Below are 121,896 nucleotides of genomic sequence, written 5' to 3' on the forward strand. Positions count from 1 at the left end.
TTGTATTTTTTTAAATGTGGAATTTGAATTTTTAAGTATGGGTTTGTCCCAAAAAATTTATTTGAAATCTGAATTTGCACATTTTCTAGCCCATAACCAAGACTGAACAGTTTGTACTTTCCAGATTTGGGGAGTCTCAAAGATGAAGTGGCACAGCCCTCCATTAAGACTTGTGACAGAGCAGTGCAACACAAGAAAAATTAATGGCTGCTCTATTTACACACTTAGCAACCTCAGCAGGGGAACACATTTCACCCTTGAGATCAACTCTGTCTGAAAGAAAGCAGTTTCCAGAAACACAGTGCTGGAGAGGACCGTAAGTCCAGGCTCATACAGTCACAGACAACAATGTAAAAGAGTTCTTTAGTCCAGAAGGGCCCCCACAAACCACAAAATACTTCCCAACACCCTGTAACAAGCCTACAACCTATGGTGCAAAACACCAAAAGCCACAAAGACTCCAGTGTGGCACAGGAAGAGGGAAGGAAAGCTCCAGCTCAGCACCACCACCTTTAGCCTTGACAAAAGCAAAGCCCAGGGGAGAGGAATATTTTTTTAAATTTATCTTTGGTACTGCCTTTTTCATCTGAAGGTTGTTTGTCAAAAAAGTTTCCAACATAATTGTCCTGTAAAAGGTGCCCAAATAGTATATTTAATTTGGGAGGGACAGCTATGTAGTGATGAGTCCCTAAAACTATTTGCCTTCTCACTCAGTTTTGTTAACTGCTGCTCTATTTCTTTCTAGAGAGGCAGTGTGTTAGTGATCATTAAATACCCAACATTTGGAGTGTCCTTCACTGTAAGCAGAAACTGAAAACAGTATTCCTCAGCCTTCTTTGCCAACTGCATTTGTGAAAAACAATCAGAAAAATGTATTCAAGACACAAACCTGTGATTTTCCTTTTTCTATTTTAAATCTCTCAGATTTGGAGTGAAGCCCAGATTTGGATTTTGCCCTCTCAAAATATCTTGTGAGCATCCAGTTGGGTTGGTGGTTGGTTTGTTTCTGTGCTTTCTACACGATAAGTTATATTCATGGTTACATGTAACCTAACACATATTTTTACTGCATTTTCAAAAGGAAGGCCACAACAACAGCAACAAAAGTTTCATTCCAAAGATGTAGAGCCAGCTTGGACTTGGCAGGCAAATGTTGCTTTAAACATGGCTTGACAGACCTCCCAAAACATAATGAATATGGCATCAGAATATGCTGAAATGGGAATTTTGGTTTGTTGCAAAATTAGAGTGTATTATTTTCCTTTCATTGCAGTTTTGCTGTCTAGTATATAGACTATTTTCTTCAAAAACTCAGAATCCTGCTGTTCTCAGTAGGAGTTGCATATTATGGCAGTGCTGTTGGAAGTCTTACTTAGAATGACTGAAATATTTTTGTAGGGTGTCAACTTCCAAGTCATCATTAATGTTTACAGTCTCAATAGAGTTTGCATTGCTATAGTAACTCTTAAAGGAACATTCCTAAAAGAAAACTAAAAGAAAAGGAAGCCACATTTTTACCAAACACTCTTAACACAGGTATTGTTCCTGAAGTATTTCAGTAATTTATATTTTAAACAAATGAGACCCAAAGAGAAAGAGGGCCTCTGGTATTAGCAAATCATTTTTATATACTGCCAAGTGATGGGATGAGACAGAACTTGGATAGATGCCCTCTCTCAAAAAATATAACCTCTGTCTGCTCTGATTGAAGTAAGTATGGGAAAGAGGTTAAGGAAAATGAGGCTTCTTGTAAGCAATTTTTTTTGTATGTGGAATTCTGTGGCTATTATTGCAAAAAAAACTTATTCTGCCATGATTTTTCTATTTACCTCTACGCCAATTTATAGAAAACAAAGCTGTATTTTGAGTAATCAGTGTAATGCACTGTAGAGAGATCATTGATACAGTAATTTATGCCCTATCATGTCAATTCCTCAGCATGAGCTAGAGTATATGCAGCAATCATTTTCCCGAGAAGAAGCAAATTGTGCTTAACGCCATACATTTTTATAGTTGTATTTACGTAAATGAATTTGTTCTATGCTTCTCTAATATCTTACATTACTAAAATCCAACTTTTTTTCATAGAGCAATAACCTAGTAATCTGCATTTCTTGGGAAAATCCTAAATTCATTTTGCAAACCATCTGTCTTCTAGCAATGACAGTGTTCTTATCTTCCAGACTGCTTGGAATGCTACAGCTGGGGAGAGGCAACAGGATTTGAATGTTCTCAGGTGTTTCAAATCATAATCATCTTATGACATTGCAAATGTTTCTCAACATTTTTTATATCAGTTATGACAAAAGGAAGCACAAAGTCTAATTTGACTAGCAAAAAAATCAAACTCTGAAAAACAGCAAGAGAAAGCTTTTTAGAAGAAAAATTTTGCAAAGAGGAAGTTTGCAGGAATGAACAAAGTCCAAGAAGTAAGAGTCATATCCTAACACTGATCTTGCAAGTACCCTACAAACTTTACTTAGTTTGAAATTACTAAATGGCTTTGCTCTAGCTTTCCTGCTAGTCTGAGTAAAGCAAAGACAAATTGATGTGGTCAGGGGCCACAAACTAAGCACCAAAACTCCAAGACCTCAGTTGTCTAAGATAAAAACATTTCAGATTAACAGGAATCATAGTCTGTTAAAGCTCACTATCTCAAAGATAAATCATAAGAGACCAGTTCAGGCTTTCAACAGCTAAAATCATTGTTTTTCTCTCAGAGGCGAACATCAAAAACTGAGCTTCCATTTTCTTGTATAGATTAGGAACATATAATAGGAGTTTGCATAATGATTCTCTGTGTCTTTTTCTGTTAACTGAAACCAAAAATATTAACCTTGGGTGAAACACAAACAATTTTGGAGGGCAGTAAGGATGAGCCAACCTGAACAAAATATTATTAGCCAAACTTTGCAAATTTAGGATAAATGAAATGAGCCATAGAATGGAAGGGATGGGTCAGTTTAGATGGTCCCCATACCTTCCCTCTCTTTGAATTGGAGATGTGTCAGCCCACAAACACTGGTAAAAAGCTCACATTTGATGAGCTGATGCCTGAGACTGACAAACTAAAAAAGAACAAAAAAGGAAGAAACAGCGGTTTCGCTGTATTCCTCATGATGTGCTATACAAGGTGGAAAAGGAAGATCCTAAAATAGGAGTTGACAATTAGACAGCAAGGCTACTAAGAAGAAACTATTCTAGAAAATTAGGATCAAGGACAACTGGAAAATCCTAGCTGAAGGTGTAGCTCCAGAGATTTAGAGAAACAAGAACCAAGCAACAAGCAAAGGTAATATGTACTGTCCCATGTGAAAACTGCAGGGATAGCTCTAAGGAATGCTGAGAAGCAAATGAAGTGCGAAGAAAACCTCAATGAAAAGTAAAGGGCACAAAGAGGACTCATTCTTCTCCATAGACAACATATCATATGACCAACATCTAAATATCATAAATAACCTGTTAATTTTTATAGAAGTTATCACTCTGGTACCTTGAGGATGTTAAAATGAATAGTATAGAAAAACAAAATTTAGCCTAGGCACTGTTAGGAAACAAGTGAAAGCCTTTCCTCAAGCAGGTTAATTTCAGTACTTTTATAGGAGTTCTTGTGCTCTAATTCTGTTTTGAATGTCGAGTTACTCTGCAACATAAAATACCCCTCTGAACTCCACTCTTTTTAACCTCAGTTAATGAAAGCAATTTACTTGCAAAGAGTTTTGTGGATACATAATAGAAATGTTATGTTCTATATTGAGAGGTTCACTAAAAATGTATTTCACTATATTACATGTTTCTGACATAGAGGAACAAGGTACATGGACCAAGAGAAAGAAGATGAGCAGATAAAAAACTGTTAAAATCATATCTCTCCAATATGCATATTTGCATATTTTCATCCAAAAGTGTTTTTAAAAGTATTTATGCTACCTTTTGAGTATTCTTACAGAAATATGCCAGGGCTGTCCTCAGAGCAGTGTGCTACTTGAGAATGCACTGACTGAATGAGGGTGAAATAACCTACATAGTGAACACCATTTGAGGAAGATTTCTCAAAGTACATGAGCACAGAAAGGCTGTAACCAAAGTAGCTCCTGTATAAACAACAGAAGAAAGAACTATGTGTGTTTCTACTTTTGGATGACTGATCCCAGCAGTGTTGGTTCCTGGCCTTGACTATTTATGAGCTAAACACAAAAATAATGTTACAGTCTCATATAGATTAAGCTAACACTTTCGGGCACTAGTTTGTACTTGTTTGGGCTCCTCAGTTACTTACTCATTTACTTGGACAAATTCAGATATGAGGCTCAGTTCCTGGAATTTCAGATAAATTTATTTAATCTCAGACTCCCTTCTGCTCACTTTATGTACTTCATAACTACAAGCTTCGAAAATGCAACAGAACCCATATTCGTAAGGATATCTACACCCAGTTATGCTACATTAAATAAGATCCTGCGGATTTAAATACATTTTCTAGATTTTCTAAGATCTAAATTGTGTATAATGGCTTATTTATGCAACTTTCCTTTACAAATCACAAGGGTTGAGAACAAGCTTTCACACTGACACATAGAGACAGGGAATCATACAGCACATCAAAGACAGGTTTCAATTAAATGAAAGGAGTAAGACTTGTTTTGTAAGAGTGGCTTTTAAAACTATCTAAATGATTTAAAATCAAGGCATTTTAACCAGAATTTGCAAACACAGCTAAGAAAGTCAACTGTCAAACTCCATTTAACAGGTTAGGAATAATGAGCCAGATCCTAGAAGAGGCTCACATGTTTGGATGCTAAATATTATGAAGCCCAAAAGTCAAGCACCAGCTGTGGACTCAAAAAACAGAGCCAAGATATGTAATACACAAAAACAGAAGGAGCTGCAGCCGGCCAACAGGAAACACTGCCAAGAAGAATGGTCTGAAATTCTCCCTCTCTTTTGGACATAACACCTCGCCAGAGAAGAGGCACACCATAGCCAAGATCCCTTCCTGAGAGCAGGAATGTACGTGCACATGTACTGTCAACCAGGCCACAGATTCTGGCCATGTTTTGTCAAGAGAGAAAGAAGGCACCTCCCACTATTTAAAGAGTAGCCTCACAGTCGGAGAACATGGCTTAGGTATTGGCCCTTCTTGGTCCTGATGGCTGCCAAACAAAATACCCTGTTTATTTATCTAACCTGGGTCGGGGTAATGCACTCTTTCAAATGAGATAATATTGCCTACCAATGTATTTTCTGCTTGGACAAATTCATGGTCCTGAGGGAAAACATGGCTGCAGATGAGAGGATTTACAAAAAACCGCTGAACAACTCAATGAGCCTCTTGTTTTGGAAGAGCTGGAGGGCTGCAGCAGTGGCAAGGCGTATGCTTCTAGTCCTAAAATTCACCATCTCCTCCTCAAGAATTCCTACCTGAAGCAAGTCAGACAGTAAACTATTGCTGGGAATTATCCACTCTCAGCCACACATTAGTAATCATCAGCTGAGAGAGCTGTTATCTTCACCTGTTAGTAAATACCACTGAAAGCAATCTAAAATAATTGGGTTTACCTCAGTGGCTAAGGCACAGACTGAGAACAGTTTCTGAGTCTCAACACCTCTTACACTTCTCCAACTCAATCACTTCTGAATTGCTGAACATATTACCAATGAAAATCCCTGTGGCAGTCTGAGTCTGAAACACCCAGATTTGGGCCTCAAGAAGCAAACCTTCAATGAAATAATTATTCAAGTCAATCCTTGATTCCAGGATAAAATATTTTCAAGACAAGTTTGAGGTCTTTTGATGAATCAGCATTTGGGTATTGAGGTTATCAATGTGCATTTCCTGGAGACATGACTAGAGGTGAACTAAAATTAACTATAGATTGTAATTTCAGATTTTAAAACAGCAAGGAAGCTTTTTGCTTCGGATACTCTGTGGACTTTATCTTTAACTGAATTTATAAAAAGAAGTGGTCAGCAAGTCCAAGTCACATGAGAAACTTGGCTGAGAAGTCCAAAGGCTGAAGTACAAATTCTTCCTTCATGTTTCCTTTGTCATACTTCACCTTTTCCAGTTGTCAGCAGTTGAAGCTTCACTGAAAATGTACTTTCTAGAGCAGTTTTCCATTATGTTTTTCCCTCACATATTCCAAAGTGAGAATGCTCTAGTTCATTCCTGTCAGCCTTTTTTAATAGTAAGACACAAGTTTGCAAGTTCTCTTACATTCAGTCATTTATTGTGTGTCTGCAATGTCTGTAGCAGTGCAGGAAAGTGTATGGGAGCAGACAGTTTACCTTATGGCAAATTCCAAGGAAGTATTTAAAGTTCAAATGAAATTCCAGCATTCAAAGTGGGAGGTTTAAGGAAAAAAAGTCCCAGATCTGTCAGTGAAAAGTTTAATTATGGACAAGATGACACACACATAGTAAAGCAGACAAAGGCAAAAACATCTCTGTGGAAGCACATTCCAATAAAATCTTAAAAGATTACTTTAATAATAAACCATGCATTCCTGAGCAAGCCATTGCAAGATTAGCTACCAGATTGCTTTGCTGCGAGCAGATTTTTCACAAACTGTTATTGATACCACTTGCGAGGCATTTGTGAAAGCTGATGTCTTCCGAAGGTCTCTGCCCTTCAGTGGGGTTTTTCAAGCTGCTGCCACAGTTTCCACCCAGACTGGAATCCTGGTGATCCTAATGACAGGCTGTGGTTTGGGTAGAGTTAACATCCGGAAAGCTATAGAAAAACTCACTGAGGTGAAGGGTTCCAGCTGCAACTTCAAGATAATTTTAGACCTGCTGAAAAATGGCTTGTGTTTGGGAAGTGCTGAGGCTGATACTGTTCTGTACAAAAAGCAGTTAACTTACACAAAAAAAATCCTTATGCGGGGGCTGAGCCTATGCCAGCAGTAGTAAAATTGGACACAAAAAATATAAGAAAAAAGTCATAATCTTGGGAAACAGCACTCCCTCTCCACTACAGCCTTTAACTGGTCACTCCTAAAGTCATAACAGCCATGGTGCATTTGGTTTTGGTTTTGCTGTAGAGAAATAGAAATAATTGTACTTTTCATAAAGTATAAAATATGTCCTCATGTAGTGCAGTATAGATGAAATAACTGAATTCCTGTGGGGCTTTCTGCCTGGATTCCTCCTGCATTCAAAAGGCAAGGCAACCCTATGACATATGTTTAATGAAACATTTCTGAATTTTAGCATTTAGCACAACAATGTGGGATGTCAGGGGAGATGTTCTTAGCCAATTAAAAAAAAATAGTGCATTCCTTCATTTTTTATTTTCCAAGAAAACCATAATTTTTCAAGTTAGTTATTAACCACTTTTTAGTTTAAAAAAAAAAGTTTTCCTGTGGGCTGTTAGTGATGTTCCAAGTGCTGGTGCATATCGAAGGACCTTTTGCCATTTCTGTACTCGATGTAATTTCATTGCACCTCAAAAGGGCTCTTAAACTGCTCACTTCTGGCAAATGAAAAGCATTTTCCTTTATCCAAAATTCAATAACAAATAGTATAAATCATATCTTTAATCATTAGTGTGACTAGTTAAGGCATTTTGGTGCAATGTGCCAGGAGTTTGTTTGGGCAAAACACAGATGATAATCCTGCTTATGCCAGCTCCAGGCTGGCCTTCTTCATAGAAGTTGTTTTGTTACTGCACCATGTTTAAAGTAGGCACAATGTCAACCTTCATGTCAGGCAGCCTGTATAAGTGTCATAAAGGATGCTAAGTATTACTCTTTAAAATACGTACTGCCCCAGGACCAAGAAGCTCCAGTCCTGCTGGTGGGTGTTTAGCACAAGTTGTTCAAAACAATGTACAGGGCAGTGCCAGCTGTACAAAACCAACTTTGTTAAACATGAATTTAACTGTGTCCCAAGGAATTCAGAGCTAATCCTGCAAATACCGACGTGTGTGTAGCCAGCAACCTGCTAATTGTAGCAAAATCCTCCCTACTTCTGCGGCATGCATTTCCTTCTGTGAACGCTAGGTTAGAGTATAAAAAGGCGTTTCTCGTGTCCTTTTTGGTTAAAATTAGCACTTCTCAGATGAAAGGCTGATACAGGCAAGTGAGACACAACTATCAGCTCGTACTCACCTCAGGCATGAGGTGAGGAGGAATAGTACGGTCTAGCTATTAGTGAAAAATAAGAATACCATGCCATATCTAGAAAAGCATTGTCTCATTTAGTAGCTTTAGATGAGGAGGTTTGCCAAATGCCAGTTTTGAGCCTTGACCTTCCCGGCAGTAAAATAAGTTTGTGTTAAATATTTCCATATTTTGAACACTTTGAAATATCGATCAAATGTATCTATTCAGCAGGAAAAAAAAAAAAAAAAGAAAAAGAAAAAGTATTGCTCTCTTTTTTCTTTTTCTTTCTTTTTTTTTTTTAATTGGGTATTGGTGCAGTCCCAAATGCACAATTTTGAACAGAAATTATAAAAAAAAATAGGTTAACAGCCTTGAAAAGAAAAAAAAAAAGCGCCATTCTGCCACAAGGACAAAAATATCATTTTTTTATCAGAAGTTCTTTCATACAAGTTGGAAAACAGCTGCACTACTCTGGGGGAAAAAAACCATGATAGATGTTTGAATAAAGACGAGTGGGAATTACAAAGATCAGGTCTCGATGTGACCCAGAAACTGAATTACACTGACCCAATATTTTGGTTCTGCAGGTCACAGATTAGGGGAAGATGGAGGGCGGGGAGGGTGCTACAATCTGTGGGTGCCGCTCGATCCCTGTCCCCGCAGGGTCCCACCTGCCTGTCCCCACGTCCCCCGTGTCCCCGTGGGGCTCCGGCCCCCAGCTCCCCCCGGCCCCGCCGCGGCGGCTCGCAAGGGGTTAAACTTGTGAGCACCGACACGTTGAGGGGGAGTAGCCAAGACCAAGCAGCAAAAACATCACAGCGCATTCCTGGGTAGTCGTCAGCTGCCAGCATCTGATTAAAACCATATCGCTCGCTGTGAGTGGCTAACTAATCTGAAGGCGAGAGTGCAACCGAATATTTAACCGGGGCCCCGGTCCCAGCCAGGCTACCGGCTGCGCTCATCGGATCATGCACGGAGCGGTACGGATATAGCCCGTAAGGAGCTTTGCGCGCCGGGCTCTCGGCTCTCGCACGGCCGGGGAGGGGGCGAAGGAGCTGTCACCGGGGGAAGAAGATTTTTTTTTTTTTTTTTTTTAATTTTTTTTCTTTTAATTCTATTTTTTACGACGACGCGACACTGTGTGCCTGCGGCGGGGCGCGGGGCACCGTGCGGGGTGGGCTCTGGCACGGAGGGGCGCTCAGCGCCTGCCCGGCCGGGCTCGGCTCCGCAGCCGCGCTCCGGAGCCGCGGGGGCCGCGCTGCGCCGGGGGCGGCGGCGCCGCGGTGGCCCCGTCCCGTCCCGCGGGGCTCTGGGCGCTGCCCGAGCCGGACTGCGGGCTGCCGGTCCCGGCCGAGCTGCGGGAGAAGCCGCCCGCATCCTGCTCCCGGCTCCGGCGGGGCGGGCGGCCGGGGAAGCGGGAGAGTAAAGCAATATAAACGCTCGTTTTCGGTTCTGTGTGTGGGGAGGATGGGGTTGAAATCGTTAAATGGATTAACTATATAAACTCTAAATTTCCTGGGTTTTATAGCAAATTAGTTATAATAAATAACTAATATGAAAGAAGCTCTCCAATAGCAGAGATAATGAGAGTGCAGGTTAGGATGCTGTGAAGCAGGAGTAGGGTTTTGTTCTGTGTTTGGATAGAGTGTCCTTGCTGTTTTTGATGGAGCACTCCTGTCTGCCAGTGAATTTCTGTATGCTACTTCATTCTGAGGTAGACTGGGATAGCTGTAGATGTTGACAATTTTCTGGAATTAGTCTTCCACAGTGTCAGAGAAACTGGCTTCTCAGGTGATGATACATAAAGTCTAGTGTCCATTATATGGTGACACTTGACAGTGCCAGTGCAGTGAGCCATAAGACAAATGCAGGTGTTGCCAACATAGATAGATCTCCTCAGGTGGACTTCTTTGTAAAGAGGTTTTACCCCTCAAAAATGTTGAGGCTGGTTCCTCTAATGCTTTCCACAAATTCACTGGTAACGCTGATGATTTTTTTTTATTTTGAGAGTTGGAAATTTTTAAGGCTTCTCCTAATTAAGCTAAGTTTGCCTTACAAGGGAGCATTTGTTTCTTCACAAGTCTTTTGTAACTTTCATAAACAAGGCTGCCCAAAAGTAACCATATCTGAGAGCATGAAGGTATGCTGTAGGCTAAAGAATGGCCATAGGAAGAATGCTCTAGGCATAGAATGCTCTAGGAAGGCAACGTCTCTGTAAATAGACAAAATTAAAGATGCAGATTCCACTAGAGAAAAAATTTAATTATGAAGGTGTGTGTTGTAATTTGTTGTGAAGATTTGATAGGCAATGTTAAACAGAAAAGATGGCATTGTGTCTGATAGTGACCTCCTAGGCAATTATAATGCTAGCAGGTCTTTGTGTCAGCTTCCATCAGGACCTTCCTGGAGGTACGTGAGGCTGGAGACATGAATTGTAATCCACAGAAAGTCTTTCCAGCTGAGCACTCTCTAAGGGGGTCACCCACCACGTCTGTTCAAAGAATCACTGCAGTTGTATCCAGCACAATGCTTCTTGAGCCACAATCAGCTTTTCAAAATTCCCTGGATGGTGTGAGGATGTGGTCACATCTTAAGCAGGAGTTTTTATTAATAGTAGGTTTGTTTTGGAAGAAGGACAACCAAAAGGAAGCAAAGGTAAGGAGGATGAGAGTGCTGAATCAATTTCAGGTGAGTCATCAGAACAGAGGCTTAACTAGCAAACATCATGATTTGGTGCACAGGAAAGCTCAGTGTAAAATTGAGTGAATTTTTGTGAAGGTAAAGGTGATGTCTAATCTGCTATATGCCTTCTACAATGCTGCTAAGTATCTCTACACAATCTATTTTCTCATTGAGATGAGCATTACTTGTTAAACTACCTGCAGACCAGTAGCTGCTATAGATGTACTTCTTCTTGCTCAAGGCCTCTATTTCTCAAGCAGATATGAGAAGAAAAACTCTAAGCAGGTGATTATAATGTATGGAAAGGGTAGATTTTTGTCGCTGTGTGAAAGCAAATAAATGCACTTAATGTCAAGGAAGGGTGAATCCAATGCGGCTGCTCAGAAATCAAAGTAGAAAAGCCATAGTTGGAGATATGATGTAAAAGTGCACCAATATTCCATATCTATTGGGTATTGTTGCTAAACCTGCTGATTTTTCTGTCTTACTGATGCTCTCCTTTCCTAGTAAACCTCAGACTTTTAGGAAATTTGTGTGACCAGCTGCATTAACCCTGGGAATGCTCATGAAATTTATTCAGCAAGGATAGCAATATGTGACCACTACAGAAACATGAATTTGCCTGTACAAAGCAATAAATTCCACATCTAGAGAAAGCTAGCTTGATCTGGAAACAGGGCTGATGCAAATTCTGCTTGCTAGCTAGATTCTCTCAAAGAAATGTTGAAGCAGCATGAAGGTAACTTTGTAACCTGCAAGGATTTTGGAGCAGAACTTCAGATCTTGCATAGAGACAAATGGATTGTTAGTAGAATAAAGATGATACCACTGGGATCAGGAGCTGCCAGGAGTACTTAATGAGCTTCTGCTGTGAAACACAAACAGGGATAAGCCACTACTTGCTACCTCAGCATGGACTCCACAAAAGTACAACTTGAGGTTGTGTTAAAGAGATCAAATCAAATAAGCTGTCTGAGATTGTAACTGAGAAAAAAAACTGGCATTAGAAACCTGATTCTGAGGCTGTGCTTGGGTTCAAGGGTCTCAGGGTTATAAAGAAGCTGGATGAAGAATAGTGTCAGGCCTAGTCAATAAACAAGAGGTACCAGTTTCAACAGGATTATCTTGTTTATACAAGCTGGGCAGTTGAGTGCTGAACAAAGCATCTTCTCCCATCCAGGTCCTCTCAGCCCCAGCTGATGGAGACATAGACCATTCTAGTCTCTCCTCATCTGAAAGACTATGCCTTGCATATGCTCTGGAGTGCTTGAGGATGAAGTGTCTCAGCTGAAATGCCCTGTAGATATTTGCCCCTAATTATCTATGTGATTTTAAAATTAATTTTAAAAGTTTTTAATATAGCTTCATAGCTGGCGCATGTCCCCTTAAATCTAAAAGCTCAGGGCCAGTTAAGGACAAATTATTGGCCTTGGAGCTGAATTTCCTGCTGTTCTGTCAGTTCGTGTTGCATGTTCATCTTAAGCAATAAAATGAGGATTATCTCTTCAGCAGAAAAAGTAGGTCTAAGAGACAGGATAATGGACCTTCACCTTGACAGTCAAGAGGCTTGATGGCAATGTCTGCTAGGAAGTTGTGCCTCCAGCAAAGTCTGTTCAAATCCTAATGCTGATGTGCCACACACCTAATCATTTTAGCCCCATGGCTAAAATGCCTATGGATGAAACCTTCCTTTTAGGAGGGGGCAAAAGAAGTTGGGAGCACTAAGGATGCCGTTTTAATATTACAACCTGTTTTTCTACCTTTCAGATCTCTTCTGTGCCCTGTCAGAATGCGGTCATTTGTGCTTTGAGGCAAGGGACAAAGGTCACTGTATGTGTAAGGACTAGTTTTCTAGTAGCTCTAATCACAGATCTGTCTGCAAACAATGGCTGCCCTGGTTGATGGAAGGTAAACTCTAGATCTGACACTTCTCCTTGTATGCTTCTCAGGGATGGGGGCATCCCTGTAATGTGCCGTCAAGACTATCACAGAGATGGAAAATTAGAGAGACCCTGGTCAAGATTGCTTTATAGTCTGGATTTATGGATTGTAGTGTAAACTTCCTCTAATATGTGTAATTATAATTACTGGTGGGGAAACTTACTATAGAACAGTCATCTATGAAACTCTATTAGCTATTCAGTAGGATACCTACTGTAAGAACTGTAGTGGAACTCTAAAATTCCTGATTAATCCTTTCTTACCTCTGGTACAGATCCTTCCGTACCACCTTTTTAGATTTGAGTCTTGTGTAGTTATTCATTGCCTTTCTTGCTGCAGATACAAGGGAGAGCTGGGGGCCTTGGTAATAACTAATCTTGAAGGCAAGTGTAACCTTTATATTAAGCAATATGCTTCATAATACTTAACAAGACTTGAACTGCTGTAGAAGAACCTACAACAAGTAGGCTCTGCAAGCAGAATTTTCATCAGTCTTCCCAGAATACATAATGAACATAATTTGCATCTCTTACAAGAGGCAGTATGGAGTGACTCCTGTGTCAGTAACTGCTACAACAATTTGTGTATTGAGAGGCACAGTATCTGGGGGGTAGGTGGAGTGCTCTTCAGTTACTGCTGGGATGAATGTTTAATGATAGGCTTTTGGCTGCTCATGGGATAACCGGGCTGGGTAAGCAAACTGCAGCACTCAATAACGTGGCCAGGATTGCACGGGTTTAGGCTGTCTGAATGCAAGAATAGTACAGGAAAATCCTATTTATCATACAGATAAACTTGTGAACCAGTAGAGAACACACTTAAGAATAAACTGTGCAAACCATATGCAATTTCTCTCAGTACAGCTTGCATATACCCAAGCTGCAAAGAAGGATAGCAGTGCCAGCAGCAGACAGTTAACTGTATGCAGCTGACATAACCTATGATAACAGCTTCAATATGTGTGAAGTTCCTGCTCTGAGAAGGAGGGGTGAAAAGCATGGTTATTGGCAAGAGTCCCTCGCTATACTAGCAAGCAAGAAGATCAGAAACAGGCCTTCTAGGCAGGAGGGCTTTAGGAATACAGTTGGAAATGAAGTGTTTGATTTGTTGTTCAGTTCAAGCTCAATGGCATCTGGGTAAACACTAGCTGCCTTGAATAACAACTGCTTTGCTTCTATGTTGTTTGATATAGCCAGTGAGTCTCAAGAAGGAATATTGGTAAAAGGTTGAGCTGTAGGCACTGCGGCCACATTGATTGAGATTCCTCATCCCTGGGGCAGGTGATGCTTTCCTTAGCAGTGACTACAGCAGGCAGCTGAGCTCTGGCTCAGGTGCCACTAATTTGTGAGGCTTCACAACTGGAAATTAGAGAGAGGTATAGAGGAGTGCTCCCTTGGCAGGTTGTAAAATATGCCATCTTTCTTGAAGGCTGTAAGGAAGAAAATTCTTGTGGATAATTTAAATATATAATCTAATTAGTCTCTGTTGCCAAAGTGATAGCTCTCTATCAAGAAAGGTATCCCAGTATGCCCTTCCAATTTCTTTCTAAGGGAAGAGTTTGGAGTTCAGATGTTGGTATTGCTGGTACTAAAATAATTTCTTAATTCAATAAAGTAATGATTAGGTCACCATAGCTAAGGAACAGAGTGGGAAAGGCTGCTATCAAGCCTTGTTGCAGCATTATTCCTGGAACAAATAATAATTTAAGGTGGACTAGCTAGATGTTTGGGCACTACCTTTGGATGCTGAAGTTCCTGGCTGAAAAATAGTTCTATCGAACACTATGACAGTGCTAGTTAGTTCATCTTGTGATTAAGTCTTCAGGGAACCAGATAGCATGAGCTCATTTAATGCTTTTCACTCGTGAATTGGTATTGTTCCATGTGTTCATCAGGTACGGCTTATTTAAATTGGTCATTACTTCTCTTGAGCCCACTGCTTTAATCTTCCTGCAAAAGATATATTTATTTCCATGACAAGTGGAAGAAAAATCCAAAATAGAGCCACTGCTGTGGCTGGGTTGACAAGTGACTTATTATCTGTTCAGAAATCATGTGCTTGAAAGCATAGTAGAATGATAAAAAAGTACCAATTGAATTGCACCACTTGAACAGTATGACCTGTTCAGTCTCAGCTGCTAACTTAGTGATATTCTCTTGGCCATGATTCAAGTGTGTATGAAACACTTTCAGGAACTTGAATTTCTATGTTCTTGCTAAAAACCAAGAGGTTCAGAGGAGACTGATGTGATGAGAACAGACTGTTCTGTTCAAGTGATGAAATAGCAGCTGGCAAGCTGGCTGAACGGTGAGCTCTCTGTGTGGTTTCACAGGCGTGATCCTGCACCAGCAATGGTACATGCCAACATCTGTAGCTGACATGGCTAATTAGTGCACTGAGATCTTTATCTGCTTTGTAGCTGGTACTAGGGAAGGGAGCAGCACGAGGGAGGTATTCCCTAATGTGTTTAGTGCTGCACTTCTATCCTACTAAGCAGATGAAGGTCACCCTTCCCTGTTTCTCATTACTGCTTGTATATGATGAACACAGCTGGACTATATTCCACATCCTGCAATATGTTAAGTGCTGTTGCAGTTTATTCCAAACTGGAATTGGTGTTGACAGAGGAAGCCCTTGGCTTAAGTCTGCCTTTAATACCTCAACAAAGTACCAATCCACCTCTTGGGTAAGAAGACAAAACATCAAAGAGGGCTTGAAAAGCAAGTTGCACGTTGGAAGTTCCCTAAAGTAAAATCCTGTTATTCTAGAAATACTTGGTCCAACAGGTACGCACCTGGTTTAACTAAAGTCACAATATCAAGCAAATGATCTCTTGAACATAAATCACATTTCTACCAATCTACAGCCTAAGCAGGACAGTTCAACAGGATTTTTCAACTGAATGATGGGTGCATTGCTAATGTAAGCCTTACTGAATTGTGGGAATGACAATTAGCTGCAGTTGCCAGGCAGTGTAGTTTAATATCCTTTTTATCTGTGTCTCTTACAAGACAAACCATGGGACCTTTGGTTATACTCTGCAGTATAAAAGTATGTATTCAGTCATCTTTCTGACAAGTAATACTGCTCTTGCATTCCAGACATGGCTAAAACTGCAGGTGAATAGTTCCCAAGCTGTCTATGAACTTTCTTCTACTACTTGTCTTCATGCAGGTATTAGTCATGTGTAAATGTGAACACATTAGATACAACCTACCTGTAGGTTAGACAGTTACTTCTCATGAATATTTGTTGCTGGATATGCCAGTTCATAACAGAATAGTTTGATTGTTTTAATAGAGAAAACAGGCTAATGTTAATGCTTGAATCAGAACAAGTATCTGGAATGTTCCATCTAAATCATTGTAATCTCTTGTGTCATGTTACAGAAGGTTTATTCAACTTTAACTCTTTAGACACTGCCAGATACCAGAGCAATGGGTGTTCTAGCAATAAAAGAAAACATTTAAGATTATATTTTATTTGACTCCTCAGCATGAGTGATCCTGTTTAAAAAGTAAAAGTCTGATTAGTACTTTCATGTTTTTGATTTATTAATGCATGCCTAGGGCTTCTCAAGGCTACTGCCATTGAAGCAGGACAGGAACTAAGCAGAAAATGTGATAATCAGATGGGGATTGTTAGATGTAAATGTCAGTCATTGTTAGATGTACATTGTTAGATATAAATGTCAGTCAGCCCTACAGGGGCTCACCCAAATCTGCTGTTGTACTCTTGATGTGAGCAGCAGGCTGCCAGTCAAGAGGATTTACTGATAACAGACTGTCTGGCTTTACAACTTTGACTCTTCCCAGTCACTGTGTGAATTGCTGTTCAACCTTTAGTCTATTTTCTTAGCTTGAAAACTAAAATCTTGAATTCACTAGCACAGCCTTCTAACCAGAAGAACCTGAGTAACCCTTCAAGAATGGTGGGGGAGGAACAACCTGCCCCAGAAGCATGTTCAGCAGTTGAGCTGTTGCTGTGCTTCCTGTTACTAGTTCATCCTAACTGTATTTCACTCAGCAGTAAAAGCTTCTCTTGTCCTTTCTTGGCCTTACAGATTCTAATTCAAGGTTAATATTTACATGCAATAACTCTTTAAGCTGAATCATGTACTTGCAGGGACAAAGAAGGAGCACAGGCTGTGAAGAAGACAAAGTATTGGGCTGCTGAGCAGATGTTTAGCTTATCTACCTCTGACTTTTTGGGTGTCCCTAACCTCTTAGATAATGTCTCATCAACCTTGAGACATTTATATTTGTCTGCTGAGGGGGGAAAATCTGTCTGTTGGTGAGGATTCTGTTCAGTCCTTAATTTTTTGACAAACTACAGCCATAATGAAGATTCTCAATTCACTTTTGTACAGGACAAAACATAGTCATTAAGGGTATCTATTGTGTCTCCACCCCTTTCTCAAATAAAAGATATCTGTAAAAGCATCTCTAAGGGAAACGAAGTGTTTCTCAACAAAAATTGTTCGGTATGTTCTCCGAAGACTTGCTAAAAAAACAGGTATTTCAGGGATGACTTGTCATTACTGACAGCCCTCTCTGTAGAGAGTTTAGGGAAGACACCAACAGTGCAGTATACCAGAAGTTATGAGGCTGACTTTCCTGAGGTAACTGTGTAGAAATGAAGTACAAGTCTTGCATGGAGAGTGGGTCGCAGGTCGTACATCAAGCACTGTGCGTTGAGGGCCTGACATGGTGTTTGTCTGAGGAGTCATCAGTGTCTATCTGCTCTCCACAGGACAGTCCCTGAAGGAGAGGAGGACAATACTGCTAGTGGTCTCTTTGCAAGCCCTGTCTGGAGTAAATTGAAAAGTGGGTGAGAAAAATGTGTATGATATGTATGTGGTAATACAGGCAGAGCTTGGTGCACTTCTCCCAAAGTGGCAGCATCTGTAAATCTGTACTCTGGATTTTTGAAACAGCACATTTAGCACAGCAATGAAGATGGGCCATACAACTGATTAGTGAGTAATTAAGGTGTGGTGATACCAATGGACTCGTCCACATGGATGAGATCCAAACTGCTTTAAACTAAGTGCTGAAATAGTTGCTGGGGTAATGACCTTGTTCTTTACTATGCCAGCATATCTGAAGGCTCAGCTGTCCTTTCACCCTTGCATACAAGCACATGCATCTCTAACCTTGCCACATTTGTTGGCTGACTCTTTTGAGATGGCCTCAAAATTAAAGTGTCAGAAAACAATTTTAGCCTTGTTGCCTTCCACCTGCAGCTGGAGCAAGGAAATTCTAAGGGGTTGAGTACTGTGAAAGGAAGCCCCCAAGAAACAAATGGAAGATTTTAACTTTTAGTTACTTGCATGTTAAGCACACCAGCACTTTCCACTAAGATAACACAAACTTAAGTGTGATAAAGACCTTGGCTAGCTTTATCTTGAATGTAAAGCCCAGAAACTTTTTGAAGAAAAAAGTAATTACTTGTGGTTGAGGCTCTTTTATAGCGAGCAGAATAGATTACTCCTAGCTCAAGCTACATGTTTCCCACCACCCCAGGGAAATTTTAAGGTGAAGACAGAGACAATTTAGTGCTGAACATGTGGCTTAACTCAGATATCAAGAAATAGTTATTTAAAATATGAACACATATTAAGCTTGCCTTTGTCTATCATTATGTTTTTAGTTTCATTAATTCTGTGGTTTCTGAGGTGATTTTCAAAGACACCAAGTTCTCCTAAGGTATGATAAATGACCATCATGTACTGCAAAATCTCACCAGGAAACATGAGTTTTGGCAGATCTCAGACATGAGAGTAGGTCCTGTAAAGTAGCCAGAAGGCCCTCACTAGTCTAAAATGGCATTGCCAACACTAAAAAGGAGCTTTCCCATAGTAAGACAGGGTATTTGCAAAGGTTCAGCCACACTTGTGTGTATCCCTTCCCGTCTTCCTTCACTGTGGGTTTTTGTTGCTATCTGGTTCTATAAAAATTTGTGGTCTGATTTCCACACAAGGGAAATCATGGCGGCAGATGGCAGTGATGATCAGAGATGCCTCAAATGCAAAGATGGCAGCTGCACGTGTAGACATAGACCAGTTTACAGTTGTCAAAGTGAGGTCTTGCTTGTGCATATTTGCTCCTTCTTAAGTTATTTCTTTTTTATTGCCTCTTAATTTTACTTCAACGTGTGATGCAAGTTGGATTCCAACACAGCTGGGTGTAGCTCTGCGAATTAGAGGAAGAAGGATCACTGACAGGCAGGATTCACTGCCTTGAGGTTCTTATTTCTTCTTTCCAGAATGGAGCTAGGCAGCATGTCCTAAAGTTATAACTCGGCTTCTTGAGAGCACATCTTATTTCTCTCTTCTGGGCCTTTTCCTTCTATTCTCTCAACAGTAATCTTCCATACAGCAGTGGGTGTTTAATTAATGATCCCACCTTAACTCTCTTCCTTCCTTTATTTCTGAAGGATCTGATAAATCTAGGGAGGGATTCCTTATGCTTATGTCTAAAAGATATCTCTACCCAAAACTATACTATCAGGCAAGTAGCTGATAGTAACTCTTCTTTCAGAGTAACTAAGTAGCTTAGTTACTCTGAAAGAAGAATTCAGTTGACTTTATTTTATCTGATTAAAATGTGGATTTCAATAGGCACAATCTGTTTCAGCATTGTTGCAAGTATTCTGCAAAATCCCTGTGGGCTTAATAGTTGTCCCTTGGACCCTTTGTCAGAATGGACACTCAAGCCACTCTTTCAGTGATAACATTTCTTAAATAACCATGGTTGCTAAAAAAACTCCTCCTCTAACATGAATTTCTACTCAGAACCACTTGAAACTTTCACAGCAACACCTTTGCTCCCTTGCATCAAATGTTCCCTAACCGTGGCCAGATAAGTTGCTTACAGAGGAGAACAGGTATAGCTGACAGTTCTTTCCCATTTGAGCACCCTTATCTCTGTTGATTTACTTGACCAATGCTAAATGCAATTCACAAACCATCTGGTAAGAAGGTAGGTCTAATTTTGCTTAGATTAGCTAGTTCCCTAAAGGCCTTCCTCCTGGTTAAATGGAAATGGGGGCTTTCAGAGTGGTATTCTCTGTTTAGGACCTAGGAATTTGTGTTCTTCCTGGGTTAAGAGTCAGTTAGGAATTTACAGCCATTACTCAGTTAGTGGCAAGCTGGTTGAGTCAGTCTAGTTAGCAGTAAATTAGAGGAGGAAGGGAAGGCAGGAGTGAGAGCAAAACTCGAAAGTACATTTCAAGTAATGAGTTAAAGCTTCAGCTATTACTAAGGAAAATGAGGAATTCACTATTGAGACTAACAAACTTCTAATGCAAGGGGTTATGCAATGCTTCAGTACTTGTATCTACATACAAATTGTATCTCAAATGCTAGATAAAAGGGATGTCTTGGTCAGCAGCTTGCCTGGATGTAGGGTGAATTAAAAAGGAGCACAATTATTTAAATATTATTAGTTATCATGTAAATAATTTCTTGACTTCATTTGTTATCCTAAAATTCGAGGGACTAACTGCAGCTATTGCAATATCCCAGAGAGAATATTGATAGAATGGTAGCAGATGTGGATATCCAATTCTTTCTAGCTTGGTTTAGATCTTCATAACTCCATAAAGCTGCTCTGAGTACCTCTGTTTGGTAAGAGTGAACGCTTCAGCTGTATTGGAACAAATCATGGTGACTGTAAATTTATTTTTTTTTTAATTTATGTCTCAGAGGCAAAAGGGTAATATGGCATAGAGGTAAGTCCTAAAACTCCATAGTTTCTGGTCGATTTGCAGGGTTTTTGAAAATCTAAAGTTTACATGATTACTGTTAAGACAAGCATGTGGGGGGTTTGGCATGAGGTTCTGTTGTGTTTTTATTGGAGCAGTCTGTCTAGAGCCTGAGGAAATTATTTGGTTTTACCTGTTGGGTGGTATAACCTCTGATTTTGCTGGTTATAAAAACATGAACAATATCTACTGCATCTTTTGGGTGTTTTGGTGCCATCCTCATAATAGTTTGGAACAGATCCTAGCAAATGTTTCTTGCGTTCTCTCCTACACTACTTTAGAGATGCAGCTGGCAGTGCTGAACAAGAATAGACCAAAATGCCTGAGGTTCTATAAATAGCCTTAAAAGGTAAAAAAAGCTTAAGATTGACAGATTAAAACATGCTGGTGCAGCCCGTTGGTGTAGATCAGTGTGCCCTAGTGCTTGGGTGTTACTGAGGTGAGGGTTCATCACCTCCTGGCGGTGACTTCGTGCTCTGTGTGGTCTGAGTCAGACTTGCCATATGATCACTCCTTATGGTTTCAGGCTTTGTCAGGCATCAGTGTGCAGCAGAACTTCAGGTGGACTAAAAGCTCTAATAAAAGTATTTCTTCTTCAAGGTAAAATATTAATTCTGTCTTCTAACTGTTATTTGGGTTTTTAAGCCTACAGTGAACATAACTGGCCACAATCATGTCTACTGAAGCTGAAACTACTGCTACCAACAGCCAGCCTGAACAACAGGCCCCACCAAAGGCACAATCTTCAAAGAAGGAAAAAAAGAAAGGTAAGAAATGCTTACCACATGAACACCTCCTCTATTGTGTCCTTAATCTTTTGCATTTGCCAATACTAATATCACCCTCCCACTACTGCTGAAATAACTCTGAGTTTACCACCTGACCAGAAGAATGAGTAAATATGCCAATAAAATAAACTTAACCAGAAGGTAGGCTTTTAGTTTTAAAAGCTTTTTTCCAGCCTTAAGTTCTAAAGCTCTCTGTTCCACTGTTAAGTGAGTCATTTGCTGAGCCTGACAAGTAAGCAAGAGCCCAGAGAAGAGAGATTCTTCTGAGGATGTGACCAGACCCTGGAGCATTGTGGTAACTGTTAGTCTGAACTTTAACCTGACTCCTCCCGAGCCTCCAGAAAGGAGATTTGTGCTGAATACAAATTCTAGTCCAGAGAAGCTAGAAAACTCATTCCATGAGAATTATTGTATATCAGATAATAGATTTTTTTGATAGATTAGATCATGTAAGTATAATTACCTCATATAAAAATACATACCTAGGTACATACTTGAGCAATGTTGAGCATGCAGAGGAGAAAGCAGTTCCTAGTAGCAGGACCAGCAGAAATAACAAATTAGCTAAAATCCCAAATGCTTAGGACCAAAGTAGCAGGACTCATTGTAATGATGGCACTGATATCAGGTTCTAGCATGTGAACTGGGAGGTTCTTTTTGCACAGCAAGAAGAGATCTGCCTACATCAGAACATGGGGATAACACCTAAAGGCCTGGCTGAACATCCTATATGGGCATGGGAAGTACCATTTCTGCATGGTGTCTTTAATTCTTAGCACCTATATCTACTTGACTGTTGCTTATCCACATTTTAGTCTTTTATGTGGTGAACAATTGTTCTGAAGCCCTGAGACATTAAGCACTGGGCTCCACTCTTTGAACTGAGGCTACGTTCTGCAAGAGTACGGTGGCCTTAAAGGAGTACCTGTCTAGCACTGCACACAGATTGTTAGTCAGCTGTACTCAGGAGACAGCTCTAACATGTACTTGGTGTATACTTATAAGGTGTATATTTTTTTTAAAGATCATGAATCTCAACATAGCTGTTTCTATCATTAAAAAAAAACAAACAAAACCAAAAACAACCAAACAAAAAAACCCAATCCACCCAAATGTAAAAATAACCTCAAAAAACAAACAGACCCACCAAACCTTTTCTCTTTCTCCAGGGCCAGAAAAAACAGATGAATCTCTCTTGGCTAGATTCAAAGGTGATGGTGTAAAATACAAGGCTAAACTGATTGGCATAGATGATGTTCCTGAGGCAAGAGGAGACAAAATGAGTCAGGATTCAATGATGAAGCTGAAGGTAAGGGCTTGATCTGTCACGTAAGGACCAATCTCTGGTTAGCCTTCAAAAAGCAGATCAGTCACTTTGGCAAAACTTCAGATACAGCTTAATGGTAATGTAGTTACTAACAGCACCATCTAGATGGATGTTGCTTCCTGTACTGTAACCTCTGGCTCAAAGGACATTTCTCTGAAAGTCTGGGAACATTCCTTTGGGTCTGTAGGCATCCAGTATGAATGATGGCAGTATGAATTTCATCAAAAATTACGAGCTTGGGTTTTGGAGGGGAAGGGGAGATTGCTGTGAAATTTAACACTGACCTCAAAGCACAAGTTGGCATCCTGTGTCAATGGTGACACTGAGAGATACAGAAAAATTAAAAAATAAATTAATCCCTGCAGCAACAAAGACCATTGCTTCTACAGTGCAGAACACTCACATACCTTCAACTAGACTGAAAAGCAGGTAAAGATGCTGCTACTGCAGCAATTTTGTGAACTAAAACCTGTTTTAAAGCTCTAAAACATTTACAGAGGAAACCATCTAGATCTGTGGTATCACTTTACACCTAAGCAGTCATATATTACAAAGAACAAGTTAAAGCTCAGTCCAACAGAAGTCTCATGGATACTTTGGCATTCATTCTCTTTAGGGAATGGCAGCAGCAGCCCGTTCCCAGGGCCAACACAAACAGAAGATCTGTGTAAACATCTCCCTCTCTGGTATCAAGATAATAGATGAAAAAACTGGGGTAAGATAAAACTTTTCTTCTTAATGCGATTCTTAAAGCTAGTGAGGCAACTGGAAGTTAGACCAATATGAACGAGATCCTTATTTGGATGGTATACCTCACTTCCACATATAAAAATTTGTTTGTGAAATGTTTGTGATGCTGAAGAGTCCTGTCAGAAAGACAGCTGCATCCTATTGTGATTAATCAAAGGCTGATGAATCTGAGGTTTGGACTGAAGATCTTTTACAATCATCCTAACTACAGAGAATAGCAGCTATTATATTTCCAGAAATTTAAACCAATATTTTTTGCTTTTTTCCCAATTCCAGGTCATAGAACATGAGCATCCAGTAAACAAAATCTCCTTTATTGCTCGGGATGTAACAGACAATCGTGCCTTTGGCTATATATGTGGAGGAGAAGGCCAGCACCAATTTTTTGCCATAAAAACAGCCCAGCAGGTATGAATCAGACACTTTCTTTCATGTGCTATGGATAATGCTGTTGTGTAAATATTTAACACGTGATAAAGGTCTGGTGTTTTGTGATAATCTTACAAAATTCCTCTGGGGAATACCAGCATGCATGGACAGATTTTATTGAAAGAAAGACAATAGGAATTGACTGTGTCACCACTGGCTTCTGTCTTGTACAGTTTCTTTGTAGTCCAGAATAAAATCCCTCAAGTAGTCTTGGTTACTATGATTAACAATGCTTAACTTGTCTATGAAAGTCATTAGTGAGATGAACAGAGCCATTAGCACAGGCTTCCCACTGTGAAAGTGCTAATTCTTAAGTAAAATAGCCAGAGCTTCATTCTGAATTAACAGAAATATAGAACTAGTTAGTCTATTCACATGATGCTTTGCCTTGTGCAGCAAGGAAGTCACTTACTCAATTGCAACAATGATTCTGGGGCCTGTAAATGACAGATCTGGTCTTCCTAGGACCTCCTAACCTGAACTTGTTGGGAGGGATTCTGATCCTTCTGTGATTAGTTCCTCACATGCAGAAATCCTGTATGCAAGGTTAGTCTCTCTGAGGGGAATCTCAATACTGGATTCTGGAAAAAGCTACTTTAAAAAATACCACTAAGAATTATGCAGCTTCATAAACAACCTGAAGTTAGGTGTTTTTTATTTATCAGTTTGTCTTTATAATGATTTTATAATAATCACTACAATGACTTGATGAGCCCAGACTTCAAAGCTAGATTTTTTTTTTACCCATTCCTACCCACCCTCCTGGAGAACCTGTTGGCAGCTTTGGACCCACTACAGGTCCTCCACTGAGGAGCTCCTTGTTGGAACATGTTAGTACTTCAGTAACAGCTATAAGGCCTTCTTTTAGGTCTTTTCTATTAATTTGTCAGCATTCTGACCAATAATTGTATTGATTTCAGTGGCATTTTAGGTTAAGCACAAAAGCCTTTTGTATGCACTCCGGAGTCTATTCCTTCAGTTCACCATGGGGTGCTGCTTGCCAGCCTCTAAGCCCAGCCAGGCCTTACACAGCTCTTGACTTGCTGCTGTGTGTTTTTGTCATAAATTTGTAAGTAAGGAAGTAAGTAATTTGTTTGTAAGTAAGGGCTTCTGCAGCTCTACCCTGCTGCCACTGTTGCTCCTTGTTGAAGGTGATGATTCTTGCAATGGCTCTTCCCGCAGCTGCACGCCTTAGACCCCTTGGTTAGGAGAGGATGGTGCTCAGGTGAAAGCAGTGAGATCTGTACAGAGGATTCTCTGCTTGTGCCAATGGCAGTGGCTGAAGATGGGAAGGTGTCCTACTCCAGGCACTGACAAGTGTTCCAAAGCAGTGCAGCTAAACTCACACCATCTCAACAACAACATTCTTGTTAATGGATGCGCAGGGCTTGCCGTGCCTTTCTAATCCACACTAAACTGTCATCATGTCACAGTTCCCATTTAAAGCTGGTCTCTAAAGCTTTACACATTTGAGGTGATGATAATCTTACTTTATGCTTGCCTTGCTCCTTTGCTATTTGTACACTGTTTAAAGTAAAATAGTATTATATATAGAAGTTTTCTCCACAATCAGTGCTAGAGGTGGTAGCAAATAGACAAATGCAAAATATTCTTCCTCTCTGGAGATTACCAGAAGGCTTGGATAAATTTTGCAGTTCTAGGACTTGCCATGCACTTAAGAAGTATTGCTATCAGCTTTTTAGCAAAAACATAGCAGGTTAGCACAAATTCATGTACAGCCACTTTTGTAGAGTTAACAACAGTTCTACACTGTTTGTGTTCCGTTCCTCTTGGATTATGCATAAGCAGAATCTTGTATGAAGACTAAACAGGTCTTTAAACTCCTGATTTTCCTGTTATCTCAACCTAAGTCTTGCACCATTTAGGGAAGTTTGGCTTGTTGCACTGATTGCAGCAGTAGAAGTCCAGGTAAAAGTAATACATGGCCTAAAATCTACATGCTTTTCCAGGCCGAGCCTCTGGTTTCTGATCTTAAGGACCTCTTCCAACTAATTTATAATATGAAGAAGAAGGAAGAAGAAGAAAAGAAAAAGGTGAGTAAAAATCTAGAAACTGCATGAGTCTGCATAAAGCTTGTTTCAATTTTGGCTGACTTTTGGGCTCGTGTAAGACTTGATGCTAAGCTCTGCCTAAATCCAGAAACATTGGAAGCTATTGGTTGGCAGTTGTGCCAGGTGTGTGACTGCCTAGGTCTGGTGAGCTCCTCCAAAGTGAGAGACTTTTGATATTCTACATGATGTTTAGGTATTAAAAGTCTTCTTTTTTCTTTAGAGTGAAGTAAGTAAGACTGAGGTAGGTCACTTCCACTCAGCCTCTGTTGATTAGGTATGCTGCTGGACCACATCTAACTTTTACTTTCTCTATGCTGCCAGCATTATGAAGGCAATGTCAGATGCCCAATTACATTGAAATGGAAGTGAAAAGGGTCTGTGGATCTAATACTGAGTAGTAATCTCTCTCATGCTTCCCTTCCCTGTCACTTGCTTTTTAAAGCCCATAAGTTCCTTGCTTAAGGCAAATTTTGAAATTCCAATCATTTCTGACACTGTTATCCATCTATTACAGAATGGTGGTGAAGAACTGCCTGCTGATCAAGCTGAAAAAATGAAGCCGGTAGGTTAAATTTCAAAACTTTTTGTTGATGGCATTAAAGAGTTCAAAACTGACTGTCCCCATATTGTGTAGGAAATGCAGTGTTTATAGTGTTTACTGCAGATTTTACAGTATATCTGCATGATGCTTGATTCTTTTTCTTGTGAGAGCTCTAACAGATACCAATTCTTTCAATATTTCTGGTTTCAAGGGAGTTGACCAGATGGACTTGTTTGGGGATATGTCAACACCCCCTGATATGAGCAGTCCCACAGTAAGTAGAGTCTAGCTTACTTGCCTTGGCTTTTTCTTTGAAAGCAAATTTAGTCCTAGTACTGGTTTTATTGAGACATCCGCCTAGCAGTCATCACTCTGCTAGTGGGGTAGGGCCATAAAAGTATCCACTTAGCCACTAGATGTCATTCTAGTACTTAATTCTACTAACATCGTTCCAGTAGCTCTAGCTCAAAACATGGCTTAATTGCACAAAAGAGTGTATGAGCCTTATCATAGCTCAGTGACCCCAAAAATCCATCATGTTAAACCTGGCACTGCAAGCCACCATCAGCAGGATGCAGTTGGTGCTGTCACCCCAGCCAGTGACCAATTCTCACCCTTCTTCTGCATGTTTGGTGGAGAATTAGCATGTTACCTTCCACTAGCTCTACAGTGTTATTCTGAAGCTGAGACTGCAATTTGAAGTCATACCAAGACAGTGTGATTTCACAACTTGTCAGAACTAAGGACTGGAACTCAAGCAGGGGTCTGTGACTCAAGTGAAAGCCTAGGTGTAATTAGTTCCTACTCACTCTACAGTCATTAGGTTGAAGAATAAGTATTTGATATTTAACTAGGGGATCTGAAAACAGATGTTTCAGTATTGGATTTCAGGGACTAAATAGCTGTAATTTGACTATAAACACCAGTGCTTTCCTGTGTGATTTTGAATATTTACCTGTATAATGTTTTGGATACTAGGATCTCTTCTTTTGCAGCTATTTTCTTTGATCTTTTTCACTGTGCAGCAAAATCTATGTATAACTAACTTCATTTTTCTCTCTGAAAAAATAGGAAGCTAAAGAGATTCTGTTAGTGGATTTTAATTCTGAAATTGAGACCAAACAAACCTTTCCTAAAGAGGATCTCTTCTTGAATGGCATCACAGCCTCTCTTCCACCACCAAAGGCACAGACACCCTTCTTGCCTGAGAGTTCTTTCTCTACCAATCTCAGCTTCTTTCCTACACCTAATCCAGACCCTTTCAGTGATGATCCTTTCACACAGCCAGCCCAATCTGCACCACCTTCATTTGATTCTCTAAAATATGATCAGAAGAAAAGTCCAACTACCTTGACATCAGGGGGTAATGGTGATCCAAATGGTGATATTGACTACTTTGATAAACAGTTTGACCAGATTTCTAATAGAACTGGCAAACGAGAAGCACTAACATGCCAGTGGCCACTTGAGAATAAGTCACCTGCAGCAAGAATTCCCAATGTGATACCAGAGAGAGAAAGAAATGGCTTTCCTGAAACCCCAACAAACCTGTTTCTGGAAGGTGCTTCCAAAGGAACATCTCTGCAGAATGGAGTAAAACTGGATTCTGAAAACAATATCCAACTCACGCCACATGAGCCTATAACAATTAGCCCACCACCACAGAGTACCAAGCCAGGAAGAGGAAGGAGATCCGTCAAGGTGAACAGTGTTCAAGTGATTTATGGTGATATGCATGATTTTATTTGGAGAAGCTGGGTGAAGGAAGCTTTTCTTTCTTATTACTGTATAACTGGCTACCTAGCTTCACAACATGTCTGCTTCTGCCTACCCTGCTCACACTAACCTCTCTGCAGCCAAAGTACCTTCTAATATCTATGAATGAATGCTTCATAGTAGCTATGGTCACTAAATTCTATACTCTCTTCTTTAATGCTGCCATACTCCTGTAAAGGTCTGGTAAGTATGCTGCTATGCATATTAACACTTGATATCATGCCAGAATCTGTTATGATAGCAGTATAACCTTTTATGATAGCAGTATGCCCATCAACCTAGGGTCTTGTGACAGTAAGATACTAGTACTAGCTTACCAAAGCCCATGTGGTTTCTCAGTATTTGCCTACTGAAGGAAATTAACTTGCCTGATTAGGCAGAGTGTGGCCTGGATCAGCTTCATTTGTCTTGTAGTCAAATTATGCAAAACTCCTGGCCTTGCCACAACCACAGGGGTTTCTGCAGACTAAGCAGTAGAGTTTAAAGGGGTAGGGTGCAGAGGGAAGCTCACTTGTAGCAAATAATTTAGCCATCAGTCCTGCTCTTCTGCTGTCGGTTTGTGACTACTACATATTTTACCTATGTAATGCCATGTATCTCCATAGGCATGAACAAAAGGGTGATGTTTGAAACTCCTGTACTCTAAATGCTACATCAAAACTCCCTCCTCTGCTTTAGATGAAAAAAGTCTCCTTTGGACTCTGGACTAGGGAGCCCTGATTGTGCTAGCATGTGTTCTGCCATGGCATCTCACTGTCCTATTCTTTCTAGGCTGCATCGGATGATTTGTTCAGCTCAGACTTCTTTGTGCCATCTACAGAGAGCCTGAGCTCAGGGGCACAACCAGCAGCTTCGCCAACTAATCCACTGGACCTCTTCAAAAAGGGTTCTACCACAGCATCTCCATTGGCTGCTCTAGGTTAGTTTACAAAAGTAAATGTTTTGCTCTACTCCAAGATATCTTCTAACACCAAAACATGGATTCTAGTCTTCCTTTACTTTTTTTGTAGTGCTATACCCTTTAACCCATGTGCTGTTTGCCCGAAACTATTAAGTTCTGTGAGTGCTAAACTCTGCATCCTCAACTGAATCAGGATTAAAGCAGTTACCTGCTTCAGGTACACAAGGCTCAAGTGAGCCAAGCACAACTTGAGGTCAGAGTAACATTGCTGCACAGTGTCTTAATAATAATTTAAACAGGAGCAAATCCATCTGTCACTTTTGTGCTAGAACTAAGTATGTTCCTTCTTCCCTTACAAACAACCTCAATTATGTCCTTGCAGCACTGAAATGCAGCAAAGTAAAAATTTAAACCCTTTCTCCCACCACCTTTCTCCCAAATGATTTGATTTGTAACTGCAAATAAAGAGATTTTTGCAAACAGTACATGAAAATCTTTTGCTAGTACTGTTTATGGAATTAATGCACTCCTGCTTGTGATCTTCAGTTGACTGAAGTGCTGTGTAACAACAATCTCCCCCCAGGTGGCTTGCCAGTAACTTCATCACCATGGACCCCACAGACAGTTTCCTTCACTCAGGCCACATCAGTCTTTCATGGGTCAATGATGCCTGCTCAGTCTCCAGGATTTACTCAACCACTTGCCTTTGGTACTCAGGCAGTGCCAGGCTGGAACCAGTCTTCATCTTTTGGTGCCACACCCGCTCAATCTTCTGGTCTCTGGTCACAGCCAGCACAAGTTACACCCAGTTCCTGGGCCCAGCCAGCCAGTGCTGTGAATCCCTTCCAGAGCAGCATGTTCGCATCTCCAACGCTGCCAGCTCAGACAGCCTCGGCCCTGCCCTCCATGTCAACAGCAGCCAGCCCACCCCAGCCACCACCCAGGCCTACGCTGCAGAAGGAGCTGTCCAAGAAAGAGAGCGATGCGTTCATTGCTCTGGATCCACTTGGGGATAAAGAAATGAAGGATGTCAAAGAAATGTTCAAAGACTTCCAGCTGACAAAGCCACCTGCAGTACCAGCAAGGAGAGGAGAACAGCAAAGCCTTTCAGGTGCTCCTGGAGTTCTCAGCAGTTACTGTAGTAGTAAAGTAGGCATTTCTAAAGATAGTACAGATCATGATGAAATGGCAGCTAGCAAGCTGTCTGCCAAAATGACTGGTTACATTTTGGAGTTAATGGTTACTGAAATAGAAGGTTGAAGGGCTAGCTCAACTAGAAAAATCGAAGACTTAGCAGCAGCATGGCTGAACACTGACACCTAGTGCCTAAATTATTTGACAAGAACGAGATAAACCTAAGTCTGTTGATAGAATTTCCACTGTTTTAAGCTTAGTGAGGGACAGGCAGGAGTTAATATTGTGACTCAAAGTCACTCCAAGAAAATTCCAGTTAATTTTTTTTTGTGTTTCTAATTAGATGAGCTGTGGTGTTGCTATACAAGCAGACCTGAGTGGTTGCTAAATCTGTCAAGTAATTATAGCAGTATGTCTCTCTTTTTTAGAACCACCAAAGCCTGTTCCTCGACAAAGTGCGTTGCCAGCTGAAGGCCTGTTTGAGAGTCAAGATAAAACTGACCCTTTCAGTGCCTCATCTGTAAGTAGTAAAAAAACCCAACAAAACAAACAAATAAAAAACAAAACAAACTACAAACAAACACCCTAACACCAAAACGCCCAAATGACATCACCACCACAAAAAAAGCCATCAAAACCCTTTTATTCTCCTTAATAACTATGTTGCCAATGTTTGAGCACTAGTTTAGTTCTGGCTTTAGAGGCCACACAACAAAAAACTTGCATCTTTGAGGCTAACATGTGATCTAACAGAGGGTATCTGTTGTAAGAAGGTTAACAAAGGTTAACAAAGCATTATTCCACTTGGCTTGGCACCACAACCAGTTGTCCATGGTGCAAAGTCCTGTAGTATTGGGACACTCTACAAAAGAGTACCACAATGTAGCTGCAGAAATACTCCACTTTGGTTATACATTACCCTCTTTAGAGCAGACTGAGCCATGTGGATTGTGAAGCTCTCTAGCTGAACAAATGAGAGGTTCCATGTTCAGGGCTCTGTATGGGAGAAAGTGGCTTCACCAGATCACTCTAATTGAGACAGAGCACTTAAAGCCCTCAGTGAAAATTCTGGACCAATACCAGAGTGCTGACTTAAGAATTCTATCATTTCACTAAAATATACTCATCATGACTCCACTCGCTCCAAAGGAGTGTCAGTAGCAAACAGTTTTCTGAAGAAACGTCCTTGCCTTGGACTAGCATAAAAGCTAACATGGCTTAGAACCCCCTTCCTTTTTTGAAGCAGTACAGTAAATGTGTGTTTAGCAGGAGCTATGAAGTATTCTTTTCAGGTGTTTGAACAGGAAGTAGCTCCTAGAGCCATGCAGTGTAAATCTGGTGAAAACTGGAAATCCACTAACAGCTTATCTCTCTTTTCTTAGAAGGAATCTCAGAATCCACCTTCTGGTCCTTTTGATGATCAATTTGGTAACCCATTTGCATAGATCAGGTAAGTCTTCCATTAACAAGCCAACCTACTTCATCTTCTGAAATGTATTGAGGAAATGTTTGGCAAAGAGATATCCAAAAACTGCAGTAGCTTCACACTAATGCTCCCTGAAATATGGCAAACAGTGCTTGGAGGAACTTCTGCTAGAGTACCTCTATCAGATTTGTACATAGCTGTAGTCTGTCTAAGCCTAGCCAGCTTCACTTTGTTAGAAATAAAGACTTCATTCTTTCACAGATTTAAATCCCAAGCCCACGGTAGATGTAGATTTCCTTTCCTGGAGGAAAATTAATGACTATATACATGCTGCAGATCTCAGAGGAGCTGACTTTAATACTTTCAGATACCTGTGGGGAATGTTAGCATAGAGTGCCATTTATACAGCATACAGCTTTCTGTAGTTTAATCACCTCAACAATGGCTGTTTTGGACTCTGGGTAAATTGGAATAAAACTATAGTAAGGCTACTAGACTCTTATTCTGATTTTTTTATCAAAAGCTGTTACAAGAATTTTTGTTGCTAGAAACTAATGTAATTTGAAGTTTCATACCATTGACTGAAGAGCATGATCTACTGATCCAGCAAATCTTCTGCCATATCCTTCAGTCTTCCCCTGAAATACTGTTTAGCTTCTGATAGAAGAACATGTGTTGATATTTATTGCTTGAGTTTTGTTCTCAGTGGCTCTGTTTAAGCAATAAAGCACAACTCATAACCATCCTAACACTAATTCCTTTCCATCATCCTAGGTGTAACCAGAAAAGGACAAATGGAATAACTGGACCTCTTCTCAATGTGATTTTTCTATGTGTTTCACTTTGCTGTCTGCTATTCTTGCTGATGTTTCATGATGTCTGCAGTCTAAACTATATCCAGGTGGATTGAAGCATGGACCCGCAAAGAACATGCTGTGAAGACAATAATTCAGGGCAAAGCAAATGGGGATATTGACTCACGCTGAAAACCCAAATTCAAATTGGTGGATGTTACCTTTACTTTGGTTCTTTGCACTCCTTTACAGAGAGGTTGGCAGCACTGAGTAATGTGTCTTGTACCACTTCCCTTTACATAGCACTTACTGTCCCAAAGGAGAGGAGCTTAATGTTCCTAGGGGAGAGGTGTTGCCTTTGCATAAGGGTGTAGAATTAGTAGCTGAAACTCCACATCTTAAACAACTAGGTCAGCTGCCCATGATGACAGCAGCAGCCAGTTGTAAAGTTAAGGGGATGCTACAGAGGTCTAATTGGTGACTGCACAGAATACTTGGTGTCTTAGCCACAAAAATGTAACTATGTGTAGAGGAAAATAATCTATTATTGGTCTATTTAACTAAAAGTAAAAGCATCATTCCACCATAAATGTGTCATTAAGGGACTGCGGAGTCTGTAACAGCACTGCTGAAGCCCTGAGTACTAGAGGCCTACACTGTAAGCTGAAAAACTTCTTGCAGAACATTTAGGTAGCTGTGGACACTAACTGTTGTCTTGGTGCTAATGTGGCAGTTTTCAGGGAGGGAAAACTACTAGGATTACTTTCCTGTTAAGGTGGCTTGGCAAACAAATGAAACAAGCAGGTAGGGTTCTTGCTTATATCTCTGTGAATCCCTCATGTGCTCAGTTTGATTTGTCACTTGGTGTACTGGGGTATGTTTCCAGCATGCTAGAAAACAAAAACACCAAAAAGGCTTCACTCCATGCCTAGGCTCCTGGTGAACAGATGCACCACCTCTGTGCCATTAATGTGAGGTAAAAAAATCATCTCTTGGAAAGCTTGCCTTTTCTCAAGAGCCTCTTTACTAACAGGCTTTGGAACCAGTTACAACTGCCTGTGACAGCTACATTCTTGGCCAGTGGTGATGACTGATGTGTCAGAAGTTTTTCTGTTAATGTTAAGTATAAACTTGAAATGTTATTGTTAAATCAAATGCCTAAGCCATTGCTAAACTGGAGAACTAAGAAAGTCAACTTGAATACCGCCTTAGTACCCAATACAGCCAGTCATGCAATTAGTCTTGTATACAAACTTCTCTTGCACTTTCTGTAATGCAAAAATGTTTTTAAAAATTAAAAAAAAATCATGAATTTAAGTATTTGTCTCAAACTGGAAATGTAGAAACTTATTGATGTTACACTGTTATATAAAACTGTAGTACCTGTTACTTAATGGCATTAAAAAGAAGCAACTCTTCATACCAAATGAACATCAGTGTGGCTGTTAATTCTGTCCTCTGTAACTGTCTTGTGGTCTAGTTGACATTAGAAGTTCAAAGCCTGCTGAGAATCATTCCTCACAGATTCTGTAGCTGTCTGATGGCAAAGTGCCTTTCTGTAACTTCTTGCACAGGACCTGTTCAACAAATGCTGTGCCATCCTAAAATATAAAAATCTTAAACTGATTTAGTAAAAACCATCATTAGAACTTTGGCTGCTCAGCCTGAGCTTGTTGCTGCTGAAGATACTTTCTTGCTTCTTTCTGCCGGACTGTGGGAGCTAAGTACTTAAATTGCATTGCACTCAGAAGTTTCAATAATTCATCTTGTATATTCCAGCTTTGCAGGAGATCTAAACTGATGCTGGGAAATCTCAGTTAGAACATCTTCATGTGTTTAGAAGAAATTATATACTCCTTTAACAGAGATAGATTAAAAAAAAAAATAAATCCATTAGCAAGCTGCTGTTTTAGACTTTTCTTCTTATTTCTAATATTGTTTGATGGTTAAGGGGTTAAAAACAACTCATTGCAAGGGATTTGTTATCCACCTTGAATTATAGGTCTTAAGAGGGTTTGCAGAATCACAATGAGGCTTTTTTGGGTGTTTTTTGGTTTGGTTTTGGGGGGTTTTGGTTGGTTGGTTGGCTTTTTTTCAGTTTGTGGTTTTGTTTGTTGTTTTTTTGCTTTTTTATCTTCTTGACTGCATGGCAATATATAATTTAGTATTAAAAATATAGGACAGTTGACTCCCTTAATGCCAATATGAAGGAATATGTTTACCAGCATTTGAGTTAAGGATTTAAATCACTGCCGTTCAGATTTTGAAACGGCCATCAGGATGTTGTGCATCTGGCTCATCAGGCCCTCTGACAAGCTGGCCAAAGATGCTTGCTGGTCTGCTAGCTAACTTTGAATAGCTGCTCACTCTGAGTCTCTGTCTTAAAGAACCAAGAACTGTGATAGCAGTTTTGATGAAACAATACAATATTACAAGTGTCTGTGTCTTGCATTCTTGCCTAACAAATGAGTTTTTTGTAACTGGACTCATCAAGCTGGACTGAGGCTGCAGCAGATAAAGATTTCCTTAAGTGAAATAATCCAAATCAAGGCTTGAGCAGGGGGCGAATTTGCCTGTCTTACTTTGTACACTTCCCTCACCCTGCCACAAAAAACAGGGAATAGAGAAAAATAAAATTGCTTCTATGGTATTTTTCAATTACCCATGGTAATTTGGAAAATCTTTAACTCGGATTATTATTTTAAGATTGTATCCAAATATGTAATTCTTAACAGCTAAACAGAAGGGTATTTATGAGTGACTTGTGACTGTGTCCAACACGTGATGCCTTAAATCTGGATTACAGCAAACCACTGAAAAGAAATGCTCTTCTAAAGAGCTGGCTTGTGGTTTGGATTTTTTGACAGAGTGAAAGCTAAAAGAGTTTTAGTCTCATTTAAATCCACAAAAATAATGTGTTGTTCTTTTATATTGGCTGGGGGAGGAATAAAAGAAGAATCTTGGGACTTCAGCCCTGCAGTACTCCAGATGAGGATTCCAAAGCTGTTATGCACTGAACTTGCTCTTGTAAACATCTCTGCTTTAGGAACTATTTGTTCTTTACATGAGTCACAGTTACAACAACTTTTTCACTAGGCAGATAATAGCTCTCTTAATTCAATATATAATGTCTTTCCTATATTCAAAAGGTACTGTTAAACAAAATTGGTTTATTTTTAGCCTTGCAAGTGCTTCACAATATTTCCACATTCAGGGAAAAAGTGGAATTTTCTGAAAAGTGGACTTTAGAGCACTTACAGTAAGGCAGTTATGGGCAGTTACTGGCATTCTTCAGTACACACTGCTTTTTGTTTGTTCTCTTGGTAATAAATAACTAAAGGAACAAATAAATAAACTACAAATTCAGTCACAATAGTTCCAGTCTGCTCACCTACAAAATGAGAACCATGCATCTTATTCTGCAGCTTATAGCCATACTATGCAATGTGGAGACAGTTGCCTCAATTTGGCAGGAAAGCAGAAGGTAAGTGTTCCTTTTCTTCTGCAGCTGTCTCCACTGTTTCATTTCTCTGACACAGAGCATAAACATCCAGTGTGGATATTTCTAATGGTACCTTGCTCAGATATCCTATAAAAAAAGCCCTACTTCTTGCTGTATTTTGAGGAGTCAAATAACAATGATTTATCTCTTTATTTTGGATATATGTGACACAATAAAGGTGCCTGTTGAAGCAGCTGAAGGCATATTTTTGCAGGCAGGTAAAGCTCAGGTAAAGCTCTGTTGCACGCTGTGTGAAAATACCTAATCTCAATCTATTTCTTCCTGAAGCTGAACAATTTTGTGCTGACAGTACTTCTCTTAATATTTAAAGTCTCCTAGACTGCCTATTTCTAATCTTTGGAAATACAGCTTTTGTGTTTTCACTGTAAGTATCACTAGGAGGAGAACTGTTGCCCCAGGCCCACAGTTGGGTAATAATTAGCATTGACTCCATGATTGCATAAGGCTGATCAGTTGCTTTATTCTACTATATTATATTATACTTGTTGAGAAGCTCGCAGCCCTTACAGACACTCCAATACAGTTTTGACCTAATTGGTCAATCCCTCAGAACACTATCCAGTGTCCAGTTAAGAAATCACCCTTTGGTAAACAAATCTCCATAACACATTCCACATATGCACAACAACAGGTGCAGCAAGGGGAGATAAGAATTGTTGCTCATTCTTTCCTCTGATCTTCTCACAGCCTCCCCCAGGAAAACACCTGGCAAGTAGTCTGTTGCCCTCTGTGGCCAGAGAGCTGCTGCCACAGAGAAGGAAGGCCTGGTCCCTACCAAATAGTCATGTGAAAAACACTGAAGAGCTGCTCTACCAGAAATTTGTCATTCACAAGAATGGTCAAAACTAAGTGATGAAAAAATGTGGGCCTTATAATTGATATATGTTGAAGCAAGTCCAGAGGAAGCCACAGTGTTAATCAGAAGACTGAAGCACTTCCCCTACAGAAACAACTGAGAAAGTTGGGGCTGTTCAGCCTGGAGGAGAGAAGGTTGTGTGGAGACCTTATATTTCTCAGACCTTCCAGTAGCTGAAGGTGCCTACAAGGTACCTGGGGTGGTGGGAACTACAGTGATGGGATGAGGAGTAATGGGCACACTCTAAATGACGGGCAGTTATAGTTAGATATTAGGAAGGAGTTTTTCAGTGTAGGCATGGTGAGACACTGGAACAGGTTGCCCAGGGAGGCTGTGGCAGTGTTCAAATCCAGGCTGGGAAGGACTTTGAGCAACCTGGTCTAGCAGGAGGTGTCCCTGCACACAGCAGGAAGGTGGGGACAAGATGATCTTGAAGGTTGCCTCTGCTCTGGATGCAGCCAAGGATAAGTTTGGCTGTCTGTGCTGTGAGTCCCAGCTAAGCATGGGGACACCTTTCATGAGACAGGGCTGCTCAAAGCTCCATCCAGTCTGGCTTTAAATGCTTCTACAGATGGGGCATCCACAGCCCCTCTGGGAAAGCTGTGCCAACACCTCACTACCTTCACAACAGAAAACTTCCTCTTAACATCTAATCTAAACCTACTCTCTTTTAATCTGTTCCCTCTTATCCAGTCACTCCATGCTCCTGTAAAAAGGCCCTCTGCATCTTTCTTGTAGGCTCCCTTCAGATATGGGATGGCTGCAGTGAGGTCATTCCTATGCTGCCTATTTTCCGGGTTGAACAATCCCAGTTCTCTCACCTTTCCTCACAGGAGAGGTGCTCTATGCCTCTGATAATCTCAGTGGCTTCCCCTGGGCTCTCTGACAGGTCCCTGTTGTTCCTGTTCAGAGGACCCGAGCTCTGGATGCAGTGCTCCAGGTGGGTCTCAGCAGAGCAGAGCAGAGCAGAGGGGCAGAATCCCCTCCCTGCCCTGCTGCCCACGGGGCTCTGGATGCAGCCCAGGACACGTTTGGCTCTCTGGGCTGTGAGTGCCATGGCTGGGCCATGTGCAGCCTCTCACCCACAGCACCCCCAAGCCCTTCTGGGCAGGGCTGCTCTGGGGCTGTTCATGCCCAGCCTGTGCTGGTACCAGGGTTGTCCCAGCCCAGGTGCAGCACCAGCACTTGGCCTTGTTAAACCTCATCACATTCCCAAGGGCCACTTCTCCAGCTTGTCCAGGTGCCTCTGGATGGTATCTCACTCTTCAGAAGTGTCAGATGACACTCAGCTTGGTGTCATCAGCTAATTTGCTGAGGGTGCACTTGATTCCTTTGTCTGTGTCATTATTGAAGATATCAAATAACACATATCACCTTATGGATCCCAAGGGACACCACTTGTCACACATGTCCCTGGGACTCCAAGCCATTGACCACTAACCTCTGGATGTTACCATAAAACCACTTTCTTATCCATCTATCAGTATGGAATTGGATCCATCTCTCTCCAATTCAGAGAGAAGGATGTGATGAGGGACCATGTCAAAGGCTGTACAGAAGTCCACATAAATGACATTTGCAGCCCTTCTCTTGTCCACTGATGGAGACATTCCACCATAGAAGGCCACTAGATTGGGCAAGCACTTGCTCCTTCTGTTTTGATGGTTATTTTTATTTTAACATTCAGATCCAATTAAAGCACAGGTTTAGCATGCTCAGTTAGAAATGGTCCAGACAGAAGATTTGATTATTAGAGAGAATCCACAGCAGGAAACATTGGCCAGCAGCTTGGCTTGCCAGCATACCCAAGGCTATGCAGCTTGAAGATGGTGCTAGCAATTACTGTTGACAAAGTTATGCTCTCATGTGATGCTATCATGTCTTCAAATTCAAGAGAGATGTGCCTTATTTCTTGGTGAGTGATAATCAAATCAAGACTCTTTTTTGAGTCATCCCTTTTGTAACTGATGAAGTCAGCAGTGAAGTCTCTTCTGAACTATGACTCAACAACAAACCACCAGAGCAGTGTGACCTGCAGGTGTTTAGAGTGTACTGTGCAATCCAAGACAAGGTGCAAACTGTTCTGTGTACTGATTGTGAAATGGCTTTTGCTTTCCAAAGAGTACTCTTCTGTCTCTCAAACCTCTCAACAAAGAACAGCAGAGAAGGTATTTTGATTTCCATGCCCACCCCTGAAATTCGTGCTCTGAACTGTCTCCTTCAGTGATGTTCTTCAGTAGCTGAAATATTTTTACCTCCTCTCCTATTTAAATTGTGTGACTTAGCATCTGTTTCAATGTGGTTTTCCAGTAACACCTTTTCTTCAAATTTAATGTGGAGGTGAGAGGTTTGCAAATTTTTTGCAGTATCTTGATTCTTTTAAACAATGTTGTTGAAAATATGTCCAATTGATTTCCCAGATAATAGTGGACGCATTAGTGGTGTTTCAGAGTTTATGAATAATTTGCAATGAGATTTTTCTGATTTTTTTTTTATTTTGTTTATCTAACCTCAAGTAAATTCAAAACCCTAAAGCTAAATCTGCAGCAAATCATGTGAACCTCATGCACGCTGCTGGAGAAGGCCCTTAGGTGTGTGTACATCATTCAATGAATATTCTTGGTAAAGTTGCTAAATTGTGATTATTATTAATTGCTAATTGGGATTATAAAATGTAAGTATCACTTAGGTTGGAAAAGGATCTTTAATTATGTGAAAAAATACTGCTACCTGAAAGTCAGAGACTACCATCAGTTCTAGTTTGCAGACAGTTGATGGCAAGGCTTCCATTTGCATTGAAGACTTCAACTCAGTCTTTTCTGCCTGTGATTTTTACTTTAGACTCTAAATAATGCCTCACAACAACATCTGGGAAAATCTTAGGATGTGAGGTAGCTTGAGTTTGATTGCTTTTTTAGGCACATGGCTGCTTTCCATGATTAATCCTTATTGCCTGTCAGGGTTTTTGGCTCTGTTTTTACAGCAATAATGTAACAGTTCAGAAATATATTTCAATGTAAATTTGTCTAACATCAGAATACTTGGTAATTGCTAGGAATAAGATAACTATCTGCTTCCAGACGCCCCATCAGATGTGTCAATATATCCTATAGGTCTAGCATCTAAGGTTTCTCACTTCTACTGTCTTTAAGGAAAACCTGTCAGTCTTCAACCCAAGATGCCAGAATAGATATTGTTACTCAGAGGTTTTCAGTCCTCCATCAGTAAGAAAATGGAAAGGCATCCTGGAGATACAGTAAGGAACAAGCTGATTCTCATCCATTTACCAGGGAAAAATTCTCATTTTTCCCGCTGTTGATGATACTGTCATGCTGAGTGGTGGGAAATACATAGAAAACTGCACAGGAACTTTCTAAGGATTACTTGCTTAGTATGGGGTATCTGTAAGATGACCTATTTATGGATGGAAGAGTTAGTTTTGAAGAGGCTAGGGAGCTGCATCAAATTTCAAATACAATACAACTTTCCAGAATTTCACAGAACTGCTGTACACATTGAAAAGTCTAGGTTGAAAGGAACTTCTGGAGATCACCTGTTCAAAACAGGGCTTTTGATTAATTTATCCAGGAGTCCTGGATAACAATAGTGTTATCCAATAGTTAGACAATAGTGTTGCATATTTCCAAGGAAGGACATTCTACCATTTCCCTGGGTAGCCTATTTCTATGTTTAATAGCTGTCATGGCAAAATTTTGGGCAAGTCTGTGATCCCTGAGCTGGTTAAGGCTTGATAGCTGAAAAGAGGTAGATTCATTTTCTCAATGACAACTTTTTACATATGTAAACTTAACATAGAATAAATGTCACCAGAAAGTTGAACCTACTGCTATGTCTTTGTTCTCCAAACTGCAGATTTCTTAATCTTATGGAATCAGATTACATTTGTTTGGACTCCTGCAATATTTGTATGATGTAAGGAGGTCAAAGAGCGGAGGGCATGCCCTGCCTGCAGTGAAAACCCATTGGTACCTCACACTGCAGGAGCTGCAGATCTGCCAACCAGCTGGGCTCAGCAAGGAAGGTCCCGTTGTAGAGCAAAAGCAAGAGCCTTAACTTGGAGAGATGCAGAGAGAATTGCTTCACAGAGAATGAATAATCATCATGTAAAGCCAAATTGGAATAAGTTACTGAGAATAAAAAAGGCAATTCATACTTCAATGCTCCTTTATTCCTTTGCTATTTACCTCTGAAGATAAGATCACCAGTAAAGTAATAGCCTTGGCTTTTAAACTTGATATAAATCAAGTTTATGCTATAATGCGTCAGTTTCTAATGTCTACCAGTGGGTGCTTTAAAGAAACTTGATTTCTATTAAGTAATGGCCTTACATGTACTGAGAACTGGAAGTTTGATTATACTTAAAACTGAGCACCAAAATGACAAGTCACTCTCAAAAAAATAGGCCTAGCTGCAAAAGTATTCAACTTGGCAAGCTGAACAATAGTAAGGAAGCTAAACATGTCTGTTTTTTCTAGCAATATGAGTTATCCCATTACCAAGTAATACCTTTGTTAATGAGATTTCTTTCAATTTTGGAAGGCATTTATGCTTTTATGCAGGGTTAAGAGCAACACCATCAAAGTCAATTAGCTAAAATCACTAACATGTATTGAAGTGCTACATCCATTTGAGATGTGCTGCTGTGTGTGAGTCTTTAGCTTCACATATTGGGGAGCACAACCACTCTCTGAATAGGAAAGTGCAGATGTTTTCTGTGTATTATTGCTTCTTTGTCTTCAATAACATGACCCACCAGAATAACATTTGTATGCACAAAGATCTAAAAAAGGAGGAAAGACCTGGCTTATTAAGTCTTTGAAGCTGTTTTTAATGTAATTTTAAACCACCAAAGAATTTAAGATTAGGCAGCTGTAAGTGAAACAGAAATCAGCTTGAAGGTGCTTCCAAAATATTAGTCTATGGTTTAAATACAAACTTACATGTGATTTTAGTATACTGACCAGGACTGTACTGGAATGTTTTGTTTGACAGCTCTTCAGAAAAATCTTTCCACAGGGGAACAAGGGAATTGAATGCTCCATTTCCAATAGATTGCAAACTGAGCAGCTGGAGCGCATGGGGGCCCTGCGACCCATGCACCAATCAAAGGGTAAGCTGAACTTGGAAGTCTTTGTTCCAAAGTCACAACCAAAGGGATGTCTGTGTGCCTGTTGGTTATTAGAAAGTGTCAGATCTCAGCTCTTAATTATGTATGTTCATAATTTGATGAAACCCATAATAATGTCAGATTTGAAGCCATAGAGTAAGAGAATACTACAACCAGTTGTGAAATATTGCTCGTGTTCTCATTCAAAAAGGTTTTTTCATAGAAAGTATCTATAAAAAACTTTCATAGAAAGTATCTATGCTTAAAACTTTATTTTCCAAAACATTCTTCCCTTTTTAAATTAAAAAAAAACAAAACTCCACAAACAAACAAACAAACAAACAAACAAATAAAAAAAACAACAACAACAACAAAAAACAAACAAAAAAACCCAAAAAAACTCCACCACAATTTCTTTTCTGCAGAAAATTTTTGTTTTCTTAAGGGAGTTCTTTTAGGGCTTTAAAAAATCAAAAATTTGAAAACATATATGAAAATATATATGAAAATATAAATTATTTATTTCCATTTATTTCCAAAAATTAGCATCTTTACATACTATCTAAGTATTATTAATCATAATTATTATTTCAATGTTATTTTATTTATTAATTTTGCCTGTGGATTGTCAACAAAAACTTCACCAAAGAGGTTTAGTTTTGAAAAGCTCTGAGCTCAGCTGGAAACCCATAAGTTCTGGTAGAGTTCTCTTTTCTCTCTGAGCAACATTAATAGTGTTATTTCTCTTTCAAGTTTCGCTCCAGACGTATTGAAAGATTTGGGCAGTTTGGTGGAAAAGCATGCCTGGAGGCCCTAGGAGACACACAAGCCTGTAAAACCAGCAAAGCCTGTCCTGAAGACCCAGAACCAAACTGTGGTGCTGACTTTCAGTGCAATTCAGGTAGGTTTTGTTTTCATGTCATAGCAAGTAAAGCAGTAGCTCAGAAACTATATTTTAGTTCTGTGAATAAGTTACATCAGCTTCATGCTAGCCCTTAAAAACAGTCCATGGACAGGTGGGCTCAAAACCACAATGCCAAAACCACAGCAGCAAAACCCCTTAACAAGCGGTTAACATTCCTCTCATCTTCCATTTTAATTTGCACCTAATTTAAATTCTTCTGTAGCTTCTACTCCATGGTGAGAAGCACCATACTGACCACATCCTTTCTTCTATCTTAACTGCCCCACTTCCTACTGGATCACTAGGTTTTAAAAAAAAATCACCAGGAAAAAAATAACTAGGACTGAAGGAATTTCAACAGAATGGATGTGGATGTTCACCAATCTAACTGGCATGATAGATGCTAGTTGGAGATCAGCATGCATCTAGATCCAAAATAAGATATAAATTTGTAAAGTGATACAAGGCATACAAATGTAGTGCTCAAGATTCAGCAGAAATCAAAATAAAGTAGGAAAAGCTAATAGGAGTAAAAACTAGTCAAAAGAGAAACACAATGATGGTAAATGAATTTGAAGTTCCAAGCCAATTTTTGTATTGCTTTTAAGTCAAACACTGAAAAGTGCAAATAAAGCAATTAAAAATTAGAAAGTAAACCTTTACCTACTAGTTCACAGAGATTGTGTGGCATTTACAGGTGAGGTTGATAGCATCAAAATGTTGATTTATTATGCTACAGCTAATTTACTAAAGTCTTTAAATCCTATAAGGAAAAAAACAACCATCTTTATAAAACTATGTCATATGTAAACTCAGGAAAGTTACTACTTCCCTGCTGCTTTAGAGCACAAATCACTAGAGTTTTGGATATTACATGTCCATATTATTCAAATAATATAGCCCAAACAGCAACAATTTAAATTATTTAGAAAGAATTTTTGTTGATGTTGAATTGATATTTTCCTGTATTCTCTTAACACAAATAAAAAACCCCAAGCAACCAAGCATTAGAACTTTGTTACAGAACAGTCTAGATTGCAAAGATTTTCTTCAGATAACAGCAGTTCTCCTGCAACTTACTTTTCTCAGTCATCCTACTAACTTACAAATAACAGTAGTATGCAGTTTTTTTCATTTGAAAGTGGCAGAGCATAGGATTTTAATCCCTCAAGACAACAGTAGAAATATACATAGAGGAAGATCTTTATTAAGAGTAGCTGAGGGTGCCATTTAAAGTCCATCTTGATAAAAGTGCATTCAGGCCAATGTTTTATTCCTTGATCAGGTCGATGTATAAAGCAAAGACTTGTGTGCAATGTGGATAATGACTGTGGCGACTTGTCTGATGAAGATGACTGTGAATCTGACCCACGGTCACCATGCCGAAACCATGACATTGATGTGTCTGAACTTGGCAGGACTGCAGGACATGGGTATGTAGTAAAAGGGCCTAGTGAAGAGTTTGGGATTGTCTCCAAAGCCAGCTGAAAAAACTGGGTCACAGTGGCATTCCCAAAAGTGGAATATGAATCATGGTAGCATTTGTATTCAGAAATGCTAAGTAGCCTTTGCAAGAACACTTAACTACCATTTTATTTTGTATACTTGTGAGGATAAAACGTGCAGTGTAATATGCACTGCAGACAGTGTAAATGAGTCATAATGTTAGTAAACAGAATCATACATACATGTCACATGAATAAACTTACATTTTATTTAAATGTAAATTTTATAGGTGTATAGATTTGTTTCTAATGATATTTCACAACCAATCAGTAATTGTCAATTACTTTATTAAAATGCATGTCTAAAAGGGAGAAAATATCTCTTGACTATTTATATAATGGGATGTCTTACTGTAACAACACTTTATGTCCAGTTTCTTCCAGTATTTCATTATCCACGTCCTGATCTTTGTTGTTTACAGGAGCATTCATCATTAATCTAAGTAGAAAATTAATCTTTCTGTTCTCAGATCCTGCTGGATTTCTTTCATCTCTAACAAAAAGAAAATGTGACATATTGTTTACCTACAAATAGAGTTAGAAGGCAGCAATCCAAACTGAACAGAAGATAAAAGTATACTACTGCACCAGAGTGTGTTTAATGAAAACTATACATCCTTTTCATTTAATTTCTTACTGTGCAAGAGCAAAAATGCTGGTTTTTTAGCATGGGGAAGTAAACTAAGCATAAATACAATTTTAGAAGCTTCTATTACAATCTGTTACTAAAATCTTGCATGAAAAAGTGTTCTATAGAGATTCAGTAATGATACTAATCTGGCGACTTTGATAGCTTGCTTACCACTTTCTGCACTCAGAAAGGTGAACATACATTTGCCAGATGTAAATATTGGAAATACTGAAAAGATTGAAATGTATGAATCATGCACAAGAGGGCGAATAAATTATACAGAATCCTCCAAGGAGTTATTTTTGGAAGTATTTCTTGTACATCAGTATATAGATGCATAGAGGTATACAGCTGATGTGCCTGCCTCCCTGGTTTTGTAATGGTTTAGATTTCCTCTCTTATACTCCAGGAAATGCTGCCATTCCACTAAGCCACACCCTGCAAGAAGAGAAAATGTTAGGAGTAGCTGTATATTCCTTCTAAACATTTGATGGATGTTGTACACGCTTGATAAACAAGCGCCTACCAGCAAATAAACTGTTATTAAAAATACATATGGCTGCTGATATGTACATTTTAAGTCTACAAGGAATGCTTTCTCACAGATGTACTTGTCAAGAACAAATGCTCTTTCTTACAAATATATTGGTAAGGAAGAAAGTTTTTTACCTCCTTTTATGCCTAAGGTTTTCACCATGTTTGAGGTTTAATGTCTTTTATTTGTATATTTCTCATATATGATCCTTCAAGAACTTTACAAGATACGTAACTATCTCCAGTACAGAGATGAAAAGCCACAAGAGATGAGACAAGTTGCTTGGATGGAGCAAGATCCAGTTCCACAGCTGTAGTTTCCATTTCTGAGAGAATACAGCTTTTCCAGTCTACAGATCACGTGTGCTGGCACACTCTCTTTTGAGTATAACTTCTCTTGTATTTCTCTTGTAGAATCAATGTTTTAGGGATGCAACCACTGGCCAGCCCATTTAACAATGACTTTTTCAATGGTCTTTGTGAGCGGGTGCGTGATGGGAACACACGGATGTACTACCGCAAGCCGTGGAATGTGGCTGTTCTCACTTACAATGTAAGTTTAAATCCTTTGCAAGATATCATGTGCTTAATTGAATGCCAGCTCCTGGAATACTCTTGGAAGGCTCAGCATATCTCTTGAGCCAGACAGCAGCTTTTTAGGCTCAAGCTTGTGCTAAAGAAAAACAGGTTATGTTATCATTTACTTTGGCAGTTAAGCTCAGTTATGCCAGACAAATTCCCACATCTTTGTGGTGAACCTTTGCACAATAAATGGAGCTATCTTTCTGGAATGTTTGAAACATGAGCAGGAGAAATGAACAGAAGATGCACAGAAAGGATTATGATACCTAGTTTGTACTAGGTAGAAGACAAAATAAGATACATTTTCAAGGACATGTAAAAGCCTCTGATAAAAAGGCAGACATAATAATACAATATTATGGTCTTACTTGTTTTTTTCTAGCCAGTGATGATTTTCTCTGTCCCATTTGGGAAAAATTGTTAGGCTTTTAAGTTTCAGACTATGACTTTCAGTGAGGTTTGAACACCAAAAATGTTGATGATTGTTGAAAAAAATGTTAGACACTTTTCAGAAATCAGAGCACAATTTTGCCTTCTAAATTACTGTAAGTAGGAACTTGATAAAACAAATACAATTTAAACAAAATCCTTCCTGAAATGAGTAAATCTGACCCAGAGATCTCTGGTTATGTTTGGTTATGATGTATAACAATTTTCAGTTGCTAAAATGTGATGTTCTGCTAGAGTATAATAAAATAACTGGATTAGTTATTATTTGCTGTAAGAAAAGAAGGCTGAATCATAATTCTGACTTATTTCAGAAGTCAGGAGCTTTTAGCAAATTTTAACTCTGTTTTAGGAGAGACTATTATTCCTCACAGAGAGTCACAGAATCTCCTGAGCTGGAAGGAACCCACAAGGATCATTGAGTCTAGCCCCTGGCTTTGCACAGGACACCACAAGGGTCACACCTGAGACCATTTTCCAAACACTTCTTTGAGCTCTGCCAGGATAGTGCTGTGACCACTTCCCTGGGGAGCTGTTCCAGTGCCAACCACCCTCTGGCAGAAGGAACCTTTTCAATATCCAAACTGAACTTCCCGTGACACAATTTCAGGCCATTCCCTCGGGTCCTGTCACTGTCATCAGGGAGCAGAGATCAGTGTCTGCCTCTCCTCTTCCCTCACAAGGAAGCTGTAGACAGTGTAAAGGGACTGTTGACACACATAAATTACTTTTACAGTGTTACATGCTGAGATTTAATAGTCACTAAATTATGGTCACTGTAGCTTTCTGTTCACTTTTGAACCACTGAACTGATCCCAATGAGATAGTTTGTGGAGGGAATGTTATTTCCATTTGTTTTGGTTTAAAAGGAAAAAGAGCTGTAAGAAAATGCATTGATGTGCTCTGTCACAAGTAAAGCTTTAAAGTGTTACACAGATTTTTCAACTACTGCCTGTTGTTTTCTCATACAACCTTTTTTCTATCTTTTCTCAGACAAAAGCAGACACAACTTTCTCATCTGTGTACTACCATGATCGTGTGAAAATGTTACGAGAGGTTTACATAGGAAAACAGAAATATTTTGGTGTTGGTGCCTCTCTGAAATACACACCTACTGCTGCGAGCAACAAAACTAGTTTAGGAGGAAATTTCAAATATGACTACAGAAAGAGTTATACTTTTGGTTCCATCCTGCAAAGCAACACAGAAAGGGTGAGATTAATTCTTTTAAAGGTTTTAATGTAACTATTTTACAAATGGTACAGTTTATGCAGTGTTAAAATTGCTATTATTGTTAAATAATAATCTAAGTATCCTACTCAGCTGCTGCTTTTTTTTTTTTTTAATGAAATACTAGTGACAATAGGGTTAAGATTTCAGACACAGCCAATTGGCAACTCAAAGTATCTTTTTTTCCCACCGTTTATCTTTGACTAGCAAGCACCCTCATCTTCATCAGGGGCTTGGTGTTAGAAAGGATCAAGATGTCTGGTCTCATCCTGACTAAAGAGCAGCTCTGAGGTAGTGCAATGTGGGCAAATTGGATAAGTCTTGTGATGAAAAATTGCCACTGAGGGGGCCTATACTACATAAATGCACAAAAAAAATTTTAGGAATAATGACCAAAAGGTCAAATCTCAGATATGTGGGTACATGCGTACTAATAAACTAGCCAGGGCTATAGGGAACAGGCACTAGCATTAGTATAAAGATAATCCACAGTTTTACTAACTTGCTGGCACAATTTAAGTCAGTGCTAGGTCTCATAAGCAATGCCCATCCTGCACTTCCCCACAGCATGTTTGAAGGGAATGTTCTTGTAGACAGCCTAGAGAAAAGCAAGCCCATTTTGGGATTGTACATAAGCCATACCTCTACCTGCCTTTGAAACAGTGGAAAGACCCTACCCCATTTTATTTGATAGTAAAGAAGTAGTTAGCATTTAGTGAGGTCAAAATGAAATAGACTACAAAAAGTGATGTTAGACATGCTGTTGTTGAATCCCAGGCAGCAGATAAGCCCCAGACAGCTGCTTCTTCACTCCCCCACCAGCAGGCTTGAGGAGATAATGGGAAGATAATGGGAAACAAGAGAACTCTGGGGTTGAGATGAAGTTTAACAGGAAAACAAAACCCATGCACACAAACAAAGCAAAACAAGGAATTCTGTCATGGCTTCCCACAGGCAGGCAGGTGTTCAGGCACCTCCAGAAAAGCAGGGCTCTATAACATGTACATTGGACTTGGGAAAACAAATGCCATCACTCCAAACATCCCCCCCTTTCCTCCTTCTTTAACCTGCTTTATATACAGAGCCAGTGTCATAAGGTATGGAAAAATCCTTTGGATTAATTTGAGTCACCTATCCCAGCTGTGCATCCCCCCAACCTCCCAAGCAGCCCCAACTTCCTTGCCAGCACAGCAGTACAAAAAGAAAAGGCCTTGGCTGTGTGTAAGCAATGTCCAGCAGTAACAAAAACATCTCTGCATTATCAAACCTGTGTTCAGCAAAAAACCCAAACACAGTCCCATGCTAGCCACTGTGAAGAAAATTGACTTTTTCCTCAGCTAAAATGAGCAGAACACAACATTATGGCTTAATCCAGCAGCTGTGTGCCAATGGAATCAACTGATCAGGTTACAATTTTCCACACTTTGTGCCAAGGTCTGTGACTACAATATGCCATCATATACAAGGCATATCAACTCCATAGAGCTGAAGTGCTCCATGTGCAAGGAATACTAGATTTGCCTCAACTAATTAATATTTTCAAGTTTATCAGTCTTGTTGCCTAGGACCCATTCAGAGTTCTGGAGGTTGAATAGATATAAGGAAAAGCGAAACTAAGTTTATCACTGATTAATTGAAATAATGCTGAAGACAAAGATCAGCACAATAAAGATAAACTGAAACCAACATTGCCTTTGTACTGCAGGGAGAAAAAATTAGTTTTATGGGTTTTCCTGGGATGGAAACAAACCATTTAAACCTCAAACCATGAATCTTCAAAGATGTAAAAGATCAAGCTCTATAGCTCAGGGGGTTTTAATGTCTGCTTATAGTCTAGTGGTCTGTGATAGGAGCTTTGGACTCAAATTCTTGCTGAGAGACCAGAGAATGAGTCACAACCTGTCACAAGAAGAGTTCTATCACTGCAAAGTCACAGGGCTCCAGGGTAGTGAAGTGAAAGTCCCTGCATGAGAACCCTCTAGGGCCCACCTGAAAGTTAAAGTCATAATCCTGGAGGTGTCTGGACACACCTGGCGAGAAACTGTGTATGCTGGTTGGCAGGAATATTGCACCTACAAACATTTCCTCACAGTGATTTAGGTACCTGAAGATTTCTACCAGTCTTGAGCAGCATCTGAGTCAAGATCCCAGTTTAAGATCCTTTTAACAGTGCTGGATAACATAATGGTCAGTAGCAAGGTCCCTTTCACATACCTCCTATTGGGCACTACTATTAAGGGAGTCACATAAATACTGCAAATAATAATGGGGTTTAGAAGGCATGTGTTCTCTTAGAGTCTTAAGTGCAACTATTTCATAAGATTTTATTTCACAAGTTATGGGCAGTAGCTAGGTCCTAATTTAGAATATAATATAAAATCACCTGGAGTGTAATTTACAAAAATATCAGTTGTTATATCTAGATTTACAATGTATGTATGGCTCAAATACATAATATGGAGGTTTTTTCCCTCATTAATTTTACTTTTATGATGTTGGTTTGGGGTTTTTTGTTTTTAATTGGAGCTGTGCCCTTCCTTCTGACAATCTGAGAATAACAGGGAAGTGGTCCAAAAAGAGAGAGAACTTAGGTCTGCTCTGACTATAAACAAAGAGGAAACTCCATCTGACCTGAGTGGACAGCTTCTGCTATTTAGCAAGCCATGTAGAACTACTTTTCAATGTTACAAAAGTCAGAAAGCCACTTTTCAGTAGGTATTGTGCTTCAAGACACCTGTTGTCAAATAGATCACAAAGGCCTTGCTGAAATAAGGGAAGAGTTCTAAATTGGAAGAACTAAAATAACTCTCTTGCTGCTTCCTCAGTTTAGATCAGAGAGCTTTCTAATTGTTATAAAACAAATTTGTCCCGTTTCCATAATGCTAGATTAAATGCCATGTTTAAAAGTGCTGCAGCTTCTTTACAAGTAAAACAGAATAGATTTTTGTGCTGTGCTGCATACTAGAATGGCACTCTCTTCTCTTTTTCTCTCCCTGCGTTCAGAACCAAACCTTTCTGCATGTAAAAGGACAGATTCAGCTGGGAAGGTTCCAAATTCGGAGTCGTGATGTTCGTCTCACAGATAGTTTCCTTGATGATTTAGAATTTCTGCCTGATGAATATGACAAGGGGGAGTATTTCAAATTCCTAGAAGACTATGGAACCCACTATGCAGTCTCTGGAACTGTAGGAGGAAAATATGAACTTGTTTACGTGCTGGATAATTATGCTATGTCTCGACAAGGTATGCTTTCTGTTGGCCTTGCTATGACCAAGTTCCCAGACTTTCAAAGAGACATGTGATGGTAGATCTGTGTATGTGGAAAAATACTGAGAAAGTGCAGTTTATTTCATGCTGCTTGTGGCACACCAGTGAGATTATAGAATTACGTGAGATTACAGAGAAAAGAGTCAATTTCATAACAAAACTATTTCAAATCTTTGTTTTAAGTCTGTGACTGAGGGGGCCAAAGAAACCTTAAACAAACCTCATGAACACGCTAGCAATAATTGCATCATTCTCAAGAGATCTTGTCCAAAGGCAAGAAAACCTGCCTAAACCCTAAATCCTGTTTGGTAACTTTTTGTGGTACAATTACTCTACAAGTATGGTGGTGACAAAAAACAAGGAATAAATTTAAATGCTTTCTAGAAACCACATAGAGCATGTGAGTGTGTTGAAATTGATTTCATAGTTCTCAACATTCTCAATGGAATATTCCATGCCCTCATTAAAATAGGAAAGTAGAAATTTTATCTTCCCTCATGTGCAGTTCAGATATATGTGGGTTTGTGCTGGATTAAAGTGATCACATGGGAATAAAGTGAGAAAAGACAATTCTCACGTTGATTTTGGAGATCAGAAAATCAGTACCTGATGCTTGCATCACCAATATCAATATTACTATCAAATATTCAGGCTATGAAAAGGGACATGGGACAAATATGTCACTTTCATTTCCCACTATTAGTCTGTTCATCACCTCGAGATTGTAGGTCTGGATTTTTTAAGTCCCGGTTTTACACAAAATTCTTTCTGAACACAGTGCTGAAGTGGCAGATGATATTGGGTTTGGGTTCAATAAGGAGAAAGGAGATGTTGGAAACACTAGTGGGTAGAGGTAGATTAGAATTAATGGAAAAAGCATACTTTTAAGAGATCAGTGGCCTTGATTAATTTTATGGGGAAAAGGAGTGGAGAAACATAATTGAGGTTAGAAGAGAGAGACTGAGAGAATTCAGTAATTTAGTATATAAAATAAGTAAATATTGAGCAACTGCAAAAGACAAAATTTCAATGTAATAAAAGGAAAAAATTTCATGAACCATTTTCTTGAACCTGCTTTCTACTAGATAAAGAAAGCAGAAATCCATTTTTGGTATTTTCCTAGTCACTAGAGATCTCACCTGCATCTGTTCAGGCATTTCAATTACAGTCATCCTCATATTCATTAGATAGACAAAGAAAAAGTAAAAGATAAATGGCAAGAGGAAAGCCACAAACATTTCCAATAGGCCTGAAATGTATTCTGTAAGAATAATAATATCTTGTTATTTATGCTTATTCAATCCATCTAATTACCTATTTCTACTTCCAGGAATCACTGTAGATGATGTAAAAAAATGCCTTGGCTATCACTTAGGTGCCAATATTGCATATGAAAACATACAAGCCAATCTTAATGTTGATGGTGGTAAATGTAAAAATATTCATAGGACGGACAAATGTAAGTATATTCTTGATTTACAGTATATCTTTTGCTTAAGAAAAGATAATACCAGCTGCTTCCCCTGAATAATCAATATAGTTATTGCTGTCAGGGGAAAGACAAATCCAGTAGAGCACTACAGGTGAGATTCACATTCTTCCATGCTCCCAAGTCAAGACAGCCTGAGAATGCATTCCCAGCCTGCACACACATGAACACAGCATGATGCATACACACACACACAGATCGCTGGCCACAAATAAATACAGACAAAATACAGACAGTGCTCAGGCAAACACAAATGGTACAAATGGTTTCCTCTTTTTCTCCTCTCCATTTAATCAGGGAGAAGTCTTTCAGTGGGCAATATCACAGAATCACAGGGAAGTTGAGGGTTGGGAGGGTCCTCTGGAGGCCACCTTGTCCAAGGCAACACATTCCTTCAGTCCCTCCACAATATTTATATATAATCAGTACAGATAACTCCAGCAGTTAACCTTAAATATCCAGTTGAACCAGCAACTGCATCCTTAGCCTGTCCTGTTAGCAACAGAGATACGTAACACCAGGCCCGCAGTTCCACTCCCATTGCTGGTGCAGACTCTCTGATGCACACCAAGACACACACACTGTGGGTGTCTCCAGGGACTGGCCTTAGGGGCTCAGTCGATCCAGCAATTGGCCCTTAGACCATCTTACCTCCAGTTGCCTTAGACAGAAGTGCACTCATAAGAGAAAACATCTCAGTCAAACCCAGAACTGTGAGGTCTCTCCAGTATTTGGCATAGAAACCCAGTATCCAGCTCTTCCACTTGTCTCACTCTGGAGACAGAAAAGCAGAGAATGGTTTGGGCTGGAAAGGACCTTAGAGATCATCTAGTTCCAGCACATCATTTTGGAAAGGGGTTCAACACAGTAGATCAAGCTGTCCAGAGCCCCATCCAACCTGGCCTGGAACATTTGTAGGGACAAGGCACAGTTTCTCTGGGTCATCTGTTCCATTGCTTCACTGCTCTCTGAGTAAAGAAATTCCTTCTATCATCTAATCTAAATCTCCTCTCTTTTAGTTTATAATTACTCTTCCTTGTTCTGTGAGTATCCAACCAAGTGAAAATATTGCCCTCCTCTCTATAAGTCCCCTTCAAGTATTTGAAGACTGCAATGAGGTCTCCCCAGAGCCTTCTCTTTTCAGGCTGAACAGCCCCATCTCTCTCAGCTTGCCCCTCATAGGAAAGGTTTTCCAGCATTCTGTCCATTTCTGCGGCCTCCTCTGGACTTTTTTCACAGGGTCCACATCTTCCTCGTATTAGAGACCCCTGAGCTGAATGCAGGTGGGATCTCATGAAAGCAGAGCAGAGGGGCACAATCTCTTCCCTTGCCCTGCTGCCCAAGGGGCTCTGGATGCCCCAGGACACGTTTGGCTCTCTGGGCTGTGAGTGCCATGGCTGGGCCATGTGCAGCCTCTCACCCACAGCACGCCCAAGCTCTTCTGGACAGGGCTGCTCTCCACAGGTTTGCTCCCACTCTGTGCTCGGGCCCGCTATTGCTTGACCCAGGTGTAGCACCTTGTGCTTGGACCTGCTGAACTTCATAAGGTTTTTGTGGGCTCACCTCTCAAGTTTCTCTGGGTGTCTCAGGACGGAATCCAATCCTTCTGTTGTGTTAATGTTTCAGTTTTGTGTCATCTGGAAACTTTCTGAGGGTGCACCTGACCCCACTCTATTGCTGATGAAGATACTGAGGAGAATTGGTCCCAAATAGAGCCATGAGGGACACCACCCATCACCAGCCTCCACCCAGACATGAAACCATTGACCACACCCTTCTGGCTGTGCCCATCCAGCCAGTTTCTTGCCCACCAATAAGTCCATCCTTCAGGTCCATATGTCTCTAATTTGGAGATAAGGCAGTCACATGGAACTATATCAAAGGTCTTACAGAAGGCCAGGTGGATGACATCTCTTGGTTGTCCCTTGCTGACTGCTGCTGTCACTGCATCATGGAAAGCCACCAGATCTAAGCCAAAGCAGCAGCTGCTCTGGTACTTGGCTCCCAAGCCACTTACCCTATATTCACCTGCTAGTCTGGCTTGACACCCTGGCATATGAATTGTCACTTGCTCCAGGGGTTGCCACCACAAACACCAGGTGCCTATCAGCCTTCGTCCAGCTCTAGCTGCTGGCACACAGGGCTCTATATACATGCATGCACACAGAATAGAGTCCCTTCACCCTAGGAAAAAGTTAGAATGGAATTTAATGGTAGGCCAGGACTGACTGCAAAGATGAAGGGCAATACACAGCACAGTAGCTCACAGATCAGTCATTTGTCTATATGCAATCAGTCCCCTTTTCTTTGCCTTTATCCCTTCATTTTCTCAAGTTTGCTCCTCCCAAAGCCACCCTGAACCCCCCTTATTTTTTCAACATCACTCCTGTAAATATATGCTAAGAATTTAAGTTCATGCAATCACAAAATGCCATTCTTTGCATCCAGAGAGCCCTTCCATTGACTCATCTTGCTGCTGATTCATCCTCAGCCCCATCCTACAGGGCTAATGGCTCTGCTGGAACAGGCCTGGGAGGAGTCAAAGCAGGGGCTCCTTTCTCTGATTACTTTGTTTGTCTTCCCCCGTCTGTCATTGTTGCCCTCAGCTCCTCATAAGTGTCTGGAGATGGGTTTGTTTCACGTGGAATAAAAATTGCAAAAGGGAAGGATATTTACTACTAGTGCATAAGAAAGGGAATTATTTTCAGTGCTCTGCTCTTGTATTTTAATTATGAAGCAAAAGCTCCTACTATTCTAATTCCTGACCTATTTTGGTTTAGCTCAGGGGATACAGTAGAATTACTCATTATCTTTTGCTCATCATCAAAGGACTGTGATCTCCATAATGTGTCTGTTTGTCCTATCCTTTCTTTTCCTTCTAGGGTTTCCTCATTTAATTTCAAAATTAAAGATTTCCTCCCGCATAAGAGGTATAAGCAAAGAGATATTGAATTCTGCTACAACCAAGAGTTCTCTCTATAATCATTTTACAAAGAGGGACTGGCTGCACTAGGAGGACAGCTGTTCTTCCAGATGCATGGACATTAAACAACCTGCTTCACCCTCTTTTTTTTTCTTTCTGCAGCAGAAGTGAATGATAATGCTGTCATTGATGATGTCCTTTCCTTAGTTGAGGGAGGGAAGATTGACTTTTCAGTTAAAATCAAAGAAATGTTACTACGAGGAGCCAAAGCAGTTGATGTAGAGGATTACATAGAGTGGGCTAAATCTTTGGTTGATGCTCCAGTAGTGATACAGCAAAGGGTAAGTATAGCTTCTTCAAAGCTGTGGCTTTTTACAGTTTGAAAGCTTTTGTTCTATGATGGAGGGGAGATTCCAAGTTTATAATGAACTTTCACACATTGCCTTTATCTTAACTGTTTCTTCAGATTTTTATTCTAGTGATGGTTATATCAAAAGGATTCCGAACTTTGGAAGAGTGTGTTATGCATGGGCTTTTTTCCTTCTACAGCCTTCTCCAATACATACACTTGTTCCAGTTAAGATGAGAGATGCATATTTAAAGAAACAAAATTTGGAAAGGGCAATTGACGACTACATTACCGAATACAGTGTGTGCAAATGTGAACCCTGCAAAAATGGAGGCACCCTTGTGCTGGTAGATGGAGTCTGTACATGCCTGTGCTCAAGTTATTTTAAGGGAATTGCTTGTCAAATTCCCAAATCTACATTAGTGAAAGGTGAGTAAATACTCAAATTAAACTAAAATGAACATATCTGTTGTAACAATATGCTGACAAAATGAGCCTTCATAAGAACATAGCATTCTATACCTACTGCTGTCAAATACATGTGGAAGGTAAGGTAAGTTGCTGGGTTCTTTCCATTAAGAGGGTACTCTAATTTAAAGTTCATTGTCCCACATACATTACTGTGTCTTAGAGTGACACAAAGTTCATTTAAGTACAGAGTATTGAAGTCTTGTGCAGTACTGGTAAACCAATTTCAGGCAAAAGCAATCTCACCAAGTCTTAAATTATTTTGTCTTCAGTTTCCTGCAAAAGCTCGGTGTCTGCTAGCACATGATCATGTTTCACAATTACGGTGCTAGTTTAATATTAGGTTGGGGGAAAGGGAAAAGAATGCAGTTCCACAACTGACAATGTAAAAAACTTACTGTGCAGTAAATTCATTCTCTGGGGTCAGGTTTTTAATGCACAGGTACCCAAAATGGACCTCAGAGCTTGTTTCCTAGCATGACAAAAAATGTTGAAAGCCCAGGGTTCTTAAGCACTGCCACTGACAAACGCATTTTTAAATGTCAAATCTTTGTGATGGGTTGTGCTCAGGAGGCTGCAGTGATCTGCAGAATCACCATGACTGAGTTGAATCATGGTCTACCTTGAAAGAGGTAGATGGCCTAATCCTGTATGATGTCTTCATATCAGTTGTGACTGATGGAGGCTGGAGCTGTTGGACTGCCTGGTCCACCTGCGTCAATGGAGAGAGCACTCGAACTCGCCAGTGTAATAATCCTGCACCAGGACCTGGTGGCAGGCCATGCCAGGGAGAAAGCATTGAAAAACGGCCCTGTGAAGAAGAGAAATAGTTATGCTCCTCAAAACCAGGTAAGCAGCCTCTTTAAATATGTTACTGCAGTTTAGAATAAATGCTCAGACAATATTTGGGGCATTTCAGAAATGCAGTTGAGTAAGTGATGGGTAAGTTCACTTACATATTTCACTTAAATCTGTGATTTGAAACTACCTTTGACCAACCACTGTTTATTGAATTTATGAATTGTTAGATTTGTATTTGAATGTTTTGACAAGTAATGTTATACTACTGAACTCAGGATTAGAATAGAATTCTGGATAAGAATAGACTAAGAATACAGTCCTCAAAAAAAAAACAGATTTCATTTCAAGTCAGACTACCCATCAAAAAGCTTATGTCTTAAGGAGACGGAAGAGACTTTCCAGGAAATAAAATATTAAGACAGTTTAGGAGACTGAAGTCTCTTACTTGATAAATACAATGTTGAAATCCATCAAAGCTAGTGTTAAAGCAGATTTGAAACTTTCATTGAGAGAAGAATATGATACAGATCTGGAAGGACAGATATAAGTAGTACAAATTAAATAAACCAGCAAGAGGTAGATTTTAAACAGACTGATTTTAAACACTTCACACAATGGGCATACCAAAAGTAAGTATGCATTTTAAAACCTCAACACAAAAAATAGAAGGTTATTAAAGGTAGATAATCAGGCTCACTCAGGAAGTCTCTCAAGAATAAATTTTGATTGGAAACAATTGTGGCTGGACAGTGCCAGGTGGAAAGAGACCTGGGGGTATTGGCTAACAGCCAACTGAACATGAGTCAGCAATGTGCCCTGGTGGCCAAGAAGGCCAAGGACATCCTGGCCTGCGTCAGGAACAGTGTGGCCAGCAAGAGCAGGGAGGTCATTCTCCCCCTGTACTTGGCACTGGTGAGGCTGCACCTTGAGTTCTGTGTCCAGGTCTGGGCCCTCAGTTTGGGAAGGACATTGAGACTCTTGAGCGTGTCCAGAGGAGGGCAACGAGGCTGGTGAGGGGCTTGGAACACAAACCCTGTGAGGAACCACTGAGGGAGCTGGGGGTGTTCAGCCTGGAGAAAAGGAGACTCAGGGGTGACCTTATCACCATCTACAACTCCCTGAAAGGTGGCTGTGGTCAGGTGGGGTTGGTCTCTTTCTCCAGGCAGCACTGACAGAACCAGAGGACACAGTCTTAAGCTGCATCAAGGGAAATATAGGCTGGATGTTAGGAAAAAGATTTTTATGGAAAGAGTGATAAAGTACTGGAATGGCCTGCCTGGGGAGGTGGTAGAGTCACCATACCTGGATATGTTTAGAAGAAGATTGGATGTAGCACTCAGTGCCATGGTTTACTTGAGGTGTTAGGGCATGGGTTGGACTCAATGATCTTGAAGGTCTCTTCCAACCTAGTGATTCTGTGATTCTGTATTCTGGGAACATATTACTATGTGTTTCCCTACTCCTAGGTCAGTATTATTGCCCTCTTATTAAATTCAGGGTATGAAGTTAGCCTTTGCTTGATTCAATGAAGCTGGTGTTATTAAAATAAAAACAAACCTTATAAGCAGCTTAATTTTATTCTTCCACTGTATCATTAACATTTACTTCAACCATGAGAGCAAACACCACAATGATTATTCATGACATGCACATTTCACCAATGTTTCCTCTGCTATGGCATAGGAAAAAATATTAACCTTATTAATTTGGCTTCTTCACAGAATCATACCGAGTTTCAGAATCGATCAGGTCGGAAGGGCCCACAGTGGCTCATCTGGTCCATCTCCCTGCTCATCCCAGAGCACATGGCACACAGTTGTGTCCAGATGGTTTTTCACTACAATTCTTTTATACTACTGTCATATTTGGGACACAATCAAATCATGACCTTAGTGAGCTATGAGAGTAAAACTTCCTTTAAATTTTGACCAAATAGATATGTTGTAGCTACTATCTCGTATCACTTCTTCACTATTTTTCATCTTTTTTCAGAAAACATTAATGGATTCCAAACCAGTTCCACAAATCACAGTTTCTGCTGGCCAGCTATCTACACCAGGACACTGTAATGGCGTGATTTAAAAGTACCTGCAGCTTAAATGATCTGTAATCAAAACAAAGTAATAAACTATAAACATATAACCAGAGATGTGCTGATACAGTAGCTGTGGTCAACCTTTTATTTGTCTGTTGCTGTAACTAGAATATGAATATGCCGTCTTTGTTTGTCAGTGGAGTGTCTCTTTATTAATGTTTTTTCATAATTATTTCTAGCATGTTTTCAAACTGATTTTCAAGAACTCAAATCCAGCACAATTACAAAAATAATGTATATAGCATCATTTGCTTGACGGTATATTGTTAGAGGAGAACTTTGAAGAGTCATTATCTTCAGCAAAATGCCCTTGGAGATTTATTTCAGCCCTATGTTTTACCTCTAATTCATGGCACAGATGACCAAGATGTTTATGAAGACATGCAGCTTCACTAGAGCTATTATGAGTTCATCACTGTTTCTTGACTATATCAATGAGTTAAAGATTTTATGAGAAAGCAGAGGCACATTACAAAAGGACAGAAGAATTGTCATATTACCACCCAGATTTTAGCAGAAATTCCACAAGGAAACAGGGCTGATGAAATTATGTTGTCATTGAACCTACCTGTCCATCTCCCTCAGTGACTTTTGAACCCAGCAGATAATTACTGGAAAATTTGTTTGGAATGAGGAGGAAGGATAGTTCTCAAAGAGGTATCCTTTAAAAAGGCAGATAACTTGGGAAAACACAAAGAAATCAGTGTCCTCTTTGAGGAAAAGGTAACCACGTTAACTTAGTTATACTACTAGACATTGGAAGATCCCCTTGGAAGCAAGATATAAGGAAACAGTTAATAACAAAGATATAGGAGGGCTGAGTGGTTTGGAAATACAGAAACAGTAGATGACATCAGATCAATGAGATTAGTCCCTTGCATAGTGGCAGTCCAGATCTGGAAGAGTCCCCTGGAACATTCTTTACCTTCCTCCTGCCCACCATGAGTGACTCTAAAGACTCTGAGTACCCAAGATTAAACATCACAAAAGAAAGCAGGAGAGAAAACAGGAGTGAACCACAAAATCTACTGTGCTACAAAAATTAGATGGAAAAAAATATTTTTCACTGGTCCTGCCATCATGGTCCCTTCAGACCACAGGAGTGGCAACAGGTTTCTGCTAATTTATGTCCACATGCGCACCCAGCATTCCTTCAGTCTTCCTGGGACATTTCAGGAAGGCTCAAACCTGACAGGCTTTTTACTGTACTGTGCACCTGTATTAAAGCACCTCTTGGTGAAGTTCTGGTGTCACTGTCTCACAGTGAGAGCAGAAGAACTCTCCATCAAGAATAGAGTTATCAGATATCAGGAAACTTTAATAATAGAGCAAATCCTAAAGAGCTGGTCATGGTAACATTCCTACTTTTAAAAAAGTACAAAGAGAATAGGCTAAGGGTAACCCACCATAATCTAAGATTTAACACACAGTATGAGCAGACATGATGACCAAGCATCTTTCCAGTACAGTTAGTAATCTGTCTCTGATAAGAAAATCTTTTTCCAGCAGAATTCTCCCTGTTCTGTTATGTCTTTCCTAAATTGCTGATGTAGCACAAGCAAGCCTTACTGATCTCCTTCCTCCTCTATGCTCTTTGGAAGATTATTTCTGAACATGAATGGATATAAATTATAATATAGTTCCCACTTTAAATGTAGTTGCAACTTATTTAGACACACACTTGATTTCAATCCCATATTTTTTGGTATAAATACTCCTTCTTCCTTGATACTTACAGACCTTGTCATAACCTTTAATCTCCACTTTCTTAAGTTACCCAAGGTAAGCTCTTTCAGTGTCTTTTCAGAAGCCAGGTAGTCCTACTCACACTGTAAGTCTCCACTTGGTCACTCAAAGTAGTCAACCAGAGCTGCACACAAGACTCTAAACAAACCCTCATCAGTCCTTTGCACAAATTCTTTTCCCGTCTCTCCCAAAAACCATTTGCCTAATCTGCACTCAAATTACATGTACTTTCCACATTTGCATGTCCTGTTAGTGACTCATTGTGTCCTTGGCACAAAGCAAAAAATTTTCTTTCTAGCCTTAAGTATATGACTTTGTAATTAAAATTTGGTTGAGTCACTCCAATACAAAAACTCTTTTCCTCCTTCCTGTATAACCACTTGATTCCTCTCAGGATGAGAACCGCTTAGTTTAGAACATTTTCAGATAACATCAGTACAGGCCCTTGAACAAGATTCCTAATTCAAGAACCTTCTCTTGAACCAGACCCAAGTAATGGATCAGACAGGATCAGTCCCATGACTCATGCCTGCAGAACACTACAAGTAATCCTAATTAAACTCAATAATTCCCTTTCCACTAAAGTGATTTAGCTTTAAACTAGGTGTTTAAAGCTAGTTTACCTTATACTAGTTTACCTTACACTCTTTCTGACAGGTCACATCTTCTCCCAATTCCTGTCACTTAAAATTCAACAAAGGATATCACCTGAAATACTCTGCTGAAATCTAGACAAATAAAGTAAATTGTATTACCTTTGCCTTAAATGCCAGCTAAACTTTGCAAAACAGGTATGAATTTATTCAGACATAATCCTTCGTTAGTGAAACGTACATTAGATGTTGCTACATATATCTGATATTTTCTCATTCAAATAGTTTTTTCAAAATTGTTCTTCTGCTCAAGAAAATAAGCATGTAGCTGCCCTGGTGATTTCCTGGTTTTAGTAAAATAGGTAATGTGTTTGCTAATTGTCCTTATAAGTATCTGTAGTTGTATTTGTTATTATCTATATAATAGGTTGTATTTAAATATTCCATTGAAAGTTTAATAGAAAGCAAATGGTTCGGGACTTACAGCAATACAGTAATCTTTTCAGTGCTATAGCACTGAGATTTTAGGGAAATCCTGATTTCCCCACAGAATGCAGTTTAAACCTTGCTTCTGACACAGACACAGTACTCTCTGTTATTTTACTATAATATTTATTTATCCCCATTAATTCACACTGAGAAGATTGCTTACGAAAAACTCAACTGATTTTTATTTAGAAGTTAGGCATCATCAACATATACCACTACCCTCTTTCCTCTATTAGCCAGGACTTCACTCCCTTTCTTCCTTCTTTCACCCCTTTTCATTAAGTACTTTGTTTTAGTTTTTGCTTTTTTCCTAGATCTAGTTCACTGAAGTTTATGGCCATATGCCCTTCTTCCTTTAATTTTTGTGCACAGGAAATCTGCAGCACTATAGAACTGTAATACCCTGTCAGAGCAGGACAATCCTATTTTTCTGATAGTATCATCTATGCTGAGCTCAATAATTAAAGGCTAATTGATAGAAATATAGTTCAGCTTATTAGAAATAGAAAATTCCTTCAGGCATTGAACAACCATGAAAGTCTGGGTCAGAAGGAAACATGCATGGCATTCACAGTGAAGACTAAATATATGTAAATTCAGGGACACTGAGTATGAAAAACAAAACCAAAATACATTTGCCTTTTTAATTCAGTCAAAATTTACTGAAAAGAATAACTATATAATTTTATGATCAGCATGGACCTGGTTTTCATGAAAATCTTGGAAGTAACTAAGTGAATGAATAAAACCTATTCAACCTTCACAGCAGTGCAATGTAACCCAAACAAATACTGTTTACAATTCTGCTAGGTCTCTGATACTGTGCAAAACAAGAATATTGCTGATATCTTTTCTTGTGAAGGCTGGATAGACTACATATCCTCTCTTAAGGAACATTCACAGTTAAGAACAAAGAACATCTTTTACTCCCTCTAGTACAGTGCATACTCTCCAGCGGGCTTGTAGAGACAGAAAAACTGAAATTATGGTAAGTGCAGGACTTTTTTAATTTACTTTTTACTACATTAATGCATTAGCACTAAAACTGCTGTGGATGAGACTGTAAAACTTTAAATTTATTTCTAACAGTTTTCAAATCCTTGAATCTGGCTTTCTTCTTTTTGAGGGCATGAGGAAACTTTTTTCATTTTTAGGCCCTTCATCATCTGAATTGGTTTCTATTTGATTTACTGATTTTGGCATTCAAAATTAAGTAAAACAACTTCTTTCAAGGCTAAACTGACAAATTAATTTGTGTATCCAGAGGAATTCTGCAGTCAAGTGTCAATGTGACACTAACCAAGAAATGGGAAGGGATCACACCTTCTAAATAGATTTAAAAAAAATTCTACAATCTTATTCTGCTTCAGCAGGACTTGTAACTAAAAAGATAAGGGAATTTATCAGTATATCTTCAGTATAGGTGGATGGGAAGTGTGCTGTGGGGTTTTGTGTTTAGCAAACCGATAGAATTTGTTTCCTTAGAAATTCAGTTTCTTTAAACTCTTCATATGTATCTTTTTGTAAGTATTTTATTATTAAATCAAACTGATAATTTTAGTGTTTTTACAGATAAATGTTGCAAAGTAAGAAATCTGCATCACTTTTCAGGCCATCTTTGCTCTGGAAATAATTTAGAACTCCTGAAGTAGCTTGTGTTTACCATTTATCATGGTACCTATGTCCAAACAGTTATCCTCCCTGGATGCAGAATTAATAAAGAGGTTGACTTGAAGCTGTTAATCTTGTTTCAAAGGAAAAAGAAAAAGTCCCTTGTGAGACTTAAAGGTGAAAAAGGTTGCCTATTGCAAGTGCTACTTGAAGAACAGTGAAATAGATTGAATAAAGAAAGTGCTTCTCAATAATGCTTCACAAAGTTCTGAGTTTTCTGGTTAAATTTTTCTCTGCTTTACACTATGATTGAATTCTTCCTGAATCCTAAGGAAAGTTTACATAAGGGACAATTTTAAAAAAATTTAAAATTTGTTTTAAAATTTAAACCAGGTATTTTTACTTTTTTATTTCTCTTGTAATCCCCCTGTGTAGAATCAAGTACTAAAGGTCAAAATACTATATTTGCTTACACCAATAATTCAAGTCACTTGAATTGCTCTAGATTTCCATATGGATAAACAGGATCTGAATAAGGACTACCAAAATAGCATCTTGCTGTGCTGTTGCCTGCTGATTTCTAGCTGCCACAGGGATTTTTTAACTTGTACTAGAAGAGACCAAATATATATGGAATATTTATATTTGCAAAATCATACATCACAAACTGCACAGGAAGTGCACAGTTACTCTTCTGGCATGATTCAAGTGTCTAGCTGCTTTTAGAAACAGGTTCGTTTAGAAACAATATGCATGTGGATATGTTGATCGCTGAACTTCTGCTGTTGACAAATACAGTTTGAAAATATGCAAAAATGTACAGTTTCATTATCTTGATTAAATCTTTTCAAATTACCAGGTTGTTTTCCCTGATTCCAAATATGAATGACAATTCAAAGTAATGCAAATGATGATTTTATTCCTTTAGTCTATTTTCTTGACTATATAGAACTATGGGGAAGGAAATGCTTTTATCTTTGCATCGCAGGCAACCATGTGCTTCACCAAGGAAGGAAATGACATTTTTTGGTCTTAGTTTTGACACTGCACAGGTAGAAATTTATATTACAGCAAAATAAAAAGACAGAAGAAAAAATTAGGAGGCAAGCAAAACAAGTAAAAAAATAAAATTGAGTGAGGAGCACTTAAGGAAAGTTTGATTTGTGGCAGTATTACACCAGAAAACAAACTTGTGAAAAAAAAAATTACAAAAAAAGAAGAGAAAATAGTCAATGAACATTTTGAACATGAAATTTGTTATAATCTGGTTTCAGTACATACAGAAAGAGATATAGAGAAAAAAGTTAGGCCTGCAGAAACCTGAAATCCAAATGATGACCAAAACATAGAATTCATTATTTCATTTCTGATCATCACCAAAGAGGAAAGTTTAGACCAAAACACTTGGATATAATATGAGATGAAAAAATAGCAGAACAACAACAATAGTTCAGACAGGTGAGACTGAAGCTTATTAACCCAAAGGAAAAAGTTGCATTTTTCTTTGATTTCAAGCCAAGACAGGCTGCATTGATTCCTGACCTAGAGAAATACTCCTCAACATGTCTGTCTTTTTGCAGTGATACTGGTAATTCTCAGATATACTCTAAGAAGAAAATAACTTTCAAGATATGTGAATTCAGTAATAAATCTGATGGAAATAAGGCCAGCCAAGGAACTTGATTGATCTATTTGGATTTACTCTTTGTTTAAATAAAAAATAAGTCCTACAGATTCTGTACAGAAATACATTATATTATATATAATTATATGTTGGTTATAAAATGCTGAATGTCTAACCACATTCAGAAGGAACTATCTCTTAAGGAACCCTGTGTGAAGGAACTTCTAGCTGCTTGCAAAAATCACTGAGATTACTGGATTTCTGACAGCCACAGAAGACCAGCAGATCTTGCATAACTGGGAACTCAGCAGACTTTTGAAATGGATTTGTGCAAAATACATCTTTTAGGGCTAAAAACAATAAATCGTTCAGGATATCACTGTTTTTGTTAAACATGCATCAATGCATGGACATTCTGTCCATCAAGCTGAACTGGACCATAAGACATAGAGAAACACTGAGAGATAAACTTTTTTCCCTGATATTTATTTTACTTTTAAAAATTCTGCAAAATAACTTCTGCCCCAATTAAATCCAATTTTTTTTTTTTTTACTCACTTTTTAAGGCAGTAAGAAAAACACAGTAAGGGTAAAGCCAGACAAGCAGCTGATGGATTGCCAGCAGCGCCCGAGGGCAGCTCCGCTCTGTGTGTGCAGAATGCCCTCTGCTGGCACGGAGGGACACGCTGCACTCAGAGCCTCACCCACACCAGCTCCCTAGCTATTCTCTGGGGTCCTGCCAGCCTCAGAGCCTCATCATATGGCTAAGGAAAATCATTGGCAAGCCAGGTCTACTACTGCATCCACCAGAATATTCACACTAAAATCAGGCTATATTTCAGCCTATTTAAGAGATGATGATAGAATTGAAACCTTCCCCATCCCTGTACTTTGCAACTTGGACAAAAAACACATTTGCAGACATGCTTAGGATGCAGAACAATACCCTTCATATGATCTTTATTTGTTAAAGTTTTTCATATTTGTGGGGAATGGGGGGAGGGAGGAAGAGGGAAAACGAATATAGGAAAATGTGTTAGGTATGTAAATTAGGCAAAGATAAATCATTTGCATAAACAAATGTGAATATGAAGCTGATACAGAACATATCATGTGACTTTGTAAACATCTCCAGATAGCATAATGCAGATAACACAAGAATATTTAAAGGTGCACTTTTACTCTTTTTGTGACAGGAACAGTTTTAGTGTTTATCAGTAAATCATCTACACCTGAATCAACATTCTAGGATTAAGAACCTGCTGGGATGTGTGGGTTCATTTCAACAGAAAGTCATCTTTTTAGATATTTTTTCTTACAAACGATTCATACTGATTTTTTTCATAGTTAAGGAAAAAAAAAAGAATAAAAGTAGTTCTTCAGTAGAGTTCAGGAGTATTTACAGGAAAAATATGAAATGAATAAAAAGAGCACCTGCCTTCAGGCACAACCCTCTATGTAAAAGGTGAAGTACACAGAAAATTAAGAATGGAAAAATTACACAGAAATGTATAAAAACAAAGCCACACATGTTCCAGCACTGAAATTGTGAACAATTGCAGTGCTGGAATTGCCCTGACTTGCAATATCCTCAACTGGAAGATATTGAAAAGTAATGAAAATTATTTATTACACCTTTACAAATGGGACACATAAGAAATTTGCCAAATTCAATCCATAATTATAAACAAAATTATTTAATCATTTTAGGGAGTTTAAATTTTCATAGAATAAAATGGGGATCAGAGGATCTTGTGCATCTTATATTTGCAGCTACAGCTGGGTGTTCCTTTCACTTCTGCTGACACATCTCTAATAGCTTTTCTTCTCATTAGACACTTGTTTAGCTAAGTTTTAGAGAAGTGTCACAACCTCTATATAATACCATGATTCTTCTCTAAACCCCTCAGGGCATCTGCATTTTGATTCTGAAGGTGAGTCATAGGGAGACGTGTTTTCTTATGTCTTTGGAGAAGAAAAAGTTTCAGAAATCATGTCTCCAGGCTCTCACTTATTTTCTAAAAAGGCCCTCAAAACATCAATTTATGTACAGCCATTGATCTTCTCCATCTCTTAGTAATTTTTTAAACTTTTTTCAAAATCCTTTTGTTAATCCTTTTTATATCTTCAGGTGTTTATTCCCCAGTGGTCCTGCTTCTATGATTTCTGTGGTCTTGTCTTATGGATATCAGTCTTTAATGCATTATTCTGCACCTAAGTTTCCAGGGATTCAAGTATTTTCCTTACATGACATGAGTTTTTTATCAAATTTTTTTTCATCATCCCATAAGAGAAGCTGTTCCAGCTCAAATTTATGCAATACCTCAAACAGAATGAACACCATGGTCTTCCCCAAGCTGACCACTGCTGCATTTTTACTTTCTGCTGCTCTTCTCCTCATGACAGTCAGCAGCTGCCCTATGCTCCACAATAAAAATACTCTGTTGAATTCATGATCTACCCAACGGCCCAATCTTTGACAAATACTCAGCAGACTCACCTTACATTTCAGTCTAGCCCATGCTCAGTAAAAGTTTGGCAGTGTGATCTTACATAACAAAAAAATGGATTATTTTTTCTCCATACAATTTAGCATCTGCAGCAAAAAAGCTGCTATATGCTGCTTCATCAGTCATGGCCTGTAACTTCTCTGAGGCAGCAGCAAAACTGAAAGAGACACTGCTGAATTTCCCTTTCTCATTCACACAAATTGTATAAACAGCAGATTCAAGTGCCTGTAACAGTGCAAATAACAGACTTGGTAAGTAACTAAATTTGTGTGATTGAAGTTAAGAAAGCAGCCATAGCTTCTCTTGATGTCTCAGGTTTTAGCTTTTATATTTTTCAGATTCTGTACTGCTTTTGTGTGTACTTCTGAGCTTCATATTAGAGAATAGTTAGCTCTCTTCACAGAGTAGGGAGACAAAACAATTCTTTCTCTAGCTGGGGACCAAGGAAAAATGATCCAAATTTCAGGCCCATGAGCATAACCAAACATAGGCTGAAGAGAGAAAAATAAGAAGGATGGGACTTCATAAGCTAAAGATATAACTGGACAATTAACTCCAATATGCAAATGGATCAGAACTTATAAAAGTGTGAGACCCCATGACCACTCATGCATTTTGTGATCATTTTGGGTTCATCTTGGGTGTAGCTCTGGCTGGGCTCTTGTACTGCCCAAGGTGGATCCATTAAGGCCTTCTAATAAATACTTACTTTATTCTTTGGTTCCGTCTTGTCTCTGTTCTAGGTCAGCCTTCACAAGCATCACTCTGCCTCTTAGGCAAGGCTGCAGGCAGGCACTGAGCAAACAAAACAGCAGCACCTCAATTCCCTGTGCTCACAGCAGGTGATCAGGGAGCTAGAACACATGACAAACAAGAAGCTGAGAGAAGTAGGCAAAGCAGAGGCTTTATTGCTGTTTTCAAATGCCTAATGGAAGTGTGTCATACTCATTTTAGAGATGCACACGGACAGAGTGAGAGGCAAAAAAGGCATTGGAAACAGCACATAAAAAAATACCACTTAGTTTCCTTTTCTCGTTGGTTTGGTTTAGTAGTTGTTGGGGTTCTGAGGGTTTGTTTGGCTGGGGTTTTTTTGTCTTTTTTTGTTTTTTGTTTTTTGTTTGTTTTGTTTTTTGGGCTTTTGTTTTTGTTTTTGTTTTTTTCTTTTATTTTTCTTTTAACAGTGATGGAAATCAAATGCTGGTACAATTTAGAGGGTCAGCAGATTTTTCACGCCGGCTCCCTCCCTACCTAAATGATGCTGGAAGGTTAGGATTTGTCACAGGAGAGGCTCCTCCACTAGAGGGCAGTGTTGTGCCAGCACCCGGGAAAAACAGGCGCCACGTTAAAAACGGGCGCGGGCTGTTTGCACCGAGAGAGCGCAGCGTTAAAGAGCTCCCTTCTGTGCGTGCCTCAAACGGGACCCCCATCTGACCGCAGGGAAGGTGTATGGTGGAGAAGGGGACACACAGCCCACCTACTCTCATTTCACAGAGAGGAAAGTCTTGGAAAATGACAGGAGAGTGGGATAGGAAAGAAGAAATGTTCCTTTTGAAAGAAACTCTTACTATACCAGTAAGGCTTCAGAATAAGGGGGTTGTGTACACTCTCTGTCTAAGCTGACTTGACCAAAAGGACTCTTAGCAGATGGAAAATTGATCCTGGTTTTCTGCTGGGATTGCCAGCGGCACAGGTGAATGCATTCTCACTTAAACTAAATTTTCCTTTCTTTTGTTTATGCATTTATATCACAGGCTAACCAGTTACTTTAAAGCCAGAAGGCTTTGTGACCAACCTGCCACCGCCCGCTGAGATAAGGGATCTGGGATAGCCAAAGCTTTTTAAAAGCCCGAAGGATAGGGACATAGAAAGGATGTCAGGCATTAAGCAAATACTAAGCAGAAGGATTTAAGAAATTTTTTCCAGAAACATTCTTCTTAAAGATGTTTGGATTAAACTATATTTTCATTTTTAAACGTTATTGTCTTTGATTAAAACTCTTTCTGAAGTTACTTTGTGTTTTGAAATGTTTATGATGTGGGAGCATTCTCTTTGTTGTTTTTATTTAGGCCATATCATTGTCTTCTTTTTTTAAGCTTTCCCTTTCCACCTTCCTGCTTTAGAATATAAAAATAATTGCAATGTAGCATGCATGGTAACTAAAAAATCTAAATTTCAGTCCAGGAGAAAAGACTCTACCAGTTTTAGATATAGTTCTAATAAATAAGACTAATTATCACAGAAGCACTGGGAAAAGATACAGAAGCAGAGTGGTGAAAGGTTCCTGGCAACTGAGAATTTAACTTGAGCTTTAACTTTCTGTTTCAGATGGGTTCAAATTTAGCCTCACTTGTCCCAGGTAACTTCTTGAGAGCACATAAAGTACAGAAAGATGTAAATCTGCATTCATCAAGACTCACTTTTTTCTAAACTTTGCCAGAGTGTGTTTGAGTAATTGAGATTGATCATTAAAATCTAGGAGATTTTGTTTGTTTGGGAGTTTTTAAGCAAATATCTTATAAAAGCAAAAGCAGCATGACCCCTCTAATATGAATTGGGGAATAGCTCACAAATGTAGGTCTGATCTTCTACTTTTTAAAATGAAAATATTGAAGAGCTGTTGTTAAGAAATCATCAGATATTAATAGAAACTAAACTGCTCTCATCTGAAACCTTTCATTCAGAGGTTTAAGGAGGATACCTTAAAGGGTGAAGGCCCTTTATTACCCACTTCACAAAGAAAGCCTAAGATACCTGAACTAGGTGATACCTGAAGAGGCACAGAAGTCAGCTCCAAGGCTTCTCTGCCCCATTGAGGTGGTGCAGAAGGCCAAACAGCTCAGAACAACACCTTGCCTGCAGCTTGGATGCTTTTTAGGAAATAAGTTTCTGTTTTGCTGCTCTGCACTAATAGCATGTGAGACTTGAAGAGCTGATGCATGTTTAATATATGAGAGGGCAGGAAAGGAGGTTGTTAAATTTGTGTATGAAAGTGTAGGGTGCCCCTGTCTCCCTCTCACAGGTTTACACAACTCCTGGTGAGGTATTTGCATGGGTTCTTTGCACACCTTTTTTGCCTCCAGGCGGAGGCAGGGAGGGACATATTGAAGAGGAAGGGAAGTCAGGAGTGTTTTGCTAAAGTTCTCCCTGTTGCTTTCCCACTTCCTTCTGGTATCAGCAGCTGCGGGTGGGGATGCTGAAGGGGAAGCCAGACCAGCTGATAACCCCCTGCTTAGCCATTCACATGAGGGTATATAGGGTGGAAACTGAAGTAACTTCTTCCTTGAGAAAGTTTCCCTTCCCCTCTTACGTCCCAGTGTGCACTTCCCGCAGCTCGGGCTCGCTCCCTTCTCCCCTCCCCGGCGCAGCTGCTGCCATCGCCGCCCCCGCGCTCTCAGGCCTGCACCGGGCCCGTCCAGCCCCGCGTCCCCCCGGGACAGCCTGAGCCCGGGCAGGGAGGCGCAGAACCGGGGCTCGGTGAGCGGTTGGTGCGGGAAGGCAGGGCACCGGCACAGGCATTCCTGAGGAGCACGGAGGAGGGGGACTGAGGGAGCAAAACTTCACCAGGACAAACCCTCCCTAGCTGCCAGAGGCTCTCTCCCCACACAAACTGCTCGTGCGCAGCTCCCAGCCCTGCCCTGCTCCTCCATCCTCCCTCTCACCCCAATTTCTTCTGATTTCCTCTCATACACAGCTTCTAGCAACTTCCCAGACAGCCAGTGTCTGAGTGGCTAGCTTGCCTTACCGAGATGGCCACCACGTCCCCCCCACATCCCCCTTGCCTCAGACTAGGAGGCTTTGGTTACTGCAAACTCAGCCATCACAGCTACACTCACATCACCGGCAATTCAGCTAATTAAATAGTGTAACCAAGCTACCCCTGCTGAGGCGCTCAGTGAGATAGAGCTGTGGGAGGTGTGTGACAGTGGTGCTGTGGCACACTCTGTGAGCCCCCTCAGCTCCTGTTTCACAGGGCTGGGCCTGCATTCATGGGGGCTCTTCATGCCATAGTGAGCTGTGTGCCTGCATTCATGGGGGCTCTTCGTGCCATAGAGAGCTCTGTGCCTGCATTCATGGGGGCTCTTCATGTCATAGTGAACTCTGCCTTCCAGGGGGTTTCCCTGTGGAAGGTTTAGCAAAAGCCTGGTGTTCCCATTTTGGTCTGTCTGTTTTCTGCTGCGGCACTGCTTTCAATTCCCCCTGAGCTCCTGCTGCTGAACCCAGGCAGACAGAACACAGGAGTGCTGCTGTGAGCAGAACCCACACTGCTTGCAGGGCAAAAAGCCTCATTCAAAAGCCACCTCATTGAGCCCCCCGTGTGGGTGAGCTTGGCAGTAAAAGGGGCAGAGAGGAGCCTGTGACACAGCAGTGGGCACTGGGGTCAGCGACAGGCATGGAAGGCAGTGCAGGGCAGTGCAGGTGAATCCCTTGGTCGAACATGACAGCTAATGCCTGAATATGAGCTTTATATTGAAATAAAAATTGCTTGAGATTTGAGTTCTCCTCAGGTCACACAAAGAAGCAAATTTTTTTTGTACAGCAAGTGCTTTTCATCAGCTTCAGCTGTCCTGAGAAAGGACTGTGATTTATTACAGTGCAGAAACTCCAGCAGAAAACCAGGATCTTAACACACACTTGATTGTGATGCCCTGGAGTGCACTGGGGTTTCCTTCATGACAGAAACGTGCCCCTCACAAGGCACAGTCAGGGCAAGGACACTGCCAGTGTCCTTTGACTTCTTTCTTGAATTTGTCAATCCTGCCTGTCTCTAGTGTAGAGAAATATAAATAGTGGAAACAGATTTCTGCACTCCCTGTTCAGGCAAGTATAAATATATTAATAACAGGAAATGGTTATAAGGTTATAAATATTGAATAGCAAGAATTTAAAAGAGCCCCAGGACTGAGATGAGGATCTTCCAGGGAATCCTGCATGTCGATATTCCCAAACAGCATCTGGAATGCCAGATTGTTCCCATAAGCATGACACTGCATGTAGACACAAGGAAATGCTGTTAATTTGCTTATGACCAAACTTCTGTCAGAAATACTAAAACTGCCTTCAATTGAGAAAGCGATGGAAATGCAGCAGCATGTTTTTGAGGAAGTCTAGCTCTGTCTGCAGACACAAAGATAACACTAACTTACCCTACGAAAAATGTTGGTTCTCATAGTGCGCCGCAGCAAATGCAAGCAGAAGCTCCTGCCAGTGTTCAGGAATATCAGGTTTGTTCTGAAAATCAGGTAATTTCCAAAATCACTGCCATGGCAAGATGGCACTTCACCGCAGAACTCTGACACTGGGGAGTGGCATGGCATTGTGAAGCAGAACTGCTGACTCTTTGCCTTGCCCCCTGATGAGGTTCAAGTACTCAAAATGTTACCCCAGAAGCGGCACAAAACCAGGTAGTTTGAAACTTTCAGTACAAGTACGTACAAAGATGATTGATAAATATGTTATTTCTTCTCCTGTGCCAAGTCTGTCCCCATGTCATCAAAAGCTGGGAAATAAAATCTCCAACAAACTTGTTAGTTAAGAAAAACAGTATTACTTTATTAGTAACACTGGGTGCATGGGGAATTCCTTAATATGTATGTATTCAATAACCTAACAGACCAGATTATATTCGTGAAACTAGTACACATTCATCACATTTCCTGAATACATGTATATATACTAATTATTTCAATTCAATGTTTTGATATAGTTGTGGATCTTGTGATGAAAGTTTTCTCCTTGAGACTGTCAGGTCATAATGTACTTCTCTTATCATTCTTAGCTCTGACACACAATCCTTGTTCTCAAAACTAAGATATCAGCTAGTACATAGTAATCACTGATAGAAGTAAACAAGGAAGCATTAGCTGGCACAAGACTTATTAGTCACAGATGTAGGGAGTTAACACAAAGCAAAATTAATCTCTGGTATTTGCACTAAGCACTGTATGGTACAAAACTAAGCATTAACCATGAATACGGGGACCATACTCTAATGTGCTAAAGTTAAAAGAATTTTCCAACTTCTTCCCTGACTGCTGCATAGACTTCTTTTTACAGAAATATAACCTGTTCAGTAACAACTAGGAGGCAAAAGCCCTGTGAGCAAGAGGAGGAGAAGGCAGGAAGCAAAGTTTCATTGAAAAACCCTGTTAATGTTGACTTTCTCTTGCTCTGTGCTCCACATATTTGCATGTGTTGTATATTACAGAGCAACACTATTCTGACTTAGGAAAGAGTTTTTCAAACTGCTTTAATGATATTAATGCAGCTGTCCAAAGGTGTTCTTCCAAATAGTGTCCTCCCGTCCTGCTCCCACTATATACACAGGTTTAAATATTAGCTGCCCCAACCAGTCATCTTTGCCTTTTTCTTCTCCCACCTGCCCCCACAATTAACTCTGTTACACAGTCTCTCCTTATTTGGAATCATATAATACACTTACAGTTAGTGAAATGAAGCAGGTAAAAAACAATGTCAAAAGATAAAGAAATTTTTTTGTATCGTGTTCCTTCAGTTTACAGCAACTTAAACAGTCATATTGACACAGCTGTGGAGGTAACAAAATCCTAACTATGATATTCTTTGTGACCATTGAATTGGAAAGCAGGAGGCATTCAGATGGAAGTGCCTGACTTTTCAAACCATTTTGGAGCAAAGAACATCTGTAGATTAAAGAAAAATGTCTTAAAAAGATGAACTAACATTTACAGCAGAGTCTCACAGAATCATTAGGGCTGGAAGGGAACTCTGTAGATTCCAGTCCAGCCCTCCTGATGAGGTTACACAGGAACATGTCCAGGTGGGTTTTGAGTATCTCCAGAGAGAAAGACTCTATGATTGCCCTGGGTAGGTGTTCCAGTGAGCTGCCACCCTCAACTGAAAGAAGATCCTACTCACATTGAGGTGAAACTTCTTGTGTTTTAGTTTATGGACACTGCTTCTTGTCCTGTCTCTAGGTACCACTGAAAAAAACCTAACTCCATCTTCTGGGCACCCACCTCTGAGATATTTTTATTCATTAAAAAGATCCCCTCTTAGTCTTTTCTTCTCCAGACTGAGCATACCCAGCTCCCACAGTCTCTTCTCACAAGTGCGATGCTCCACATCCTAAATCATCTTTCTGATCTTTGCTGAAGCCTCTCCAGTATTTTGTTTTCTTTCGTGTACTGAATAGCCCAGAAATGGATGCAGCACTCCAGATGTGGCCTCAGCAGAGCCAAGTAGAGGGGGAGGATTGCTGGCCACACTCTTCCTGAATGGCCAAGGTTCCGATACTTTTTCTTCCCTTTCTTTTTTCCTTAATTTTTGACAAACTTAATTCCTATGTAGCCACTTTTCCCAAAGTTACATGGAAACATCCAAATAAATGCTCTGATTAAAAAAAATAAAGTTGCAGTCATAACATTTCCACATAAGAGCAGTAAGACACCACTGGTGTGCTGGAATTTAGATGCTAGGTTTGATCTATACAGAGAATGTGATGGCATGTGTATACATGAGAAAGCATTATCATTATTAGCATCCTTGTTTTCCTTGAATATGAACTAGTGATTTTGTTGTTGTTGCTGTTGCTGTTGTTTTTGTGAAAAGTGAAAAAGGCAAAATAACTTTACACTGCTTTCAGGTCCTGTTACTTAAAATACTAATTTATTCAGATTCTTTCTTCACCTAAAAATAGCTAATTTCCCTATATCACTCACAAATAACCTTCACTGAAATAAGTGGGAAAAAAACCAGAGATTTCAGGAAGCTGTTGCACCTGCAAATGTAAAATGAGGCACATGGTGGATATTGCAGATAGGCAAGTTTCACAGAAATTTACAGCTTAAACTTATTTTCATTATTTTGTTGCAATTTACATTCTCATGAGCATTCTGTCAGTTAGGGATATATTTATTTTTGTGTATTGGATGAAAGAGAAGACAACAGGAACTGTGTAGCATTCAGAGCTGTGAAGATAAGCTAGTTCTTTGATCATTGCATGATTTGTCTAGAGCTGATACTGTGAGCAAACCCTTGCAGTGGCGTTTACCCACATAAAATGACTTTATTGCTACAGTTACCATCTTAAAACAGTCATGAAGGCTGCCAGATACATCAGCAAGTCACAAATTCTAATATTTACCCTTAGTTTTAATAATAAATGCATTATCATCTGTGATAATTGTTTATATTCACAAATAAATACTATTTTATAAATAAAATGCAGTGTTTAGCTGAATGAATAGCATAAAGAACGACATTTCTCCCACTACAAAAAACTATTATGTTATATTAGAAAAACATCAGTAGTCATTGGCATGCAGCAATGTTTCTAACTCAAATAATCTCCATCCAACACCCTAATAAACTTCTGAAGTAGCTAAGCTACAAGTTTTTGTAAAATTAAGCTAGAAATATCAAGCACTTTCAATGCTTTACTTTAACACTTCAAAATATTTCAAAAAATACTAAGAAGCTTGTGCAGAAGGAGAGTAGTAGACCATGAGGAAGATTCAGTTAACTTCTAATTAAACTCAAAGACAGACAGCTTTTCTTCTGCAATTTCCTCCCCATGCACTGCTGCAGCAAATTCACTGAGCTGTATTTTGTAAGGGGTTCAGTCTTTGTGTTTTTGATTTACCTTCAGCACAAGCACACATTTAGAATTTCTTGTGAAGCTTATTTACTCAGTATTGACTTTTCTATCCTATATCATCCTTCAAACTCAAACACACAGGAGGAAGGACAGAAGAAATGTATGATCACAGTTTTGTTTTGTTTTATTTTTAATATCTCCACATAACAGAACTTTTTAAAAACTGGCCAGCAGAATGTCAAGATCCCACTGGTGAATGTGAGGCAGCAAAGGAACATGCTATCTGACATGCATGTGTGGTTCTCAGTGGTAGCAGGGCACTGGACCTGTGGCCAGTCCACCCTATATGCCTGTAATTGCCTCACACATTTGTTTAGCAGCTATTCTGTAAAGGCTCAGGCTTGTGTGCACCGAGGACGCCTCACAGGGCTACGCAATAGGGGGTAAATGCAATACTTTTGGATATCACATGGTGCTTACTGCTGATGGAAGCAGCCAACCAGTCTGAACACACTTTAGTTCCCTTTTCCTCCAGCACTTCTTGCCTAATATCCTGTGGAGAGCAGTTACTGTTCATGATAATGAAACCCACAAGTGTATCTTGTGAGAAGCAAGAACTCCTCTGTGAGAAGCAGAATTCCTCTTTAGCAAATAGACCAGACTGTTAAGTTGTTACACCCGAGGATTGTCGCATTGAGGGAGCCAGTTTTACTGCTTGTTTCAAAATACTGGAGAGCTTTGGGATATCCAGGTAAACTGTTGCACATGTTCATCTTAAAAATAGCCATGGAAAGTTCCAGAAGAAATAGAATCAGTACAAGGTGTTGAATATAGCTTAATTAACTAGTTGTAGATTTTACTGTATTTAGGAGTTGAAAAGATACTAAGTTGACAAAATGGAGTTTTCTCTCTCAGAGTTTTGTGGTTAGTTCTCCAAAATTTTACTAAAAGTAAAATTTACTTTTACTAAAAGTAGTCCTAATTTAAGTGGCCTTTGCATTTTGAATAGTAGCAGAAGTGGTATCACTCAAAGGCAATTAATTTTTAGTTATTCCCTTTGCTTTGTTTTTTAAATTATGGGTCGGTATAAAATAATGTACTGTACTCTGGATTGAGATGTCAGTGTATGCATTTTATTAGTAGTTCATCATGGAAAGTATTTTCCTTTCCAGGTATGAGTCAAAATGCTACTCAATGTCTTTAAATTAAACAAAACTTCCTTTAAAATCATATGGGATCCTGAAATTCTCAAAATAATGGTAGGAACTTCACAGTGACAGGGATTCAAATTTTTCTTTCTTGAGATTTGGAGAATTCACTTTAGTGGGATAACCAGACAAGTAAGACATTCATAAGACAGTTACTGTATATATTATACATATATAGGGTTCTGAGAGAAAAGGAATCTGTTTCATTTCTGGGCAGATCATGAGAAAATTTACATTATCAGAAATAAATAATTGATAAAGGGTATTAGAAGGCACATGATAAAAATAATTTTTAAAAGAAAATTATTAAGTATCATGAAATTTTGTGTTTATGTAAAAACCATGTTACAAAAATGCAATCATTTTACAGAAATGGATAGAAAGTATTCCATTTATATCAGATACAAATTCTTGATGGAAAATTGAAGCCACCAGGCTTCTGTTGTTGAAAACCAAGCCAGTGGTTGATAGTTCTTATTTTCACTTAAACAGGTACAAAAAAAAAGCCATGTAGAGAGAAACTTTGTCGTGAGCCTGTTAGGACCTAGAATGAAGAGATGATCATGCCTCCATTGATACTTTGATTTCATGCATTGTCTTTGACGGAAGCAGTTTGGGAACAAGATGGGATGTAATCTGGCTGTTCTGGTCAAGCCCTATGCCCTCACTCATCCTGGCCTCAAACTCATCTGGAACTTGCCTTTTATTTTTCTGCAGTATGAATAGACAGTTTTATGATTCGTTAGAAGGGAGAAAAAGTGGCAAAAGAGAGATAAGAGGGGTTTAGAGGAATGCTCAATTGAAAAGATACAGACTACACAGTGACCAGGCTGGAATATTGCCTTGTCTAATTTTGACAACCATATATCCTCATGTGTGTGCTGTTTATTTCTTGCTAGTGTTAGAGGGATATTTGAAATGATGCTCTTAGGGTAACTCGGGGCTGTCAGCCTCTCACTGGGGAATCCCTTAGATTTCTCTCCATCCTCTCCATCCTAGAGGACACCCCAGACAGAAGAATAGCCTGTCTCCTCACCTTTAAGTATTTTCTGATGAGGGCTCATTTCTCTTTCATACCAACCATTGTATCAGCAAGTCTTTTATGAACAAACTGTGTCTCTTTGTCTTCTTTTCATGCTTCTGCTGCACACATTTATAGGTGCAGAGCATCGCAACTTCTCAACTTCACTTTCCAAATGCTGCACTTAACCTTAGAGGGACTCTTGAACTAGTAATTACAGCTAGACTCGAGGGGAAGAAAAGCAGTTTGGAAATGTCTTCTGGAAACAACAAATTTGCATAATGATAATTCTGAGGTGTCTGGAAAAGAAAGTAGTCAAGCAATAATTTATCACAATTTCAGTATGGCACTGCCACATAAACAAAAAGCTAGACTGCCTCAAATTGACCAACTTCAGTAGAAGTTGTATCAGACTTATATGAAGTTGCAAAATAATTTTCACATCTGTATTTTTCTATAGTTCTCTGTGTAATTTTCCTTGCCATTTTTGTCCATTTTCTTATTCCTTATATCCTGCACATAGGTTGGAGCTCAATTCCCTTAGTGGTTATTAACTTCTCTGGTTAGTTCACTATCAAAGAATTCATAATTAAGCATAGTTTTCTTCTTAAAGGGATAGTTATATAATCTTTATTACTCTCTAACAAACTCACCAAGATCTAATTTTAAGTTTTAAAGAGTTTATTTTGACCCCATCAATTTGGAATAGAAATATAAAAGTTAAAGTTGGGAAAAGATGGGAGTTTTATCCTTTATAAATCAAATCTGCTTGTATTTTGAATTAATTCTTTGTACAGTCAGAAGTTACATATTTTTCATTTGCCTAATTAATGATTGTATGCACACACATCTGCTATTCTGTTCACTGATCCAGTGTTGCTGTTTAAAGAAAGCTTGGCCTCAAGGGGAAGTTGAACTGAAATAATATTTTGGCTTCACCAAGACAGGAAAGTAAATAATAAAGTTATATTTATGCCAAAGCAAAAAAAAAAAAGCCAACTTTTTTTTTTCAGGCTTGCAGTTGAGACTGAAATACCCATACTAAACTCAGGAAGAATACAACTGAATTTTTAATGTACTTTTGTGTTCTCATTACAGTGTACTTCTGTACAGAAATGCACAGCCATGTTGTAAATTGGGGAGAATTGCATTCGTTAACACTGAGGTGTAACTAAGGTGTAGTGTAACAATTCTGTACAAGTTTAACTTGATACCTCTGTGAGTCTCTGCTGAAGGCAGTGGGAGATTCTGAAAGCTCTGTGTATAAAAATGTATCTATGGCATGAGAGCTAACACGTAGGTATTGTTCTAGATTTGAGCAAACACATCTGAATAATACAACCATCTTGTAATAAAGGAAATCTTACTGAGCTCCTTATGTTGCTTGCAGTTCAGATCAAAAGTTGAAAAGCCAGAATATTTTGCACGGAGTTTCCAATAGAGATCAAAGTGCAGAAAATAATCCAAGTAGCTTTTGCATGAGAGTCCTCTTTTGCACAGACTCTGCACTTTAGAGGGGAAGGGTAGGGGAAACTTAATCTCTCTTCAGAATCTTTTCAAGTTCCCATTTCATGATTTACAACCTACTGTATGTGATAATGTTGTAGGTAACTTTTGTCACTGCTGGGAATGAAAGCACAGAAATTGTGGTGATTACTCTATGATCAGGGCCACAAACAAAAAATTTTCTTTTTTCCCCAGTTCCCCTCTGTCTGCCTGACCAGTCAGGCTCAGCATTAAAATCTACATGGCTTGTAACACAGCTTTTGATGGCAGAAGCTGGTGACATACATTAAAAAGAAGCAGAAAGATTTCACCAAGTTTCTCACTCTGTTTTGATTCTTACTATTCTCTTTACCATGTAAATGAAAGAGGCTTTATTGTTAATTGTAAACTCTTCCCCATGTCCAGGAACCTTTTCCTCTTGCTGGGCCTGTAAATATGCATGACTAGGGCAAGGTTTGTTCACAGTGTTGGGAAGAAATTTATTTTTAAAAATTCACTGACACTCCTAGCATGGCAGGAATGAATGGTTCAGTGCATTTGAAAGCATGTATGAATGTAATTCATGTAATTAATGTAATCTTGCTATTGCAATTTTCTTATATTTCAAATAGAAGAAGTGGAAAAGAAATTAGTTTATTGCTATGACTTTCAAAAGAAATGAGTAGCTGAGCTGGCCAAGCAGCTGATCAAATCCTAACTTAGAAGGTCTGAAGACTTCAGACATAAGCTGTAATGACAGTATCTCTGGTGGTCTAGATTTTCTTACAGACTTAGGAAAAAAAATCATTAATTAGTACAAAGTCAAAAGAAATCAGAGACAAAAGGCTTTTTTATTCTCTCTGGCACTGAATCGTCTAACCTGGGTAAAATCAGGGCCTTGTGAGGTCTTGTGGGATAAATCTTGAATGATTAGTGATGCATATACATACCTCTGCAATGTAATTGTGTGTGTGTGTGTGTGTGTGTGTGTATGCATCAAACAGCAGTATATGGCTTAACCCTGATAATCTCCATAGTAAATGTGTACTTCCTCCCTTCTTTATAGGTACAAAAATACCCAACAATGTGGTCGCTGGGTATAAGTTTCATTATGCCTATCTTGCTTTGGCTGCATTTAGTAATTTGTGGCTCGACACAATCAGTTTGGAAAGATTTAACTTCTTGGCAATGCTGAAAGACTGGGATAGTTACCTTTAAGTTGCAGAAGTCTCTCTCTCTCAATATATATATAACTACTCCAACTTAACAGGCTATTTATGTAATGAGATACAATCAAACGGAAGGCAAAAGGAGCAAAAGCCCAATTAAGAAGTTTTTATTATTGAAGTAAAAAAAAAAAAAAACCACTGAGCACTTGCCGAACCGTAGTAAGTTAAGACACAGTTCATTCTTAAACCTCTATTTTTTTTTCAACACTTATTTATTATGTTTTGTAGCAATAGTCCTTTGTTTACAGACAGATGATTCAGAACCCTACCTAGTTTTGTGCCATAAACTTTACATTTTAACTCACACAGGAAATCCAGGTCCTACTTGTGAATTGTATGTATCAATGTATCTGCCATAGCTGCACGCTTGCTGCCACTGTAAGCTGGGAAGAAGGCTCCTGGAACCCAAAGGTGGCCCCTGCCCAGTGCAGTGGGACCAGCTCACTGCCTTTTGCTCCCATCCTGTGATGTGTTTTATTTTTCCTGAATTCAAATGTATTGAACTCTTGGGTTCTGCTCATAGTTAAGATGGGTCCTGAAACTTATTGAATTGGGGTGACAAATTAAAACATCTATTTTTGAATGAAGCTGGATTTTATTCGCTTGTAATTAGTTAAATTCCTTTTTTTTAATAAAAAATTTAGTAACTTTGACAATATCTGTGTATATTGATTGTCATTTATTTTAATTTTACTTCACATATTTTCATTTACTACCCACACATGCACAGTTTTATTCAGATATTCAAAATGGAGAAGAGAAATAAGGACAAAGTGAGAGTGTGGGGAGCAGAAAGTAAAAAAATTGCTGAGAAAGGAAAGAAAAATTGACACACACATACATCAACCAGAAGAATTTGTTTTCACAAAGGAACTTGCAATTCTCCAAAAAGTTAGCAGGAATAACATGAATCTGGTAGATTCCCCCAAGTTCCAGTACAAGAACTCCTTATCACAGGAAAATAAAATTTTTAGGTAGGTTGATTTAAAAGTCATATGTAATTTCTTACATTTATTCTGTGTTCAGTTCACAATTCCAAAAGTAAACAGAAATTATAATATGCTCAAAAGGACCTGCAGTACCTGAAAGGCAACACCTGAATGAAAATTTCAAAATATCGTATAAATGCTGCAAGCATACAACAAAACGCTCAGCTTCTCTTAACTCTACAGGAAGATGAGCTACAGCACCTCCTCAGCCAATCAGCAGTAGAAAAGCCTCAGACCAGGAAACTCTTTAAAGTACAGTATTTGTGAACATTGCAACAGTACTTTCCCATTTCTGCCCTTGTTTTTCTCTTCTTTTTGTAGAATCCGAAGCCACGGGTGAAGTTACTCATGGAGAAATTTGAGAGATGTAGCAGAGGCATAGAGGATCCTTCAAACAGTCGACCCCTCAAAATCCCGAGACAAGACATCCCCAAAGGATTACAGACAAGGAAAGCAGTACTTGAGAAATTTACAAATAAAGGATATACTGCGTTTTGTCCAGGACCCAGTGGTGTTCACAAACCTGCTCAGCCTAAGCCTCCTCTGGCAGTCAAGCCTTCAAGTGATGATAAACCAGAGAAAGATCCAAACCCACCACATTTAAACCAAGTGGCACAAAGGTTTGGTGTTCAGCTTCAGCCCACTAACAGAGGAAATGATGAAAAAGCTGGATGCACTAAACTCTCTATCAAAACCAGTGACCCGTCAAAAGAGGACCCAAAGCCTTTGAACCCAAAACCTGCATGGAACAAGTTCCTTGCTCCTCCTGATAAAGAAAAAAATCCTCTAGGATCAAAACCTAATTTAAATTTTCCATCACAGGAGAATGAGGCAAAACTGGAATTCTCAAAAGTAGCTGCAGTTAAGGAAAAATTAAGGTCTGCAACACAAGAAAATGAGCCCAAGCCTCCTGTTTCTAAGCCACTTCTTGCACAGAAACCTTCTCTAAACAAAGAGGTATCTCAGAAGGAAGACGCCTCTAATAAAAGTGATTCTCTGCAAAGACAGTCTGGACCTAGAACAAATATACATGCAGGCCAAGAAGCAAAAGAAATAGGTGAAAATAATAACTCTGCTGCAGAAGCTCCAGGCAGTACTTTTCCTAAAATAGCTCTGAAGCCTACTGGCCTCAGGTCCAGCTTATCAAAAGGAACTCCCAAAACTGTGGCAGAAAACACTGAAGAAAAGGGAATGAGTGCTGCCAAGAACATCTTCCTCAAGAAAATCACCGAGGAAGAATCAGGTTCTTCTCATAAATTCCGTAAGATGAATACGGCGCTTGCTGCAGGAAGACCATCAGGTGAATCACAAGAGGGTGAGAACAGGAGTTCTAGAATGCCCAAGCGGAAAATCTTGCCGCCGGTGGCCAATCTGGGCCAGCCCCCAAAAAAGCCCAGCAGACCCCCCTCTGTGAACCTGGAAAAGTTCCTGAAGATCCACCAAAAATTCAGTAAGTCCACTTTGATTTTACTTCCTTAGGTATTAGATTTTTGATGCATTTAGAACCAGGTTAATTTCAGATGGAATCTCCTCTTCTGTTAAGAAATAACTCATGCATCAGAAAACCCTTTAAAGCTGTAACTTGGGCTTCTGTCTCTTCTGTACAGAAATTAAAATTATATTCTCTATCCTTCAGTGGTAAAGTTCAGGAGGAATGTTTACTATATTGGGTTCACCTGTTTCTTAAAACTACTCAGATGCAGCTATAACTTGTGTCAGGGAGTATTTTCTCAACAGGCATTTAAGTCCTGATGTAATTAAACAGATCAAACTTAGATGCTTCAATTTTAAGTGTAGTTAGTGGGAAAGGGGGATTCCCAGTGGTGTGATCAGGAGCTCTGAAGTTGCTGACAGGGGAGTGGAGCTCTAACTCCACATTGTGCATGTGTGGTACATCATGTACATTCATGTAATTTAGTTGAAACATAATTTGTCCTTGTACCTTCTGTGTCTAGAATACAGCATGGCTTGTGTTTCAGCACTTCTGAGTACACATAATGCAGGTCTTCCTGAGGCAGGAGAGGTTCAGAGGGGCTATGGCAGCTTGAAAAAGCTCTGAGCTGACTTCTCTTAAGAGAAAAAGAACTCATTAAAAACACGGTTTCTGCATGCAGCTATATGTTGTGTTACTATTAATTCTACTCAAAGATTAGGAGTGTATCAGTAATAAAAAAAATTTGCTTTCTTTTCAGCTGCTGTGTTCTGGCTTTTGTCTATTACCTTACAGTTAAGGAAATGTTCTGACAAATACAAGATCAGGCCAAGGTCCTCAAATCAGGCAAATTTGTCTATATCTTTAAGACAAATAGACTCATATACAATCTCAATACAAAAAGACAGCATTTTCAGCCAACTACACAAGTAAATGTTTTGGTTATGTAAGAGTAAGACCTTTGCTAATTAAAACATTGAGAAATCCTGACAAAGGCTGGAAATACAGAAAATGACAATTTATTTTAAATATATTTTTAAATTTACTTTAAGTAACTAATTGAGGAATCTTTATTTATTGTTCTGCTCATTGTTTATTCAGACTTTTTTTCTCATTCCCATTCAGTTATAGACACAAAGCATTTTTTTCATTATCTTTTTAAAACTGAGCATAAGAAATATTTAGCCTGTACATTTTAAATTAGCACTGTGGGCAGGGCTGTAAGAATATCAGAATTTTTGTTAGAAGGAGGGTGTCCAGTTGTCACTAAGCAGGGGTAAGCCACCACCCTGACAGTCATGGGAACATGAGCTAAGGATGGAGCTGCCCAGCATGGTGGCCCAGGTGGTTTTCAATTATATTGCAAAACTCACACACAACTAAGTAGAAATTAAGGATCAGACATGGTCTTTTCTATCTCACAGTCATAGGGGCAGGTCAAGAGTGAAAAATTTAGAAACCACACCCGTGAGAAGCTGTCCATAGTGTCCCTGAACTTCAGTCTTCACTCAGAGAGCTAGCATGTAGACCTTGATATTCTGTTTGGCTTTAATTAATGCAGCCCATTTCATTGTGGCCAGAAGCCTACACAGAACGGTTCTGGTGGACAGGCAAGTTGTTCTAGAGTGAATCCTGAACAAACTCCTTTTCAGTTTAACAGTTATTCATTGTTGATGGGTTTCTTGGAACATAAAAAAACTGATCTGTGTTTTTTTTCTTAACTGTCATTTCGAGAATCAAAGTCATGCCAGGAAGACGCCACCCCTCATAGCACAAATTCTTCCTGTTCATTACTGTGTCCTGGTGAACAGAAGCTTTCCCTAGTTGCATAATTTGCTGATGTGATTCAGGTGCTGAAAATAAAGAAGACTAAGCAAATGAAAATAATTTTTCCGTTCAACAAAGCTCTCTGAGATCTGACCTTTAGAGCTTTTGGTCTGTAACAGGGCAAAAGTTAAGCTTTGCATTGTTCTTTGAGAGGAGAAAACCTCCACACCTAGTGGTTTTTACACTTGTGTTAGGGGAATGTGCCTGCGCTATAGAAAACCTTGTATCGCCTGATTTAAAACATGAGTTTGAATCGTGCTTTCTTAGAAGTATTATTCACCCCTTTTGCTTTGGTTGTTATCCTTCCCCATGAAACCTGTTTTACTGGTTTTTGAAAATAAGTATTCACTGGGCATGAAACTACATTAAATGTTAGAGGCTGAAGGACTTAGCTTTGACACAACAGTCTTAATTAAGTGTGGGAGAAGGATTTTAATCATCCACCATGCCTGCATGAATACTAAGGGATGTTAGTTTGATGTTGGCCTTGCTGTGGATTAGAAATTTTCATGTAGTCCTGAAAAACTTTTCATGATAAAACTTCTGTAGATACAAATGTCTTTTTCAAGAAAGTCTCACTATTGACATGCTACTATTTTCCAGTGAAGACAGGCTTTAAGAAATTCCTGTCTGGGCCTGCAAATACATGGCAGAATAGTAAATTCCTGTGGTATGTCCCATTGCAGCAACTTTCCATGACAGATCATATTTACCTCAGCTAAGAATCAATGAGGTGCATGTGCCTTCTGTGTTCAGAAAGCAATAACAACTACATTGTTTTACAATAAACACCCAAGGTCTTAGAAAAAAGAAGAGAAACAAAGTCATTTTGCTCACAGCTTTCCATGTGAGGCCACAATTTTAATGTTGCTTATGAGAACCACACTCAGCGCAGTGAGATCATAGAGGTACAGGTGGCCAACACACAAAGCCAGCCAGAGGCTCTACACACCTCTGCACAACTCCTGAACAACAAACACCAGGGGCTTCAGTTTTATTCAGTGAATAAAAAGTGGGCACATGCTGTCAGTCTGCTTCAGTCAGGGAGAAAATTCCTCAGAGTTTTTAAGAGCCTCCACAACAAAGAATATTAAGGCTGTGGAGGAAACCCTACCACTCTGGATTTTTTTAAGCATTGCCTTAAAAGGTCAAGGGTTTGTCACATAATTCTGCTAAAACATGTGGATAAAACTGTAGATTAAACTGCCAGTATGGTTTACAGAATTGAAAAAAAATTAATCACTGCAATTTAAAAATTAATTTGACTATCCTTAGAGAAATATGAATGAGGCCACTATTTATCTAAGTTAGTTAGTTAGTTAGTTAATAATAGTTAGTTAGTTAGTTAATAGTTACTTACTTACTTACTTACTTAGTCAATCTGCCTAAGAAAACAGATAAACCAACACTGAGCGTTTCCTTGTGGGTAATTGCTCAGAGTGCAACTTGCTGCAGTTGTGTATAAGGAAGGAAAAGTACACAAAACCCACTGCAAATTAGTATTTAAACTCATTATGCTTGATTATTGCCTTAGCTACAACATTCTGCAGCATTTTCCAAATGTCTTAGAGTATATTTTTATTTTTAAAGGAATAAATTGTATCCATTTAACGTCAGGAGACATGTCTCCATTGTGATTTGTCCAAGCTTCTGCAACTGGCAGATCTTCTCCTAAGTATCTACCTTTTTGTTTGTTATCCTTACGTGCTACATTTGTTCCCTTCAAGATTATCTGATTCTCGAAAATTAACAGTAAGATGTGGGTTGTTTTTATCACAGGATGGAGGCACAGAAAACTTTTTTTTCTCATGTTTACACTTGTTATAGTCTGCACATGAGTTCTGCAGTTGTTTCTGCAGCTGACTGCCCTAAATCCCATTGAGTCAGCTAAAACCACTCCTGAATGGAGAAACTAAGATGCAGAATTTAGGACTCAGAAGAGAAGCCATGCGAGTGCACCTGTTAATTTTGGTCAGAGATTTGACATGTAGTTTGAACGGCTTTGAGGCCCCTTCTGTTTTGAATCAAAGAATATGCATAACATATTCACTCAATAGGTCTGTACCTCTGCAAAGGACTCAATGAAGCACATGAGGTATCCTGCTCTACTTGAAACCATTGCCCACCTTTCAGCAGGGTCAGTGCTGGATGGATTCAACATAGTGCCTTGAGGATTACACTATGTATGAGAGCAGCCTTTGAGAAAAAGTGCTAAGAGGAGTAGTTAGAAAGGAAAATTCATAAGGATGCAGAAAAACGACAGCCATGAGTTTCTCATGGAAGGTGACAGAAAGGAAGCTGCTGGAAAGAAAGAAGTAGAACTGATGGAACTGAGTAATTACTTCTGCTTAGTAAAATTCCCTTAACTTAATTTCTGAAATCTTGTTCTTTTGTTCACCCATTTTGATTCACAAGAAGAAGCACCTATTTATACACCTTCATCATGTGGTTGCATTATATGGGTCACAATACAAAAGCATCTCTGCTGTACCAACATCTCAAGTGCTCTGAAATCATCTGTCCAGATTCCAGAAAAGAATGTGAACACAGAGCTTATAACTAAATTTAATTTATAGACTGAAAAAGTTATGAGAACTTGCTGAAATTTTCCCATTCTTTAAGTTGACACATATTTTGCTTAAAGCCTACTTTACAACTTTTTTTAGCAAGAGAGTGCATCTAGCTTATCACACTGTTTTATAGACAGCTTTATGGTCAAGTTGGAAAATATCTTGTTTTCCCTGATACACAGAAGTACTGTGGTGATGGAGTTCTGGACATGTTGCTGGTACCATTACTGTAGAATACATCTTGAACCCAGAAGTTGTCTAGCTCCAAAAAAAATAAAGCTTTGTAGTCTGTTTACGTGTAATTACAGGAATGATTAGCACATACTTCTCATATTTGAAGTTTGATATGTACTGAAATTTCTCTCTGAGCTGAAAGTTCTAATTTCTCTGTACTCTTTAAATATTTCCTTATCAGCTTACAGAGATAAAACCTATGCAGCATGCGTAATGTTTGAATTTGAAACAATCTGTGCCCTACTGGTGCAAGTATTTTCACCTTTTTATTTTCTAGACCTATTTTGATTCACAGGGAGAAATGTTCTTAATCAATCTCCATCATTTGGTGGCCTTACATGGGTAATAATACAGCGAAAACTAATATATTTCATTATAGAAAATATATTAAAATCATAGTTCATTATAGTTCATATATGGAAAACTTCCAGTCATTCTTGAAAGTTTTGATATTAAATGTTGCAATAAATATTCAGTATTAATAGACACAAAAAACCCCCATGCCTTTCATAGTAAAGCTGTTAGGAAGATTTTGAAATTGTATCTTAACTTTTTTTTTTTTTAATCCAAAAAGGTTCCTTTTAGTAAAGAACATTCCTGAGGTCATTGGTTTCCTCTTGAAATTGAACCCTCCTCAGATATGTGCATTTTGAACAATGGTGCTCCTTGTTTGCAAATTTTGAAGAGAAAATCTGCAAACTTCCACTATCCAAATGCAAGATTTTGTTGCATGGGAATTTCTTTATGAAAATGATTTTTAATATACCATGGTATGTACGATGTAATTATTTTTCACATTGAAAATTTCATCATTTTTTTTAGTTTGGGAAATAGTCACATTTTAAGAAAACTTTTCCAGTACATTTTCTTTACAAAGTTGCCTTTGCATCATTGTGCGCATTTTCTTTTGCCTTCTCCTTCAAATACAAATGAATTACAAAAGACTATTTTTAAACTATTACTGTCTTATATGTCCTCCATCTCTGAATTATTCAATTTTTATTCTTTTTTCTTGCAAAAGAAATGATACCATGCAACATGAAATTAATTGACTCAGGTTTATATTTTTAGTAGGACCAGAAGTAGTCATTAAGGCTTTTTATCCGACAAATGGAAAGTTTCAACTGCAGTTCAGTTTGGATTTAATTTTGTGTTCCTCTTTAGATAAGTACAGTCTTCTCTCTATGATAACTTCCAACACATCTGCATTTGGAAATCACTTTTCTCATGCCAGTCAGCACTGCCCAGTAGAAGAAATGTGCTGGACCCCTAAATTTGAGGTTAGGAATACCTAACTTCATATTTAGTCACCACGAGGCTCAGTCCTGCAAACTTTTACATACTGAAGTACTTGGGTGAAACTGTGAGCCTTCTTTTTGGAGTAAGACTATGGGCATGCTTAATATTTTTCAGTCCTCAACCTTAAATGTAAATTTAGATGCTCACTTTCATGTGCTCTAAATTCTTCATCTGTTTGTCTCTATATATATGGAAGGCGAAAAATCCCCAACCTTGTATGGATCTAGAATTATGTCAACTCTTAATATGTCAACTATATGATATTTTTGAGAATATAAGTGTTAGAATAAGTGTTAAACCTTATGTGAAACATCCTTAAGGTAGTCTGTGCATCTGTTGTGGAAAGATTTTTGAATTGAGACCAATGAGAAGTTTTGCTTTAAAAGGGACAGATTCTCCACCTGCTTTGATCATCTTTTTCATGATGTTATGAACAACTATGAGCAAAATGATCTGAAAAAGGATGAAGACCTAGGTCTTCATTTCCCCTTTTTTCTCTTTGTCTGAAATTCCACCATTTTGGGACGTAATTTTGTTTGCACACAGGAGAAAAAAAAAAGCTTTATCACCTAACTGGGAGGAAAATCAGGAGAGATGAGAAGAATAAAAGAAAGGAAAACTCATAAAAGATTATACCTAGGCATTTTTAAAAGTAAGGTCTGGACTTGAGGAGAGCAACAACCAGAAACTTTCCATGCTCTTTGTTTTCAAGATGTGAGCAGTATCACAACTGAGCTTTGTTGCTACAGTATGTGTCACAACAGCATAATCAAAAGCCCTGAGCTTCGGCTCTTTTGTAAGTTTACCTGCTCACTCTCAGCAGCTCCAAAGCAGCATAATAGTAAAACCTGAAACCATGGCTTGTATCTAAACGAAAATGTGGTTAGGGAAGCAGAGCAGAGCACAGCTCTCTGCACATTACAGATGAAGTAGGAAGTGGCTGATCAGCTGCTGCAGATGTTGTTGCTGGTTCTTAGCAAACCCTCTGTAAAACCCAGAAGGCTACCCAGATCTTGCATGTAGAAGTGGTGAGGTGCTTTGCAGTAAAACTGAAAAGCATGTTGGGTTTGCAGAGTAGCTCAAAAACATTTTGCTTTATAAAAATATTCTTTTAAAAACTTTCTGATGTGTAACTGCTTAAAAAATCCTGAAGTCATTTTATGATGAAAACTATAAAAATTCACAAATAATTTTTAAATTACAAGCATTTTTTCCCACGGAATATTTGAAGTTTCCTTGTAGCACCTGCTCACTGTCAGGTTTTTTTTAACATTACTAAAAGCTGGAGTCAGCAACAGACCAGGAGCTTACTGCATCAGGGATCAAAGGCAATAAGATCTCACCAAATGCCATACTCAAGGCCAAAGAAAGAAGGTGGGGTTTTTTTAGAATGCAAAGTCAATAATCCATTTTTGCCTTGCATGTTGCAAGAGACTGCATTGTTATAGAAGGGATTTTCTTACTTACATATGTATATGTATTTATGCTGTCTACTTATGGTGAAGCAGATATGATGAGACCACTCAAAATAGAATGTACACAGTGCTATGCATTGCTGTTCAGTTCCAGTTTTATTTAGGATGCAGGCTTGGACCAGTAATTTCTGGATTGAGGCAGTGGATAGGCAGGATGCTACAGCCTGATACCTTAAATATCATTAATAGTTCAGTCTTTGTGGTTAAGTCTGGACTATTTGGAGGCTGGAGGCCAGACTAATGCATTTGCAAGAGAGTGTATTGCAGATAAGATCAACACAGCTGTTTCGAGCTAACTGGGATTTCTAAATTGCTGCCGGCTTTGGGAGCAGGTATACATTGCTGCTGCAGTCCCGCCAAGTGCGAGAAAAATATGAATAGTTGAAGCCACACCACCCTCTGCTAAAACAGGATATTTGCCTGCTTCAAGGGAGATTATCAAAATGACTATTTTTCATTGTTGCCAATTAAAAGCTTTGTGCCAAATAAACACGTTCTATTGCAATACTGATTTGATTGAACCGACAGGTTTGTATCTTCAGCTGATGGATGTAGAACTGCAGGTATGAGTGCTAAAAAATATGTAAGATTTTTTCCCCTTTGACAGCTTCTATTCTGCTCAGGTTGGTAATTGGATGTTTACCGTCTTCTGTGTGCCAATCTGTCACCCAAACACTGAGATACCCTGGTATTTAGGGAGGCAATAAATAGAGACATGTTAAGTTTTATTAATACTGGAGCCAAAATCACCCTTGCACATGAGTCCAATTCATTTTACAATTTTGAAAAACAAAGAACCATCTCTGACCAAAGGACTAGTTCCCTCAAGATTCCCTTCCCACCAAGTAATACATGTTTTGGGTGTGGTCCATTACAGACTTTAGCAGTGCTTGGACTTCCCTTCGTTTTGCCACATATTTGTGGAATGAGCATCTCAGGACAGAGTGATGAAGTATCTCGGGACAGCACTGAAGATTTTAATAGGGTGAGAATGGCTTTTTCTCATTCTCATTCTGTCCTGAATACTTCAGGAATACTTCAGGACAGAATTCACAAGTTCCAGAAGAGCTGGACTTCTAATTTCTCTTTTGAGTTCACATGGGAGAGGCATAGAAATTATGCTCTTTTATGCAGGTTGATTTCTTCTGCTGTAGAAGAATATCTGAAGGGAAGATGGGATCTTTCTCTAGACATCATACCAAAGATGTATCAGTGTTTCCCTTTCACAAGCCAAGAATGGCAAGGGTCAAAGTCACAAGTATTGCATCAAGACAACTTCAGTGTCCTTCACTTCCCGATAAACAAACATTCCCAAGAATGTAAGTGAACTTTTGGCCAGTGCCCATATGAAAGCTGTTTGAGGAGGTTCTCCAAGAACAAAACATAGATTTTTGCAGTGTTCTGTGCATAGTTGTACTGTAAGTGCTGAGGATCTGGGCATGTTTAAAGAAGTTTAATGCCACAAGCAGCAGCATAATGGGACATTCTGTGGACAGTTTTTATGGCAGGTTTCTCTATACAGGTTTCTCTGCAGTGCCTTTTCTTCTGTTCTTTTGTTTCTATTTGAAGAGCTTCCGTTTCTGCCTCTGTTTATTCAGTGCAGCACTACTTGTGAAAAAGCTGAGAGTCCTGAGAGGAGAGGCTATTTGGAAACTGAGGTGTTAGCTGTCAAAGCTGTCACACAGTGACCACCCCAACACTGTTTATTGTGATGAGAGTGCTTAAGGTGCATGTGAAGCCAGGATGTAGTTTCAGTTTAATTTCTTGATCTGAGTGTCTGCTGCTGACTGCTGTTTCACTACCTCCATGGAGCTTTTCCATGTTTTTTTAGTATCAAGTGTCCCAGATTTAAAAAAAGGAAAAAAAAAAAAGAACTTCTCCATTAAAACAGGAAAAAAAATCCACTATTGAATGTTATCATAGCTTTGGCTCAGCAGGCTTGATTATTACGCCTTTTTTTGAAACAGCTTTCCAGCATGTCACTTTCCTACCTAAATCATTCCACTATTTCTAGTGGATTAATTCTAGTATTAGAATTAAAGTATTTTACACCTACATCAGTCTCGGTCATAAGTGTAATTAATTAAGGTAATTAAAACTCTAAAGCCAGAGAAGAGTCAGTTACAATAGTTAGGAACTAAAAAAGCAGTATTTCTATTAATATGATGTTACTGTTAGATGATAACAAACTACAAAAATTAAAAAGGACAGGTTGTTCAGCCTTTATACTTAAAAATAAGCTCTTAATCTAAAATGCATGTGGTGTCCTTTCCTGGCTCACTTTCCTATTGCCTGAATTTGGCTCTCAAGAGACATCAGATGAAAGAAGTATTATGCACAGAGACTTGGGAGGAATTTTTACCTTAGTCCTACAAAGGACTTATCACAAGAAGTAATACAATATGAAGACAAAAGGTTCATATGCATGTTGAGCACATAGACAACACTCTGTTAGGACAACGTAGATACAACCACTGAAAAACTCATATAGGATTCCCTATTAAAACACAAAAATAAATTTGAGAGTAATATTAATACCAATTAACATGGCTTTCAGGAAAACAAAACAAAACAACAATAAAAAATAAAGCAAAACAACCAAACCAAAAAACAGACTCCTTTCTGGTTGTTTTATTTGATTAGACTCTAGAATTCATCTGGAGATACATTCATATTCTGGAGATAGGTTCATCTTTATAAGAAGTTTTAGGGCAATGAGAAATTGTAGTCTGCAGATGAATAAAGACTGTTAAGAATTAAATGCTAAGATATAGTCTGCAAATATTCAGATACAACAAGAGCACAGTGAGGTGTAACCTTGGCTCATTTAAGCAAAATTTGCTTTTATTCAAACGTAGTTGTACATATATAATGAAGAAATGTAAACCATACCTGTGAAACAAGATTGTATAATGATTTGGAGGAAAAAAATCAAGTTATAAGCAGCTCTACAATTGGGTAAGGACTAAAACGAGACACAAGAGCATAATGCATAAGGGTTATCAGCTTGTACTCTAGATTCTTGGAGTTTTACCCTTAAAGAATTTTCATATCATTACAAAGTTTTTGAATAAAAGATTTTTGCTCATGGACATTAGTTTAATAGTCAGGAGTCTGCTCTTCCAAAACAGGAGGAGAGATGGCAATTGGAGAAAATACTGAAACCCCCTGGATGCAATCAGTAGACATATGGCCAGATGAAGAATGACTTGCAATTTTCATCACTACATGTGGCAGACAAGTGCATGCGCTGTAGAATTCCAGTGCCAGATTTTCTACAGTGTTGGAAAGGTTGGAGAGATAACAGAAATAGCTATGAAATAATTGCTACATGGGGTAGAAAAAGAAAAAAAAAAAAGCACCCTTGATTGAGATTTAAAAGGTTGAGTCTTTTAAAATCACTGGAAAGACCATCTGAGTTATGTAATAATTCCAGTGCTGTGAATACCTTTTGGGTACAAAACAGTTGTGATAAAAAGGCTTTTGACCTTGTGTGCAAAGGTAAAAATAAAAGAACCTGAAGCCCAAGGAACTTAGAAAACAATAAGATGCAGATTTTAATAGTAAGCAAACTTAAAGTACTACTACAAAAACTCTGTGGTATTCTTTGTATTGTCAACACCCCTCAAACAACTGAAAGACACATTTTAGCCAAAATGTTACTTTAGTATAGCTCCAGCTGTTGATCTCAATATTTCAAATATGATGTAACACACAGGACAGCAATAAAAGGATGTCAGCGTTGAATTGGAAAGGATATAAAGAAGTTGTTTGTCACTATTTTGATGTCCATCCCAATGTACAGGGTAAGAATGACTGCACTAAAACTTATCCATGCCATAAATTTATCCTACTTCTTCAACATGGACCTCAAAGCATGAAAATTCTACTTTCACTGTTAGAAAGTGCCTTCTAATAAATGTTGCTTGCTTTTAAGCATGTTACTTACTGCCTCTTCACTATGGAAAAGAAGGGGGGGAAATATAAATTATCCTTTCTTCGCTACCAGAGACTTAGGTATTAATTTTGTTCTACCCCAATCTTACCACATTTCCCTAAACCACCACCATTTGTTCAATATATTCAGGAATTTATGTTTTCTAGATCTCATTCTCACTATTCTCCTTTGGGTACTCTCCAGCTGACACACTGGCCCTTCTGTAGCCTCCTCAATACTAAGAGAAAGGATTATTTCACTTAACTTTTGGGCTATATTTTTGAATAAAATGTTAAAAACATAAGTGGTACAAATTTAATCTTGACATATCTTAAATGGTAAGGATCTTCTTTTGTAATATGCATGTTCCTTAATGCACAAACCACAAAAGAATTCACTTGTGTAATCATCCGTTTTGGGACTATCAGTATTTTGCCGTTTTAAGTAATGGAGGAACTTAACAGGTTTAAAATGCACCATTGTTCATATATATGTTGACAAGTTGGTCTAAGCATCCATGAAGAAATATTTATCCATAATTTTTTGAGTTGTATGGTAGTACAGAGAAAAACCATCAAGGTTTGATAATTTCACTTTGATTTCCATGCGAGATAAGGAAAGGTCCATCCTAAAGTTACCAACTCCCCTTTTCCTGTCTATCACAAGGACAGAATTCCAGACACCCAATAAACTAAAAATTCTTTTTCAATAGCTTCTTGCAATTTTCAGTCTTGCCATTAAACTTTAGTAAATATTTGTTATTGTTCCGTGTTTTGAGCCACTTTTTTTTCAGTGGGGTTATCATTTCCTTTACTTGACAAGATTCTAATCTGTCACAGGTGTGAACTTAAATAAATTCTCCAGAAGACAAAGGGGTTTCTTCTCAGTTGTAACTGATTTTAACAGAACTCTGAATTTGTTTTTTCCCACTATTCTCCTTTTCCTTGGATTTTTCTGGATTTGTCTCCATGCAGCTGGGGACAGTTCTATTTGGCTAGATTTTAATCCAATAATAATACTTCCAAAAAAATATCATACTTCAAAAACATCATAGCATCAAAACTCTGACTTAATTGGCCAGTGTAGAATGATTTCTCTCAAAATCAACCCTCAGAGCAGTGGTTGCTATGGTTTGGTTGTGGTTTGTGCAGGGAGCATGAATCCAGTACAGCACACATGCATACCAGCTCACTCATGTAATTGTGGCTTCTGTGCCTAGTGCAAAGCACCATTAGTTTTTGAGCACCTGTCTGCTGAGGGTGTAGCTTTCTGTGCAGCTTTTCCACTTTTCTAATCTGAGCTTGCTAGAAAAGTCTAGACTTTCTACAACTTATATTAAAAATGTATTTGAAGATGTTCAGAGACCTGTACCTCTCTTAGTAAAGGCCAAAATATGTTTTTGTCTCTCATCCCTTCCCTTAAAACTCTTTCTTGGAGCAAAAAAAAGTCAGCAAGACTATATCAGTGCTCATATGAAACCTTGCAGCTGGTCTTTTAAGCAAATTGTGGAATTAAATTATAATTTAGTTTTGAAACACAGGTATTAATATATTGGGTGAACTGTGCTGTTTTTGTGTCTAGTTCATGTCCTGGCAAAGACATTTTTGTGTCCTTGTACAGGGAGAACATTTTTGAATGCAGAGTCTCCTCCTCTCTAGTGTGATAAGATAATGCAACAAAAATATCTGGAGCAGGTTCAACAAAATATACTTTGTCTAGGGTGTTTGCAGTACTGATATCTTACCCGAAAACTTCATGAAACGCAGCCAAGTTCCTTCCTCAGATGTTTGCTTGATAAATTCATTCTGTTCTGCTATATTTCAGGTCCTAAAAATGAAGGTTTGAAACAGAAAACACTTTCCTCAGCAGCACTTGCCCCACCGATACCTCCATCACATGCTGCTGTGCCGCCTCCTCCACCAGCCTTTCACCCATCCCTGCAGGTGCCAGCAGCTCCCAGTCTGCCTCCCAGAAACATCAAGCCCAGCTCTGAAACAATGTGAGTGAACATAAGCCACAAGAACTTTATTTTCTCACCTTTCTCTGCCTACCACTTTCCTCCTGGCACAGCAGTCAAAGGCTGCATGTGTTCCAGGTTTCTGAGAGAGTGGTGTCTCACACTACTTTTTTTATCCCACCCTGTACCTGGCATGTTTAGAATTAGCTTTTTGTATTAGTTTCAACCCTCCAAATATTCAGTTGTTTCCCTGAATTGTCTTGTGTATAACAACAATTTGTTTTTGTCCTCGGTTGTTGAGGCTAGGGGAAGGGAACAGACTGGTTTTTTACTCCAGAACAATCCAAAAACTTTAAACACTGATAGAAAATCAGTGTCCTCAATAGCTTAAGGTTTTCCCTGATTTTTTCTGGGCAAAGAGAGTGAGGAGGGTCAGGTCTATGAGCCAATACCCCAGGAAGCAACTTTGCAACCTGGAGGAACTGAGCTCAGCACTGGTTGTGAAACTGCACTGAGGCTGTGACTTGGCCTTGTGTGATAACCCTGAGAAGCCTCTGTTGTTATGGGGCTCCTTTCTTTATCCTGCTTTGAAGAGCTGCGTACAGCTGTGGAACCTCTGCTGACAGAGTTGTAAGTACTTGAGTCCAGCATCAAAACTGACCAGAGTCAAGCTGAGCCTGAATCATGAGCTGCTTCCTGGCCAGCAGGCACTGCAAAGAACATCACCCATCAGGCAGGAGGAGGGAGGGAGGCGTGTCCAGCTCAGCGCTGTGTGACAGCATCAGTCCTGCCTCACAGCCGCAGTACCTGCAGCAGCCGTGCTGGGCATCCTCCTCTTTACCCAGGCATAGCAGCCAAGTTTGACATCAGACACTTTTTAAATGTACCTCCAGATGCCCTGTCTGCTCTCTCATTCCTGTGTGCCCTGTAAATTCTCCTCTCTTTTGAAAATTTGTGCCTGGATGCTGACACTTTTGCTTTCGCCTGTCTCCATGCTTTCCCCATCAAGCCAGTTTTAGAACATCCCATTCTGCTTTCAAGTCCTTTTTTTGATTACACTTCTTTGATGATAACTGTCAGCCCTTGTTTTCTTTCTGCTGTTAAAAAGCATTATAAAGTTAAATGTCTCTGATATTATTAGTTATATTCTCAATTCAATTTCCCATTTTTCTAATTTGAACAACATTTTAAATCTAAGAGCTCTGGTGACATTTTACCTGGCCTAACCTTTACACCGTTTCTCTGGTCCCTTGTTGAGACTTCAAGCCCAACAAGTCAAAGTCTCAGAGCTATATTTAGCATTGAGAAAAAGTCTGAAATTGTACTTTTGCACTGTAAGAAGTCTGCAAAAATGGTTAAAAATCCCAACAGATTCTTTCCATTCAGTCAGCCCATCTGCTTATGATATTTTTCATACCACACTCTCTCTGAGTGCCTTTGGCTCACTTTGATGTTTTTTACTCTAGATCAAGATAGCCCCACCTGAAACACTGAGTCACAGTCAGAGAGAACACTTTAGAAAATCTTGTGTGTACTTAAGTAGGATATAAGGCTCAATAGACTGTTCTGTTTTGTATAAAATAGATAATAAAAAGCACCAGAAAAATGGTTAATGAAAATGTAATCATAAAACCATCTTCATAGGTTTCACATGTTTACCTTTTCATATTTACAGAAACCTAGAAAATGAAGAAAATTATGATGACGTTGAATTTGTTTCACAGGGTAAGATGCATACATTTTATACATTTTAATTAATGGCTACTGTGAGAGGATTTAAGCATGTTGTATTTATAAGATAAAGAAAAGTTTGTTATATTCATGAGTGATTTGTTTACTAATTATACTGATTCTGCCACTTTATGAAGATGGTTGTCTCATAGCACTACTGGATCTACTGTTCTGTGATTAATATGATAGACTCTCAGAAACTGCACTAAATTTCTTTCTTCCCACCCCCTTATCCTCTTCTTCTATTTTTTCTTCTTTTTATCTTTCTTTTTGTTTTTGCTTGGTTAGAAATATGCTGGGACTATAAATCACCAGATTTTCAAACCTGACCGAAAATGAATGCTGCTCTTTCAGAGCTGACGTTGTGTGGTCTAGTGAAGGAGGCACTGTTTTAATACTTGATTAAAAAAAAAAAAAAAAAAAAAAAGATGGGTTGACTGTGATTTTACTGTCACTTTGTGGTCTGAGGGCGTGAGAGGCAGTGAGTTGTACGAGGAGCAGCAGACAAGCAGATTGTGACACAAAGAATGCCCATCTGCCTTCTGACCCCTCCTTGGTGGCACTTGGTCTGTGCCAGGCACACTGTGCATCATTTAGTGTGTTAGCCATCCAGACTCACAGCACTGCAGGCTGTGCAGCTGGAGCACAGCTTTCCTTACCCACCTGCCTGCAGAGTAAGGAGGAATCAGGAGAATATCACAGAATATCTTTTCCTGCTGCCCAGGGCAGAGGCTGGCTTAGGAAAAGAGCCTTTGCCATACTTGTTCAGCTGTTGGGCTGGTGCAAGCAATTTCTTTGAGGTCTCTTTGGATTTATTAGGTTTTTGACAATCATAAAAGTAGTGATTTTGTAAACAAATAACATAGGTAAATTCACTAACATCATTAAAGATTTTTTAAAACAAATTTTCCACTTTTAAAATACATGTGAAATATGCTGTTTGTAAATATTTTTAGTTTGCAATGTTCTGTGAAAGCAATCTAGAAAAACTGAATTTTGCATTCATACCTTCATCAAAAAACAGGAGCTTGCATAATAAAAGTTCATAGTTAATATCACTGATGTTATAGGCAGTTTTAAATAGTTAATGCTAGAATGAATTGTTTTCTGTACAAGAAAAATAAATAAATATCCTGGTCTTATTTTGTCCCTTTAGGTCATGGAAATACACAGAGGGTAAGTACTATCCAGCAACATAAACCTATCTTTTTAGCAAAAACTTACAAGTTCAGTGAAACTTCTTCCACACATTAGACAATTACTTGCAGATTTAATCCAGTGTATTCACAGTAAGCTGTAGAAGCAATTATTTGTTGTGAAGGATAGAAATAAAATCAGAGAGAAGCAGAGTAAACTGGAACAAATTATCAAAGCTGGCTAGACCCAAAAATTGATTAAAAAAAAGAAAATGGAAAACTACTTCTTATCACTGACCTTTCATTTCACTGGAATTTTCCAGAAATAATAGAAAGAATGGTTGAGGTCCATTCTGGTAATAGAATATTTCAGTTAATATTTCAGCTATTCACAGATTTTTATCAGTATGTTCAAGCACCTGGCTATATAAGAATTAAGGCAATCTCTTAGACCCTAATCTGAGTTCCATTTAGATCCTTAGCATTCCAGTTTAAATAGGGCTAACCCTGACACCTTCATCATGGCAGTCCAATCATCAGCAATGATTAAGACTTTACAGAACACACTTTGCAGTTAAAACTTTGGATTAAGCAATGTGCTTCGGTGATTCTAACAATCCAAGGCTTCATAGGTATGATATTGTAAAGAAAATAGCAGAAATAAATGAGTAGTGTGTTTGAATAATGGAGTAACTTGTTTGGGGAAGAATAAAGGCATTTGCATTTTGCTATAAATGGTTTTTATATAGCTTGTATGCAGAACAAGTTTCTTCATGTCTATTCAACTGTACTTAGACCATTGAAAATGGATTCTCTTTTATAGGGTCAAGAAAGTGATGGAGAGATGTATGAAGACATTCATGACATCAGGTAGTGATTCAAAACTCTATGACCTATTGTACCTTTATTACTATCTTTTCTAATAGGTGTATTTCATCTCATATAAAAGTGCCATTCTGCTGCAGGCCCTGCCAGGGATTACTGTCTTCATTCATTTCACCTGGAGAAAGTCTGTCCCTTCACAGGTTCTTTCCCTCTTAGACCTGCCATGCCCTGGTGTGGCAGAACTCCTGCAATTAAATAATGCCCTCACTGTGATCAAGGTAACAGAGCTCTGATTTCTGATCTAAGGAGTATGTCTGAACCACTGGTTGAAATTATAGCCTAGGAGGAAAAATAAGCTCAGCCCCAAGGTATTATGGTCCCAGATAGGTCTTTTGTGGTGGGGTTTTTTAAATTGCTTTTCAGATAAATATTCTTAGAACTCCTGTGAGAGGCTGGGTTGACAATTTTGGTTGCCTGGGTCAACTAGTATAGCTACAGAGACAGAATACAAGCTCTGCTGATTCTTCCTCTATTTAGACCTTTGATGACTCTCTCTACCCCAGCAATGTCTAAATCTATGGGATTTACAGTGTTACAATAGCCAAAGAAAAACTCTAATTCCCTCTGAATAAGTAATTGGTGTAGAATATTTCAGATGTACAATTTTCAAGAATTTATTGTTGAATCCCCTTTGATTTATAGCCCAAGTGATCCTTATTTTAGACACTTTTTTAGCAATTTGAGCCTGTCTAGCAAAAGTATTGGGGGAAAAAAACAGGGAGTTTCACTTGAGCAGCTTCATAGAATTTCTAAAACACAGGTCTTCCAGCCAAATGGCAAGAGCAGGAGATGTAGGCCTAATTCCATCCCAAGTTCCCAAACCCCAGTACCTTCCAGTACCCAAGGCACAGTAGTTAGTGTACCCTGGTGTGAAAAAATGAGTGCAGAAGAACTGACTCATTGTGCAGACTGCTGGAATCGGCTGCACTCAATTTTAAAAACACTGCCAGTGGCATCTCAGGCTTCAGTTCAGCCTGCATCAACCACTGGTGGCCTGGGTAAATATTTAATAGCTGCATCCAGTACAACACCTAGACTGCTGCCAGTTCACAAGCATGCTCAACAAAATTATCTCAGAGACATTTGGACACACACCACATGTGGAGGCAGATAACCTTGTCTGGTGTGTTGCCCTCATGAGGGCAGGCACTGTAACTTACAAATGTAGTAAAGGGCTGCTTACTCTATCTGTTGCAGCTGCATTATGGTTTAGAATCTGTAGCTTTGATTTCACTTGGAGAAGTCTTTTTTCATCACTAGCAGTTCTTTGCCAGCCTTGGGTAAGGTAGCTCTAAGGAAGATTTTCTTCACACATTCTGTCCTGGCAATGCTCTTTCAGATCATCAAGGGGAAAAGAGAAGAAGTGGGACAAAGAAGATAAGAGAAGAATGGACCAAGAGAAGAAAGAACAAAAGGAAAAAGAAAAGAAAGAGCATGAACTGAGGAAAAAGTTCAAAGTAAGCTTTTTATTTGGTAATGTGGACAAAGGTATGCAAGCAGCATTATTTAGCATTGTCGAGTTCAAAATAGACTTTTCACCTGGCTACGAAACTATTTGTTATGGTAGGTAGTTCAAACACCTGCATAAATTCTGAATAAGGGTTTAAGCTACCTTTTTTGTTTGGCATATGTTTGAATGCAAGCTCTGCACTGATGGATGGCAAAGACTGTTTGCTTACAGTTTTCATTAAATTACTTTCTTACCTTTTTTCTATGTAAGAAAGCCTTAAAATCATCTGGTTTCACTTTTCTGTTTCTAATGATTTATTACTAGAATTTATTATTTCTAATTTCATTAAAATAGCATCAAAAGCACTTAGTAAAAGTGGGAATTGAATCCCACACACATAGTGTTATTTGCTTTATTGTAGTCAGATACAGAAGTATTTAGCCCTTTAAAGATTTCAAAATTGTATTGCAACACATTACCTTTGCCTTGGTAGAAAGGGACTTACAGTAAATTCCAGCCTAAATGAGGAGGAGGAAAATCAGACTTGCATAGGAGAGCTACAGTCATTCTCTGGGGCTAAACTGATGAGACAATTCTTTCTGTTTTAAATCATTTTTGCATAGCTGGTGGTCAGCATGCTCTCACAGTTTACAAGTCTGCCAGTCAGTTTTTCTTAACTGATGCCCATTCACAATTCTCCATTCTGCTACTTTCAGTGTCACTGTACACAGTGGGCAGCTTTGTTTTTCTTCCTGTTATGCTCACATAACACATAAAGCCATCATGGTTCACATCAAGGCCTGCTGTGGAGAGCCTGACATGAGTTAAGAAGCAAATATTAAAGGTACACATAGTTAATAATAATGAGTTAGCTGGTGTTTATTGGGTACCAAGTCTATTTTTTAGACCAGTCACAAGAGGTGTAGGCAATAGTGCACAGAAAGCTTTTAGCTTGTGCTCCTGCAACCATTAAGGTATTTTATTATTCTTAAAAAAATATATTTTAACGCACATTTTCTTTCCCATTTATTGGCCACTTATACAGGATAGATATTCCAGAGTTAGTCTATAATTGACAAGAGCACTATGCCTCTAAAATACATATCTTAAAGTCACGAATACAAAATCCTAAAATGGCTTTTTCATAACATAATGTAAAGACCTCACAAAGTGAATCCTGGACATCAGTAAACATCTCTTGTGAGTACTTGCAAGATCATTTATAGAGTAGTATGGTAAACACAAAGCATTATGTGACAGATTCATTAGCATTAATGTTAATGAATATTTACTCATATGACTTGTATTAGGAATGGTGTGGCCAGCAGGATCAGGGATTGTCTGATTGTCCCCTGTACTTGGCACTGGTGAGGCTGCACCTTGAATCCCACATCCAGTTTTGGCCCCTTACTCCAAGAAAGACGCTGAGATGCTGGAATGAGTCCAAAGAAGGGCGACAGAGCTGATCAAAGGTCTCAAGCACGAGTCCTGTGAGGAGCAGCTGAGGGAGCTGGGCATGTTTAGCTTGGAGAAAAGGTGGTTCAGGGGGGATCTTCTCACTCTCTACAACTGCCTGACAGGGAGTTGTAGCCAAGTGGGCATCAGTGTCTTCTCCCAAGTAACAAGGGATAGGAAAAGAGGAAATGGCCTCAAGTTGTTACAGGGAATGTTTTGTTTAAATATTAGGAAAAATTTCTTCATGAAAAGGGTTGCAAAGGATTGGAAGAGGTGCCTGGTGAAGTGGTAGAATCACTGTCTGTAGAGGTATTTAGAACATCTGTAGATGTGGTGCTTAGGGACATGGTTTAGTTGAACTTGGCAGTGTTAGGTTAATGGTAGAGCTCAGTGATCTTAGAGGTCTTTTCCAACCTAAAAGATTCTATGATTCTATGAGTCGTTCTGCTGGAAATAAATGGAGACACCCATTGGAATTCAATGCATCTGTTTTGTGAACTCATAAAAGGTGTCATAGGCTAATTTGTTGATTTTAATCTTAGTATTTCTGTGATTTTGCCAGTGAGTTCTTCAATTGCTCTATTGCCATGTTTCTCCCCTCTCCTTTAATCTCTGGTTTTTAATTTAAACTATGTAATTCAAGCAGGAGGAAGCCCTTCTGTTTATTTGGCAACAGTACTTTAAATGCCAATGAAACAAATAACCATCATTATCATTATTTTTTACTACTTTTTCTGAATGTCTGGGAAAGAACTCGATTTTTCCCCACCTGTAATACCTTCTGTTTCTTCTTCAGTTAACAGGGCCCATTGAAGTCCTTCATCAGGCACGAGCTTGCGTTGACCACAAGGGAGGGAGGAATGAACTGACTGTCAAACAGGGGGATAAGATTGAAATCATTCGCCTCACAGACAACCCAGAAGGAAAGTGGCTGGGCAGGATAAAAGGATGCTGTGAGTTCTCTTTCTTCACTGTGCTCCTGAATATTTTCACTACATGACAGCAAACATGTGAGCATTACACCAAGGACTAGCCCTACCATGTCTGAGTCACTGGCCACCAAAGTAAATAATTACCCCAAGTCACCCTTCCATCTTCAGCTAGTTCATAGCAGAGAGTTATTGCACAACGTAGTGTAACACCTATAGGCACTGGAATAAGTTAGGATCAGTATGCTGGAACCTTCACTGACATACTGAGGGTGAATTCCCTGTCAGCAGCCTTCAAATAGCATCAGAACTCTGCTCCCTGCAAGTAACAAGTATTGTGGTTTTTCATGTCTTTGTATTAAACGTAACATAGTCTTCTTAAAATAGAATTAGAGAATATAAGGACCTGTTTTAAGTGTTTTTCTTGTTCCTATTCCTATGGAAAGTTTCTAACTGACTTCCAGGTTTTGTTTTCTCTAAAATCCTAAATGCTTCTCTTATTAAGGTGTAATTACCATCAGTGGATCTTTGAGAATAAAGAGGTTGATGATCTGGCTCCTGGGTTATAAAAGGTTGATCCATAGAATCAAACAGAATTATTAAAAGCATTTGCTTGATCTTTAGGGGAACTAAAATGCCAATAAAATTAGTAAGACAGTTCACACATAGAGAACAGAGTTCTACAAAATTGTAGATGATACCAGCTGAGCAGCTTGTAGTGATAGATATATACAGATAGTAAGGAACTGAGTGTCTTTCATACAAAGAGAATCTGAGAGACCTGGGCCTGCGGAAAGGAAAATTAAGGGGTATCTTATAATTGTTCATAAATACCTGGTGGGAAGGTGTAAAGAAAATGGAGCCAGGCTCTTTCCAGTTACCTAATGACTTTGGAAGAGGCAACAGGCACATACTGAAACACAAGGGTTCTATGTGAACAGCAGAAAACACTTTTTTTACTGTGAGAGTGACCAAGCAAGGGAAAATGTTGCTCAGAGAAGTGGTGGAGTCTCCATCTGTGGAGATCTTCAAAACCTGACAGGACACAGTCCTTGCCAACTTTCTCTAATGGAGAATCATGTTTGTTTAAAGAAATTGGCCAAGATGATCTCAAGAGGCAAGTTCCAATGACAGCTTTTCCACCAAACTTTGAAGTTGTGAAAATAAGTCAATTACATTAATCATTTTGTACACAGTTGGTGAGAGTTGGGAGAAGGATATTTTCTAGTGCATGTGCAGTCCATTACTTAATTTACTTTTCATGAATTAATTCTTGCATTAGCAAAACTTGAAGCTGTACAAGGCTTCTCTTTGAAAAGTTTCAATAATACAGACCAATTTTTTACACCAATGCTTCAGCCTTCCATGTTCACAGGCCAGGTCTTGTTTGGTGAAGACCAAACAAAAGAAGAAAATCAGTTCTTATCATTTAAGTAAGAGGAAAGATCAATGCCTTCCTCTTTGAGAGGAAACACACTAAAAACTGCATTCACTCAGAAGAAGGAGAGTGGGGAATTTTCCATTTTCAAAAAAAATGCATGAGCATTTTTCACCTTGGAGAAATCAATTTGTGCACTCTTCTGCACAGGCACTATACCTGTCAAAAATTACCCTCAGGAGAGACAGAGATCCTCGTGTCAGGTCAACTGCTCTGGTCAATGCAGCTATAGTGCATCTGCCAAACTGAAGAAATGTCAATGTACATGATCCTCCTAATGACCTGTCAGGACCTTGATGCCATGGACTGGCCTAAAATATGCCACAAGACTGCAGTGGTGTTATGAATGGTTGTGGGGGTTTAGATAAATCCTTGCCTTTTGCCCAGGCCTTTGGCAGCAGGCAGTAGCTTTATTGAGGTGGCCAGCACCCCAAAACCCACTCTCATTTGCCTGTTCTTTAACAATGGCTGATTTGGTCTATTATAGAATGGCTTATTTATTTAATAGATGTAAATATTTAATAATTTATATAGATGTAAAAAGTTTAATAGATGTAAAAAAGAATTAAACCAAACTAATACTACACAGGAATAAGGACAAAAAAAGACTTCTAGTAGGTAAATACAGCATGAGGTTAAAGGCACCTCTCAATGTTAAAGCTAGTGAAGAAATAATATAACTTAGGATTCAATGTATCTTACCATCCTATTGTTGGTGGGGCACACATGGAGATCCTTTCCTTCAATCCCCAGGGAAGTAACCATGTGTCCAGACTCTGGGGAGAGGTCTTCCACACTTTCAGGGTGTGTATAGAGTTATTGCCTCTGCAATAACTCATGTGTGTCTTTTATAGTTTGTAGAACAGGGTTTCTTAGTCAAGAATATTTCTTTTATCTCTTCCCACATCACATCTTCATACTAAAATGTTGATTCTTAGCTGGGGCCTGAGCCCTTTTGGTGCCAGACGCCCCCTTGCTGAGCCTTTCAGGCCAGGTTATCTCTCTTTATGCACCAACTCTCTGTGGTGGTCAGGGGGGGTAGATGTCCTGCCACAAGTGGTCCCAAAGCCAGCTGAGAAAAGGAGTCTGCCCCATGATTCCTGCAAGAAAATTCTTCTGCTGTAGCTGAGAAGCAAGTAAGTGAACTAAACATCAGCTGAAGAGAGCTTAACATAGGGATATGAGATAGATCTGATATTTTGATATTTGTATTTGTGTTGATAGATAAGGCTGCTTGGAATGAGACATTTCTTTGAAAGTTTTCAAAAATTGTAAAAAACAATTCAGTCACTGATTCTGAACCTCTTGTTAAAATCATGCCTTTATCATGACCTCAAACTGCACGGTTTCATTTATTTAGATGGATACATTAAAACAACCATGGTGGAGATTGATTATGATTCTTTAAAAAGAAAGCAAAAACCATCTACCAGAGCTGCTGTGAAACATACAGAGAGTGACCAAGAAACATATGATGATGTTGGAGAGCAGGACAGTACTAGCAGGTATGTATAAGGAATGCATGAAATGAGACAAGTGATTCACCTGGGTCAGCCTAGACAGGGGAAGCTTTCCAACAACAAACCCAGCTCTTGTCACAAAACAGCCACTTATATAAGAAATGTGTAGCTATTATATGTAGCTATTCAGACAGAGTAGCTCATATGCGGTCAGAGAAGTTTAAATGAATTCTGGAATCCAGCATCTCTAAGCACTCATACTTAGGAGGACCCCATTCTGTTGAAATAGGAGCTACTTCATGGAAATCCAAAGGAGAAAAAAGTGCAAGCCACACAGGATTACAAATCATCTGCAGGAAGTCAATTCTCTTCCCTCCATCTCTTTACTTGCTCTGTCTTTTTGGAGCCACATGCTCCCTTTTCTAAGATGCACGACTAAAAGACTCTAAAAGCAATGGGAACACTCACTGCACCAGGGAACTCCTGACCACCCTCATTGCCCTCATGAGCCTTAGCATGAGTCTTTAACTCTTACTACCCCTTTCGTTTTGATGAGAAGGGACCTCTGAAATCCTGTCTAGGGTAACCCTTCAGAAGAGAGTGCAGCTTATGAATTTAACCCTGAAAGCAAGGCCTCTCAAATTGCATGAGATGGGAAGAAGTTACACTTTTTTTTTTTTTGCTTCATTGGAAGCTTCTTCTCTATGGAACAGTCTCCATGCATTTGCAGTGAAATGCTACACTGCAGATTCTCTACTACAATGTGTCATCTATTTCCTGTCAAAAAGATCTGCAGCTAGAGAAGTGACATATCCAGCAGCAGATCAGACCTGCTGGCAGGGAAATACCCTAGTGGTCTTGTTGCAAGACTCATTGCTATCACACAGCCTAGCATGACAGTGGTAATTATGTTGCTAGACCTCACAGGAAATTTTGCTGCTTACATGTGATTTAACAACCCCTTCTCCATTAAATGTCCTGATATGCAGAAACAGAGCCTGGGATTCAGGTAAGAGATCTGCATATGGCTGTAAAGGATTTCAATATGTAGGACAACCATCTTGAAGCACTCAGCCATTACACCTGCTCTTACTGCTTCCCATGAGGCTCCTTAGCTTAGAGGCCTGCCTGGAATAAAAGGACCGCAGCTGGCTGGCATAGAACATCCCCATGAGCTCCAGCAGCAGCACGTGGAAAAGTCTGCCTTCAGGCTGGCATTTTTCATGCAACCAGTGTAGCTTTGTGTGTGATGTTTTTCCAGGTTGCTCGGTATCAGTTTTCCTCCCAGCACATTGGTCTCATAGCATCATGACCTAGCCATGAGAGCCATGTTAGTTGTTCTAGGTTTCAGGTAATTTCAGCATTAGTTACTTCATTGCAGAGGTATCCTTGGCCAATCCTTTTCAGTAGGGCAAGCATTACAATTAGTCATCTCAATGCAAGGAATTTAGAAAATGCATCGCATTCAAAAGCAAACAATTGCACTGTTTGCTTACTAAAATAACAGTGTATTCCAAAGAGCTTCAAAGGATTAATGATTGGCTTAGATTCATTAAATCCTTTAAGCTGTATTTTGACATTTTTTTCTTCTCTAGTGATTAATAGCACTCTCTGTTCAGTTCATGAGCAAGATATGTATGACATATATCAATATGTTTTGAAACCACTGGAAGAATGCCATTCCAAAAAAAACCTCCTAACCAAACTAACCAAATAGTATTATCTCATTATCAGTAGTATTGCTAATATTCCAAAATTAATAAGTGACTAGGGGTGTTGTATTTCAGTATTTCTTGGCACAAGAGTTTAACAAGTACCTTGTTTTGATGTATAATTTTAGGTAAGGTTTTGACCTGGAAATAATCTCAGCTACTATGAACCTCTCAGGCTTTTTTCAACTACTGTTAGACTGTTGGGCTAATATGGACTCCTTCCATATTGTTAGAAACATACACTTATACCCAGTGAAAGCTAGTTGAGCAATAAATTAACTTGTTTACCATTTCATTTCAAGAAGATCACCTCATAAGAAATGAATCTAAAGGGTCTGGATCTGCTCTGTAGTGCTTAGTCAGATTATATTTTTATTCCCATCAGGTCTGACTACATGATCTCCTGAGATCCCCTCCAACACACATTATCCTATGATTGAAAGGCATATTTCATACTTTAATTTTAAGATATCGACAGAAATATAAAATACATTCTAAATATTTTTGCCAAGGCCAAAAGCTTTAGAATTAATAATTGAAGAAGTGATGGGTGATCATGGTGCTTTCTTTTTCTGAAGGATGACTGATTTTCTCTAAAATGTCTTTTGTTTGCTTTTCCAGTCAAAGTGGTGACCAAAGTGGAGGTGGAAGTAAGTTCTACTTACGCGTTTGGGGGGAGTTTTTTTCTGTGTATTTCTTACCCTCACATTCTGACTTCTGCAGCTTCCACATAATGCAGTAATTATCCATAAGCAAGTTAAATGTCAGCTAACAGGCAACAAATAAGGAAGGGTAGTGACCAACTAAACTTCCCTGCCACCTATGGGAACTTGAGTGAGACAGAATGTTTGTCTCCAGATACTGTGAATCACCAGCATGCCAGATGATCAAACTTTAACTTTTTACTTGTGTGTGAAGGCAAATCATCCCACAAAACAGCACAGATGTAACTGGAGAAATATTAACATGAGGAAGATGTTTTGTACAGGAGAAATCCAGTTCTGAAATAGCCAGCACTATTATAAATTAAAGCTTCATTTTGCTGACAGAGTTAAAGGGAACTTCAATTGAAGCAGCACATCAGAGGCCCAACTGCAGCAGCTTCATGCTGACAAGCTGACACATTCAAACCCAGTTTTCCCTTTGTTAGCATATATATTTGTGTAGCATTCTCTGTTAATCACAAGAGCACAGCTCATCTTCTCAGCTTCAAGTTTAGATTCTGGTCATGGCAGAAGCATCCCCTGGCAAGTACTACTGAAGGAAGCACCTGCCAGCCAAGTACAGATTTCAGTGCCTACTCTGACCAGTGCCTAGAATTGGACATGCAAACCAAGGTAACCCTCCACAGAAGGAGGTGGGGCACAAAGGTCAGAACTGAAACCAAAATGGGGAGTTTACATTGCTCTTGTCTCTGACTTCTTTGGATGAAAACAAGATGTCAGCTGCTGACAGTGTTAGTCCAACATGTTCAATCATCACTTGTGTCACTCATGAAAACTTAAAACTCATCATAAGGTCTGGGCCAAAATTAGCCATTTAGAATTTCATTGACTGCAGTGTAGAAGCATTTGTTTTCAGTATGCATGCTCTTGTGATTGGCAGTACCACATTTAAATGCTGCAGATGGCATTCTAAATTGGAATAAGTCTAAATTTCTGTATCAATAAAGGGTCTGGGCCAGCTTACAGAAAGATTCAATTTGCAAGGATATTGTATAAACTGCACACACATCTGATTCAGTAAAGAAGCCTATAATTAATACTTTATTCAGCAACATGAAAAATAATTGCATTAACTCACTATTTGATCTGTTAAAGATTTGTTCCCATCTCCTCCTTCTGATCAAGATATTTATGATGGAATTGATGATGAAGATGCTATGGCTAGGTATGTTTTTATATATTTTAAATAATTTGCTTCTTTGACAGAATGTTTTTAGTGGTTTTGAATCAAGCATAAAAATTAGCAGGTATTTGGATGATCATCAAGTTGGTATACATCAAAATGGCTATGTGAAGCTAGAGAAAAGGGTTCTTCAGTCTTTTGAAGAAGCTTTGTTCTGTAATTTTGATATATCAGCAAAAGTAGTTTGCAATCATGAAAATCTCCCAACTAGACAGAATAGGTCTGAAATCAGAATAACAGACTAAAATTCTAGGTTGCTGAGTAACAACACGAAAACAGTAAGCCACTAGATTAATATCTATACTACAAATACATCTCTGTAGCCACAAGTGGCCTAACATAAATATTTCTAGTTTAGCTTGTTAGCATTTGGGTAAGTAACTTCACTTCAGGAATTAAAGATAATTATGTGCATCAATGGAGAATTTTACTGGGCCTTTTGAGAAGAACATTACATTTTACATTGTGATAATCACATGCATACTCCAAAGGTCTGTATCGCAGGATGAAGATAAGAATGGTATCTGGCCCTGGGGAATCTTGAAGAGACTAAAGGTCAAAGATGGCAAAAAGAAAAGTGTACGAGAAAAAACAGCCAAAGTCAATGAGGCAGAAGAAAATGAAAATTTGTTGTAAGAGTCTGCCAGGAAATCAAAGTGCACATTAACTAATTCTAATAAAGCATTGATCACATGCTACTAACATGTCCTCACAGCAGCCTAATGAATCATGCATCAAATTGCAGCTCAGGATGATACTTTTCTGCAAAAACACTGAGCTTTCTTTTCACCTGCATAATTATTCTCTTAACAAGCTGTATTTGTTGCAAAAGTCTGGTAATCAAAATATGCTGAATTCTTTTTTTTGGTGAAAAGCACCAGAATAATCTATCATCTTGCCACTGGTCATGTAAATTTGCTGCATACTCAGTTAAAATTTACTTTTCTCACCAGTACAATGTAGCTGAGATGAACTGGTAAATCTAGGCCCGATTATCAAAATTTTAGGAATAATACCTCAAACAGAAAAATGCAAAGATTGTATTCTATCCATCTTACCTAGAGAATAAATCAGCAGGTGGTGTTTCTGCCACATTCTTCAGTCATTTGGTTCTGAACCAGTTTACTTTAAATCAGTATAAAAATATATTTAGTCCCTAAGTATTGCTGGTGTTAGTGGCACTTCAAAATGTCTGGATATTACTTTAAACACTTCTGTTGCAAGTTTTTTAGATTATTTAGGTTACAAAAAAGGCTATTAATGTGATATAGATACTTAACGAGCTTTTTTTTCCCCGCAGCATACCTTCTTCAACAAAGCAGTCTGGAAAAGGTAATTAATAGCCTATTGTTCAGTCTCCATATTGATTCCTGATTCTTTTCTGTATACATTGCTCTGTATCGTGCTAGTCACAAAAATACATCCAAGGAAGGAAACAGGACTTCCTATTGCTTACCCAGTTCCAGTAAACAAATTTCAAATATTGTGTCTGATCCAGCTGCAGACAAGGAGATACATATACATGGCAAGCTCCCTGGTAAACAATTTAATGTATTTAATGTGATTTTTCTACCTGAGATTTGCACTAGTCCATTTTATTTGGCATTAAATAGGAACAGATACACCTGGAAATAAGCACTCAGTGAAAGACCTCAAAATTTAAGAGAAATTATTTGTTCAATTTTTATCACTTGCAGTGCCTCTGTAAAAGAACATATAACCATCAACTCAGTTATGGAATAAAAAGGAAGTTCTTCAAATTTTTGAGTCTGCTTCCAGAACTGAGTTCTAAACCTTCTATATCCTGATGATTTCTCTAGCCATTGGTTTGATGAGTCAAACAATTGCTTTCCCTCTACAGACATGCTGAACATGATTGAAAAAGTTTTCTTCGGCTAAGAATCCTCTTCACTGCTTTGACATTGCAAGATGGCCTAAAACCTAACATACCCATGATTCATTCATATCCACTTCTAAGCAATGTTGCATTGACCAGGGTGCTATAGAAGTTATTGAATGTGCATTAAAATCAAACTCAGAAAATATATTTTAGTGCAATACAGTGGGAATTTGATTAATTAAAATGAAAATTAAAGGCTATATCATGTGCCAAAACTTGCTTTGGTTTCAGAAGATTCAAATTTCAGTGAATATCTGTTATGAATAAAGAATCTTAATCTGAAAAGGCTGGGTAGTGTTGCACAGGTTGTGCAAAACAGAACCCAGAGTTACCATAGACTGTAAATGGCTACAGTACTTGCCATAATTTCTTATCAATTTCACTACATTGTAACACAATGTATTCAATTCTCATTTTTCACATAATAATGTTCCATTCTTTTGAACACTATTGTTTCAGATTATGGAGACAATGTTTATGATGATGTAGATTCTTCAGACTTCCCTGCTCCGCCACCTGATTCCAGGTAAGTGAAAATATTACTTCCCTGATTAGAAATCTAATACACAGAGAGACATTTTTAAAGTATATACCACAGGCAGATTGCTACTAATATCTGCTTTATTTTCTGTTGTCAGGTTTTCTAGTTCTCATAAATCTACTGATGATAATGGCAGTTAAATGCTCTTTTTTCCATTACAGATTGAAATAATAATTAGACTACAGAATAAGTAAGCATGTTTTGCATCTCAACATAGTCAGTCCCTGATGGAAAAGAGGTAGAAAATTATGCATGGGCTAAAGGAACTTAATTATAGATTGTAGTTCTTTTTCTATCAGAATCAGGGGACTGTTAGGATAGATACTTTATCTCAGCTGCTGCAGTATTTTAAGAGAAAAGGACCCAGTGCTCCTGTTTAAAGTATGAAACATATTTGGAGGTGTAAGTTGAGCTTGAAAAACTTTTATCCTGAACCAGAAAATTTTGGTCATCTCTGGAGCACATTGTTATGGGCACAGTTGCATCAGTGAGGATGACTGGGACATGTCACATCCTGTTGTCTCTTACTCCACTCAGGTGGAGTGACAGTGCACTACAATAATGTAGTCTGGGGATACAAAAAGAGAGAGATCTCTTTGGACTGTGTATCCAAAGGAAAATATGTGGTCCTTCTAAGCTAAATCTAGGGTAGGTCAGACACACACATACATCATCAATGAAACTGTCATTTTGCCAAGATCAGCAAGGATCAAAAAGTAGAGTCTGCCTTTACATTCCCAGGTGCATCATCAGAAAGGGCAGTTAGGGCATGAAACCCTTCCACGGTCTTTGGCAAAAGTCAGTGCTACCAGGGATGTGCAAAAAACAACAGAACTTGAAACAGACCACGTAATGCAGATTCCCTGGTGTAGCAAAGTCTGCAGGCACACAGGACTAGCACACACGAGGCTAAGATGTTCCAGCTGCCTCCACAGCCGGAGTGTGACATGTAATTCAGCTTATTGCCCAAAGGTGCACAGTCTTCACAAAAACTGCTCCTTACTGAGAGATTCTAAAGTGTCTTAGGAGATGGATACTTAAAATTAATTTTTGATATTCACTTATGTGATAGCTGTACAGATATCAGAGAGAAGTAGGAAAGACAGCGCCAACTTTTTAACTTATTTTGAAGTCAAGTCTGTATTGTATTCTCACTATTAATTTTTTAGAGCAATTTGATAAAGACACATGAAGAAAAATGCATTTTCATCAAAATTATCAGAAAGCATGCCAATGCCTCTGATATGTTTCTAATTTTGTTTTACCTCTTGTTTTAGTTCATCAAAATCAGGAAGCTTTGGAAAACCTAAGTCAGATGAAAAAGATGCACAAAAGCTCAAGAAGATGGAAAAAGAAGAGAAAGAGTTCAGAAAAAAGTTCAAAGTAAGTTTTGTTCAAAGTGTTTTCTTTATATAAAATATAAAAACAAAGTATCTGTATAGTGTCTTCTATTTTGTTCCCCATAACTTGCTTTTGAAAGGGAAAGTATTACTACATGAATAAATAGTGATCTGAGCATCTCTAAGTCTAAATGGCAAGTATGGGCACGTACACATATTGCAGCATATACAAATATTTGTTAATTTCCAAAACTTTAGTAATAAATTTTATTTATTACTAAATAACTATTAATGGCAATATTAATGGAAAAGCATTAATGGGTTTTAACCATGTTTTGGGGATGTTTTTTCTCCTTTTCAGTTTGATGGTGAAATAAAAGTTCTTTACTCTACAACCACCGTCCAGGATTTATCGCAGAAAAGATGGGGATATAAAGACTTGCAAATTAAACCAGGGGAATCTCTTGACATTATTGAAAGTACAGATGATACCAAGGTCCTCTGCAGGAATGAAGAAGGAAAATGTAAGTTTTGTTTAAAAACTGTTGTACATATCAAATTGTCAGAGAGTGGTTGAGTAGGATGTGTAAAACCTCTCTTCCCTGGTTTACTGAGGTTTACCTTGCCTGGTGGTTGACAAGAGGCAGATTGTTGTTATCTCATTACTGTGTTTTAACACTGGCTTGCCTTAAAAAAATCCAAACCACTTCCTATGGACAAGATATACTAAGTATTAGAATAAAAGGACCATTTTTTGTGGAAAAGTTTTCCTTTGCAGCTATGATCAGCAGATGTTTTTCTTGCTTCTGTCTCTCCCCCTATGCCAAAAGGAGAGTAGCTATGATAGCCCACTAAATCTAGTAAAAGTAAAGTCCTTGCTGCACCTCTGGATAGCACTCGCCCATTGATTGCAGCCAAGAGAAAATCAATAACAATATTCTTACTTTGGAAGAGATGCAGTTTAATCTTTTCAACAGGCTGGGGGGAACATTGCTTTGGAGTCTTCCCCCCAGCTCCCAGCTAATCCAAGGCATATGTCCTTGCTGGCATGTCTGCTTGTTCTGGGAGCTGCACGAGGCCTTTCAGTGTTTCTTTGAAATCCTTGGCCAGGGTTTGCACTGGCAGAAATTTTTGAATTTTTGGAGAAGTCCGAAACCATGTCCTGATGGTTTCAATTTCTTAATGAGCTTCTGTTACAACACTTTCCAAATCTCCTAGTGAAAATTCACTTTGTTCTGGAACAGCCTGCTTTCAAAGTAGCAGCATCCTCCTGCTCACCTTTCTTTTTTACCTCTGCCCTATGTAGAAGACAGTCCAATGCTATAAACCTCTGAAGAGGATTCAGCCACCTTCCTTTTATTTTTTCCCTCCTGTACTCAACTGTTACAGTCTGGAGTACAGCCTTCTTCCTGGCAGGCCTGCAGGGAGAGGAAGAATTTCTTGCATAACAACACATATGTTTTTCAAAATATGGATTGCACTGGTAGAGCCACTTCCCAAAAAAAACAGCTTTCAAAGCCACATTTTTTGAATCGAGCTAATAACAAAGTAGAAAGTAGTTCATGCTGGCTGTTTTCCTCTCATAGTCTTCAAAGCCTTTCAAATAATGACAAGAGCTACTGCTTTGCTATGCAAAAAAGAGCAAAACAAATAAAAATATCCTCCCTGAAAACCTCTGAATAGATCCCAGTCAATTTACACATTATTTAGCAAAGTTTGAATCCTACTTTAGTTAAGTCCATGACAGTTTTGTTTATTTGCTCTAGTTGTTCTAGTTCCTCGAATCTTAAAGCTATGATTTTACCTTCTGAAGGCCAGGTAGACTGAAAATCCACAACTAAAGATAGTTTTTTTTATTTTCTTGCACATTAATTCTTTGATTTAATCATCAACTTATGAAGCCCTTCCATAGTTTCAAGCCAACAATTAAACAAAACCACAATTTATATTTCAATGTGTTCTCACCTCTTTAAGCAAGGGTTGATGATCTTAGGAACATACTCTGCTATGGCTTATTTTAAATGTTATGAAATTATTTGAAATGTCAGAAGTGAAACAAGGAACTGATTTTCGTCTACATCTCAAATTCCTTCTTGGTCTGAACTCACACATATTGAAATACACAAAAGCTTTCAATTCAGCTTTGTAGATTTTGCCAAATCATTAGGACATAAATAGACTTCAGTGGCCCGAAGTTTAATTTTTGACCTCTCTGAGCTCCCTTTACATTGTCAGTGAGCAGCTGGCACAATGTGTTATAACTTTCAGTGCTTGCTATGTAATCAACATGGAGTGTTCCAGCCTGCTGGCTTCTTCCTTATTTGGAAGCACCATAAAAAATAAATTATTTAGAAACTGAAACTTTGGACATGTAACTTTAGATTAGTAAATCTGAAAGAGTGTCAGACCAGTAGGGCTTGTATCTCCCACATATTTGAGGGCTAGTAATCATCAGAAGAACCTAGATAATGCTTTGCAATGGTAGAAGCTCTCACATGCACATGACTTCCAAGAACACTGTGTTTGTATACCATGACTATGAGCAAAGAAACTTTGCTTTCATGTATTTCACTTGAGAAAATTATATGAACAAGCAGAGAAGCTTAGATTAGCCAAATGATTTTGAATTATTTCCTGGAGACTTCAAAAATCATGGAAAATATTGGACTGTCCTATAAAGAATTTTGAAAAGACAATGATTTTTAAAAAAAAATCAAAAAATCAATTTCTATGTCTTTATTCCAGAAAATAAAAAGTGGGGAAAGACAACTGAGCTAAGATATCCTGAATAGACACTGCTAATGATTAAAAGAAGGAAATCTGCTTAGTAATTTTAAATACAAGACAAGATCACATTTATTCTTTAGAACTCTCCTAATTTCTTACCAGCTTACTAGTGTTTACCTATAAACATGTAATTACTGTTCTAGCTCTCTCTTTTTTTGTATTCATTATACCAATTGAAGATTATTTCAGTAGATATCTTTCACCAAAGACAGGAAGTATTTTTTGAAAGAAATTATATACATTAAAAAAGAGTATGTGTAATTTTATCTGATTTCATTAGTAATGCACCATAATAGAATAATAGTCAGCTTTTCTAAGGTATTTCCATTATTGGTCTTATTAATGTTACAGTTTAAATTTTAAACAGTTACACATACACATACACAGTTACACAGAATATTTAATTGGAGTACACATCCTGAAATACATATTTTTTTTCTTGTATGAAACTCTAAATATTTCTGTTAGTTAATATTACTGCAAATATTATTATGTTGTTATTACTATACTGATTTTGTGCTATAGTTTTTGTTAATAACTGTTGTTTCACATCTCTCTTATGCAACCAAGAAACTGAAATAGAAGATGAAAACCTAATCTTGCATAACCTCTATTACTATTTAAGTAGGCAAATAAGAATAAGCAAAATATTGCACCTAGCAAAATCTTCATCAACTGGGTGCCCACTCTACATTGTTTTCCATCTATTATGTCTTTCTGTCTGAAGTATATAAAAGAGAAAAATTGCATTTCATTATTGCTAGCAACAGAGGTAATAATGAGTATTTCAATTTAACTTGAATACATCTATATTTCATTTTTACAGATGGCTACGTTCTGAGAAGTAATTTAGTTCAGAAGTAAGTGTAAAGTGATCATTTTGAAAAATTTGTTGTAACACTTAATTTTGTTCTAAATGGTCTAGTAAAAAAAATGAAATATAATTATTTTAGTCTATCATTCTAAACTTGAAAGTTGAATTATTTTTAAGGAGTTAAGGTTTGTAAAAATTAATCATATACATACATGCAGGAAATTTACCAGAGCTTCATTCCTCATTGCTTAACCATAAACCCTAGTTAAACCTTGAAAAAAATCACATAAATTAAGCATTATTGGTACTAGACTCTATTACTGAACAGCAAGTTAATGTTCTTAGGTGTATTGATGCCTTTTTCAAATGTTTAATTAAAATGGACCAAATTTTCTTCAGGTTTGTTTGTACTTCAGTCTTAGGGAGATAGAGATTTGGCTCAATATTGTTACAAGTAATTGCATGGAGCTCAGCATTTTGGTTCTAATCCAAAACTCTTGTCAGACAAAGCCTCTCCATTTCCTTCAAGAGGCTTTTCATATTAGACCCTTAAATATCAAATCAGATGTCATTTTTAGAATTGCCACATTTAGAATTTAGAGGCAATTAACGCTCACACACATATTTGAATTATATGTATAAACAGTTTTACTGTCTTTCATGAGCCTGTCCATGTATCTAAGTCATATATTTGAAAATTCCTACTCATGGAGCATGTATTTTTAATAGACATTATCTAAATTCATTACCTAAAAAGTAGCACCTCCAAAACTATTATGTAATTTCTGAGTAAAGAAACAAAAATAATTTAAAGGGCATAGTGATTGGGTTTTTTAGTTCAATTTCTCTGGTAACTAATTTTTTAAAAAAGAATTAAGTATTTAATTTCTTTATGGAAATAACTCTATGAGAATATCTATGTAAAAATCCAATGAATAAAACCAACTTTTAATAAGGCAACCTTTCATGTTAGAAAGAAATGTATCAAAGTCTACTCTTCCCTGAAAATATTTTGACCTGACCATCTTACTCACCATTGTTCTGTTACCACAAAGGTTGTATTAGGAAGTTAATTATTTGATAGATTGCCTGCACCATGCTGTATTTTTTAATACATTAATTTTAATACATTAATTTCTGATGTCTCAACTTTTAAATATACTGTTTGTCATTTTTAACTTACAGTGATGGAGAGATTTATGACGACATTGGTGACGGTATGTTGAATATTTCGAACAATACTTCATTTATATTCAATTACAATAAATAACTTTATCTTTGTGTTGAAGTACTATACAATATTAATAGTTTTGCATTTTATTTCCATTTCAGATTGCATCTATGATAATGACTCTGATGCTGCATGCTCTTGAAATAACAACTTCATGGAAGATCAAACTCCAGTTTGGAATCCCACTTGTGAAAGCAAGAAGAATCACAAATGATGATTGCAAGTTAATTGGTGTCTTTTTTAAATGTACAATTAACATTTTTTGGGATTTCAGCCTTTTGTCCTTCAATGCTTTGTATTCCCATTTATCTCAGCATTTAAAATTGAGGGAATATAAGCAAAAGTTAGGGTTATAATTTTTCACTTCCTTTCCACATTTCTTACAGTCCACGTAGAAATACATCTTTAATTATCTATTCCCAAAGAGGCCAGTTCACATCTGTGAAGGGTCTAGAGGAAACCAGGTGGCAACAGGTTTTACTCTGGCTTTTATCTATTAAGCATCAAAGACAGCCACTCTGGGTAGAACAGTATTCTGATAAAAAAAAAAATTATGACAACATCCTGTTGTGAAAAGAAGAATTCAAAAGTGGGCATCAGAGAAGACAATACATCACTGACCTGCCATTCCAACTGCAATAGTGTTAGCTACACTGACATATGCAGCCATGTTCCATTATTTCAAAAGTCTGTTTTTCCATGTCGTACTAATGATAGAATATCATTCTCTAAGATTTTTCTGAAGTCTACTTTAGATTATAGTGTTCTACTTTATGCTGTAGTGTTGCTCAAAATATACTCAGAACATTTAGGTTAAGATTTAATTTCTGTTTAGTTTGAAGATAAGTTGTCACCATAGTAATATAGATATTATAAGCTATAAACTGATGATAAACAGTTTGGAAATTACTTCTAGACTAAATATATAGGTATATTTATCACTCTATTTTGATAATGCCCTTTTTTTCAAAGTATTGTAGTTTACTACTAGATTTGGCTAAGAAAGAGTACAGAACTCAAGTATTTCCATGCTTATCCATTGCAGAAATAAAATTTATTCCTAAAGTTCATTTTTGATGCGGTTGTCTGAATGACCAAGTAGCAAATAAAAGCAAAGTCAACAGGTAACTCATAATGATAAATATCACTTTACCCTTATGCATCAGAAGTCACTGGAATCAAAAGACATTTGCAGTAAGCTCCCAATAAAGAGGGTGAGTGTGTGCAAAAAGTAGAATTTCCATTGCTTTTGCTGCAGTGCAAATTAGTCAAAAACCTGTAACAACCGATGTGGCTGTATCAGTGGAAGCAGCTCCTTTTGATGAATGAGTCTTGTACAACGCTGAAGGGAAGTCAGGTACACTGTGCAACAGACAGTTTAGTTTATAAACATAAAAAATGCTGGCTCTGTTAAGTCAGTGACTTTTGGTCTCACGTTCAGTGAAGCTGAGATTCTATCTTCTAAAAGTGTCTTTTATTGCTGCTTCAAAATACAGTAAATCTCAAAGGAGGCATAATGCAATGGGGATATCAAACATAAAATTATGAGATAGTGGCTATAAGCTATTTTGTACTGTATGTAAAATCACTGATAGTATATTGAAAAGCTATATGCAACTTGGCTTTCTCTTTCTATTTGCTATTTCTCCTATCTATTTCCTATTCAACCAGCATCCAGGCATCAAATAACAATTTTATGTGTAAACATCAGCTGCAGCACCCAAATATAAAACATGACCATGCATATTAAGTGCAATGAATATGTGTGACTATTTGACTGTCACTGCTAATGGATTATTTATTTTTCAGTAGCATTCAAGAGGCTGTCTGCATTAAATTAGTGATATGCCAGAGAATTGAGTGGGCAGACAGATACCTACACAACTACATAGTTCTTCCAAATTCTTAGTGTTAATTTGTATAGGCAGTGCAATTCTGTATCAATAAGACTGACTAAATTGGTCATATGATACATTAAATAATGAAAAGAAAGAAATATATTTATGGCTAAAACTCTATTCATTGCTTGTTCAAATCAAATATAATGTGATTGCTGCAGGGTGTTAAAATGAACTTTTAAAGTGTTACTCATTGAAAAATTACTGGCATTGTATCTTTTAAATTTTAGCAATGCTTTTTTGTATTTCTTCTGAATAAAAGTATTTCTCCTGAATAAAAGTATTTCTTCTGAATAAACATTTG

General features: G+C 38.6%; 3 protein-coding genes across 8 annotated transcripts; all 3 read left to right on the top strand.

The window, feature by feature from the left end:
• Positions 1 to 8,914: 8,914 nt before the first annotated feature.
• DAB2 (DAB adaptor protein 2) lies at positions 8,915 to 33,864 on the top strand. Of its 5 annotated transcripts, none has more exons than XM_077171457.1 (14): positions 8,915 to 9,100; positions 21,141 to 21,262; positions 22,453 to 22,592; positions 23,227 to 23,325; positions 23,637 to 23,768; positions 25,760 to 25,843; positions 26,376 to 26,423; positions 26,614 to 26,676; positions 27,474 to 28,103; positions 28,950 to 29,097; positions 29,663 to 30,190; positions 30,642 to 30,733; positions 31,596 to 31,663; positions 32,414 to 33,864. In XM_077171457.1, exons 2-13 carry the CDS (start codon positions 21,169 to 21,171, stop codon positions 31,656 to 31,658), a joined length of 2,121 nt encoding a protein of 706 aa, XP_077027572.1. In that variant the 5' UTR covers positions 8,915 to 9,100; positions 21,141 to 21,168; the 3' UTR covers positions 31,659 to 31,663; positions 32,414 to 33,864. The 5 variants fall into 5 exon arrangements, with proteins under 5 accessions (XP_077027572.1, XP_077027573.1, XP_054508174.2 ...); XM_077171458.1 differs by having other exon boundaries at positions 21,148 to 21,262; XM_054652199.2 differs by having other exon boundaries at positions 8,915 to 9,085.
• A 1,587-nt stretch (positions 33,865 to 35,451) lies between these two features.
• On the top strand, positions 35,452 to 59,208 carry C9 (complement C9). Its single transcript, XM_054652703.2, has 12 exons — positions 35,452 to 35,917; positions 41,826 to 41,943; positions 42,694 to 42,841; positions 44,130 to 44,277; positions 45,929 to 46,067; positions 47,537 to 47,755; positions 50,777 to 51,017; positions 52,372 to 52,500; positions 55,616 to 55,794; positions 56,003 to 56,231; positions 56,940 to 57,119; positions 59,064 to 59,208. Exons 1-11 carry the CDS (start codon positions 35,832 to 35,834, stop codon positions 57,098 to 57,100), a joined length of 1,797 nt encoding a protein of 598 aa, XP_054508678.2. The 5' UTR covers positions 35,452 to 35,831; the 3' UTR covers positions 57,101 to 57,119; positions 59,064 to 59,208.
• Positions 59,209 to 76,879: 17,671 nt separating this feature from the next.
• Positions 76,880 to 120,764, top strand: FYB1 (FYN binding protein 1). Of its 2 annotated transcripts, XM_054652618.2 has the most exons (19): positions 76,880 to 77,065; positions 82,568 to 83,696; positions 96,845 to 97,019; positions 98,653 to 98,702; positions 99,865 to 99,884; positions 100,668 to 100,714; positions 102,069 to 102,186; positions 104,431 to 104,587; positions 107,362 to 107,506; positions 109,795 to 109,823; positions 110,994 to 111,063; positions 111,573 to 111,713; positions 112,382 to 112,413; positions 113,441 to 113,507; positions 114,800 to 114,905; positions 115,224 to 115,386; positions 118,476 to 118,509; positions 119,649 to 119,680; positions 119,796 to 120,764. In XM_054652618.2, the coding sequence occupies exons 2-19, from the start codon at positions 82,595 to 82,597 to the stop codon at positions 119,834 to 119,836; spliced, it is 2,529 nt and encodes an 842-aa protein (XP_054508593.2). In that variant the 5' UTR covers positions 76,880 to 77,065; positions 82,568 to 82,594; the 3' UTR covers positions 119,837 to 120,764. The 2 variants fall into 2 exon arrangements, with proteins under 2 accessions (XP_054508593.2, XP_054508594.2); XM_054652619.2 differs by lacking the exon at positions 111,573 to 111,713.
• Positions 120,765 to 121,896: the final 1,132 nt, after the last annotated feature.

This window comes from Agelaius phoeniceus, chromosome Z (genome assembly GCF_051311805.1).
Source record: "Agelaius phoeniceus isolate bAgePho1 chromosome Z, bAgePho1.hap1, whole genome shotgun sequence".
Lineage (NCBI taxonomy): Eukaryota > Metazoa > Chordata > Aves > Passeriformes > Icteridae > Agelaius > Agelaius phoeniceus.

Excerpts from the sequence above, each read along its gene's own strand:
- FYB1 (XM_054652618.2), top strand. The coding sequence starts at position 82,595 with ATGGAGAAATTTGAGAGATGTAGCAGAGGCATAGAGGATCCTTCAAAC. Across the intron at positions 115,387-118,475 it reads CAGGAATGAAGAAGGAAAAT|ATGGCTACGTTCTGAGAAGT; the intron begins GTAAGTTTTGTT and ends TCATTTTTACAG. Across the intron at positions 118,510-119,648 it reads AGAAGTAATTTAGTTCAGAA|TGATGGAGAGATTTATGACG; the intron begins GTAAGTGTAAAG and ends TTTAACTTACAG.
- C9 (XM_054652703.2), top strand. The coding sequence starts at position 35,832 with ATGAGAACCATGCATCTTATTCTGCAGCTTATAGCCATACTATGCAAT. Across the intron at positions 35,918-41,825 it reads ATTTGGCAGGAAAGCAGAAG|CTCTTCAGAAAAATCTTTCC; the intron begins GTAAGTGTTCCT and ends TTTGTTTGACAG. Across the intron at positions 41,944-42,693 it reads ACCCATGCACCAATCAAAGG|TTTCGCTCCAGACGTATTGA; the intron begins GTAAGCTGAACT and ends TTCTCTTTCAAG.
- DAB2 (XM_077171457.1), top strand. The coding sequence starts at position 21,169 with ATGTCTACTGAAGCTGAAACTACTGCTACCAACAGCCAGCCTGAACAA. Across the intron at positions 26,424-26,613 it reads AAGCTGAAAAAATGAAGCCG|GGAGTTGACCAGATGGACTT; the intron begins GTAGGTTAAATT and ends TCTGGTTTCAAG. Across the intron at positions 30,191-30,641 it reads AGAACAGCAAAGCCTTTCAG|AACCACCAAAGCCTGTTCCT; the intron begins GTGCTCCTGGAG and ends TCTCTTTTTTAG.